General features: G+C 39.9%; 1 protein-coding gene across 1 annotated transcript; it reads left to right on the forward strand.

Moving 5' to 3' along the window:
- Nucleotides 1-282: 282 nt before the first annotated feature.
- Nucleotides 283-63,317, forward strand: LOC119902417 (vertebrate ancient opsin-like). The gene is made up of 4 exons (XM_038718580.1): nucleotides 283-855; nucleotides 9,572-9,900; nucleotides 49,638-49,871; nucleotides 61,334-63,317. Exons 1-4 carry the CDS (start codon nucleotides 498-500, stop codon nucleotides 61,616-61,618), a joined length of 1,206 nt encoding a protein of 401 aa, XP_038574508.1. The 5' UTR covers nucleotides 283-497; the 3' UTR covers nucleotides 61,619-63,317.
- The last annotated feature ends 55,908 nt before the right edge of the window (nucleotides 63,318-119,225 follow it).

Genomic DNA, 119,225 nt, shown 5'->3' on the forward strand with positions numbered 1-119,225 from the left:
TTTTTACCGGATTTCCATGCTGCTCTCTTCACCTCCGCCGTGCTCCGCCCCCCCCCCTGCGACGTCAGCTGCTGGAGAGCGGGCACCAGTGATTTAAATGCGGACAGTGAGGGGAAGGTGTCTGTATGAGGGACAGGAGCGTCTCTGGAAAGAGTGAGAGAGTGCATTACAGACTGCCACACGGTGGAGCAAAGCCTAACCAAACTTAAAAAAAAAAAAATCTGACACCCCCCCCCCCCACTCCCCCAGAACTGAGACACAAAGTTTAGACATCCCAACAAACAACTTTTTTACTATCCCACAGTTCTTTTTGGCTCTACTTTTTCCACTTGACATTTCTTTCTACAGCAACAAGTGTTTCTGGCTAAAAGCAACAACTCGTCTAGGCTATATGTTATTCCTCCAAACACACAAAAAAATAAATGCCAAAGACATATTAGCTGTCGTGCAGTGCACCGGGGCCGCCCAGTGTGCCACCGCCGTGACAACGGACTGCGATGATCGTGTCCAACGTGAGCTTGAGCGGCTGCGCAGGGGTCAACAGCGCTCTGTGTGCCGGAGCAGGGGAAGGCTCATACCGGACCACCCTCACACCGACAGGGAACCTGGTCGTAGCTGTGTGCCTGGGCTTCATCGGCTCTTTCGGACTTATAAACAACCTGCTGGTGCTCGTGCTCTTCTGCCGCTACCAGATGCTGCGGTCGCCCATCAACCTGCTCCTAATAAACATTTCCATCAGCGACCTGCTGGTGTGCGTACTGGGGACTCCGTTCAGCTTCGCGGCCAGCACGCAGGGAAGGTGGCTCATAGGAGAAGCAGGGTGCGTGTGGTACGGCTTTGCAAACTCTCTCTTTGGTGAGTAGAAATGCCGAATGCTCATATGTACGTTTTGTTTGTGTGTTTCTGTAACTACAGGTAGGCTATATTCTTATTTCAGATGTGGTTATGGGTGATAGTGCACCCTAGGCTTTGTGTGGATCCTTCCCACAGCACTGCGCGTGTTACAATAGATTATGCTAAGCTTAATTTCTGGGTTCGTAATTTAGGATTTTGAAACATTAGTAGAATATTTGACTCTTTCCTTGTAACGCCCAATGTTACGCGCACGGTGCGTCTTTGTAGCCGTCTGAAACTTTCAGAGAAAAGATGATCATTGCTTATGCGCCAAATTCGACAACATCAAACCTCTTGTTCGGTCAGCTGATTAGGTTTACATGCCTCCACATACATGAACAATGTATTTTCTTTCTGTCTTTCTGTTACTTCATTTTGGGTGTGAACCACCTTGCAGTCTGTCACTACAGAGAGTGGTGCAGATTGCCTTATCATCTGTCGTTGTTCGCAAAAACCAAACAAGATAATTCAGCACGTAGAGTAGCAAGTAGATCGATGTTGCGGACCATAGACTTATAGGGTGCAGGTCTATCATCAAGGTCTTTTATGATGTTTTGTCCAGCAGATGAGCGATAAAAACCAGTGACTCCTCCCGGTGCGGAGTTGGTCATTATCTTCGACTGTGGCTGCATGATAGACTGTGTTGAATCACTTCGAAAGCTGCACGTGCATGCATTTTCATGGCATGGAATCGCTGGGGGTATTTATGGAAGCATATTGTGTGCTTAGCGCTCCCTCACAGGCGATTAGTAATTTGTTCAAATGTCATTACGAACTCTGAAAACATGTCACACAGGACTGTCGGTCGCGATGTGGGTGCTGCACGGACTGTATATAAAACAATGTGCAGAATGCTATTAAATGGCCGCCAAATGCTTGGTACCCTATAGTTTAGTGGCTGTGCCTGAGGCAAGGGAAGCCTCATCGCTGTTCATTAAGCTGCCCTGTGCAGGTCTGGGGTGGGCTACGGGGACACGGTCTCAGTCTATGAACAGGCTATGGCAGATTCAGCATCACCAGCATTTGTTGCAGAATAAAATCACCCAGGGGGAATATGTAATGTGAAAGGGGACGCTGGGTCTATCATTGCTCAGGAGTGCTGATATCGATGCAAATGAGGCACAACTGAGAATAAGGCACTTACTCACTCACCTGGAATCAGTCCAGGCTGGGATGCTGAGCCAAAAAAAAAAGAAAAAAGCTAAGTGTTCTTTTTTGGATGGGCCAGGGGTGCTATGCAAAAGTTGCAATTAAGGAGTTTTGTATAAAACATAGAGGATAGAGTAATATCCATTTCCCCATAGCATTGCATCAATCAAAACTTCAAATGCATGTAATTTAAGTAATTTGTATGAAATTAGTTTGATGCTAAATTCAAAGGAAGACTCAATGAATGCTTTAAATATAAAAATGCTTTTCTATCATCAGGAGCCCTTGGCCTGTAGCCTGATTTAAAGTTCTTTAATGATCAGGCTTTCTTGCCATCAGTCCCAATAATTGCTTTAAAAGCTTTTCAAACCTGCCAAACAACCTTTGAAGATCAGGCAGCCTGAGATATTGGGTTTTGAAAACACTACTTTCTCGACTCTCAACTCATGGCTGTATATTTTACAAGTTATCTCTTGCTGTCTAATCAAAGTGTAAATTTCAAAGAACATTTGGCCTCTGATTTGAAACCAATACCTCTTAAAGTAATTGTTGCAGAACTTTGGGATTAAAAAACAGACAGGATGTAGAGGGATAAGTCATGTTAGTATAGTAAAATACACTCATTTTTTGTTTGCAGTCAGATACATTAAGCCCTCAGAGTTCTTCTTGTTCTGAACACCATGCTTGCACTAGCCCTCAATCTATATGCATCCTATCATATAAAATTCATTGCGTTCTACTTGTCAGACTATAAAAGATAACTGTCTCTCTTTTATTCATGTTTAAATAATTTAGCACGTTTTCATTATTTTTTCGCTTTTTTCCAGCAATACAGACCACATAAATAAACATAGCCACTAATGGCCAGATTCTTTTAAAAATTAATTTCTAATGTTCATTGGTCATTGGAATAAAAATATGTCACCTTTGTGAATGACTTTTCACAGCCCTCCACCCCCTTCACAACATTGACTGCACATGTCCCTAGTCAGCAGCCATAGCTTTTGTCTGATGAAGTTTGTATAAAGGGCTCATAAATCTTGCACAATTATTTCCCTCTTGCTCACTTGAGCGTGCAGAATCTCCTGATGTTTAAAACCATTCTAGCAGCTACTGGAAGCCACCCGCAATCTAACCAACACACAAGTCAAATGCCAGTTCTTCTGATACCTGTTGTAACTAAAGAGTTTAGGTATTTGTCCTTACCAAGAGTAGAATTATCACCTGTCCAACTGATGTGAAGTAACAGGGAAAAAGGTGAGGTAAAATAAAGCCTCTGAGACATCTCTTAGTGGTAGTTTTGCTTCTCTTTGTGATAGTTTCATGCCTCTTTGTGGTTGTTTAGCAGCTTTTGGCAGTAGTTTTTCATTTTCTTCAGGTCAGTTTAGTGTTTCTTTGTGCTAGTTTCGCTCTAAGTGGTCTTTTTGCATCACATTTTGCAGGTCAAGCCCAGGGTAACCACTTTCCCTTTGGGCCCTTGGGCCTGTTTCGGGTAGGTTAATTGAGTAATCCATACAGCAGAGGAAGGAACTAACGATTTACACACATTACACTCAGTGAGTCACATTCATGCAGCATGTGAGTCTAGCAGGCTTTTCCTTCCCTGTCTTTTGTCACCAGGCTGCCCTGTTGCTTACCCTGATCTACGGCTAAAATCTTCACACAACACGGCAGTTAACTTTACTATATTTAATTTCCTGTTGCTCTTTGATCTGTCAAAACCTTCAAATTGAAAACAGACTCCCAAGTGCTGCTTCAACTTCATCTGGGATAAGTTGGCAATTTCCAAAACACAATTACTTCATTTCACTCATATCATGGAGAATAAAGTGAGCCTCCAATGTTTCTCAGTATCTGGATGTACTCTGATTGTATCCACTGTCTTGCTAACCCTAGTGTTATGCCGAGATTAAGCACCATCTGAAGATGGGTAACACTGACATCCACAAGGAGCCAATTTATTATAATCTGTCTGACGGAATTTTGGCTTCTACAAGCTAAAACAGAGCAGGATGTGTGCGTGTGTCTGTGTGAGAGAGAGAGAGTAAGAGAGAGAGAGATGGCTCGCAGATATCATTAAAGCCTCCATTGGTTATGGTTGAGTGATTCCTCAATGGGCTCATAAAAACAGAGTGAAAGAAAGAGTGAAGGAGGGTCAGAGAAAGGAAAAGTGAAATTGATTGTTTAGATGATTAATGCTCGGTGCATCTTTGACAAAGTGACTGTGTCTGTCTTCACCAAATCTCTCAGAAGTTTTTCTGAATGATCGATGTTCCTTCAAATTAGAGGGCATCACTTTCAATGACAAAAGACATTGTTAGCTTGGTGTTAGGACATCAAATTCCTGCTCCCTCTTTACATTGATTTCAACTTTTTGCTCACCATCTCCTGCTTTTAGCCTATAACGTCTTAGATTTTTGAATGACTGGACAATTGAAGATCTACCGCTTTGACCTCATGCCAAGAGCACAAACTGAAGACAGTTTATAGAGACATGCGTGTGTGTACGTGAATACACACTTTCACCCTGTACTTTTCCCTTCGCCATCAGCCTCCTGGCACCAATCTAGCCGCTTCACCTCTTCTGCCCACCTCTTTGCATTTCCCTCTCTATTTTACTGAACTTTGATTGTCTTCCATTAAGCTGTGGAGGAACAGGAGAGGATCTTTTTTTCCCTGTCTTTCTTTGACACCAGGTCTGCGTGTTCCTGCATACTGTTGGCCGCCACCTCCTCCCTCAAGTGGACTCTGCACACAGTCACTGGATTAACCTTGTACTGCCGGGCCCACTCGGTGCATACTAAAGCCAGATTGTCCTCCTGCACACACACTCACACACATACCAGCACAGATGCTGGCACAGAAATGGATGAACATGTACAGAAAAGAGAAAATGCATATACATATGTGTCACACAGGCACAGGCAACACCTGACCTGAGTGCTGTAAATTTGCTGCGACGCTAAGAAGCCTCAGCAGAGAGACAAAAAAAGAACAATGGCACTGCACCATAAAGGTCAGAGCGAGTGTGCCAACTAATGAGCCTGTGTAATAAATAGTTAACAAAAGAATTGTATTGTGGGTGCCCAGATTGAGTTGGACTTTAGTGTGAATAATTATCTTTGTACACAGAGACTGACATCCTAAAGCGGGCATGATTAATATTAGCCAGACATCTGCAATCTGATGAAATATATATAATATTTTTTTTTTTAACTGTTAGTGGTGTCACTGTAGTTCTGTGAACCTGTGATGACTGAGGGAAAAGACACTGCGATGGGATTTATAGAGAAAACAAAACTTTATTCAATCCTGTGTTTTTCATTCAAACTGTCTTTTCCTGGATATATAGTATCAGACAAGTGATACCGAACCAGATGCTTTCTAGCAGACAAATATGACAAGAGCAGTGAGGGAGCATCACACAGACAGCAGAACGAAGATGCTCTTTTTGATTTCAGACATTATCAGATCACAAGATGTTTCATTTTGGAATATTAGATTCAGCTCCTGTCTTTGATCCTGCCAGGGGACTAAAAGAGGGGTGATGTTTGATTTCAGATGCTATGAAGTTACATCCAAAGTTGTCCAGGTGTCTTTCTCTATGACATCTTATTGCCTTGGATAAAGATTTTCTTGTCACTTATGTACTGTGCAACGAGAGAAAGAGGGTCAACGTGTGATGGGATCAGCTTTTCATGTTGTCACTTAGATAAGCAACATGATGACTGCCGGTATTATATTGTAATGCCTCTGTATGTGAGTCATGCAATATTGAGAAAGTGTAATTTGATTTGGTTCCTCGCTTGAAGGTGGTTAATAACCATCTGAGACATTTATACCAGACATTATCAGTTTGTCATCTAAAAGATGTGATATACCACATGTTCCCAACCTAGGTTTTGGGATGGAAAGCCTCACAGTAAATGTAAAGGGTACAAATCAGAAATCAAGTTCTTATTTTCTTAACATTCATTGCCTCTGATTATCCTATTTTATCTAACAGGAAGTCTTTATACAGTAGATATTATCTGACCCTTAGTAAGATGCAGTCCCGGTTGAGTCTCATGTTACCTCCCCACAAGTTCCACGCAGTGAGGTATATGGTTTTTAAATGTGGGACATAGGAGTACTGGCCTCAGATTGGTTTTTAGTATCAGCAGATGGTTAAGGTATGAGAATTGGTATCACATGAGAAAACATGGACTGGTATATCCATACAAACCATGGCGTCTTATCATAGGCAACCAGAGACAGTGTATCCAAAGTTTCATCCTTTTTCAACAAGTTCTCTAAGTCAAAGTACAATATGTCATTTATCATTGCTTTCCAAAACAACACGTATGTGCATTTTCTCATCTGACCGCCATATCATCAGAAACACATCCTTTTCAGTACCATAAAAAACATTACATATGACTATTACAAAAGGTATTGTGCCTAAACCGAACCTTTTGTCAGTTACTGTTTTCAAGCTCTACTTGGGGCCTCATTTATAAAACTGTGTGTAGGATTCATGCCAAAAGGCTGTGTATAGATTAAACAAAGAAAGCAGCGTATGTACAACAATATTGTGATTTATAACACAATGCACACGCACGTCCCACACCAATTTCCATTTATAAATCACAATCAACTCAAAAGTTGGCACATGTGAGCTTTTTGTCCCACCATTTTTACGTGCATAGTTGTCTATTAATAGTCAGTGAATGGCCCCTAATTTTATATTAATACATACTGACTGTATGAATGGCAAAGTCTGACAGAATAGCAACAAAAAATAAGTTTCACCCAGTGTGAGATTGAAGTTCTTGTTTGGGAAGTTGAAGCAGGAGATAAGATATTATTTAGTGGACAAAAGGCACAAAAACAGACCCCAAAGGAAAGGGGACGCCAGAGCTTGACTATGGTAAGCAACTTGCAGGAAAGACAATCCCTTCTGAGTAGTGACCGAGGTGCAAGGGGACAAGACACACTGGATGACCCAGGTAAGTAATTTGTATTCCCTCGTTTGAAAAGAGAGTAAACCAAATGCATTCAAGTTGTGTTTTAACATTTATTTACACAAACAAATGAGGCACTCTCTGTTTTTAGTCGCTGCGTGTTCCAGCGGGGTCGGTGGTGCTGTAGCTGAGCAGGAGCTGAATGCACCCAGCACCCGGTGTCTCCATTGCACCTCCTGCATCTCAACCCTCCAGCAGCCCTGTAGATGCTGTCCAACAAACGCAAAGAGATACCATCGACTCAATTAACCGAGGAGTTAAAAGAAATAAGACTTGTTTTATGTGATATAGCTGTACAGTGAAATATCTACTTAATAAATAGTGTTATTGTTTTCCATCCTTTTTGTTTTTACAAGCAACGCATCATATCCGCACGCTGCATAGCCTTTGGTTGAAATGTCTTATGATAAGACAACAACATGTGATAACAATAAATGAAACACTAGTAGTTGCTAGTCTGGGGCATTGAAAACAGCATTATTTGTCCTACTGTTCATAGCATGCAAGTACTAATTAGAGATCAAATTAAATATAAGATTGGGGGCAATTCAGCGAGAGATTGGCACATGCCAATGGGCACTCAATTTTTATGTGTGAACTCCCCAATGACGCATCATAGAGGCTCACCAACGCATGGCAGAGGCATTGCCGACGTCAGACATATGTCTAGCATGCTAAATACTTCAACTCTCTGTAGCACAGAAGACAATCCCTGCTGCCCGCATGTGCTAATCCATTCTTTCACCCATATTCTTTGTCTTTTCAATTTTCATTTTTTTCGACATGGGCAGCACGGTGGTCAGGTGGATAGCACTGTGGCCTCACAGCAAAAAGGTCATGGGTTCAAACCCCGGTTGCCCCAGTTTTTCTGTGTGGAGTTTGTATGTTCTCCCTGTGTCTGCATGGGTTCTTTCTGGGTGCTCAGGCTTCCTCCCACTGTCCAAAGACATAGGTTAGGCGGCCTAGGTTGACTTTTTATTTTTAATAAAATATAAAACAAACAACTTTCGTGTCGTTACCTGTCATTTCAAATGTCACTTCTCATGCAATTACAAGACAACAAGTTGTGAAGTCTGAACAGCACTATGATCTGTCAACGTTGAAAGTCGTGTTTGCTCTAGGCATTAGCTAAACTGTTGGCAAGTAGCTACTGTGGCTATTGAGTCCACACTTGGCTAATGAAGATTTTAGCCAATAAGATCTGCCAGTATACCTGTTTATTTGAAACTTAACAGTTCAGACAGAGAATAAAAGAGGAAAAATACAAGGTAAATCAGATAGCACTGCATTGAGGAGGTATTGTAAATCTGTTTGGGATTGGTTGCTACGAGTTGGTGAGCCCAGATCAAAGAGAAGCACAAGTGGGTTGTTGTAAAACTGTGTTGACTTTGTAATGTACTAATGGAGCTAATAAAAGCCCGGAGCTAAGCAGCCTGTCCGGGAAGAGCAACTTGAGTGCAATATCTGGTGGCAACAGACAAGCATAGCATGCTCTGCCAAAGAGATTCTGCAGGAAGGGTACACCAGGTATATGCAGTGTGGTCAACATATTTGCACAATGCAAGTGGACAAACACAAAACTGTCATCTTCACAGAGCTTAAATTTGTTTCCATCTTCTGGCTTAAAGTTTTTCTAACTTTTCTCCCCCCTGCTACCTTCCTGTCCTCACTTTTACATTTATTCATTCATCGTGCTGAGGAACTGCGGTGTCACCACCTTCTTAAAAGGAGCTTCCAGTTCAGGTCCGCTTCACTGCCATTGAAAATCAAAGCGGATGAAGGTTGGCCTCGTGGATCATAATGGCTTCAAAACTAATAGAAAACAGGATAAAAAAAGGCTGAGGGGTCAGTATGGACACTAAGCTCCAGCCTCCTGCTCCTCTGCTTCTGAAACACTGAGCATGAAAAACAGAGATATTGACATAGAGTGTGTTTGTGTGTTCACTGAACAGTCACAAAACGATAAGTAAGCTCCTCAAAATCTTATGTGTCGTGTGTCACTGCATTGCTTCTGTCAAGCAGAGACACTACAGGTATGGTCTCTGCTTGTTTATGATGTTACAGCAGTGTGTATCTTCTGCAGGGAGAGTGAACTGCGCTTGAAATTGTTTTATTATACTGTACATTTCACTCAATTGTTATTATTTTAAAATTCTTTGAAGCTGTAAACCATAAAGCTCATTTTTGCTGCACTTTTGATTTTAGAAAAAGCAGTGAGGCTTTAGATCACAGTGGCAGCGCATGCTTTCCTCACTACAGTAGATAAACATTTGGACAGGCAGTGCATTTTTGTCATGAAGTACAGTAGTAATGGGGTATAAAAAAGGAAAAACCCACCTGCACATGCCGTTCACAGTGTTATGTATGCTTGCATTGTATTTAACTCCTTCTGTTACCTGCAAATACAATATATTTCTACATGCATGCCTGAATTTACACTAATGGTTACCTATGTATACAATATATTTTTATATGTATGCCTGAATTTATACTAATGGTTACCTATGTATGTGTGTGCCCTGTAGGCATCGTGTCCCTGATCTCCCTGGCTGTCCTCTCCTATGAGCGTTACAGCACCATGATGACCCCCACTGAGGCAGACCCTTCCAACTACCATAAGATCTCAATGGGCATCGCCCTGTCCTGGGTCTACTCCCTTATCTGGACCCTGCCGCCACTCTTTGGCTGGAGCCGCTATGGCCCTGAGGGTCCCGGGACCACCTGCTCTGTCGACTGGACGGCCAAGACGACAAATAACATATCTTACATCATCTCCCTGTTTGTCTTCTGCCTCATCGTCCCGTTCCTGGTGATCGTGTTCTGCTATGGGAAGCTGCTGTGTGCCATCAGACAGGTGAGGCAATATGGGGATAGGGAAGGCATCCACTAAACCAGCAGAACGTGTACAAATGAGCAAAGTTGCACCTTCAACATTGGCTGCCACTGATAAATAAGGAGTTCAGATAACATAAGATAAACCTATACAATACAGTATAAATAGTTTCATTTTTTATACAGAGGACACCATCTTAAATGTCTCAATTTATTGAAGTTCAATTTTACAAACTAGTAGACTTTTATTGCAATCAATATCTTAATACTAACTGAATGAAATGACTACATGTATGTGAAAGATGTTGCTCGTACAGTTCCCCTCAGCTCCACATAGTGTTTTATCATCTTTCAGCGCATTGTTTTGGTATTTGCAGCCCACAGCTTTACTATTTTGGTTTACTGTTCTCATGAAGATCATTTCCAGCTGCGTTCCGGGAAAAAAGCTCTAAAAACCAACTTTATACAACCCCTCCAGCACAAAACAGCAGCCAGACAAAGTCTGTTTAGTGACTAGCCGTTGAATGTAGTGGCACATTTAGCAACTAAAGAAACAAATATTTTCCTTAGGAGTTGGAAGAGACTAAACCTAAGTTAAAAGGAGAGTGAATATTGGACTTAAACTGATCAGGTGGCCAGAGACACAATCCACATTGATCTGGGTCTGCTGGATATGTAAACAGTAAACTCTTTGCCAACAACTTTGCCATATCAACTTAAAAGGCTGTAATATGTTAGTGTGTTTACAGACAGTTTCTGCTGCCTCCCAAAACAGTAATAAAGTTTCCATGAGTTCCATTACCCAACACAGTTGTCTAATAACAGTGATGCTGTATTAAAACATAAAGTTCAGAGTGGCATAATTTCTTCCATGCCAGCTGATTCAGCAGGTGCAGAGAATGCAGCCCGGCACATCTCAACTTAAAAACAGAAGCGGCAACAATGGAATTGAAAATAAATTATTATAATATATTAAAGCGTCTGGATTCGACCGTAAATTAAATAACCAAAATAAAGAGCACTCAAAACTGCGATTCATGCAATCTATCATAAGAGACAGTGTTCCTGTCTTTATTAGGACATGTGTTTCAGATTGCCTCCTGAACAAGTGCTGGTGCAGTGCAGAATGTGTGTCCTCGGTTATGAAACATTTTTATTGAATTCAAGCAGATCTTACAAGAAAAATCAATTTCAAACTAAAAAAGCACGTAGTAACAGTTGTATGTCCAAGTCCAATGCAATAAAAACATATATAGGACATTGTGCAGCTAACATAGACGTATGCATCCTGATTACATCCTATCAGCATTTATACATCATGTAGTAAAATATTCTTGATTATTCAATTCCTCAGCTTTTCCTAAAAAAGATATCTGCTGTTGTATCACACTTGCAGACACACATCAACACTCTCTTTTGTTGTTGAGTAACTACATCTGTCCTCTACAATCCAATACTGCTTGGCCCCCTTTTTCATTCCGCCGATGTCCGGCACTTAAACCAACATTTTTTTTATTTACTACTTTTTATTATAAACTACTTTTCTCCTAAATTTGTGAACCAGTGAACCAAAACCTGCAGCTGCTTAACAAACACGTTTTGCAGCAGATTTTGGACTTTATTATGTGTGTCTTTTTATATGACCTTCCATTCATACATTCATACATTTAAAATTACCATCGCTGCTGTCACTGAACATTCATAAAATGTCTGCGTCTTTGCCAGAGGATCTGCATTTTGATGGGTCAAGCCACACGCTCCATTTGGTTTACACATTTATCTAAATCACTGTAAAAAACCCAAATGACTGAATTGATGTGTTAAATATACTGGTCTCAAATTCAAAAGGAGTTGTATGTATCAAGCATCTCAAAGTAGGAAATCAGCAACTGACACCCAAAGATTTTCAAGAGTGATGATTTTTTTCATTACGTACTAGCTAAGAGTAAAAGCTGCTTTCAACATTAGTAACTTAGGACAGAACTCCTATCTATGCTACTATTTAGGAAAGCTCCAGAGGTGTCCTAACCTATTAGGAGACCCCAGGAGGTGGCATTCAAGCAGAGACATGCATGCACAAGAGACATTCACTGATCACTATGAGTTTAATAAAATGGACAGATGGACCTTGTGTGGGATATAAATATAAACCAAGATCCTCCCAACCAGTGGCAGGGAAAATATAGCTTTGAAATTGTGATGATTTGAGTCTGTCACAACCAGCGGTTTCTGCAGTAATAAATCAAAATGGCGCTTGTACAGCTCCTCAGATAACACAATTTCCCACCACTCTGAGTCAAATTTGGAAAAACAAGCAGCATTCACGCAAATCGAGTTACAGTGGAAGAGAAGATAAATTCCATGTTTTTAATAGAGATGTGCTCATCATCGCGATGTGTTCAATACCAAACATGCTAGATGCAGCGCTAATATAGGCAGTGTAAAACAATTATCTGGAGTTAGAAATTTTATATACATTTACTGATAAGGCTATTTGCCACTGTTTATGTACGGCCTATTAGTGATAAATGTCAGTATAACATTTTAAAACCGGGTTACCAACCTGTAGTATTTGCCTATCCACATAAAGCCTAAAGACAAAAAGAGTTATATATTAAACAGTGGTAAATTTGTAAATGCAGAAAATGTCAGTAATAAAATAATGAAACAGTAACAATCACCCTCAAGTCTCACTTTGAGGTGGTGCTTTCAATTCTACAGTAAGTTCACTTTCACCCTGACTCCTGCAAATGATTCTGAGATGCATAATAAATACAGGCCCAGCTTATGTCAATCAGTATCCAGCAGTAGAGGTCTGCTGTGAGGTGGGGAGGACAGCTGTTCGTCGAGAACATCCCCGCCCGCCGGTGGCTGTGAACTGTGGCATGAAGTAACCAATGTTTGTTTTTTCACACAATGTTTCCACACTGACTGACTGAAAGAAAATGAGGGAAGACAGGCAGTGCCTTCTCTCGCTCCAGGAAAGCTGCACATACACACACACACACACACACACACACACAGTCGCACAGTTTGCAAAAACAGGTCCCAGAGCAATTTTTCCAGGGCTACAACTCACACAGACTCTGTGAGCTTCATGTCTTCTCAGGTAAACAATGACTTTTATGTGTGTGTGTGTGTGTGTGTGTGTGTGTTTGCATAAGCATGCTTGTGCTCAGCAGCCTTGTGTGCGCCATGACTCAACTGTGTGTAGAGATGAATAACAATCAATCTAATAACAACCACATGGTCCCTCTTTCTTTGACGAGGTCTCGTATAAGGTCTCTGCATCAGTTTGTTTCACTTTGGTCTTTTTCTTTAGTTCCTTTTCACACTTTATCTACTTGCTATCTTTCCATATCAGAACACACAGTTCTTTGTATGGATGAAGAGGGATGCAAGGGAAAGTAATGTTTAGCCCTATTTCTCTCTGTCTTTATCATCCTTTCCCTTACTCTCTTTCTCTTCCTTCCAAACTCTTTAATACATATACATGTATTATATGTCAAGTTCAGCATCATCTTCTGTCCCTTCTTTGTGCAGGACTACGTGTGCATTCTTTATCTTCTTTTTAATGGCTCGTCGTGCTGTTTAGGATTGTTCTTCTCCCAGTGATGATGCTATGCAATGTAAATGCTATAGTTCTCTTGTCAGGCAGTGTTAGGTAACACCAGCTGGAACAGATAAAAGCAGGTGAGCAACTTGTCCGCAAGAATCTAAAAGAGTTGAATTCCCCTATCAAATAACGTGACCATCATTGGAACAGTACACATGGGAAGCAGTGAATAAATTTTGGGTTTGGTCCAAGTTAGAGTTCACTCTGCTGCATCCACATCCCCAATAGGACCGACAATCTGAAGACACAAAGAGTGGGTGGATGTTTAGTAGGATGTGGCCATATGTGAAAATAAGCTCACTGTTAAACTAGGCATCACCCTCTCCATCAAATGCTTGCTGGTAGCTTTTAGCAAAAGAAATGGACAGATAGAAAAGAAGACAGGCAGGCAGACAGACATACGGGGAGAGCTCTTTCTGTGTCTGCTAGTGTTGTCTCTTTTTATTACTCCTTCACTGTGATTGGAAATTGAGGTCTTTATCAGTGCAAAGGACAGGAGCTGTGAGAGAGGAGAGTTTGTCCTTTTACGGGCACTTCAGTCACTGAAGATGTTAAAACAGGTGCACGCATTAGAGCTCTACTTTGGGTTATTGGTTTTGGCTTTGGCCTTATAGAAGCCAATGCCATTCTGCTAGTTTCCATCTCAGCAGTGGTGACAGGTGGTATTGACTCCTTGAGTAAAGTGTTTTCTTGCACAAGTGTATTTTTATTTAACGTTTATTTAACCAGGAGAGTCTCATTGAGATTAAGAACCTCTTTTGCAAGGGTGACCTGGCCAAGACAGGCAGCAGCATATATAAAAAAAAACCCACATAGATACAGACAGATAACAAGACTAGTAAACTAACATTTCATAAAATCATTTTGAGTAATTTTCACTCATCTACTGATCTAAGAACATTTACATATTAATATTAATAATTATATCTAGATGTTTCATTTTGGATTTAAAAGCATTTAGCTAGATTAATTCAATGAGTTTCAAGTCCTTTTGCAACGTATTTCATGCTGAGGGTGCAGAATACACAAATACCTTCTTTCCAGTCTCCGTACAGGTATTTGGCACAGAGAGCATAAATAAGTCCTGAGATTGCAAAGAGTGTCACCCGTTACTTTTCTGCTTGATAAGAACACATAGTTAGCTTGGCAGCAGACCAAGAATTGCCTCATATATGAAGGTGTACCAATGAGAGCCTATGGGTTGCCAGAGGAGGCCATCCTACATGAGAGTATAGCTCACAGTGGTGAGTCACAGCTTTGCTATTGGTAGTGAACCTCAAGGAAGCATGGTAAGCTGTGTCAATCATATGAAGATTCTGTGCAGAGGTATGCATATATAAAAGATCACCAGTTGTGGCCACAAGTTGCTTTTTTACATTAAAAGAAAAACACAACTTATTTTAAAAATAAAAACCTAATTTTAGTCTGAGCTTTTTCGCTAGGTACAGCACATGTTGCTTATGGACTCATCAATCAAAAGACCCAGGTATTTATAGGAGTTAACGACCTCTATTTCACTTCCCCCCAGAGTGACCACCAGAGGGATGTTTTGTGGCCTGTTTCTGGATTTGGTAAACAACATAAGTTTGGTCCTATCTGCATTTAGAACTTATTTCAGCTGCATAAGGGTATTTTGGACTTTGATAAATGCATTTTGCAAATATCCAGTGGCTTTTACAAGAGTTGACACACAGCAATATATAACAGTATCATCAGCATAAAAATACAAATTAGCATTTGACACATTTTGACCCATATTGTTTACATAAATAGTGAATAAAAGTGGACCTAATACAGAGCCCTGTGGTACACCCTTATTGATTGATACAGTATCATATCTTGTATACTGAGACCTATTGCTAAGGTAGTTTGAGAACCAAGTAGTGATGGTAAGTTCACAATCTTTCCCGAGTATACAACCAGACCAGCCATATAAAGGCTTATGTATATAATTACTATCATTATCTCTAAAGTGCTCATTCATACAGTAGCCTAACGTCCCTATCCATTAGTAAAATATTCATATCAGATTTGCAGTAAATATACTGAAGTAATAAGCTTGATACACTATATGAATAAACACACTCTTATTAGAATTCAACCAATTTAATAATAATCTGGATCAAGCCACCAAGTTCTTAAAGAACTCCAGCACAGAGAGAGGAACAGAGAAATAAACATATACACGCAGCAGTTTGGCAGTTCTGGACGCAGAATGTGCCACATCAGGTCAGGATTCTGCAGACAGAGAAACACACATGAGCACATCGCTCTCAAACACTGCAGGTTGTTCACCAGTCACGAGCTGTGAAACAACAGCACCGCTCTGTTAGTAAATAAAAAGTAAAAGTTACGTTGCGTTCTCTGGCGGACCTGGATCAGCTGTTAGCAGTTTACAGGGCTTACGCTAACGTTGCTACGTGGCTGTGTTTCAATGTTTTAATGACCGGGTCTGTTTGTTTTGGAGAGGAGACGACCTCGGAGGTAATTCGGCTCCAGGTAGAACCCAGTCAGGGCTCTGAAGTGGAGCGGACCCAGAACAACTCTCATCAGCTGTTAGCTGTAATGTTAAACACTAGCAGGACTAAAGTTACAGTGCGGCTGTGTTAAAACTATAACTTAGCACAACATCACTGCGCTGTAATAACGGTATGCTTTATAAAATGTCACATAATTAACAAAATAGCTATATAATATCAGTCCAGTGACTGTTACCTGACAGCTTACCTGCCTCTCATTCTCCGGCGCTGGCAGTCACTCAGCCTGCCGAATGAATGAAAGACTGAGGAGGACCCATGTGAGCGGTGAACGAGTCGTTCATTCCTGCTCCACAGTAGCTGTCACGTGACAAATGAACGACTCAAACAGACCCACAGTTGAGAGTCGTGAACTAATCAATTCTGTTTCCTGTGCTGACAGAGCCCATGCAGCTGACGTGTGACGAGTGAACGTAAGAGTCCAAGATCCTTCACGCATGCGTGAAAATGAACGAACCACTCACTGAGACAACCCGTTCCTCCCGAGTCATACACACGATTAGGCCTTATGAACGAAACGTTCTTTGAACGACACAAGACTAGAACCAAGTGACTGCTTTCTCTGAAAGTCCTGAGTTAATAAGTCTTAAGTTGCTTCCTGTTAAGTGCAACGAAAACGTCATTTACCACCTTCATTGCAGCTGTGATGGTACTATGTCTTTTTCTAAAGCCTGATTGATATGTAGATAAAACGGCTTTTGAGTATAAAAACTCCTTTAGTTGATCACTCACAAGAGCTTCAAGAATTTTAGCTAGCACTGATAAGTTAGATATTGGACAAAAATAGTACGAAATTAGAAGACTGTATATACTGGATTGTCAGTACAGGGATTCACAGACACAGAACAAGTAGAGTCAAATAGAGAACCTGAAGATATGAAATGATCATAAAAACTATTCAAGATCTCCATTTTGTCATGTTCAGCAACTGAATCTTTAATAGCAAAGGGAGGTACTACTTGCACGTTTTGCTTACAGAAAGGGATTTTATGGCTTTCCAAAATTTTTAGTGGTCATGGACAAGTAATATTCAGATTTGGCTGTCTTAATAAAAGAGGAGCATTTGTTTCTTAGCTGTACAAGCCAATCAGTTGTAGAACATGTTGTCCTCACTTTGGCCCAAGACAAGTTACTCTCTGGGGAATGCCCAATTACTCTATATATCCTGAATGGGGCATGTGTATTTATGATTTGTGTAAAACTCTCATTAAAGAATGTCTGAGCGGTCTCCACATCAGCTCTAATCTACTCCAATTAAAATAAAACAAAACAGTATAAAACCCCTATTCATTGAAGTGTTTAAGATTTCTCTAACAAATGACACATGGTTTTAATATAGGGACCTTAGTGTTCCTGATGGCAGCCACAACACAATGGTCACTTACATCATTGCAAAAATTTATGAGGAACATTAGTCAGAATCAAGTCAATTAAAGTAGACTTCTCCGGGCATTTAAGATTTGGACAAGTGGGTAAATTGATAAACTGTGTGATATTGACAGAATCACAAAATTTAAATCATCGGGTACTGGCTTAAGCCAGTCCCAGTTTAGGTTGCCAGTTATAATAATTCCACTACAATTTAGTCTGGATAAAAGTTTGCATCAGAGACTGAAACGCATGATTGGGGCAAATGGAGGTCTATAACACCCAACAATAGTTATACTGAGGCCCTTAACAATATCCACATTTACTGCCAGAAAAACACCTTTCTTTCTAATTTTCAGACAATACAATTTACATTTGTCCGCATCTGCTGATTTAACCCATATTCTAATCATATCCATTTTGGACATCAAGCTGCGGACATTGAGATGAACAATACTTAGACCAGACAAGGATTTACAATCAGATGGCATCTGAATACACTGCAGCTCATGGCCAGGATTAGGTTGCACGTTGCCTGATATAAGTAAAAGTAAAACAATCACCAATCTTCGTGTAGCAACATTACATGACGATTCCTTCAACAGTTCATACGTAAAGTCCGAATGAGATCTCTCATTGTATGTAAAATAATTATTAAATGCCAAGAGGCCTTGAAGACGGGGTAGGTCTCTGGGTGGCATCCATGCTACGTTCATGTCCTGATCCAGCCGTTTAGGTGTTTACACAGGTTGTACAACAGCCACAGAGCAAGTTCATCCATAAGCAAAGTTCAGCGGGCAATTAGAGTAAGTCCCACACAGACAACATGCAAAGTAAAGTCATGAGAAGCGCCATTGACTCAGTCCAGAGAATGCACATCTGTGTATGTGTGTGCACTGCAGGCCACAGGCAGTGGAGTGAAAAATGTAGAAAGACGCTGCGGTGGTGTGGTCCGATGGAAAGGCTGGGTAGGTACAGAGATGCAGGAGGTCTTTGAGACCCAGAACCCAGACAGTTGGAAAGATATGCTCAGAGGATCAGAGCAGTAATATCCCAGTTAGATAATCCTGGAAGGAGATATCCACATATGAATCATAAAAATCCCCTTTGCAATGCACTATATAGATGTTTTGCTTTACTTCAGTATAAATGCTTGGTTTAGCAGGGCAACAGCAGAATGTACGATTCTATTTTGTGTAATTTTTCACTTCAGTTGCTGGCAGTGTACCCAATCAGACACTAACAAAGTCACAAAACATGCCGTTATGTATATTGTGCTTGGTTGTTTCACTTGTATGCTACACTGATACAATGCTGGAATATAAATCTGGAAAACTTAATTATAAACAGTAATTATATAGGTGCTGGTCATATAATTAGAATATCATCAAAAAGTTGATTTATTTCAGTAATTCCATTCAAAAAGTGAAACTTGGATATTATATTCATTCATTACACACGGACTGATATATTTCAAATGTTTATTTCATTTAATTGCGATGATTAAAACTGACAACTAATGAAAATCTCAAATTCGGTATCTCCGAAAGAATATTACTTAAGACCAATACAAAAAAAGATTTTTAGAAATGTTGGCCAACTGAAAAGTATGAACATGAAAAGTATGAGCATGTACAGCACTCAATACTTAGTTGGGGCTCCTTTTGCCTGAATTACTGCAGCAATGCGGCGTGGCATGGAGTCAATCAGTCTGTGGCACTGCTCAGGTGTTATGAGAGCCCAGGTTGCTCTGATAGTGGCCTTCAGCTCTTCTGCATTGTTGGGTCTGGCGTATCGCATCTTCCTCTTCACAATACCCCATATATTTTCTATAGGGTTAAGGTCAGGCGAGTTTGCTGGCCAATTAAGAACAGGGATTCCATGGTCCTTAAACCAGGTACTGGTAGCTTTGGCACTGTGTGCAGGTGCCAAGTCCTGTTGTAAAATGAAATCTGCATCTCCATAAAGTTGGGCAGCAACAGGAAGCATGAAGTGCTCTAAAACTGCTGCTTTGACCTTGGACCTCAGAAAACACAGTGGACCAACACCAGCAGATGACATGGCACCCCAAACCATCACTGACTGTGGAAACTTTACACTGGACTTCAAGTAACGTGGATTCTGTGCCTCTCCTCTCTTCCTCCAGTCTCTGGGACCTTGATTTCCAAAGGAAATGCAAAATTTACTTTCATTAGAGAACATAACTTTTCACCACTCAGCAGCAGTCCAGTCCTTTTTGTCTTTAGCCCAGGCGAGATGCTTCTGACGCTGTGTCTTGTTCAAGAGTGGCTTGACACAAGGAATGCGACAGCTGAAACCCATGTCTTGCATACGTCTGTGCGTGGTGGTTCTTGAAGCACTGACTCCAGCTGTAGTCCACTCTTTGTGAATCTCCCCCACATTTTTGAATGGGTTTTGTTTCACAATCCTCTCCAGGGTGCGGTTATCCCTATTACTTCTACACTTTTTTCTACCACATCTTTTCCTTCCCTACGCCTCTCTATTAATGTGCTTGGACACAGAGGTCTGTGAACAGCCAGCCTCTTTAGCAATGACCTTTTGTGTCTTGCCCTCCTTGTGCAAGGTGTCAATGGTCGTCTTTAGGACAGCTGTCAAGTCAGCAGTCTTCCCCATGATTGTGTAGCCTACAGAACTAGACTGAGAGACCATTTAAAGGCCTTTGCAGGTGTTTTGAGTTAATTAGCTGATTAGAGTGTGGCACCAGGTGTCTTCAATATTCAACCTTTTCACAATATTCTAATTTTCTGAGATAATGATTTTGGGGTTTTCATTAGTTGTCAGTTATAATCATCAAAATTAAAAGGAATGAACACTTGAAATATATCAGTCTGAGTGGAATCAATGTATACATTATACAAGTTTCACTTTTTGAATGGAATTACTGAAATAAATCAACTTTTTGATGATATTCTAATTATATGACCAGCACCTGTAAATGTCTCTACCAAAGCTGCTGTGCTGCACAATTACATATAGACACATCTACTGTATATTACTCATTCCTCAAAGGCTTACTGATTGTTGTGCGAGTACATCTCTCCATCCGGATTGATCATCCCCGAGAGGTATAGGCACAACAACTGTGCATAGTAGGGTCCAGTGTTATTTTAGAGAGGCCTATTCAGGTGCAACATCACCATTTGCTTACAACTTGCACTTACCGCTGAACTGATATACTGTTATGTTTTTACACCACAAATGCAGAGCGCTGCTTCACCCCCACCTCTTTTGGGGTGTTTCAGCTTGGAGTCAGGCGCTTTGCTTGAGGGGTGATAACTCACCCCTGCCAAAAGGGGAGATGCTGTGTTCTTCCTTTTGGCACAAAATAATTAAGTGTCCACTGGTTGGTTCACTACACCTAACAGGCAAAGATGAAGCAAAAAACATCATGACACCAGGAAAACACAAGTAATTTTTGTTTGTTTTTTTACTACAAAGGCACATCATGAGCTGTGCACTTGCATGAAAACAAGACCATTTGTGTTAACCTTGACGAAAAAGAAAAAACATACAAGTTACTTATTATTACTAATTTCAATTTGGTTAATTACTAATTCATTCCTATGTTGTCAGAGGAAATCAGGCACAACTAAGTGGTTGAAATGATGACCCCTGGCTCTAATGATTCATGATTTAACCCAATCCAGTTATTAGATTTCCTGTCACTCTGTCAAGTTCAGTTCTCCTTGGCAATTACTGCTTCAACAGAGTGACATGGACACATCTGCTTGAAATAATTTGAATGAAAACAAAGACACAACATGCTTTTGGTTATATAACCAGCCGTCCCCTCCCTTGTCTTAACATCTTTACCCTTGGTCTGAATTCATTATGTGACTCATACAGTATGTCCCTGTGGATATCTAGTGATAGTCTCAAGTGCTACAATATTTCTCCATCATGCTGTAAGCTATGAGGCACAGAGGTAGAGATGGAGAGAGAGATAGGGATGAAGATATCAAAGAGGAAGTGAATAACCCAGAGAGATGAAAGGAAGAAAAGGAGGGGCAGAGTGACAGACTGGGGTCCTAATCTTGTGCTGGCCCACATCAGATGTAGCAACCTGGTCGCTGGTTATAAAATTATTCACAAAGTTATCCATTTGGTAACTTTGTGACCTGCTATCATATTACACAAAAACAGGTATGGAGTGCACCACAGGAGAATTTATATGCAAATGACTGTAGGTGGTGCAGTTTGGATTAAAAAATTACACTTGTGCCTCCACCTACTTTGCTGGCATGCACAAATGTGCTATAAAAAAAAGTCTCAATACCTATTTAAGTGTCTTTGTTGCTGCACTTATGTATAGACTTGCTTATAACAATACGTTCTCATGGACAAGTTGTTGTTGATGAAGCTGCGTCATTCACGCGCCTTCCTTTAATGCAACTGTAGGATTAAAATGTATATCCACGAGGGGGTATATAAAGGCCAACCATCCCTAGCCAACACCAGAATGTCTGCCTTGAGAGTCAAGGAGGTTACTGTTTAGAGCTGAAACAAACAGTCCATTAATTAATTAATCAGAATTAATTACAATTTTGTTAAACAATATATTGTCTGTGAAGGTCATCCTGGTCATAGTTATCCAAGTAAGGTTAAAACCAAGGGCAACTGGACTAGGTTGAAGATACTGTGTACGTCTTTGAGTATCTTCAATCTAGCCCAGTTGCCCTTGATTATTAACTTTCTTTGGGTAAACAATCAATTATTTCAGTAATTTTTCAAGCAAAAACGCCAAACTAACTCTGGTGCAGCTTTTCAAATATGAGGATGTGTTTTCCCTGTAAGGTTAATTTCTTTGGTTTCCAGACCATTGCTTGGACAAAACAAGATATCAGTCTCATCTTCAAATATCTTGAAACTGAAATGGGCATCTTTCACTATGTTTTGACCTTTCAGAGCCTAGCTATAACTAATGCAGTCTAATAGAGCAGTCCTGCAATACAGTAAATCCTACCTTCATGAAGGTTATAATGTTCAATTTTTGTGGAAGCTCTAGAGAGTTGTTGATTGTAACTGCTGACTAAACTGAGAGGTATTTCTAATATTTTGTCCTGCCCCAATGAGGGTAGAGAAAGATTAGAACCACTTCTCAGTATGACACAGGTACATTTATTGCAGGGCTGTTGTATTAGATTGCGTTAGTTTTAGCTAGGTGCACCTAATAAACTATTATAAGTCCAGGATAATACCAGCTCTTTGACTCCAGTCATGTGTCTGTGTTTGTTTCTTTGTTCACATTAGGACCCCTTATGTTCCCAGTGCAAAAACTAGGGTGACTAAAAACCCACAAACACACACACACAACCACGACAGAAAGAGAGGTAGAGAGAACGAGACACAGCTGTGAAAACACTTCTTGCAAACCTCGGAATGAAAACTGCCAGCACTTCTGCTTGGTGGGGAAGTGGTGAGATGTTGGAGGGCACGGCTGCTGTGTTGCATGTGTAAAACCCAAATTAGTTCTCCGTCAGACTGGCTGCAGGATGAAGCTCTTGTTCTTGTTCTCCTTGCATTGTACTACAAGTGCCTTGTCTTTGCTCATTGTCTTGCTGGGCCCTTGATGCATTACGTGTTTTTTCTCTCTGTATTCCCTTTGCCGTATGAAAGTGTGTGTGTTCTTTATTCTCACTCACATCTCCACACATTCACACTCTGATTGCCTCAGTCAGTGGCTTACTTTTCTGAATCACTGTGCATACACCCAGTACAATGGCTCATTTTATTTTCTGCAGTGACTGCGGCAGTTCCTGCTTTCTCTCTTGCTGTTTCATTCTTTTCTAAGTTCTCTTTCTCTTTCCCCCCCTCTTTCCGTGTGCCCTCTTGGCACATTCTTTCCCTTTCACTGTGCCATTACCATCCATCTTTTTCACCTTGCTTGTCTCAGTTCCCATTATCACTTCCATTCCAACTCCACCCCTCATCACCTCTCCTGAAAGCAACCTGAAATGCGCTGTTTTTGAATAACAATGAGCCAGATGTTGACACCTGATAGCAAGTAGTCACTCATGCATACAGAACAAGTAAAACAAAATGAGGTGGGAAGGCCTTTGTTTTGAATGATGTGCATATCCTCAAATGATCTGTTTGATCACGTGTTCCCACCCAATACAAACACTGAATAAGGTAACTTTAAAAGAAAAAAGTTCATCAGAGATAATTTTTCTACTACGCGTTGGAACAAAGAATAACAACCACAAGTAAGTGGTGGATTCTTCAGAGATTGTTTCTTTTTGCAATGAACCTGGTCATTCAAAACCACATACTGTATATACCAATGACTGTATATAAGATGGACAACATGACAGCTCCCCATAAGACAAAACATTTCAATCACCCCGTGGTAGCTGGCATTGCGGTATAGTTCGCAAACCCCACCCCCTCCATGTTAGTGGATGGGTCAAACTAAAAAATCTAAATGAACGTCAAATAATGGTTTCTGTCATTTTTGTTATTTGATGGGGTTTCACATCTCAACTGACAGCTGAGTCATGCTCATGATTGCTTGGGTGTATGGGCAGGACCTTGATACTGTGGCTTCAACCTCGATCACTTCTGCACAGATTCTGGCTCCAAATGACTTCAACAGAGTAAAGATGGCAGCACCCTTATCCAAGATATTTTGGCTTCATTTTTGTACAGTGGGAGGAGGTAGAGACACGTCACCCATCTTTATATATAGTTTATGGTGCATGCTAAATATATCAAATTTGCACTGAACTCACACTAGTCTTCACCATGCGTGTGTGCATTCTTGAAGCTAAAAATTGCACTTTTAAAATAACAACTAGAACATAGATACTAGATAAGATACAATTGAATACCTGAGGACAATATTATGTCTAATGTAATATTACTATTTAGCCCTAATTAGGGGAGCGGGTAGCATAACATATATGCAGATGTTGCGACTGGTAATAACTGCAGGTACAGAGCAGCACCTTTCAAGGACTTTGGGATCCCTGACATCTGCCAACCCTTTACAACCAATCTGTGGACAGGCAGCCTGCACTTACAACCAAGCTGTGAGACACCATTAACTAGACCCTGCTGATACATTAATAGATAACCTCCCTGAGGAACACTTCCTCCAAATGATGGTCAAAAGTGTAGCTGGCCTATAAAATCCATAAGGAAACCGGAGAGAAAGATTGATAATATGCTCAGTCCAGTTTTATACAGTGTGGTCATACTTTATGCAGCAGTAAAACCATGAGCCACTATGTGTTTGGCCACTCTGACATGGAAGGTAATATCTCTTGTTTACAGATGTATGTGCTGCACCAAGAAAAAAGGGCATGATGTTGACAACTGAGCTCAGAAAATATTCCAATATTGTTTTCTATCACAAGCTATATTAAATTCAAATGCATAAGACATATACTAGTTAATTCTGTAATTCTGTTCATTTCTGTAACGTACGTTTCTCTTGTATTACAACCGCAACAAAGTGAGCAACATGGTTTAATCCAAAACGTTGCATACAAATCTAATTGCTTTTTACACAGTTTCATTAAAGGAATTCATCAACATGCACAGAAAACTGTCCACAAAGTACATACCAGCATGTTTTTAAATGTAGTGGTTTGCTTGTATATCAAATAGAATCGCCATTAGGGCTTCATGATTAAAATAGAAAAGATTTATAAAATTTAAATTGCAATATTTTTCTTTACCATGATATATATTGCAATATGAAATAAAAAACAGGAATTTTCACCAGGTGACTTAAGTTGCTTTATTTGAAAAGAATTAAGCATTCTTTAATTATTGGGGTGATTTGGTAGGGGAAAATGCATAGAATAAAAATATATAAGCTGAAAAATGTATTCTTTCTTGTCCTTTAGTAAACATGCAGCTTTAATGTAGCCTATGTTGGTTGTTTGATAAACTGATCAAGATCAATACTGTGATTGGTGGTTCGCTGTGCGTACATGCAAAGCTTGCTCGTCACTCACTAGCAACAAACTGTTTGTATCCAAGAACCCTTAAATCAGAGTAAATTATGTTACATCAGACAGACTTCTCTTGTAGATTGGTGGAAAATGAAAACTTTGAGTTTTCCTTTTGTATGCAAGCAGCAAAAAAGTTGAGGTGTTTGAGTTAATTTAACTTGCTTGACATTGCATTGTTCTGCGATGTGACTATTGCGCAAGGGCACATTGCGATGGCGATGCTGAAACGATATATTATGCAGCCACTGACTAATGCTCAAGCTCTCATTCTTTTAAAATCTGGATGTTTCTGTTTACATTTATATTTCAAAGCTGAGATTCTCTCTAAATAAACCGTTTACGTTCTTCTACTGAATTCCATCTATGAAATGGGGTGTCTGTGTATAAGCAACACAGTAATTACACTTCATCTTTGCCCTGTATTTACGCAAATGAATACATAACAAAATGTGCTCTGGTAAATTACACTTTAAGCAAGTACTGCCTTTTTGGAGCATTCATTTAAAATCACAAATATACTACGAAGCTTCCCCTCCCTTTTCAAGCTGGCAGGAGGATGTATTATTAGTTTAATTCATAATTGAGATGTGCTCATTTGATGACAGCCCTAGAGTTTATTTTTTACTCCAGTTATTAAAACTGAGTATAAAAGATTTGAAAGAGCTAATGTTTTTAATTGCTGCCAGAATAATAACATATAGTATCTCACAAAAGTGAGTACAGCGCTCACAATTTTGTAAATATTTGATTATATCTTTTCATGTGACAACACTGAAGAAATGACACTTTACTACAACGTGAAGTAGTGAGTGTACAGCTTGTATAACAGTGTAAATTTGCTGGCCCCTCAAAATAACGCATCACACAGCCATTAATGTCTAAACAGTGAGTACACCCCTAAGTGAAAATGTCCAAATTGTAAGTGAAAGTGTCAATATTGTGTGTGGAGTCCTCTTCCACTCCTCCATGACGACATCACGGAGCTTTGACAGTTACTTTATTGATCCACAAATGTCTATATTATCTCAACTGAAACAAATGCTTTCCTGTGTGTATTATTGACCCAGTAACTCAAACCACATCTACTACATGGGCAAACATGATTAAATTATTTATCATTACTATGTTAATTATAGATATTTTAATCATAAGCCTCCGTTGGGAGACAGAGTTTTGATGCATGTCATCAAAATGCCATATACTATAAATGTGCAACTTGTAACTCCCCCTGCATTTGCTTCCAAAAAAAAAAAAAATGGGACGAAAAGATCTTAAAATATCAACCCCAGTTTTTAACTTATAGGCTTTCATGTTGGCATGTTGGCATCCCAAGAGGAAGTCAAAGCATCAAAGTCACTGAAAAACTGTAAACCACAGCACAGAAATACTCACTCTCTTGTTGTATGATGCAGAGTTAATTGCAGTGATTTTCTTTTCATACCAAAGTTAATGCAACATACTGTATGCAGTTACATCTCATTACCATGGCACTTTCAGCTTCATCAACAAGTGAAATGACAGGCTTAGACAGGTGAGTGTTAATCTACATAAAAACATTCCTGACTAAATTAACTTAAAATGTCAAAGATTGCCGAGATCTACTTATTATTTTCTTGACTTGATGAAGCTGTTTATTCTGCTTCCAAAAACATGTTCTATTCTCTGCTGCTCTCCTGCTATGTCCTCTCCTCCATCAGTTCTGTTCTTTATCAATATTCTTTTTCACCTTTAAAAGTGATTTGTAAAGATATCTCATTTGAAAAAAGAATAAATACAGAACAGGATTTATTATATTATTATTTTTATTTTTTTAACCTGTCCTGCCCAGCAGCCTGGTATAGAATATGATGAGCTGGATACCATATTGTGCCAGACAGATTTTACTATAACAAGAGAGTTTTAATATACACTATTATTTATTTAATTATGTAATGATTTGTCACCGGGCCGGACAGGGGGGCAGACATGGGGATGGGGGGCACAAACACAGCACAAACAGACAGCACAGAGAAAGGACAACACCTGTAAGAGAACGGGGATGGGGGGTGATGACAACAGGAAATAGCAGAGGGAAACACCAATTGCAGAAAGCAACCAAACCTGCAAGAGAATGGGGAGGGGGGCGCTGTGCAGGCCACCGTGCACCCGCCAATAAAAGTCTGCAGTTCTCCCAACCGCCGGAAAAGTGAAGGCCGCCACGCCAGCCAACATCTCCCATACCCAGCAAGCCCCCAGGCTGCCGTGCAACGCCAAAATCAACTAGCTCAGCTGCATGTCACCACCAACCCACCCACCCGTCAAGGGCTGAGCACACCAGGCACAAGCCCAGAACATCCCGACAACTAACTTTATACTTCAGTATCCAGAGGGGTCCAACAACTGGCCAACAGAGAAATGGGGGAGCAAGCCAACAAAGCAAACCAGGGAACTGGTCCCTCCAAGCCAACCAGGAAACGCCTCCCCCGGACAATGTACAAACTAAATGCCCAGCAGCCATCCAGAAACCCTGCACAGAAAAAAAACTACGCATCAAGATTTAGTGACAATCGCCCCACAATCCCATCGCAGCCCTCCGAACTGCAACCGGATCGACCCGCGCTGTGCCCAGAGACCACCACCCCCAGTAGCCAGAGCACCCCGAGACCCCCAAAGCGAAAAGGACCCCAGACCACATGTTCTGGGGAGAGCTACACCCCGTCCTGAGGGAGAACAGCAGAGAGTCATGCCAGGGAGCTCCCCGCCGCCAAGGAGCGATAATGCGGGAGAACCAGGGCCGACAGTCCCCCAGCCCAGCCGGACGCCACGTGACCCCGAGGCCGGTTCCGTCCCTGGACGGCGGCCCAGCGTTGATAGTAAGTTTACTAAGTAAGTTTATTTTTGTAAATTTGTTAATTGTATTTTAAACCTACCTCATGATTGTTTTGTATAAGTTGTGTATGTGTTTGTGATATTATGTATTTTATAGCCACTGTTACTGCAACACTACAACACAATTTCCCTGGAAATTGGAAGCAGATCAATGTCTGTACCATTTCTTTTTCGTAGTAATCTGCCTCTTGAGATCCTCCAGTTCCTCCTCATGGAGCTCTCCCTCCTCTCCCACTTCTGCTTCCTTTCCAGCAGTGTCAGATTGAGGCCCTCTGTGGCCTCAAGGAGGCATGACCTGTTCTCCTGCCACTCAATATGACGACTCTCCAACTGCTGCTCAACCTTCTTCAGAGCAGCCATGACCGTGTTTTTCATCTCGTCCTGGAGGCACGCTTTATCTTGCTGGAAGCGGAAGCGCTCAGTCTCCAGCAGACCCTCTGCTTTTTTCAGGGCAGATGCAATCTTGCTGGTCTCCACTCTGCATTCCTCCAGCTGAGTTCGGTGGGAAGCCTGGGATCTTTCCAAAGTCTTCTTAGCACCCTCCCTCTGTTTTCGAGGAGCTTCTATCATCTTGCTCAATTTCTGCTGCAGCTTCAAATATAAGGTCCTTGTCCAACAGTTCTGTGTGTGTGCAAGCCTCAGACTCTGCCGTCTCTTTATCAAAAAGCTGCACTCAGGCAATGAGTGGTCATCTCCCAGTTATTTTCAACCACTGCGCGCAACTGCCTTTCATCACAGTTCTAAACTGATTGCCCCCACTTCATTTTGAGGGGCCTCACTCTCTTCCTTCATCTCCTTCAGAGTGTCTTGTCCCTGAGCAAGACACTTAACCCCTAGTTGCTCCAGAGGTGACCAACCTCTGACATTAGCAATTGTAAGTCACTTAGGAATAAAGCTTCAGCTAAATGACTACTGATTATTATTATTATTATAATGATTGTTATTTTTAGCCTCATCCAGCCAGGCTTTCAGGCCACATATCTCTTTCTGCATTAGATCTTTCTCATGACTCTCTCTGCTTGTTGTCTTGTCTTTGTTGTTGGAGCTGATGAAGTAAATCAATCATCACAAGTGCCTCCTCTTGGATTTCCAATTCTACTCTCCCCTCAGATGTACTCTGGGTGAGCCTGGCCTCACTGTCCTTCAGCTCACATCTTGTTTGTGCTTATAGCGAAGTAATGTAAAAATGAAATGAGCCTTAAACCTTCCAGGAGTTGCAATCCATTTTGTTCAATTATGTTTTGTGCTGGACCTCAGTGTCTTGCCCATTTTGTCCAGACTGGACTTTTATTAGCAGCCTTATGGATACTAGTTTAATTACTTTTGAATACATGGATATAATTACAAATATAATGTTCATTAAACTGTTATTAATACTTAAATTATTGTTCAAAGGTATTTTTGAGGATGATCAGGGGAGGGTCTGCAAGAGATAGAGCAACAGAAAGTGCACAATAGAGGGTTATATTTTAAAAACAATATATATTATATGATATTATATTATATAATAATATATGATCAACTCTTACCATTCTCTAACTTATGCAAGTATACTAAAAAGTAGAAAATGTGTTTACAGACATTTTTTTTAAGTTCTGTCAACTTCTTGGTTTTTTACCGATTTTATTTTAACAAATTAAATCATGTTAACATTCAATAATTTATGTTTAGTAACCAACTACATGAACTACTTTTTGTTAGTATGACTAACAACCTGTAACACAGCAGAGTACATTGTAAACCAAATCAGAGGTGAACAACTTCTGACACATTAACCTTAAAGGCAGAATGAGTAGGATTTGTGGCTTTCGGTTTGTAAAGTCTAGAAAAAAACACACATTGTATGTACATATGTATATTGATTACTTAACAAAGAGTAAACTGACCATTTGACCAAATAATTCAAGTTTGAAGCTGGTGGTGCAACTTCAAGCCACACCTGCCCTCACTTATTTTGCTGCCTGCATTGACAGTGGTGTATGAAAGCACAATGCCTGACATATAATTTGTGTCCACTGGCAACATTCTGAGCCAATGGCTTTAAGATGTGGGTCATTGGCATTTGATGAAGAACACCATCAGTGTTGGCATCTTTGAATATTAACCCTGATGATGATATTTCCTAAGTTCACTACCACTGAGTCTTCACAAATTGTAGGATTGATATAAGAAGTTACTCTTTATCAGTATACTGCATTTGGAAAGACCTCGAAGATGGGACCTTGTCGACCCATTACAATGTATTCAGTCATGAAATGTGGACTCTGAAAGAGGCCCTGAATTGGGACACAGCTTAAGGCCATCTTATTATAGCTCTGGCCGGAAATGATGTGATGTGATCTGATTAAATCAAAACATAATATGTCATTTTTTTGTGCAGCTCCCAAGGCTCACCACACTATTGGTCTTTCTGAAAACACGTAGTCAACTTTTTGTCTTTTACAAGATGAAGCCTTAAGGAGATGTCTCCTTAAGGAGCTGTCATTGTTTGAACCTAAATGATACAGACACTGTGATGCAGAGCACTTTTAAAGATGACGACCAAAACTATTACTTGGCCAACTCAAGGAATTAATTCAGTATAGATAATTAAAAAAAACCTCAGGTGATGGTTGTCATCACAGCTGGCAAAAAATTAGCCAGCCTTAAGCCTTAATCTATCTTTTCTTTTATGTGCTTTTGTGAAAAAAAGGGACTGCTCTGTCTGTATGTTGGCCCTTGTTTCACTCTTTGCTCATATCCTGGGCTCCCCGCATGTCCTGACCCAGTAAGCCATGGCCTAATTGGAGTGTTTGATTGTTAGGCAGTCTCTTGTCTGGCAACGCCAGCCTCTGCAGCCATCTGTCTGTAGGATGTAGATGCGTGTCTTTGTTGGCTGAGACACATACACTGACACTGATTCATTCATTAAAGCAGCGTGAAACAGAAATGCATTCCTTGAACTTATAGCAGTCATTCTTCCCCATATCTTACAGGCCACAGGTTTATTGAGGATGGCCACCTGCTGTTAAGACAGTGTGTGCTCACTCCAGCTCCGCCCTGTCTGTGTACCTCCTAAGGATATAAATCTAACATACCTCTTGAGAATTCTGTATCAGAAATGGAGCAGCAGCCACAGATATATTACCGCTTTGATTGGGCGCTTCCTGACCTATTTTTACTTGTTCACTTGTTCCCTGGCCCTCCCTAACAAATGGTGTACACTTATGGAAATATTGACTTCTGCTGGAGATTCCTATTCCCAACTAATAATATATATTCTTGAAATCAAAAGATTTGTATTTGGAAGCTCTGTAATTATTTTGCTTTTATAGTTTTTTGCCTCCACACTGTCTATTTCTCTTAGATTCTCTCCCCTTTCTTCCAACTTGGTTCTGCAAGATATGGATCCTTGTGCTTCAGTGTAGCTGGTTACCACTAAAATTTGGATCCTTGAGCTTTAGTGTAGCTGGTTTGAATGTTGGGCAGGAGAAAAGGTCCCACATGTGTCTGAAGAGAAGCTCTATAAACTTGCTTAGCCTTTGGCCTCAGGGTGGAATTGTAGCACAGTGACTTCTGTTGGCTTCTCACAGTGTACTGTCTATTTAAAAAATAAATAAATAAAACTTTATGTCTTGTTGAAGGGACTAGAATGTTATTTGTAACCAGTCGGTTTATATTGTATATGTTGTGCAATCCCATGTACTGCAGTAAACACTGTTCAGGGGGACTCTATATTGTCCAATCAATCCAATGCAATTTTGTATTTTTTTTATAGTCCTGCATGGCCAGGCACTTGCCTACATTGAATATCTGTCCTGGTCCTTGATTCAGACTCAAAACTAAAGGAGACTGTGCCTTTAAAGTTGTCGATCCCTAACGTTGGAACGTGGACACTGTGGGCGCCTTTAAAAAGCAGCTCAAGGCCTGTTTGGGCAAGTTTTATTTATTATTTATTTGTATCTCTATATTGTGCCTCTATTGTATGTTCTTCTTATGTATTTAATTGTCACTTTGTGACATCTTATTTAGCAAGGTGCTATATAATACTTACTTACTGTTCTTCCTTTTACTGCATTTATATTTCCTTATGCAAAGGTGTGTGCAAAGTTCAGCTAGTTGTAGCTGGCAGTTAGGTTTTCTCAGAGATGGGGACTCGAGTTAGAGACTCGGACTCGAGTGCGACTTAAGTCGCACACACTGAACTTGAGACTCGTCCTCAAAAGACTTCAGACTCGACTCGGACTCGACATGCGGGACTCGTGAACAATGTTTATTTTTTAGGAAACTTCTGATGAGCGTGCTGTTATTCCCTCACTACGTTACCTATAACATGCCTACGTAACACGTAGCATCTGCTGCGCGCGGCCGCACATGAGAGAAGACAACAAACAGCGGCAGCTGTTGAGCCATTCATCATAAACTTTGGCTTTAAAACTTCATACAACAAGACCCAAACAAAGAAGTGCTGAACGCAAATAGGTTAGTAACCTGTGGTGAGTAAACATGTTTAGCTCAGCATTGGCCATCTAACGTTAGCTTGCTTCTTGCTTTAGCTATGACCTATGACCGGAGGTTTACTCCGACTGTTGTTCGTTATGAAAAGATGAATGAGTGTTGGTTTAACTTTCCAGTGTGTTGACTTACAATATTTAATAAACAGTCAATAATTGCATTGTACATTACATGGTTGTGCTCTGTAAATGAAAAGCAGGTTACAGTTACAGAATTCCTTATAGCTATGCAGTTTTATTAGCAACCTGGAAAGAACGCAGCAGGTGATACAACGTTCGTAATAACCACGAGAGACTTGAGACTTGACTTGGACTCTAGCTCAGAGACTTGAGACTTGACTTGGACTCTTGCTCAGAGATTTGAGACTTGACTTGGACTCTAGCTCAAAGACTTGTGAGCATCTCTGGGTTTTCTGATTTGTTGCAAAAATATCTGGGGCTGTATTCACAAAACAGCCTAAGGCTAAAAGTAACTACTAAAAAGTAATGGGCAAGTCACTTGTAAAAGTCCCTTTTCCACCACTGGTACCAGCTTGACTCGATTCGACTTGGTTATGGCCCTCCATCCTCCGTTTTCCATTGCAGATAGTACCCAGAAATAGTACCCCTCAATGTAGCTGGTCGTCATCCTCCGCGGTACTTGTGCCGCTCCTTAACTCCGAAAACATTTAAGCACATTTTCAATCCGCCATAAATTTTTCGTAAAACTGCCTATATTCGAAATCTACAGTTGATTTATTGCCTCAAAACTTCTCAGAAGTAGATTTAGTGATGAAATAACATACAAAAATTGTGAATAGCTACAATTCTCTCTGACCAATCAGTGGTCTGCAGTGTTGTCACATCTCAGCTCACTTGAAACCTCGAGTAATACGAAAAGTACCAGGTAGCAGTTACAGGTACAACTTTTCCCCAACGGAAAAACAAAAAAGGTGAGTAGAGTCAAGTCGAGTTGAGCTGGTACCATTCAGTGTAAAAGGGGCATAAGACTAGTTTTTGGTTCAAGAGGATTTCAGAAAGCATTTCAGTGGAAAAACAAGCTCCTAAGTGTGAAAGAAGTTAAATGATGTTCAGAGTCACTAAGATGTGCTTCATGTAGCTTCTCTCTTGTGTCAGCAATTTTGGAAAAATAGAAAAGATAACTCACTACTGTGTATGAATATTTTGTTTCATATTCACTGACTGGTTTGTTAATTCCTGAAATATAATGTTATTCATAACAGCGGGGTCAACCCTGCCTCCTCTCTTAGATTAGGAGTTCTCTCAGTTCAGTATGTAAAAGTTGCTCTCAGGAGCCTTATGAATATGCCTTAAGAGGAAACTCTTAGGAACGTTTAGCTCCATTTAGGGGGACTCCTAGTATAAGACATGATACTTTGTGAATTCGGCCCCTGATTTCCAATAACATCTTGTTTGCCTACCTAACAGCGGTCAATAAATAACTCAGCTTGATTGTCCACATTATTTTCGCTCTTCGCAGGTTGTGCCACATGATTGATGATAACCAAGTGGTCCAGGAGCAGGCACTGACATTATACAACAACACATAGGGTAACCTTTACAGCAAAGACGACATAAAACTATGATAGAGTATAGAGCTGTGTAATTATTTATTAAGCATACTATTTAATTTTCACTAGGGTGTTAAACCTTATATTTTTGTTATACAACTAGGACAGCTTTTCTTGACACATCACACTTTTTAACCATCAATATGACAGAATATTGCAATGCATTGCAGATGAAGAATCTTGCATATTTATTTCTTGCAACAAATATGAATATAACTAGCAGTGACTAGCAGAAATGGTTCTAAAGGAAAAGCTATTTGGGAAAGCTCTCAGAAAGGAACGAAGCCATAAGAGCCGGCTCTCTTCATAGAGCCATAATTCCCATCACTACGCACCAGTTTCATACCTGAATTATTTGGTAATGGTCAATTAGCAGTTTACTCTTTGTATTAAGAGTATCACTACCAACATTAAATATCTTTTGTAACTCTGGTAGGAGAATATGTAAATCTTTATATCTGTAATGTTGCATCTTGGCTAATTGCTTTTTCTTCCACTATATCAAATTAAATATTCATGTAGATAATTAATTTGCTGTTGGAATGTAATGTCCCCCTGATGTATTCAACTGGAGCCATACTGGGACAATCAATATTATTCATACTGAATGTGTTTAACCATTTGGAGGAGAACCCTCCTGGTAAGGTGTGTGTGTGCTGGTGTTTCAGGCAGTTCCAGGACACACTGAGCAATGATCTGTTAGCCCCCTACCGCTAACTGATGAAACATAGGAACATAAACTGTCTTATTCTTATCACTGTGTGTATGCGCTTGTATACACGTGGCCAAGCATGTGAGGGGGAGTAACATTTTACAGCATATGGTACATGAGAGTCTGTAAAGCTGATGATACACAGGGCAACTTTTTGAGCAATTAGCCGGTGGGGCTCCGAGTGTGTCCATGAAATGCATGATTTAAAAAATCTGTTTTTAAATGTGTGTATGAGTTCATATGTCTGTGCATGTGTTAGCTATGGAGTCTAATTCAGGACAAACTAATCAAATGAGCTGGAAAAAAACATTCACTCTTTCAACAATGCTTGTCCAACAGATAATATCCTTCAAGGGCTAAAATTAATTAATTGACGTGACAATTTCCCCATAGATTTCCACCTTATATTGAATTTAAATTCTGGTGGGGTCCTTCTATTTACCACAGCTAGAGGTTCATATTTTAGGATGAGATCTTTATGTCACTTGTGTTTGACAAAAGCAGGCGTGTGTAAGGGCTGCTATGAACTCATCTTTCACATCCGGCAGATGTGATTCATTTCTTTCCCTATTTGATGAACTCAATCAAGACTTCTGACCTTTGATGGGAATGTTCTTCCCCTCGCTCTCAGTCTCTGGTCCCTTTAGAGACAGGATCTCTAGATGTTACCAAAAGCAATCTATCTGTGAAAAAAGGCCCTTCAGGTCTCTCACTCTCAGCATCCCCACACACCTACACCCCCCCCCCCCGCACCAACCTTGCATTGACTGCACCTTTTTTCACCCCAGCAGCCCAACTGAGCTTCGCCCTCAGTTTGATTCCTGATTTTACTTGACTCTCCCTCATTCCCTAAAAGTTAACAATTGTGCTCCTTTTTTTGCGCCACCTTGCAGACACCTCTATGTGCCGCCAAGGGGGGAAAGGAAGGAACACAGGGGATATGGAACAGCAGGGAGGAGGAGGGGCACAGTGAGTGTTTGTGAAGCGACTCAGTGGAGCGTTGAGGATTCTTTCTGAGAGAGGTCCTTTGATGGGTGACAGGCAGGCATAGTGTTTGGCAGGCCACAGGGGGCTGTTGGTGTACAGGACTAATGCAGCGAACACAAATCCTGCGATCAATCATGTTTAGCAGCCAACGACTGCACTGGCAGAACATCCAGCCTGACTCGGGATCTGAAATGCTGAGGCAAAATAAGCTAGGCGAAAGTGCTGCGCCTGTCTTTTCCTCTTCTGGGTGGTGTGTGTTTGTGTACGTGTACTGTCTGACTATTTGTCTGCTTGCCTGTGTGTGTTTAAATGTAAAAATAATGTGTTTGAGTTGACTGCTTAAGTTTGTGTTTTCTTTTTGCTATCTATTTTCATATAAGGAAGTTATTCAGACTATATACACATCGATGTATACATCTGAATTTATACTTCAGTACAGCGTGTGTGTTTGTGTGTATGTGTGCAAGCCCCAAAGCCCTGTCAGCATAAGACTAGAGTTGTGCACAGCTGATTGGCTTGTGCCATTTCCCCCACTTTCTCACCCACTTCAAGTGAGTCATTTCAGAGGGGAGATGTCACTCATACAATCGCTGATGTGACTCTCAGCATTAGCTGAACGTCTTGTCTTGGTGACTGCACTTTTCCCCCCTCTGGCAGAGTGAGGGGAAGATGATGGAAGGGCAGAAAGCGCTATCAGATTGGTGAGGATGTAGCCTTCTGAGGCGTTCATGTTCTGATGACAGGATTCGACTTACCTTTGAAATTGTGATGCAGTTTCAGCTGTCAGAGCCCCCACCAACGGGAGAAAATCAATCAGAAGAATTTTTAAAACGAACATCAACAGGGGTTAACTTTTCAATGTGTGAATATTCAGCTATTATGACAACGCCTGAAACAAAAGGAGCCACTTTTATTAAATTTATAACTCCTGCACTGTAGGTCTTGCAAAGCCCTGGCTTTCACTCAGAAGCCAGAAGTTTTCAAAGCAGCACATGATATTCTTGTGTTTAATACATGTTTACACAAAGAAACTCTTAACTGTCAGTTATGAGGAATCACAGTTTTTATGAGGGAGAGTGTTCTCCTCATTAAATTAACTTTAAGAGCATTGTCCACAATGTTCATATATCTCCTGTTTTGTTCCTCTCCACATAACTTTAGTCACATTCAGCAGTCACAAGATAAGTTTTTGGCTATCGGCTCTTCAAAGTTCGGTGCAGCTGACTTACAGACTTGCTTGAAAATGGGAAAAGGGTTTCTGTAAATGATAGGAGATGTCAGAATTTACAGAAAAAGGCACACTCAGAAAATTGCTTCTAATCTTTCTTTCCTGGTTGAGGCAGTGTAGTGTTGCAAAACTGCTCACTCCCCCCCCAGGAGTTTCACGAGTGTTGACAGTGCATTCTCGCAAAACAAAATTCTCCTGCGGTGGTATATACTAATTGCTTCAGATGATTTAGCTTGGGGCTCCAGTTTTCCAGAAGAGTCTCTAAGGTTATGTGTGCTTAGAGAAGACAGTCAGAGAAGGTTATTTGTTTCAGCTTGCTTCAGCTGAGTGTACTTACATGACTGCCTTCTCTTTTGAGGTTATGCGTTGCATGTTGGTCTAACTGGCAAGGCAAACATGGCCGAACATTGGCTAAGCTGGGAGCTTGACCTGCTGATTACAGTGTAGGGAAAACTCCCACAACAACTGCCTAAGATGAGGATAGAAAGACAAAAGCAGGAGAGGGGGAACTTATCACATGCATTAAAACAGCAGGGTAGTTTCTCAGCTGAATTGCCATTGACAATTGGACTCAAATCAACAGAAACCAGTTATAAATCTACCTGCATACAGCTCTTCCCTATATGCCTCCAGCCCCCCACCCCGGGATTTTCACTCTCCCATCTCCCTGCTCTCAATTCTTTCTGCTGCACCAATTTGGCTCCTTCCTCCCCTGCTCTCTTACCTCTCAAACAACCTCTCTCCGCTATATCACACTCTCTCCACTCCCCCTCCTCCACTTTTCCTCTTGCTACTCTCACCCCTTGTCTGGCTCATACCGCCTGCTTTCTGTCGCATCGCCGCCGCCACCAATCTCACAGTCTAATAGCCAGTGTCTGGTGCTGCTGCGGGCAGGGAGGAAGGCAGGCAGCAGCTGGGGAAGGTGTGGGAAGTAGCGACTGCCTCCAGTTTCCCACAGCTGAACTGATTTTCAGCAGCCCCCCGCTCCATCCGTGTAATCCAGTTAGCTGCCGTGAAGACTCCAAATTAACTGATTATGTGGATTAATTAAGAACTTAGAGTGTGCTAATGTGGTTGTGTGTGTGTGTGTGGGTGAGTAGTTGGGGACATCTAGTGTGATAATAATGTAATTCTGGGTCACCAGCAGTCATTATTAACACATTTTTTTCTGTTATCTCTGTGTACTCGCTGACTATGAAGCTCTTTTGTGTGAATGTTCTCATTGTTCAGCTTCAATATGTTTTTAATGATACAATTATAGATATCAGTGAATGAACACAGCTACATTTGTGCCAGGCGTAATGCAGAAAGAAAAGACAGAGGTGGAAATTGCCATTAAATCTTTTGCTAAAGTGCAAGAGCGATAGAGAGAGAGAGGGGGAGACAGTAGGGACAGAAGAGACATGGAACCTCGAGACTTAAATAAATTAAACTCTGAGGATGAAACTGAAATAGTGGACAGCTGTTAACGAAACAGAAATATAAAGCGTATTGTCGGTGGAAACAAAGTTTATAGTGTAATGACTTTACAGATCTTGTTAGAGCAGTTTCTGGAATTGACAGTCAGAGTTGTGTGTTGATTTATTCTGCCTTGCCTGAGCACTCAACATGGCTGTCGTGTCTGTCTCCTCCATCCAACTGCAGACCAATTTGTGTGTTTGGAACATGCTGGAGGTGACTTATCCTCCACATTGGGGACCTCACACATGCCTGCTGGCCTGGTTTGAAATACAGATTTACACTCTGCCCTGATCCTCAAACCCCCCCGCAAAACACTCAACTTTAGCCAAGAAATTTGAAAAGATGCCCTCTCAAGATATCCATAGGTCCATCCAAAAAGTCATATCCCGGTACTGTTAGGCAGAATTCAAGTATAAAATATATATATCGGTATTTTCTGCTAAGCGGGGTGGGGAGTGGTTTTAGCAGGCATGCTTGTTTCTTATTTCACCGTTTTAATTATACTTCATTCCCCATCTTAAGTTTCACTTATTGAATTTGCCTCCAGTTCTCTTCACACTCACAGACCTAACGTACCTCTTCTGCAAACACATCAGCATTCCCCGCTTCTTTTGCTGTTTTTCCATTACCAATACGAGCTCAACTCCCCTCGACTCTACTCGACTCAGTTTGGCCGTCCTCCATTTTCCATTGCAGATAGTACCCCTCAATGTAGCTGGTCGTCATAGAGACGCCACACACAAACAGCTGTCTCCTGATTTGTTAAAACATTTAAAAATTACTCAGAATGTAAAGACACATAAGACAGAGGTGATATGAAAAAAGTACCTGATAGGAGGTACAAGTAGGCCTACAACTTTTACACAATGGAGTTACAGTTGCACCTAGCTAAGCGAGCTAGCCGTTAGCTCCGCCGTATCGTCACTTCCGGGCACTACCTGGTTTGCAAAAACTCGACATGGCTGCGCTCTATCGGCCAAACTCGAGGCTTCAAAACGGCAGTCCACAAACCAACGGGTGACGTCACGATGACTACGTCCATTTCTTATATACAGTCTATGGTTGCAACTCGTAACGTAATCACTGTGTTTCTCTGATAAATGCTACAATGTGTTGCCTAACCTGGGCCGCCCGCCGAAGTAAAGTGTATGTGTGGGAAACACTGAATGAACCGTGTTTTCCTTTTTACAAGCCCGGTCTTTAACAGTGTTGACCAGCACTGTGTCCCCTCCATCTTGTTGGAGACTTTGTGAGTAGACGGCTGCGTGCAGACGCACAGGGAGGGGCGGGGCTGCGCAGTGAGTGAGAGAGAGGAGCAAACACTGGCAGGACTTTACGAAACAATAATAATAACTCAACGTCAAAGTATATCGGTATAAACGGTATTGTCTAATTTCATATCTCTTTTGAAATTATATCGGTATACATCATACACCGATATATTGACCAGCCCTAGGTCAGTCGTGTTTGTAATACTTATAAGACGGAGGTGAGAAATTCCTTTGTGACTCAGATTTAAAGATTTAAATGATAACCTGTATTAAAAAACAAAAATATTCTATTAGCATAATGCAATTTATCTCAACATCCAGTTTTATAGACTGCAAACTATTTGACTGGAATAAAAAAATGTGTCTATTTAACTTAAGACAGCCGCTTGTAGCTCTATTCACCAATATTAAGCTGAAGAAACTATTTGATAAAAGTGATATAAAAAGCAGCTGATCCCACCATTGTGTCATAAGGCTGAGAGGACTACCACAGGAACACAAATGCATAGTGGGCCTGAAGTTCCACATTGCTTAGTACACCCAAGTCCGTAAGTTGAGTTCTTCATGCATGCCTAGAAATAAACTGTTGTTATTTTCCACACTGCTGCCTGCCTCCAAATAATTATCTGGTGCTCAAACCTGCAAAAATGTATTTTTGAACCATAAAAGGCAATCGTGAGAGAAATACAGATTCAGACGTTAATTTGCCATAACAGGACTTTGTGCCAAGACTTTTAAATCTAACTTAGCACTGAATTTTTATGTATTTTATTTAGAAGAAAATTTGCGCAATGTGTGTTTGCTGCTGGGCGGCACGGTGGTGTAGTAGTTAGCAGTTAGCACTGTCGCCTCACAGCAAGAAGGTGGCGGGTTCCAACCCCAGTTGCTCCGGCCTTTCTGTGTGGAGTTTGCATGTTCTCCCCGTGTCTGCTTTCTCTCCGGGTGCTCCGGCTTCCTCCCACTGTCCAAAGACATGCAGACTAGGTTAATTGGTGACCCTAAATTGTCCTTAGGTGTGAGCGTGAGTGGTTGTTTGTCTATATGTGGCCCGGTGATGGACTGGCGACATGTCCAGGGTGTACCCTGCCTTTTGCCCGATGTCAGCTTGGATTGGCTCCAGCCCCCCCGCGACCCTGTACGCAGGATAAGCAGTTGACGATGGATGGATGGATGGATGGTGTTTGCTGCTGAAATGTTGAAACATGTTGAAATACTCCTAAGTCAAAGCTGAAGTGGCAGTCTAAAATGGTACTTAAAATGGAAATGCTGAAGGAAGTAAAAGTTTCAGATTAAGTGTAGTGTTGCACGGAATTAACTATCCATTTAAATATAAGCCCTGAGTTAAGCACATGTTGAAGTGAAAGTGCGGAAAGGAGCTGTAGATTAGTTCAAGCAGTGAGGGGTTAAAGTGTCAGTCAAAGTGTAAATAATAAATAGAGCTGGAAGAGTCAGTTAAGATGAACGTCCTGAAAGAAATGAATGCTAGTTCAAATGTACAAAATAAACTGAAATAAGTAAAAAAGTGTGGACAGGTGAGGCTACAGCAGCCCTACCAGACTCTTTTGAGGACACAGACTTGCACATGATACGGTGAATGTCATAAGTGACATCATACATCAGCAAATGTGTTGATAATGTGATCTAAAAGACAATTACATCATCTGAGAGTGAGTTTGGTCTTTTAGGTAGAGGCAGGAGCTGGATTTATAATACGCGCTAGATTTATAACAAGACAAAACGAGAGCAAAAATAATAATTTTATCATGATTATCTTTTTTTCAAAATCGTTGAAAGCTAAAACGGTAGTTGTAATATAAAATAAGATTAATTGCACAGCCCTTAGTCTGCAGTGTCTACCGCCCTGTGACTCTTTCATTATCAACATCCCAGCCAGCCTGGACCCTAGTTTGCGGATCCACAGAGGATGCCATCTCTTGAAAAAAAACCACAACACCTACTTCAGAATGTTGTTTGTGGGTTTCAGCTCAGTATTCAACACAATCTCCCCCATGAAACTGATTGGCTGTTGGCACTCTGTGCTTGAGTACCACAACTGGATATTGGACTTCCTCACAAACAGACCCACACGGTTCTGATTGGCACTCACGCCTCCTCTTCTCTAGTGCTGTACATCAGCAAAACCAAGGAGCTGATTTTTGATTTTAGAATGAATACACACCCCTGTCAACATTGATTGGTCTGTTTTTTTGTTTTGTTTTTTGATTGGTCTATTTTTTTAAATTGCGCAGAGCCCAAAGGATAGTAAAAGACACAAACTTTTCACCATGCTGCCGTCTGGCAAGAGATACAGAAGTGTCCACTGTAGCAGCTTCTTCCCTCAGGCTGTGAGACACATTAATTCATCCACAGCACACCACCGTGTAAAATAGTTTATTTTTCATGACTTATTAATCAGCACTGACCTATAACTTGCACTTCACACACTGTGTTGACAAGTAAACTTTACCGTGTAACCTTGAAGTGTAAGCACTGAAAGCAGTTGAAGCTGAACTAATAAGATGTTCTAAGTACAATGGCGGAGACTGGTATAAAGTTTGAAAAAAGTTTCTAAGTGAAGAATTCTTAATAATCTTTGGCCAGCTTTAGAGGCAATATTTTCCAATAAAAATATCTTTCCTTGTGACCCAGCATGTCCTCGTGCCCAGTCCTTATAAACCACAATTTTATGGCCAGCTCTACAGGGCAGTAGAACAGTGGCAAACCATCTGAACTAAGACAACGTGTACCCTCATGCTAGTTTTCTGTCATTGATTTAGCTTGTCTGACAAATTAGAACCAATAAAAATGTTCACTTCAGTATTTCTCTTTGTCTTCCCCTCTGCTTGAACTTATGAAAGAAGAATACTTTTAAACTTAAGATAAATGTGTGCCATTCATTGACTGCTGAATGAAGCAAGAACTATGGTTTAAATTCTGGCTGCAAAGCCTTCAAAGCATTTAATTCCCCTTTCAACTTTTCCCAGTGTGTAATTCAATATATATAGACTACGGAATATGCCAAATATGGGTTGTGAACTATTCTCCTTGAAAACAAACAATACTAAAAATGGATAGGATGGATGTTTTCTGCCGCACTTCCCCCCCTACACTAGACATTTCCATCTCCACTGATGAGACTATTGCCTGAAGCCTGCAGGAGCACTGACTTGATTCTAGACAAGGAACTGTCATACAAAGCCCACAATGCAACCACAACACAAGTATGAGGATTTAGTCTCCCAAACAAATCCATCAAATCAGATCTTTCCTTGCCCAGGACTCTCTTCGGCTCTCAAACTTTAATCCCCACCACTGCAACACCAACTGAAGCCAGGCTCCTGAAATATTCTTTTAAACTGAAACTCATCCATGATTCTCCCCACTTCATGAATGTCCTTCCTACCTGCTGCATTCCCCTCCGTGAGACAACCTGGTCATCATTACTTTTCTGTCTGCCTCTCCAGCATGGAATAACCTGCCCATTTAGAAAGCAAAATAAATTCTTATTTTCTGAAATGTCTTCAAGAAGAACAGCATGTTCCTCACGGAGAGCTCATTTCATATATCTGTCCAGTGCTTAACTGTTAAAATGCTTGTGTAGGAAGAGATTTTATTGTGAGATCCTCTTCCGAAACATGAAGTATGAACATCTAAATGCCAGTGAAGTGTGACTGTCCCGTTTATCCGTCTCCCTCCCTTCACACGTCATTATTCATCGTCTTACATGTGACATGCTGTGATTGGAATAGATGGCTTTGCCTACTGACAGGAAGTTGCTACAGTAGATGTCAGTGTGACAGTACAAGACCAGAAAATGACTGTCTTCTTCCACAGCCTGGCTGACACATATTGAAAGCAGGTTCTTAATGTTAACTTCAGTGTCATCTGGAGATCAGCGTAGCAGAAAACAGACACACACTGTCATACACATCTTTCCTCTTCAGGAAAGACCACTCACAGCAAACAACAAGGGGTTAGTATGGTTTGTTGCCTTGATCTGATATTTGAGGAGATTTGTGTGCTTTTCAGTAGAAATGTATTTCCAATACATTCCACATTTCTTTACATTGCTGACAGCAGGTCAATTATAAAGTACAGCATGGTACTGTTTTCTTGACTGCCTGTGCTGCATAGTCTGTCAACATTCAGTCCATCTTGAAAGTTTCTTTCAGAAACATGTGTCTTTCATGTCTTTCAGTAACTTTTATATAATGTAGCCTGCATGGGCAAACCAGTTTCATAGGTGGTGTGTTTTCTCTAGAGATACACCAATTGCTTGGCTGGTGACTAGAATCAACTGGCCACACACACACACACACTAAAACATGTGGTCAGCATAGAAAGTCTTCACTGTAAGCCACGTTTCCCCACAAATAGACTAATATCCCCCAGGTTTATTAACAGCCGCCAACATATATTTGTCAGAGAAACATTATTACATTAGAAGATGCAGCATGGATATCTGATAAGCAAGAACCAGGTAAAGCAACAGTGAACACAGCTGTTGGTGCCTATGTCATTCATTATCAAGTTGGTCTCGATCGTTTTGGTTGGTTACGTCATTAGCAACAAGCCTCCTCCACACACGTCTCACTTGCTGCTGTGTTAAGGTGAAAAAATCCAAAATGCGAGTTGAAGAAATGCTGATGAATAAAATCACCGGCGCAGACACATACAGGGAGAGAGAGACAGGTGTAGGTGTGTGTGTCTGAAGGGAAAAGCAAGGTGAGCAGATTACAGCAGTTTGGGAGCAAACACTGAAATAAGGCGGAGAATTAAATAATGAAAATGGTGAGATAAGAAACAACCTACTAGAAATAGAGTAATGTATGCTTTTAAACATTTTCAAATAGAACATAAAAATATACCCTTTTTGCCCCCTTGACAGATACACTGTCACTCTGTGGGAAACACTGAGCCACATTATTCTGCAATTCATTTTCAGTTGGATTTTATCTGTTCAGTAGAGAGCACTTTGTGATTGAGTAAGATTGAGAGAAGGCCCTGTAACTTGGTGCAGTTTTGGAGAAGAAAAAAGTTATTCAAGTTATTTAATTAAGTTTTATTTAATAATGTTTTATTATGAAAATACAATTGAATGGAACCCAGGAAGAATAGCCAATACTTATGCTGGTGTTAATTAGGATCATAATAAATAAATAAATAAATAATATTCCATTCAACACAAACATTTTTGAAAAGTTTCAAAAATGTTTGTGTAAGTTGTCAAATGTAGTTCTTAGAAAGAAAGAAAATTGGAGGTCAGGTCAGACCTTTAAAGAAATTGGAATCGGCCAGGAAAATTGCAATCAATGCATCTCTTTTTTTTCTGATCATAAAGCTGCCCCAGAACACCCAGAATTATAATAGTAATAGACAAGCAAACTACAAAAATGGACAAACATAGTAGAAGCACACGCAGCCACCTTGAACTTTATTCTATTTCCAGGCTGTTCCTTTTAGTTTGTTTCAAAACTGATTTTAACATTGCAGCACACTGGCCAGATCTGTCTGAATAACTGACAGCCCGCCAGGAACTCGAAGAGACAATGCTCCTTCTGTCATCGCGGATGAAAATTAGCTATCGGACATTTAATTTAGTCAGTGAAGGCTGTGAAGATATTCTCTCTTGATAAAGATTTCCCCCGTCAAACAGTTCTTGACAAATTGTTTCCCGCCTCGTCTCTCCACACTCTGTGAACATTAGTGCCACATTGGACTACTGCCCACAATCTACAACTCTATTTCAAACTGTCATGACGCTGAGCTAAACAGAAAGGGGCTGCTGTTCTCAGTTCGCTGTCTGCTTATTACAACATCATGTTATCCATCATAAAAACAGGCCGTTATTTTGATGCTCATTACCAAGCTTGTAGTCTCCAACATTTTAACAAAAGGCTGCAGCAGATTTGTGCCGTCACATGGACGCAAAACATAAATATTAATTATAGGGCTTTGGGGGTTGCTGTTTAGCATATGAAACCATTTCTCTGTAAGGGCAGTCAATTACTAAGCTAGCTACTTTCACCAGCCACCCAGCCTTTGATTGCAATCATTCAGCACTCACTCTCCATTTCCTCAATTTGTCTGTGATCTCTGCCACTTCATTTCTTTAATCAGTGCCCAGATTGAAGCTATTAGCCACCTATTCTCAAAAGCTGACAAAGTAAGAAAGTCTACTGTGGGGGAAGTGGAACAGAGCCAAACTGAAAGCAAAAGTGAAACTTTCTGAGCTAAAATGGCGGGTGACCTTTTCATTTAAACAAGGATGAGTTCTAATAACTTTTGACAGAACATGAGAAGGCAGTAAAAAGGCAGAAAATGTGTGTATCCCCGGACAGCTTACCCAATGTGTCAGGAGAGCGACTGTAAATGCAGATGGCACTGAACTGTCACTCTGCTCTTGGCAGGATACCTTACAGTTTATGGCCATTTAAGCTATTGTTGGAATCTAAAGTTAGTTTTTGGTGTGTTTGAGTTTATACTGACCTCTTAAAACAAACCAAACAAAAATATAATTGTCTCCTCAGAGCTTATTTATCTGACTTTTTGGTTCTGTTTTTGTCCTGCCACTTTAAAGATTTGATGGCAAGGGCAGTCAAAACAAATTCAGTTTGTTCCAGTGGCTTCAGTGTGATGGACTCTCTGCTCTTTGCTGCGATTGAATTTTCACTAAACCCCTCCTCCAAACAGAGACTGTCCAATCATAGCTAAGCAGCCGTAACTAGGCACAATGGACCTATCAAGCCTCAGATTTTGGTTGCAGCGTGCTTGGGGCTAAGAGAGATTAAATAAAGAGTTTTTTTTCTTTCCAAAACCAAAAACCCAAGAGCAAAGGTCTAAGGAAAGAATTAAACAGCACATCACTAGCGTAGCTGGTCCTGAATGTTACCATTTCAAAATTTAGGCTAACATTAGCAACTCTGTCCTGCTCCTTATTGAAATTTGTAAGTTTGCACTCCAGCAGCCCAAGTCAAACTCACTACGCTAGATCACTTTTTTTTGGCCCGGTTACCTTTCTAGCATAACACAGCCATCAAGTGCCTGTTGTAGACCCCAGCTTGAAACGTTAAAAAGCCAGCCACAGAGAGCTTTTTCAACCATCTTATGGAGCTAATGTTAGCCTGCTACCACTGATAAAATCTACTACTGACATCTGTCATTTCAGCCAGCAAAATGTATGTATGCTGGCTAGATATGGGAAGCCTACTTTTGTCCATTTTTTTCTGAAATCAAGGACACATTGTCAAAAAAGAAAAAAAATACTAAGCTAGTAGCCCCTGGCAAATCATGACACATTTTGCCTGAAGGAAAGTAAACTGAGAGTAAACACTTCAGAGTTTTAATAAAATGATCTAAACATGTTTCGTATGAACACACACTAATTTCCCATTTGCAGAGTTGTATAAGCCACTTGGGGTAAATTAGCTGAATGTAAAGAGTCTGTCAATCACTGGCATGGCTTGATTAGTCTGCCACAATGGAAAAGCATTAATTTGCTCTGTGTCATATTGTGGCAGTAATGCAAACACTCTGCCTGTCTGGTGAAAGCTGAGTGTCATATTAATGTGTATATTCATGCAAATGTTGCAGTGTGAGTGACGGCACGGGAACTGAACAGTGCAGGAGATGAGCAACTAAATGTACTGTTTCATATTTAATAGACCCATACAGCATACGTAAACATCTACACAGCGTGCATGTAGCATGTGCTAAAATGAAAAGATCTATATGTAGAGTAGACTTACACAAATATGGAGATTTCAATAACAGGTTAGAAGAGAGTTAAAGTGAAGAATATTTTTCTCCATTAGCTGTCATGAGAGTGATGATGGCTGATCACTAAACTATTGGATTCATTTTGTTCTGTTGTCAAGTCATGTTGTTTTTGTGTTGCTGCTGCATTTACATGTATGTGTGCAATTACTGTATGTGCACACTGTATCGACTTTCTACAACCCCCCCCCCCCTCCCCCAAAAGAACCCCCAAAAACCTTTTCACAGCTTTTTGAAAGTGGTTCCCTCCCAGATACAGCAGGGAAAACAGATAATCCAGGCACAGAACAAGGCAAGCGGGGACACAAACGACAAACAATGAGGAAACAACAAGGACTAAACAAAACTGAGCAGGTTAAATACAGGGGCAAATGAGTGGGGAGGGAGTGAACAGGTGAAAGACATTAGGGGCTAATCAGACCAAACAGGAAGTAAAGCGACAAAACCTAAATGGGAACACAGAGGCAAAGAGTGATAAACAGTACACACACAGCAAATAGCAAAACAGGAGAAAACAGAAACCCAAAACCCAGATACTGTTGCTCATTGTTTCACAGGAAAAACTGGGTGCAAGTAAAACTGTGATAGATGTTTACAGCACAGTGTTTGGGTAGTAATTTTACCATTCCCATTTCTTTTCTCTTCCAAATAAGTTTGGCTTACCTGGTTTATAAACAGTATACGTGTCTGATTGCTTGTGTTTCTTGCCTTTTAGACATTTAGAAATTCATTTTAGAAAAGTAAATGCTGGCGTCTCTAATATAAAAGTGTGGTTGAAACTTATCCCCATCATTATCCTTGTCTTTTCCACGGTACGTTTTGCCAGTGTGGCTGGCAGTTATATCAGAAAGTGCTAAGGCCCACCACCGTCAGGCTGTGATCAGGGATAAATTAGCAATAGATCTGCGGTCGCCAGTCGTTGTGTGAACTACTCAACGATGCATTAAAACAGCTCCCTGACGCATCACTAACACATCGCCGACGTCTGTCAGATATCCAGCATGCCAAATATCTGGAAGAGTCGGCCGACTCGACATCCACATCTAGCCAATGAGAGAAGGCAGTTGGCAGAACAGGCAGCTACTTTTTCACTGCAAAACACTTTTTACTCACCTCCAGCTCTCTCTGTAGCTCAGACGATCCCTGCTACCTGTGTGTGCTAATCCATTCTTTCATCCATATTCATTGTCTTTATAGTTGCTATCTTTATAATAACACACAACAGCTGTTTCGTGTGTAGTGTTGCATCATTTCCTGTTTCACATTTCCTGTGTTTTCTTGACAAAACGTGGTTTGAAGACCACCCGTCAGGTGACACAGACGTTATCAGCTTGTGTAGTGTGTGACCACCGATCAGTCACGTAGCGGGAACGCCACAATGACTTTTTGAGTCTCGTCACAAGACGGCAAGTTGTGAAGTCTGAACAGTAGGGCAATAGTCTGCACAAGACCTTAGAGGTGCTGGTAGGCAGATTTCGTAACCTTTGGACAGAACCAAACTAGCTTTCCCCCCTTTCAGGTCTTCGTGCCAAGCTAAGCTAACCAGCTGCTTAATGTTTGTGTTTGAAGTCAAGATTCTCCGTAAATCCAATAATCAGTGATAACAAATCGTTCTCTGTCATTTTCTTCTGCTACTGCCTCCATCTCCGCACAGATTGGAGTCCTTCTGTAGATGTACATTTTCCTGCCTCATCTTCTGTCTGTTTCCTGCTTGCTCCGTCTCTAAGTACACCTTTTAATATCTTGCTCTACCCCGTAATTTGGATGCCTCATGGCTGCAAGTCAAAAACAAATGTCTGAACACACTGTGTCATCACAGGAGATTGTAAGCTCATGCAGGTCTTATTTGTCATCTTCTTATCTCCCTCTCTTTCCCTGGCTGTCTCCAGGTCAGCGGGATCAATGCATCGATGAGCAGGAAACGTGAGCAGCGCGTGTTATTCATGGTGGTGATTATGGTGGTCTGCTACCTATTGTGCTGGCTGCCATACGGCATCATGGCTTTGCTGGCCACCTTCGGTCCGCGTGGCCTGGTCACACCCGAGGCGAGCATCATCCCCTCACTCCTGGCCAAGACGAGCACAGTCATCAATCCAGTCATCTATGTCTTCATGAATAAACAGGTGAGAGTGGGAAGGCTGAGGTCAGTGCCTTTTATCTTTCACTGTCATGAAGCGGCAGGTGGAGGTCACCTCTCCAACTGAGGACCGTCATCTCGATTGTTTTCTCGGTGGTTTGATATATGGAAATGAGTCATAGTTTTATATTCCTATCAGATATTATGGTGCCTTCTCGACACTGAATAATCGAAATGATGTGCTTGTGTGCGCAGATGATGAATAACAAGGTGTTTTTTTGTATTTGAATTGGATCACAGGCCTATAATCAGATATCAACAATTCAGTAAGAAGAGAGGACTCACTGCCTGTGTCCTCCTCTACTCCATCTTTCCCAAGTTTGCATTTAAGTGTATCTCAGGCCATGTTGGACAAATCTAATATATTCTGTAATCGCCTATCCCATGCCTTTCATGTGATTCTAACCAATTCCTGGTACTTACTGACTGCTTGTCAAACCAGAAGGGGTGTTTGCAATGTCATGAAAGTACCTATCATCTGATCGTTGATAATTAAACTCGCAGTACGTCTTAATTAACCTTTGCCCCTGCCCACTTTAGACAATATGATGAGTCACTTTGGGAGGTATCTTTAATTGGGAGCTCCTATTTTGAGGACTCTTATGTTTACTTGCTATACCTCTTTGTTATATTTCAAGCTGGGGTAGGCAATGTTGGAGAACTAGCAAGAGACAGCTAGAAGTGTTGAGCAGGAAAAAATCACAAATGAAGTGTACTGTGCTTATTACAGTCCTCCGACAGCCACAGATAATGGATTTCTTTTCATTTTTGTGTGAGACCATTTCATTTATTGATTTCTGTCGGGATGTAAAGAGAATGTCAACAAATAATAACAAATATAACAAAATATAAATTGCCTACCACAGATTTAATTTTAAGTTTCCTGTGAGGCGGTAAATAAAAAGCTGACACAATGAGCCATCAAATCAAGCATTTAGAGTATTTGTTTATATCATTAAAAGAAAAGTTACACATTTTGGAAAATATGCTTATTCGCTTTGTGGCAGAGAAGATCAATACCACTTTCATATCTGTTAAACATTACAGCAAACAGCAATTTTATTTTGTACTGATAAAACACATGTGATATAATGTGTTAATTAATGAGCTTCAGGGATAGGAGTAAGAGGATTTTGTGACCTTCAAACAAAGCCTGGCAAACTGTTTCCCCTATTGTGCTAAAATAAGATAACCTGCTGCTGGCTTTTGCTGTATATTTAACCTAATCTAATTATCATCTAATCTAATTATCCACCAGAAAGCGAATAATTACATTTCCCAAAAAAGTAAAATCTCAAATGTGAAATAACCTTAACTGCTTCAACTTTGGCAAAATACGGTTCATTTCCCATTAATACGTTGATTAAGTAAATGTGTTTTCAGGGCCCTAAAATTTACACCTGAAAGTTCGATACAACAGTTGACGAAATCTGTCACAATTTTAAAGGAAAAGACAGAAACTTTCTGAGCCATCATCTACCAAACTAGACAAGCTCGTGCTTTTTTGTCTGGAGGGCCAGTGAGACAGGAGACAGGATGAAAGCCAAAAGGCAGTCAGGGTTGGGAAGTGAACTCACAACATCAGACATGTTTCTATGTCTCTAGTGGCCAACAAGTGGAGAACCACATCTGATTATAAACTAGCTGTACATACTAAATGATTAATTAAGGATTAGGGGACACAAAGCCTTTGTATCCAAATGACAGGAGACCTTAAAAGCAGTGTCACATTTATCATGCAACTGTCGCTTGTTTGTGTTGTTTAATTCAATCCACAGACCGATAGAAACAAACATGTTTTTGTTGACTCATTCAGCTGGACCTTTTTTATTTCGTCATTTTTGCCAAGTTGGAGCTTTAGAGTCCAGAACAATTCTTGAAATTGATCAAAGATTCTCTCTCCAGAAAATTAGATTAAGCTATTTCTAGCAAAGGTCTTTGGTGAATTTAAATCAAATTTAATGAGACACACCGCCTAACTAGTAGGACTACTAATGCAGTTTGGCCCCAAAAAGACATGCTTAAAGGGCAGGTATTGTTTAGGTAGGTAGGTACATTTATTGTCACAATATAACAGGCTATATAATGAAATTGAGCTTAGTCCCCTTTGTCTACCTTCTAATTGATACTTCCAGTTACTTTTAACTAGGCCCTATTCCCTGGTGTTTTCCATCCCAGTGATTGATTGCATTTAAATCACTTGCTTCACTGTAAACATTGCTTTTAACATAGGAGCTACAGTTCGCTGGCGGAGCAGCTACAACAGTTAAGTCCTAAAAGTGATTCAAGTGGTTATTTTAAAACCAGTTTGTTAATAACTTTAATTATCACACCATTCTAGCTTTAATTGCTCATTTCATACTTTGTTAACATTGTTTAGTGAAAGCTGGATTACCACCTAGGCAAAGTAGGTAACTGCCTCGGGGCCCTAGACCCTGAGATAAATCTGAGGGGACACCGGTAGATTAACAAAATAATTCTGTTACTGGAATCACTTTTGTTTTATTGTGAGATGATGGATACTGTTACCTCTTCAGGCCTTAAATCAAATCATTGAAATGGAAAAATCTATTGAGGGAAAAAAAATACTCATTATATACTTATTATTTCCATTTTTCCTGTGTATACATATTGTCTAGTCCTAAATGTGTCAAATGACCACAAACACACATAATCACTTATTATTAACTAATAGATCCACTATGCACAGAGGGTGGCGAGGAGGTCAATATGGCCAACACAGCAAATTTTTGCCCCCTGGTCCCAAGTTGGTTAATCCGGTCCTCTTGTTTACACATTGTCTCATTTACTTTGCCTGCTGCCTTTGTGTTTCATTCAGGTTTGTGTTGCTTTAGTGTTAAAGCAAGTTCACTACAGCAGTGATTTCTCCAATGACCTTCCAACCTCAGTGAGTATAGAGACGCCCTATGGTTTTCCGCCTGCCCGTGTTTATACAGCTACTTTTCCAGGTGCGTGATAACAGCAGCTGCAAAAATGTCCACAGATCCTACTTGTAATTCTCACAAGGAGTTGATACTAAAATGTTTCCCTGTCGACAGATTGTATTTAAACAACATCCTATATGACATGAATGCAGCATCAGCATACTTACAGTAAGCGGTTGACAGCACATGTCAGCTACCTTATGCTGCAACATACACAAGTTTTAAGCAATGGGTAATCATAAATTATATTTAATGTTCGACTGCTGGATATTGTCCTGGCTCTGGGCGCGTTTTGGAAAGCAGTGCAGAGCTCTGCAGTGAAGAAATGCATTGATATCCCTGCACAACATGGAAAAACCAAGAAAATAAGGGCCTGGTTGAAAATAACATCTTATTTGATTCAAGATGTCTAACATCCAACTTATTAAAGAGTACATAAGCTTATCACTGCATTCAGTCAGTTATTGTGTTGTGTGTCCTTAGTAAAGAAGACCAAAGGCCTATTGTATAATAATTAATAAAACAAATCCAAAGCAAAGGAAACTGTAGGTAAATTTTATCCTTTGTTGAAAGATGATACTGAACCCCTAATCGTTTAAGACATTCAGCGTCTATTTGATTTAGGATTTATATTTTGGATGTATAATGGTCTGGAACTTCACTCCACAGATTCTACTTTCTATTTTGTACTTATCAGGGTCCTCTCTCAAGGGAAACTCTTTGTACAAACAGAACATTTACACTTAAGATTTAAGATGTTTGGTTACTTTCTGAAACACAGTTCATCATGGCGAGAAAAAAAAGACAAGATAACAAAGATTGTCCTCCACTCCCACTGGGTCCGACTGATACAATTTTTCTTCATTGTAATCTTCTCATTCTGTTGTATAAAGTGAAGCACAAAATGCTGTGTAAGGTTTTAGAAAATAGTCCCTCTACACTCAGGGGTTTCTTGTACTCAACAGGAAATTATATATACAGTACTGTATATATTGGAGAGTAAATCTCATCCCAGTCTCCAAAAGCATTCAAGTTTAAACTTTCCTCACGGAGTGACTGTCAAGAGTTATTTTATTGTGAAGTTGGAAATCAATAAAGTTACTCCCTGTTCCAGATGTTGCTCTGTTATCTAGAGGTACGAGAGTCTCCATCGTCTGTTCCATCTGAAGCTCCCTTCTCAAGCTAACTGACCTTACAGGGACATGTTAGCCCACCATCATCTACCCCATGACAGCGTGAGAGAGAGAGAGAGAGAGCGGAAAGTGGGAGAGAGAGACACCACATGTCCTGTATGTCTTTTTCAGTCTTCAATTCCTCCCAGCCCGTTACTATGGAAACTGTGAGTTGAGGCGAGTTGAAGACTAAAAATGCTGTACAGATACAAGTAGCAGCTGGTGTGTGTTTGTCCCTTCAACGATTAGCGGTGCCTGAGCTGGATGTCACGGATGGCGCCTGAGCTGCAAGGACAATACACAGGAATTATGGGTAAGTTTACACTGAATCGTCCTTTTATCTGATATGAATACATGGTGATTTGTACTTTATGTGCACTGAGAGTAGATGAAAGCTTTACTGCTAAAAGGACATCAAACATTATTGATACCACATAAACTGTGAGTCCAAGTGCAACTTTTGATTTCTGCTACTGTACAGCTCGCTGCTTCTTAGTTCCACACACACACACACAGACACAGACACACACACACCTAAGGGTTAGTAAATAAACATGAATCTTGAAGTTAATGAAGCAAGGTCTGTCAGAGGCATCATTGCTGAGTTGTGAACGGCAGTAACAAACATTGTACATAGAGGGATAACACAAAACAATGTAAATGGAAGAGTACTTAAACGTTGTTTGACATTTTCTAGAGTTAGATGAGAAAAACTGGTACACCTCTTCATCTGTTATCTAGATATGAACCTCTAACGTCACATAATTAACATTAACAAAAGCTTAAGAGTAAAAAACGACAAACAGTAATTTTTACCTATTTTAAGACAACGCGAGCCGACTAGAAGGGCTCCAAGAGAATCTGTACACAAACTGCAGGTGTATCCCTCCATAATATTATTGCTTATTGTCAAGAGGACCAGTCTCATAAATAATATGAGAAACAAACTGACAGGGGGTATAAATTCATCATCTTTTCCGTTTTATTGCTGTGAACCGCTTCATCACGCCTCACAGTTTGACAGGCCCTGTGATTTTCTGATCTACTCCATCACTGGTTAAATGATTGGGTTGGTGAAAATCTACTTCTTATGTGCATTCATATTTATTTCTACATGCTCTCTTCATTCCACAATTTGTTACCTTGAACTTTGGGGCCCTTATTCGTGAGAGCCAAAGCAAAGCCGGGGTCATCCTCCAGCGGCCACCTGGTCAGTCTCCAGGTAGGGTTGGGTATTGATCCATAAAGACCACCAGAAGATCATTAGGAGGATGGTTGGATCATATCCCTTTTTCTTTTTAAAGTAAATTAGCAAAAAGCAATTTTACTGTTTTAATTTAAATTAATTGTGCTATTCAGGTACAGTTGGATACACTGTGCTACAGTTTTTAGCAGTACTGCTTATGAAAAAAATACTGCACAGACACATCAAAGCAGAGAAGGTTCTTTCTTTTTCTTGTGTCTAATGTTTCATGGAGTCATTAGCAGGTTTGCTGGAATGAAACAGAGAAAGATGGACACCAACTTGTATGTAGTTTACGGTTTGGAGTTAACTGAATAATTAACTTGGAGCTTAACCCAGCATCTTTGAGAAACACAGAGCTTCTCTGTGTTTGCCAGTCGCAGACAACAGAGGAACTAGTTTAGAGTGGTGGATTTGTGGCTACTGTTCCTGTTGTTAATTTTAGCATGTTATTTTATCCATACTTTAAAATCTTGTTAATTGATAAAGTCAGATCCATGGCATGCGCTCTACTTGGTAGTGAAGTGTATGAAGATGTTACTGTACAGATTACTGTTTGGACGGCCTCCAAATGAACTAGCCAGTAACACTGGGATGAGTGTGGTGATCCTGATGTGGGTGTGTTATAATTATTCTGCCTGCTTCATTCAGTACCTGTGACTAACAAATCTCTAAACTTTGAACAGAATGCACAGACTGACACTGTTACTATCGTATATTACTATACAGCTAATATATGAGAAAAATATCATAAACTAACTATTGTGAAGCTAGAAAAGAATACATTTGATAAATAAATACTAAGATACTGCCCCAAGGGAGACAGGGTAATACAAAACAGAGCAATGTAATTTAGTTTATAAACTAGTTTTCAGAACTCCAATCATTATTTGACCTAAATGGAAAATGGAAAACGTATTTGTGGCATGATTTTAGGAGCCTTTAGGCTGACTTCACTCACAGTTGTAATGCCTTATATTATCTTTATATGATCATCTTCTTAATTAGAAAATTTTATTTACCTATGGCATTACACATAATACTGTGTGTACACTATTGTCAGAGTTGTTACATTACTTTCATGAGTTAATGGACCCCAATTTAACCATCTGGCCATCTGGCTGAACTATAATTCTTTGGCTGTACTCTTCCAAAGAAGGTTAAAGTCAAGGGCAACTGGACTTGGTTGAAGATACTAGAAGACGTTTCGTCCCTCATCCAAAGTTCTTCTTCAGTCTTCTAGTATTTTCAACCAAGTCCGGTTGCCCTTGACTTTAACCTTCTTTGGATAACTATGACCTGGGTGACTGAGAACTTTTGGCTGTACAACTTTTTTTCATGTAGCATTTAAGTCAGCTCAACATCATGTGTTCAAACCTCTTAAATTATAAATCATTAAACCTGCCACTGCAGGTGGTAACTACATAGATATATTAATATTATTAAAATGTAATGGCTTTCATTTCAGCCTCCCAAGAGCTCTGTTGAATGCTCCCTCTAAAATTTCTGTTTTATTTCATGAGAAACAGAATAATGTTTCAAGCCCAAATTGTCTCTTCATCAGGTACCGAGGTAAATCAATGGCCTAGAGACAAAATCGTCTCTAAGCGCCGTGCTTTTTCTAATATAATTAAACCGACATTGCAAAGGGAGCGCTCAACAGTGCTGCGAGGCCTTGGCAGACAGAAATCACAGTTACAGGGTTTTTTTTAGACTAAACACCTGGAGAATTAAAGCTTACTAAGTTAACTACTGCAGCTTATATGTAGCTGACTATTGTATCTACATGTTAGCATGGTGCTGAAAAAGTTGTGCTAGGAAATAGTAACCATCAACATTGTGGAAACATTGTCAAGGAACAAACGTTGGTTTTTGTTTGGTTTGGGAGTTGCTTATTTAACGTTATCATAATCATCTCACACCTTAGGCCACTTTAAAGGGGAACCTGGATAGATTTGTTTGCTGAAGAGCGATGTTTGAGGCAGGGAACTTATCTGTTCGGAAGTAGTCAATGGCCCTCCCCATCACTGAAATGAGATGTTGTCGGGAATCTTAACTGTATGACTTGAAAGCTCCAGCCACTGATTACAGTGTGAGGAAATTATACACAAAATGTACACCCACTGCAGCACGTTACTGTATTGGGAATGTGCCAGGAAATCCTAAAGAGAAATCAGGTGATTGTCATTCTGTTTATATGTTCCTGTGTGACACTCATTACTTTTCTGGCTAGAGCGCTCAGATATTTTCATTTTTACATTATAGTTTGAGGTCCGTGGATGCTTCAAAACACTTGGGAGTTTATTGGATCAAATTAAATCATGCATTTGTCAAATTAAGTGTTGGGTTATATGCAGAAGCTAATGCTTCCTGCCATTGACTGAATACATTGAGATTCCTTGAACTGCTTTAGGTATAATTCGCTGAAGTGACTGACTGCCTGCAACTGAACTCAGACTGTGGAAGATTGTGCAAAGTTTTGGATATTAGTGCCACAAGAACTCAATTAAAAGTGTAAGGTGTATTATACCGCTCTGTTGTGTGGATGTATACATAATCACTGACTGAATATGATAAAACAATAAAATGGCCTAGCCCACGACTTTTATACAACAAACAAAACTCATGTCTCCTCTTGCAAAGCCAACGTGTGTCAACTACAAATAAAAGTCTCTTTGTGTACAGAAACAGAAAAATACTGGATCCGAGCAGACGTCCCATGCTTTAGAAATTAGATAAATGCCTTAGTCTCTGAGATGATGCCTGACATCTGACCCTCTTGTTTCCATCCTCTACCCGTAATGCATCAGCCCAGATCATAGAAAGCGTCACCCTAACCAGTTTGAGATGACCCTTCCTGAGCCATCTCCAAGCCTCTCTCTCCAAAATGATCTGTCAGACCATCTTGCTCTTCCCATCTCGCTGTCATGCTTTATCTATTTATCTGTCATTGCCTTCACCTCTCTCTTGACCTTAGCCTTGGTGCCTTGGAGTCTTAACTAACTTCATCCTGGACTAGATGTCTGCTGTCTCCATCTCCCTCTCTTCCATCTTTCTAACACTCTTCAGTGTGTTGTTTGGACAGCTGAGGTAAGCAAGGGGTGGGCATCAGTACCAGAGGGAGGTGATGATCGTCTCGTTTCTTCACATCTCCACGCTAGTCTTCACTCTTAGATGACCTATAGGTTATGGACAGACTGACAAAGGGGGCAAGTGTGTAGATACATTGTGAGGATATGTCCTGAGGCATCTCTCTCTCTCTCTCTCTTCTCTGCATGTGTTCGTACCCAGCAGGCATTTGACAGACAGCGATATGTAGGAGAAGTTCAAAGTCGAGTCAAAAAGTTTGCCATGTGGTAAAACAAATAATGTTTGAGAGATGTTTAAACTAAAGAACTTTTGTTTTTGTTAACAAACAAAACAATTAAAAGACCAAAACCAATAATGCGTTAGTCCATCTACCAATTCTTAATGGTTTCTCCAGACTGTCTATGGCCCTCAGTTCAAAATCCATGGTTTTTTACTGAAGATGTAACTCTGTAACTGAGTATATACTTTTTTTTAAGGCAAACTCATTTCCCAAACCGGTTGGGCACTGTAGTTTTTAGGAAACATTACTCAAACAAAAGTAAATTGAGTGTTTTGGTGGGACTATTTTCAGCTGCAAATTTAATGCACTAGTATTTACAGCAGTGCCTGTGCTCATTTTATTGAAGTAGCACATCACCCAGTACAGCAGTGTGGCTCATTTATGTTTTAACAGATTTTGGACAACAATGGAGCTCTATGGCACAGATGAATAAGATATAGCAGGCTTTGGTTACACAGCCAATACCTGTTAGTAGGATCAATACATTGTTGGTTTTGGTCTTTTCATGGGATTTGATGACAATAAAAATAGAAATAACTACCAGCCTTATATTGTTGCATTATGGACATTGTCCCAACCATAATTTAGGTACTGTTTTCCAGCACTGCCACAAGTCCACATTAACATCACATCTCTTCATTGTTACAACATTTCCTGGGCATCTTCATGTTACTCTTATTAATTATATTTTATTAAAGTGGTTTAAATTAATGTAACCATTTATTTTGCCTTTTTCTTTCTCTGAATGTCTATCACTACATATAATGTTATTCATAGTTGAAATGCTTCCAATGTGTGGATTTGACTTTTGTAGTTTCTCCACTCAAACCAGATGTTGCGAAAGAGTCACATTTTGCACTCATGAGAAAATGTAGTAGACTATAAGTATACATCAAACTCAAAAAGTATACTAAGTATACTACGTTTACTCAAGAGTGGAGAGAGTCCACATTAACAGGAGCTGAAGAAGAGGACTTGAAACTGGTCTAAATTGTGGTCCACTGCCTGCCTGTGTTCTGAATATGCCTTGTATGTGATTGGAAATGCCTAGAATGTAAAGTATAGCCAAATACCCTGAATGCATTGTTATGCTTTCAACCTGCTGCTGGGGTCCTCAATTATTCAGAATCCTTCTATCTGTCCATCAGCGGATGCCTAGACTTTGATATGGGCAACACAGGAGCTCTGTTATGTATAAGGTTTGGTGTAATTCAGGAGGATTTGCATGAAATCCCAATCCTGACACTTATAAATCTGTAACTTGGATTGAAAGATTTATCTATTCAGTATTTATTATACCTACTGACTATTTATTATACCTTGACAGATAGTGTATACATTTCAATGCCTTTCCTCTACCTTGGAGACGGCCTGTCCTTTCTTCCCACAAAGAAACGTTGGTGCTGGTTAGAATACAGTATTTGTGGATGTGTAGTCCTGTCACCTGTACATATTTTTTGCCGCTTCAAACAGTGGGGGGTTACCTCTTGTTGATCTCCAGTGCAGTTCTTAGCCCAAGTTGTCTCATCAGAAACTAAAGTGCAGTAACCAACTAGTGGCCCACATTGATTGGCTGGTGGGGCCCCTATTGTTTCCTTTTTCATTATTGCGGCCTCTTTGGTGTTATGGACAGAGTGAATGCATTTCCAAAGGGTTGTTAATTGTCTAGTTGCAGCTGCCTCATAGCAGTGTGAAGAACCATAGATACACTGATAGCAGCTGCCACCGCCACTTCCCGAGTAACCACTGGGAAGTTATTATGAAGAGAGAACATGAGAGCTCCCATTCCACTGGTCGAGGGTGCCTCACTTTTGATATACAGTCTGTCATTGTAAGGCTTTGCTGGGGTTCATCTATGTGGACAACAGAACAGGATTCATCCACCAGCAGTTTCTTGCAGATACAGTACAGGGAACCTGACAAATTGTGGACTCGCTTTATATAGACATAGCAAGCAAAGTAAAGATTGTCTAAAGCTATGAGACCTGTAAAGCAGGAGAGGCACCATGTCATGCAGTAGAGGTTGTATCATTGAAACAAAGACACCGTACACATAGACTAGATGTGAAAGTAAAGGTGAGTTTTGACAACAGTCAGTATACATTATACTGCAATATTCTTAGAAGCTCACAAAAGACTCCTTTGACACATGAATTACGAATATTATTAAGCTCAAAAAGGAAATCTTTGGTGGTTAGTTCACCCTCAACTTGCCACTCTTTGTAACCACACATTAGCACAATCACTTATCCAGTTGAAAATGCAGTAATGGTCCCCACTCATAATTGAGAATGTAATTAGTCGAATATTTAATCTACTAGTAAAAGCCGACAAATCCTTTGTGTCTTTTGGCATATTGACCCACATGAAAAAGCAGGCGGCACAATAACCCCAATGTACTGTGGGTACAGAGGAGGGCAGGGAGAGAGGAGAGGCGTCTGATCAGTCATAATTATTTGCAATTTGCCTAAAGGTTCACTAGAGAGAAAGAGAGACAGAGATCGGAAAATTATGAGGCAAATTGGTAGAAGCAGCAAATTAACGTTTGGGCAAAATCTGGTGTTATGGATTTGTATTCATTGAATTCAGACAAGGTCTTATCAACATATATATATATATATATATATATATACAGCAATACTCTTCTTGGCAGCTCTTGTCAAATTTTGCAGTACAGTACATTTCTGATCACGTATTTGTGTTATATGCTTGCCCCAGTTTTACAGATGTTTCCAAGCCCTGCTGTGTTGTGAGGCTCCTCGACGAGGCTCCAGTTTAAAGAGCTCCTCCAAGGTTGCCACCAAAGCCATGAGAGGTGTAGCAGTCACTGGTCCCCGTCATACCAATGATTTCCTATGTATGGTGGCCTCCCTGGGTCAACCGGCCGCCACCGTGCCCCAACTGGACCCCTCTTTTGAACCCTCCAATGATGTCACTAAACCCCCCTCTTCAGACTTCAACAAACCTGTTATAGTATCACTAGTGGCCCACTTTGATGGCTGATGATTGTCTACAACCATGAAAAGTCCCAAAGTCTCCAGCCAGGAAGTCATTAATAATGAGAGAGATGGAGTTTCTAAGGCTTGAAGAGCAGAAGCCTGGCGATCCAGGTGGATTTAAAGCCACTGTTGCATCGGCTAGTAGAGATGATGGACCAGTAACAAAGCAAAATCTTGAGACTGCCTCTGGACGGTACGAGCAGAAATCAGATGCAGTAAATCTGCAGAACAGAAGCTGGGAGTCTGTGTTTCTACGCAAGAAAAAGTATACATCTGTCTTGCTAGGAATGACCATTTGAAGGATGTTCTTTACACGATTTTAGAAGAAAGCACTGTCAGACTGTTTTGGTAACAGAATAGGAATTGTAAGCATTATTTATTTTGTGCAGTATCAAATTTTAGATATTCAGTCTCATAAAATCCCATATAAAGATAGATAGATAGATAGATAGCTTTATTGTCTGTCCCAAAAAAAAAGGTCTCCTTCGACAAGGCTCCTGTGTTCTGAGTGCAGGAAGAGGGATAAGATGTATTTTTTTTATTATTATTGGTTATTAAATGTGGTTCCAAAATGAGTTTGAAGAACACATGTTGTTTATTATCCCACGCATTTTAAAGTCTTTTTTAGAGTAGAAAAGATTGAAAATCCAAAAAAGACTGAGAATGTACTCGTAATGACTGTCTTTTTAGTTTTTATTCCCTGCCTGTAATTTTCATTTAATTTGTCACTTTGAAATGCTTAAGTGGTTTTCAGTTAGTGATTTGTTGGACATGTAGCATTGCTAGCATGCTAGCGACATTAAAGTTTTTGTAGGAATAGTGATTTAAGGTTATAGAGGAGCTGCATTTTGGAGTGTTACTGCATCGTTCCTTCAATAATGACTATGTGCAGCATAGTATGCAAATGAGGTTGGAAAAATACAGTGTCTGGGAATGCTGCATTGAAAATGTATGTAAACTTTTTCATGGTTTTTAGTAGACATTTATTTCCACATGTTCTTGTCAAATCAGCTGTGAAATCTGCTTTTTCAACTGTGCTTATGTATTCACAAAGGACTGAGGCCACAGGCCCTTTGTGAGTGACCTTTAAAATGATCAGCAGCTCAGTCCCTTGCTCATTGGCACACAGTCAGCAGTGCATGTTGACAGGCATTAGCCTCTACTCATAATTTTTACAACATTTAATCTATTTGCTTCCACTAAATTCAGTCTACTGTGTTTAACAGTCTTTGAATATCAGAGAAAACCCTAACAAGAAACATTAATCATTTTGCTGTGTTTCACAGAACACAACAAAGCACCTATTTTTTACTCGAGGCAACAAATAACTTTTCAGATGGAATAAATGTTATATTACTATGTATTGTTTGCCATGTGCTTGTCTGGATCTTGTTAAATTCTTTGATAGCTGACACTTTTCCTTCTTGTTATACAAAGATAAGTGTGGAGTTTCTGAAAGCAGTGCGTCAGTGCTGTGTTGTCAGTGAATGTCAAAGTAAGTGATGTGGTACTTTTCCCTACTACATAAAGATACAGTGTGTGAAAAAAAATTTTGTAATCCATTTTTAGCACACTAACTGTTTTCTATGTGCTGTCAAGATCTTGTATACATTAATGTACATAAATTGATACCAAAGCTGAAAAAAATGTAATGATTTTTGAGGGGTTCTGTTCAATAAAGGTTTTTTTCATTCTAAATCAAAGCATGGCGTTATCTTCTGATGAAGACTCTCAAAAAGAAAAGTGGGGTTGTCAAAATTAAGGAGGCTTAAAGTGGGATATGTAGTAATATTAAAGTAAAAAAGTGAATGGTATGCAAGATGTTACATACCAGCAAAGTCATATGTAACTGACCATTTGTCCATTTGCCCATTTGCCACGCTATGATAAATCACTGTTGGGGGAGTAGTTAAACGACCAATGTCAATGGGGCTGCAGTAAAAGCGATGCTTGCATAATCAAGGTTCTGGGGTTAGTGTCTCTTTTATTGTAGCCTTTCCTAAACCAAAAATACAAAAGGAAAAGTTGATGGATTGTGTGTTGTGTTTGTTAGCAAAGTCTTTATAAGTCCTGCCACTCTGCAGCCATCTTGTTAACACCTCCAGGGAGTTATTTCAGACTCACAAGATCAGGCCCCTAACTAAATGAATAGGGAGAGAGCCATAACTGCGGTTTCAGTGGTCACTGGGACATAAAAACTGCATTCATATAATCACCAGTGAAATCTGATAAAAAACGCTTAAAATTTTTTTATGACTTGCCCAACAATAAGTTTAAAAAACTTTTTTTCCCTGACAGGTTATACTTCTACTATGCATGTGCAAGTTTCACAACACCAACTTCATTTATAGCTCTGTCCAGATGGCTGGTGACATGACGCCATGACCTCATCCCACTAGAGTGCTTGAACAAATGCTATGCTAACTGACTTTATGTTTACAGTCAACATTATACTATATAAGTTTATAGAATGCACCACAGTATTTTCTAATACTGCATATCAAATCTGGCGCCGTTGCATTCCTAATAAAGTTACTGTCTATAATGTAATAAACATTGATTTTTTTCAATACATTTAATTGAATTAAAATAAATTACATTTCAGGCTACGTCGAACCTGGTCACAAGATTTTCTTTAAAGCTGGAACTTAAGCTAGTTTGATATTCACACACAGAATCAATGCAAGAGTCCTTTGACTACCAAAATGCCAAGATTGTGTCTGATTGTGTCAATTGTGATTGTGACACAATTGTGTCAGTTGTGCAAAGTCAAGAAGACTTGGCTTTATCTTCAATCTCTAGCCTTAAATCATTTAACCGTGGTCATAAATACACACAGTTCGTGTTTTTAACCACTGAGTAATTCCTCTGGGACACCTGAAGATTAATCTAAAGGGAAAGTATTTGTTATTGAATAATGTATGATAGACATCTCAAAATGAATCGAAGTGTACTAGAATCAATGGAAATAGTGATTTGTTGGAATATATAATTATTTTATTGTCATTAGATGGTCCACTCTGTCCATTTACTGTCAAACAGTTATGACATGAAGTTGATCTTGGCAGTGGAGTTTTGGCAGTCAGTTGTGGACATTGACGTTCGGATGTGGGCTAACTTCAGATAAATCAGTATCATTGTTTTTAACAGCTGATGAATGCCAATTAAAAAAGAAATGGCGAAATGGAAGACGTATCCTTCAATCATGAGTGTTGCCATTGCATAGTTTGTCCCCAGAGGACACTCTGCAACTCCCCCTGTTGGCAACACGTGTTTGGAACACCACAAATCCACCACAAAACACAGCTGACATAACCAGCTAAACTTTTATTCAAAGTACTATTTAAAACAATAAAAAAGTGTAATTTTTAAACTGCATTATGTCATGTCATCTTGATGAGGTCTCATAACTACACATAAGAAATGTTATATCTGAAAATTAATGTTATATCTGAAAATTAGATTTTAAAATACTCCTAAATTAAAATCTCTATCGGTATTTAAAATCCCATATTGGTATGGTTGTGCTCTGTTAAAAACCAACCAAGAATTCAGATTTAGAACTGCACAAACTAACCCATAATCCTATACACTGGAGACTGAACTTAATAGTGGGACTTCAGGTTGAACAAATCTGTTCTCAGCACTGATTTTAAAACTCTTTCAGGCTCCGGTGCGCCTTCAGGGATGATCTGCTAATTGTTTTTTGGTAATGCTTGGTCCTTGGTTTCCACTGTTTACTATAAAGCCCCTGGTGAGTGTAGATAAGAAAAAGGCACAAATAATCAACATGGATGTGAGACGATGATGGACACCACAAACCAGAGGCCTCGGGTGTAATGTCTGATTAATCCACTAAAAAGTCAGAAGACTGGACTGAAGCTGGGATAGGTAGTATCTAAGTGACCTTTTGTTACAAACCCTTTCAGCTTTTGTCAATAATAAGAGCCAGTCAGTTGTCTTGATGAACAGTTGCTCACTATGGACCTGTGTCAAAATTTATTTCCCTCTCTCTCACTTTGAACACCTCTCTCTGTCTTTCTCTGACTTCCTGGTCGTGGATAATGTCAAGGTATTCTTTATTCAGTGAGTGAAAACGGATGGAATGGGATGAAAAGTGAACTCTGGCCAAACAGAATATTTATTCCCTTTTGTAATGTAGAAACTAAGCTGATATGCTTTCGCTGACTGCATATACTTCTTTTTTTGCATAAAATCAGTTTCTGTTGAGTCCCCATCTAAAAAGGCACTTCAGAAACTCGTTAGACCTCTCAACATCCATTAATATGCCTTTGAACAATTCATTGTCTTTTGATTCAAACACGTCACAACAAAAACAGGTTAATGCTACATTTCCCTGTGTACACCGTGCCAGTAGCAGTACTGGCAGGGAGCACACAGGAAATAGCTTTTATTCTGTTAACTTTCTCATTTCAACACATGGAGTCTGACTGTATTACCAACATCACTACCTCCCGATTAGGAACATCTAGACCATGTTGATAGTGACTCTTGTCCTCTGAATATGTGGTGACATTTGCTTGTTGTGCAGTAGCCTAATGTTTTGCTGAAAATAAAGCAATGCTTGACTTTGCTTGATCTGGGCTGCAACTAACAATTGTCTTTATTAACAATTAGTCTGGCAATTATTTTCTATTTTCTATTCAAGTCACTTCTTTTTCCCAGCTAACAATTCAAACCTAAAGATATCCAGTTTAAAATTATGTAAAACAGAAAAGGCAACTTTCAGATTTGAGAAACTTGAATCTGTGAATGTTTGGATTTTGTGCTTGAAATAAAATGATAGATTTTGAACTGCTGCAGAGGAAATAAAGACTGTTAACAGTATGAACACCACACAAAGCCTACTATCCTTCATCAGCAGAGCAGTCAGGACTGCTAGTTACCAGCTACATACTTTAGTACTCTCTCATGTAGTGTGGAGACATTTCTGGCAAGATGTTACCAGCTATGAGCTGGGCTAAATTAGTCTAAGAAACCAGTGCACTCCTAACTACTTTTTGGGGAAAGAAATCAGGAATAGCTAACACAGTTAAAGCTGGCATATCACAAGTCTATGTGATATGCTTGTATTGGGAAAAACCACTATTCACAGTCATTTGAGTGGGAAGCACTCTCACTCTCTCTCTCTGTCTCTCTCTCTCTCTCTGTGTTTGGGGAGTGGGGGGTGGATGGATCTTCAAAGAAGGGTTGAATATTTCCCAGCTACTATCGAAAAGTATTTTTGCTTGAAGTGCCCATCCCTATCCAGAAAGAGTCCTCTTTCACAGCTGCAATTTAGTGTTACTACAAGATCAATTTCACAGAATTCACAGTTAACTACTACTGAATCAACAAAAAGACTTTTTAGCCGCTGTGGATCCCCACAAGTGTTTGCAGGACCTCTAATTTTTGGGTTACAACTACAACATTAATATTTTATCAGACAGTGGAACTTGGTGCTGTGGAAGCCAGGGATAGGCAGTGCATGTTTAACCTGGCAGATGATGGGCAACTGTATCGACTGATTTACAGAGATGAAGAACAATGCAGCCACAATTTGTAAACAGTGACATGGCTATGCAAAATATCCAAAAGAATGGACAACTGGTAAAACAGTTTTCACGTTCTTCATGCTGTTATGCACCAGAGAAGACATATACTGTGAGAAGACATATACTGTGAGAAGACTCAACATCAGACACTTAATGATGGACTTCACAATGCAATTAAAGTAACAGACAAGCCCATTTAACTGCTGTTGGCCCACCACCTACATTATCTTTTTATTGACTTTGTTAACCAGCATAAACTGCATATCACATGATGGTTGATAACATAATGCCATTTACCACATTTTTGTCAAATAATCATCTCATCAGAAACGTGTATGTTTGACATGCATACTGTTGACAGTACAAGATAATATGTGCCAATGCTCCTGTTCTATTCTTTCCTCAAACCAACCTTTAAATGTTGTTGTGTGTTCACACCTTTAAACAGATGACCTACTGCCCATCAAGGGAAAGATGATGGAAAAAGCCACATGAAGGACCGCTTGGCAACGCACCCATGTTAACATTTCTCTTACCATCATAGTGATTCTGTTGCTGTTATGCCCATATGCATCAAACAATTGGGCAACGTTTAACTAAGTGATGTACAAGCAGTGAATTACTAAAGAAGCTGTTTCTCTGATACTAATAGTCATGGTTCCTGCAGCACAGGTGGTAGAATGTTGGTTTTTGATTCCTGACAAACCAGCCAGACTAAAGCAATTGTAATATCTGGCAGGCTTCCCAGTGATGAGTGGGGCCAGCCAGCATTTTGATGATAAAACACATAGTAAATGAGTGCTGGCAGCCCAGGGGATTCCACAGTCAATTGATTAATAATGTCCACTGCCCCCTGACTGCCAAACAAAACATTTCTCAATAACATTCCAAGAACATTAGTAGATTCAACTTTCCATTTTGCCAAAAGATGATTATGATAATATCATCCTTTTCCAAACTGGATGGCGCTCATTATTAAGGAATCATGAATGTCTTTTGTAATCGTATAAATGATTATCCACCATTATATATTTTATTCAAAACCAGGGATTTTACAAATAACAAACTTGACAGGAGAATGTGCAGCCCTTTATGGTAACTCTGACCCATGTGTATGCACATAAACTGAAGAAACGATGGCAGAAGGATGAAATGGATGCTATTGTGTAAAATAAAGTACATGAGTCCATCTGCAAAAACCGCTTTGAGTATTATTCTCTGAAGTGCGCAATAATAAAAACATGATTTAAGTTTCTTTTTAATGAGGTCTTATAGAACAACCCAACAGCAGTTTGACTGATACTGTCTGAAGTGCGCACAAACAGTACACACAATAGTTTACATATTGAGTGGCTACTGCCTTCGACTTGGTTATGCTATGGAGTATATCGTCCTTGGGATACCATCTTTGTATTCTCAAGGCATGCTGCTTTAGGACACAGGACAGGTCGAGTGTTCAACAAGCAAAACTGAGTGAGATTGAAAGGTGAAAAAGCTGTATTTCAAAAATAATCACCTCACACCCCCTATATTCCAAAGTTCCTCTCCAGTTAAGTGCCGCTCCAAACATCCCCAGGTCTTTCATTAATTTTGTCACTAGCCCTTAGCCAGTTCTATTAAAGTCTGCTGATCTTTTTCTTGTGGTCCCCGACTTCTCTGCCCTCCAGATGAAAGGTTTTAATTGTTAATGCTTGTTCTATTAGTGACAGGGTTTTGGTGAACTGATTTTTAATGATTCCCTGCAGTCATTCTATCCAGCACCTCATCTTTCATTTACCTATGACTAATTTTCATGTGAAATTTATTTCTACTGTCTGTTCCGCTTACTGTTACTCTTCATCACTGATACTGATGCAGATATACTAGAGCAACCTTTAAAAAACTACATGTAGAAATCCAGTGACACTACATGAATCATATAGTGGATGATACATTTACAGTGATGCCCCAACGAAACAAATGTCTTTCATATTGTTGGTGTTTTTGTTGGCCTATTATTTTAAATTAAAAACACTAAGAAGAAATGGTCTAAAACACCAACACATTCTGATATGACATTCAGTTTAAAAAGATAATAGATGCAATATGTTATGTTCTGCTGGTCCCTGAATGCTTCACTCTTACTCTGTGACACTTTTTTGACCTGGCATTGTCAAGGTTAATTACTGTATCTAACTTAGAAACTCCGGTGACAGTTTGGTCCAAATGAGATTCATTAATACAATAAAATATTAACTGAGTGGGAATTTCTCTGCCAAGGTGGCCCACAACTGCAGCCCACCTTGCAAATGGCTGGCATCCTGGCTGGAGTGTGCATTGAAAAATAAAATGTAAAGCTCTGAGGTTGTCACCAATAGGAATGAGCATCCCACAGATGATCTATCTATGTTATTAATGTTTAAAACCTTATTATGCTATCCACACTAGCAGATCTGGTTCCTCTATCTTTTAAAGTGCACTTATGATAATGCCAAAGTCTGTTGCTACACCATTTATCTTTCAGACCTTTTCCACCACTTCTCTCACAATGTATCTCTTATGTCTTTTCATAGCCTGTGGGTGTACCCTCTGCCAGTTTTGGTTACTACTATAATTGATTGGGGCCTATTCCTTCTCTAAAGATGCCTTTTCAAACTGTCACATGAACTTTCCCTTGTTGCCAAAAGCTTTATTCAGAGACCATTAAACCTTTTTTTGTGCCTTTCTGTGGTGTGTCAAGGCACCTGTCTGGCGGCCATGAGCAACCATCATCTTTTTGCATTTGAAGAATTCTGTTTGCCAGAACAACAGATGTTTTTATGAACAGAGACACCAATGTTATGAGACAAAATTACAAATAAAAGCATAACATCCGTGACATGCCATCGATGTGCTATTTTCCCATATGAAATTCAAGAGCGTACACAGTGCACTCTGTATACACTCTTCTCCCCACAGAAAAAAATGAACTGAAGGGTGAAATACAAACTGTCTGCTCAACAGGAGCAAGTGGGCACTCAACTGACAAAAAGCTGCATTCCCAACATTAGATATTAAGCCTCTCATCCCTTAATGGATATCCTTTGGTATAAAGAACTACAAAAAAGTACGTAGTTAGTTGGTCACAATATTTACTGCAATATCAGATGACTTTTCTCTGAATGTGCAAAATCACATTTCAATGGTTAAGCTTGTTTAAAGTTATTATTCATAGGGTTTTAATGAAATCAAATGCAATAGCCATTTAATATATCTTACCTTGTACTGTTCATTGTTAGTGGCAGAGTATGCCATTTGGGGTTCAAGCTGCACTATTATGCACAAGGGATTCATAGGAAATGATGCAAGCTTGCAGGCCAGCATTACTACTTCTCACTGATCTCACTGATATTAACTTCACTGTTCAGTTCTCTTTGAACCATATCAGAAGTGCATTAAGTTACTGCTAATGCTAACTAAACACTGTGTAGTTCCGTGGCTAGTTCACATTAAAAGCACTCCACTGGCAAAATACGGGGTCAAAAAAAGCAATATATTTGTCACTGTAAGGCACTAACAGTGATTGCTGTCATCAACTCAACTGCAATATTGAGGATTATAATTAATTGTTGATCTGTCCAGAGTCCAATGTAAACAAATGCATAAGATGGCAGTTGTGTTAAATATAATGTAAAGGAAACTAGAAAACTCTCTTTTGTCCCTATGCTTTATCCTCACTTGTCATTATTGTAGTTTCTGCTTTGATCAGAAACATTTACTATAGAGTCCATTCTCTAACTTTTAGCCCACATCTGTCATTAGAGTGCCACTGTGTGCTATAGTTAGTTTGACAAGCTTGTGGCACACTTAAACCCAATCATAAGGCTTTAATTGGAGCCATGGAATTCAGCAGGGAGGCCAAGTGGACAGTATCAGGTCATCAGTCCTGTGAAGCCAAGAAGGACCGTCTGCAAATAGATCCCACACTGAGGTCTCTGCTCTGACGGAAGGCTCTTTGAATCACATAGACTTTCATATCTTCTGTGTTAATCACTGTATTTATAGCAACAACAGCAAAACAAATTCCCTCTATCAACAATATAGACAGTTTCAATCAATTCAAAGAATAAACGCTACCACAAAAATTCACATTAACATTATATTCAAATTGACGTCTTCTCCATTTCTGCTGTTTTCAACAACACAATCTATTTGTTTAACACAAAAAGGTATGGCCTTTGAAGACAGAGGAAATGTTAGGAATAACATCCATTTAAAATATAAAATGAAAAACAAGTGAGTCCGCTTCCTTTGTGTGCGTGTCACAGTGATTTATGTTGAAGTTGGTCTGTCTCTGTAATCATCCACAAGCACGGGCCAAGCTTAGTTATAGAATTTAATTACTCAGACAGCGGCTGATAGGTGTTAACTGAGGGAAAGTGACACAACTGAAGTCTATTACGCCTGGCCAAGGTAATTGTCCCATCTGTTATTACAGAAGTCCAAGAGTATATCCAAGACATAGGAGGGAAATTAAACTCCAGTTAAAATTAAGGGAAATATGGCTCATACTGATACTGACCAATAGATGGCAAACAGTTGAGCAAGTGGATTGATCTGAATGTATGGAGTAGCCTAAATGGGGACGTCTACCATATTCCAGATATTCGCATAATGAGTTATACTTCTCTGTAACAGGATTAGACAAAGGAGTAAAAATTTATCACCCCCTAAGAAAAACGTGGTAGCACTTAATAATAACTACACACTATAAACCATTAGTTAAGCATTAGTAAATAAGGAATTCATAATTTATAAAGCATTGTTCATACTTTAATACACATTAGTAAGTCATTCATAAACAGTTATAAATGTTTTATTCTTTATTATCTACACACTATGAAGCAGTTGTTAAGTATTAGTACATTTTTAATTCATCATTTATAAACCATTGTTCTTACGTTAATACACATTAGTAAGTCATTTATAAACATAATTATGCATGTTGTATTCTTTATTAATAAGCTCATCTATAATGTGCTTAATAATTGTATTTTCTTACTTTATACATGATCGGTTCACTATTTATATAATGAAGTATTATTTTAATGAAAAAACATTTATATATGAGTTGTTAATGGTTCATAAGATCATTTGGAAAGTTTAAAAAAAATTAAGACATAGGTTAACTGCCTGTTTTTTGATACTTTCCCGAGAAAGAATATAAACAATCTCAGCATAACACGTAAATCTACCAGTGGCAAAGCCCAAAGGATGCTACTGAGACTACCTGAAAGATGCCCCAGCTAACATTACTGGGTAAAAGCCTCAGCGTTACAGGCGTGGTACCGTTTCTCTAAGACAGATCATCTATCGCTACCAGCTCATCAATGATTTGCTTAATGACTGTATTTCATAAAAAGTGTTATTCCAATGAAAAACCATATATGCGCCTATGGTTCATACGATCATATAGAACATTTAAGGAAATTATTTTCCCTCTAAAGTAACAACGTCAGCACCTGGCGGCCATCTTGTCACAGGCAGCTCACTCACTCGTAACATTGTGTTAATGGTGCATGTACTTTTTAAATAACCATAACTTTCTCAATTTTCTACCGATTTTCAAATGGTTTGGTTTGTTATAAATGTCAGAGATGTAGTTATGACACTGCACACTTATGAATAATTAGAACTTTCATATGAAAATAACATTGAACAGAACAGATAGGTGCAATGAATATACACATGCACAAGGTATTTATGTTAAATCAAAATATAGACTACTAAAACTCAGTGTACAGAATGGCAACATGAGATATATATATATATATATATATATATATATATATATATATATATATATATATTTTAGGGCTGTCAAACAATTAATCACATCCAAAATAAAAGTTTGTTTACATAATATGTGTGTGTACAGTGTATAATTATTTTTAATATATAAATACACACACATGCATGTGCATTTAAGAAATATTTGCATGTACTGTATATACTGTATATAGACTTAAGCTGATGTAACACAGAGCAACTTTTAGAGCAATCGTGAAGGGCAACGTTGCCATCAATGGTAATGAGTAAAGATTACTACAGTAATTCCCTTCCCCCACCACTCCGCACCGCTGCTATACGTTCAAAATATAGTGTGTGCATTTATATATACACAATATACGCACATATATAATGTAAACACAAACTTTTTTTTGGATGCGATTAATCGTTTGATAGCCCTAATTAATATATATATATACATGCACCATTAACACAATGTTACGAGTGAGTGAGCTGCCTGTGACAAGATGGCCGGCAGGTGCTGACGTTGACCTCCATTGGCCATTAGCCTTTATTATGGATATCTATGGCCGAGACGTCCAAAAACGACACACACACACACACACACACACACACACACACACACACTGTTATAATATGAATATTACTATTATAATAAATTATTTGAATTACATGTTTATTTTAACTTCTTCAGGGTTTCTATGAAGATTCTCAGTCATCCAGGTCATAGTTATCCAACGAAGGTTAAAATCAAGGGCAACTGGACTTGGTTGAAGATACTGGAAGACGTTTCGTCCCTCATCCAAAAGGACTTTTCTGACAGTTCTGTGCCTACTTCAGAGATTGCTGTTCCCACCTATTTTTGCATACCATCAAATGCCTGACCTCTTTAGAAAGGTGAGACCCTCTTAGGAAACAATCAGAATAATTGTGTGAAGTACTGGCACAGAGTTATAGAGGCTAGAATATTGTTTTTTCTTTCTGCCGGATAACAAGCATCTCTGAACTGACCACATTTCAGCCCTCTAGGTCACTTGATTTGACTTTAGAAACAAAAGTGAGCCCTAGCAACAGGTCTTGTGAAGCCGTGTGCAAAGGCAGATCAATATAGAATGAAATATGAGTACTTTAGACCATTATTTACCGATGTATGTTCATGCGTTTTGTAAAATGCCCTATGGAAACTCCCCATAGGACTTTTGGTTACCCAAAATGCATACTGATAAAAAAAAGGCTTACTGTGTGGCAACCTCTTGGTGTAGAAGCATAATCCTGGTCTCAAATGAAAGGTAACACTCTGAAGTTTCATGTAGACTATTTGGATTGTATGTCAGGGGTTCTGATATAGAATGACTACACAAAATATGGAATAATTACACAAAAGTCTCTATTTTTAAACTATTATAAAAGTGACATTTATTTGCAATAAAAAAATAGGTACAAGATTCCCCTTTACAAATATACATTAATGTTGCATGTTGAAATCCCCACCCTGTAGCGAGAACTACACTACTGTGGAGGTATATACATGGAAGACAGTTTGGTTGGAAGAAACCAGACCGTTTGTAAAACGTCAAGATTTCAACGAGATAAGAGCATTTGTGTTCGTGCTGATCACTCACCTGTCACGATCCTGTCCTGAGTGCTGTGTTTTAGTGTTTTGATTCTGAGGGTTTGGTTTTGTATCTGCATGTTAGTCCTGTCATCTGTTCCGTTTAGTTCTGAGTTTATTCATTTATCAGTTAGGTATCCATTATATAGTATATGGTCTTGTATCCAGTCGTTGTGGTCTGTGTTCTGTTATCTTGTCTCCCTTAGCCACCCTGTCTTATTAGTTTAAATCCCTTTTGCTGTGCTGTTAGTTAGACTTAGTTTTTGTTTGCTTGCTACCTTTAGTGTGCGTCCTCTACCTGATGTTATTGTTTGTCTGGTTATTATCTGTCAGCTGGTGTTTAGTGGTGTTTTGGTATTTTCCTGACCGTGTTGTTCCTGCCCTCCTCGTTAGCCAGTGCTTAAGTGTTTGTTGCTTCTTTTTAGCTGTTGCTGGTTTGTTGTATGTATTTTTGCTCGCCGTGTGTCTGCCTGTTTCCTGTCTGTTCCTGATCCCTGTTGTTTGTTGGAGTATTACCTTCTGGATGGTTTGGACTTTGCTTTCTGTTCCATGGACTTAGTATTTCTGTTGCCCGTTTGGATTACCTGTGTTTGTGGACTACCTTTGTTGAATTCTGGACTCTGCCATAAGTTTTGTTGGCTGGAATAAATCCTCAGAAACTGTACCTGTTCTGCCTCTGTGTGGTGCGTTTGGGTCCTAAAACCTGTTCCTGCCTGAAAACACGGCCAAGTGGCTTCCACCACTGGGAAACTGCTTATCCTGCTGACGTATTGCGGTAAGCGTGTCGATCTCATTTCCGTTTCCGGTGCTTGTGTGTTGGTACCGTATTGCGCTGCTCTCGCTAAATAACAGTTACATTTGTTTGATTACAGTGGCCAACTGTTCGCTAAACACTTATTCTTTACAGTAATTTTGCCTAAGCACTCACAGTTCTTTCCATCTTTTAGTGACTGCTGTTCTATCTCATAGTTGTTCTAAAGTTTTGGCAGCTGACGCTACAGTACTTTAGCTTAGCCGTTAGCGACTTTAGCTTAGCAGCTAGCGATGGCTTCTCCTTCTCCCTCTCTCTCTCCTGTGTCTCCTTCTCCCTCTCTCTCTCCTGTGTAAGTGTAGTTTATTTATAGACATGGAGGCGAGGCTCAGTGATTTAGAAGTCCGGCTCCTTGGTAGATCAGTCTTTAGCTACTGTAGCTAGCCAGTCCCCGTAGTCGTAACGCCTGAGTTAGCCTCTGGTAGCCGTCCAACGGCATCTCCTGAGCAGCCAGGAAAGGGGGGGGGCTGGGTGACTGTCCGAAGGAGGAATAGTCGTAAGCATTCAAAGTCCACGGGGCACCATCAACCTGTTCACGTTTCTAACAGATTTTCCCCACTCAGCGACACACCCGCTGAGAAACCAACTCTGATCATTGGCAGCTCCATTTTGAGAAACGTGAATTTAGCGAAGCAAGCGGCCATAGTTAAGTGCATCCCTGGGGCCAGAGCGGGCGACATTGAGTCTTATTTGAAACTGCTGGCTAAGGATAAACGTAAATACAGTAAGATTGTTATTCACGTTGGCGGTAATGACTCCCGGTTACGCCAATCGGAGGTCACTAAGATTAATGTTGAGTCGGTGTGTACATATGCAAAAACAATGTCGGACACCGTAGTTTTCTCTGGACCCCTGCCAAATCTGACCAGTGATGACATGTATAGCCGCATGTCGTCATTCCGCCGCTGGTTGTCGAGGTGGTGTCCAGCAAACGATGTGGGCTTTGTTGATCATTGGCAGACTTTCTGGGGAAGACCTGGTCTGATCCGGAGAGACGGCATCCATCCCACTTGGGAAGGAGCAGCTCTCATTTCTAGAAATCTGGCCAAGTTTATTAGTGGACCAAATCCATGACAACCCAGAGTTGAGACCAGGAGGCAGAGTCGCAGTTTAACACACTTCTCTGCCCTTCTTTTTCAGCAGTTACCCACCCAAAACCCTACGCAGAGTCGCAGTCTAACACACTTCTCTGCTCCTCCATTTCAGGAGTTACTTAGTGAAAATCCTATAGTGACGGTGTCTGTCCCCCGACCATCGAAATTATTTAAAAAGGTAAACAGAAGAGGAGCTGTGCATAAAAACCTCATAAAAATTAAAACCACAAGAGCAGTAGTGCAAACGAATAGGAGAGTTAAATGTGGACTCTTAAACATCAGATCTCTCTCTTCTAAAGGTGTACTAGTAAATGAATTAATATCAGATTATGATATTGATTTATTTTGTCTTACTGAAACCTGGCTGGGTGATGGAGAATATGTTAGCCTAAATGAATCCACCCCTCCCAGTCATATTAATACTCACATTCCTCGAGGCACAGGCCGAGGAGGTGGAGTTGCAGCATCTTCGACTCTAGCCTACTAATCAGCTCTAAACCTAAACCGGACTGTGGCTCATTTGAAAGTCTTGTTCTTAGTCTTTCGCACCCAAGTTGGAAATCACTGCAACCAATTCTCTTCGTTATAGTGTACCGAGCACCTGGCCCGTATTCTGAATTCTTATCTGAATTTGCAGAGTTTTTGTCAACTTTAGTCCTTAAAACGGACAAAGTTATTATTGTAGGGGATTTTAATATTCATGTGGATGTTGAGAATGACAGCTTTAGTACTGCGTTTATCTCTCTGTTAGATTCCATTGGCTTCTCTCAGAGTGTTCATGAACCGACTCACTGTTTTAACCACACCCTCGACCTTGTTTTGGTGTATGGTATTGAAATTGAACATTTAGTGGTGTTCCCACAGAATCCCTCTTTGTCCGACCACTGTTTGATAACTTTTGAGTTTGTATTGCTGAACTACTCGCCATTGGGCAAAAATTTCTATACAAGATGTCTGTCTGATAGTGCTATAGCTAAATTTAAGGATGCGATTCCATCAGCTCTAAATACATTATCTAGTCACAAAGTAACGGAGGACTCCTATGCTAGTTTCAGTCCCTCCCAAATCGATCATCTTGTTGATAGTGCTGCAGGCTCGCTGCGAATGACACTCGACTCTGTAGCCCCTCTAAAAAAGAAAATACTAAAACAAAGACGGTTAGCTCCATGGTATAATACTGAAACTCGCAAATTAAAGCAAATATCGCGGAAACTTGAGAGGAATTGGCGTTCCACCAAAGTGGAAAATTCTCGTTTAATTTGGCAAGATAGTCTTAAAACTTATAGGAAGGCCCTCCGTAATGCTAGAGCAGCGTACTACTCGTCATTAATAGAGGAAAATAGGAATAACCCCAGGTTTCTTTTCAGCACTGTATCCAGGCTGACAGAGAGTCACAGCTCTATTGAGCCAAGTATTCCCATAGCTCTCAGTAGTTACAACTTCATGAGCTTCTTTAATGATAAAATTCTAGCTATTAGAGACAAAATTCACCAAGACCTGCCCTCAACTGGCACCGACTTATCTCTTAACTCAGGAACCTTAGAAACAGCTGTAGAACCAGATACATGTTTAGACTGTTTTGCTTCCCTCAATCTTTACCAACTAACTTCAATAATTTCTTCATCTAAACCATCAACCTGCCTCTTAGACCCCATCCCGACTAGGCTGCTTAAAGATGTTTTACCCTTAGTCAGCACCTCTATAGTAGATATGATCAATCTATCTTTATCAACAGGCTATGTACCACAGTACTTTAAAGTAGCTGTAATTAAACCTCTTCTGAAAAAGCCCAAACTTGATCCGGATGTTTTAGCCAACTATAGACCTATATCTAACCTTCCATTTCTCTCTAAGGTTCTGGAGAAAGTAGTTGCTAAACAGCTGTGTGACTTTCTACAGAGCAATAGTTTATTTGAGGATTTTCAGTCAGGATTTAGAGCTCATCATAGCACAGAGACAGCACTGGTGAAAATTACTAACGACCTCCTTATTGCATCAGACAAAGGACTTGTCTCTGTACTGGTTTTATTAGATCTTAGTGCTGCATTTGATACCATTGACCATCAGATCCTATTGCAGAGACTGGAATATTTCATTGGCATTAAAGGAACCGCTCTAAGCTGGTTTAAGTCCTATTTATCAGATCGATTTCAGTTTGTACATGTTAACGATGAGTCCTCCATGCATGCCAAAGTTAGTCATGGAGTTCCTCAAGGATCTGTCCTCGGACCAATCCTCTTCACTTTATATATGCTTCCTTTAGGCAATATTATCAGGAAACATTCCATAAGCTTTCATTGTTATGCAGATGATACTCAGTTATATCTATCGATCAAACCAGATGAAACTCATCAGTTAGCTAAACTTCAAATGTGCCTTCAGGATGTTAAAACCTGGATGACCTGTAATTTTCTCATGTTAAACTCAGATAAAACTGAAGTTATTGCTCTGGGGCCTAAGCACCTCCGTGACGCATTATCTAAAGATATAGTTTCCCTGATGGCATCTCCCTGGCCTCCAGCACCACTGTGAGGAATCTTGGAGTTATCTTTGATCAGGACATGTCGTTTAAGTCTCACATTAAGCAAATTTCAAGGACCGCCTTTTTTCACCTACGTAATATTGCGAAAATCAGGAACATCCTGTCTAAAAATGATGCAGAAAAACTAGTCCATGCATTTGTACTTCTAGGCTGGATTACTGCAATTCCTTATTATCAGGCTGCTCGAAAAAGTCCATTAAGACTCTTTAGCTGATCCAGAATGCTGCAGCACGTGTTCTGACAGGAACCAGGAAAAGAGATCACATTTCTCCTGTTTTAGCTTCTTTGCATTGGCTTCCAGTAAAATCCAGAATAGAATTTAAAATCATTCTTCTTACCTACAAAGCTCTTAATGGTCAGGCACCATATTATCTTAAAGAGCTCATAGTACCTTACTACCCCACCAGAGCACTGCGCTCCCAGAATGCAGGGTTACTTGTGGTTCCTAGAGTCTCCAAAAGTAGACTTGGAGCCAGAGCGTACAGCTATCAAGCTCCTCTCCTGTGGAACCAGGTTCCAGTTTGGGTTCAGGAGGCAGACACCATCTCCACATTTAAGAGTAGGCTTAAGACTTTCCTCTTTGATAAAGCTTATAGTTAGGGCTGGCTCAGGTGAGTCCTGAACCATCCTTTAGTTATGCTGCTATAGGCCTAGACTGCCGGGGGATTTCCCATGATGCACTGAGCTCCTCTCTCCTCTACTTTCTCTCCCTCTGTATGCAACCTCATCCCATTATTGCATGTTACTAACACAACTTCTCCCCTTTCTGGTAGTCTTGTGCTTTCTCGTCTCTCTCCTCTCTCCTATCACTTCCTGCAGGTTTTCTGGCTCTGGAGCTGTGGAGTCTGGATCTGTGGTTGCGGGTCACCTGCTGCCCCCGTGTTCCTGCTCGACACCCTCTGCTGCAACGACTATTGTTGCTAGTCTTATTGTTGTTATTATTGTTATTATAATCATTAACATTACGATTGTTACCATTAACACTATTATAAATATCTGTACCATTTTTCATTTAGTCTATAGCAACATCACCTTCACTGTCTGTACCTCTGTGTGTATATTGTGTAGGCTGCCTCCCTCCCCTCTCTCTCTTACATCCCTCTCTTTTTCTCTCTCTCTCTCTCTCTCTCTCTCTCTCTCTCTCTCTCTCTCTCTCTCTCTCTCCTTCACCCCAACCGGTCGAGGCAGATGGCCGCCCACCCTGAGCCATGGTTCTGCTCGAGGTTTCTGCCTCTTAAAAGGAAGTTTTTCCTTGCCTCTGTCGCCTAGTGCTTGCTCTTGGTGGGAACTGTTGGGCTTCTGTAAATATCATCACAGAGTACGGTCTAGACCTGCTCTTTTATGAAAAACGCTGTGAGATAACTGTTGTTGTGATTTGGCGCTATATAAATAAAATTGAATTGAATTGAATTGAAGTGTGACATTACCTTACATTAGGTACCACAGAGCCCGCCAGAAAGCTTGCCTGTGACAAGATGGCCGCCGGTGATGACGATAGAGACTCCGCCGTAAGACCTCTAGCCTTTATTATGGATATCTATGGTCTCGTCGGTCAAGTTAGCAACAATAAACATGTAACGTCCGGTTACGCTTTCAAAATAAAGCTAGTGACTAACGTTTTGAAACAGAACGTTACTTGTCCAACAGGTTAAAATCAAGGGCAACTGGACATGGTTGAAGATACTGGAAGACGTTTCGTCCCTCATCCAAAGGACTTCTTCAGTTCTGACTGACTGGCAGGGAAACTCAGCTATTTAACCTCAGTGGGGTTGTTGGCCCGGGTCATCGATACCGCTGGTTTGTTAGTATTCCTGGTTGCTGTGACGACAGTCGTTACAGTCGTTAAGACTACCTGTGGCCAAGACTGAACGACCATCGTTGGTATCTTCACCTGAGGCCAATAGGTTACGTTTGTCGAGTTTCCTGGGAAGTGATGAAAGGACAGCATTGTAAGTGTCATGAGAACACTACACCACAGAGCGGAAAACATACCAACAAGCGCCCAAGCCAGTATGTTTTCCGCTCTGTAGTTTTTGGTTGTAATGTTAAGAAATGGAGAAATTTAATTAATTCATAGTAGTGACGTCTTGCTTAAATGCTACCTGGTAAAGTTATAAATCTTTGGTTACGTTATAACAATGTAAAACTTAAGAGTCCCTAGACAACAGGGTGATATTGAGTTTTGGCAAATGGAATGAGATCTTATTTGAAGAACATTGACTGTGATGATTTATCAGAATTTTTTAGTTTTTTTCCCTGCACTATATGTGCAGACTGGTTTTTGAGACCCCGGATTGTAGCTTAGAGGTCAACTCTTCGCTGGATGCAGATGGCAGCGAGTCCCAGAGAAGATGCACCCAGCTGCTTCAGATCCCATTCAACAGGACTGACACATCAGATTACAGGACACAGGCAGATAAGAAAGATCCACCACACGTTCATTACCCTGCCCAGGTAGAGGTACAAATAACTGAAAGACACTGGACACTTTTTAAAATTGTGTTGTTTTTTTTTATGAAAGTGTTCTTCTTATTCTGGGGATTGTTTCAAACATGGTTGAACTATGAGTGTTAAAGGCTGGTGTTAAACCTGTGCACTGTTCTTTAATCACACACAGTTTATTTCTTACCCCAACTCTACTCCTCTGAACCTAGGTTGGTAAGTTAGCTAAAGTTCTACACTAGTGTTAAATATTCTAGACTCTGTCTTTAGCATTCAAAAACTATGCCACAGGGCTTTCCCCAGTACGTTGAACTATGATGCTAAGGGGCTCCCAAGTGTGTTAGCGTGACAACAAGGGGTCTTGACCATTTGTCCATACGTGACGACTTGGGAGTGAGAACGGGTTGGGTTGTAGATGGTTCATTTTATATCAACAGTTGTACAGTTTATGCAGCAATAGTCTCTCGTGTTGTGTGTTTTTATTTAATTTTTTTGTGAATGAATGGGTGAAAGGCATAATGTAATATGGTCTGGATCCCTTTGTGTTGTGTCCGTTTCCTTTTTCTGTTCAGAAGAAAAGTGATTCTTGAGTGTTACAATATCATTTGTAAATGCTTTGTAAGGCATAAATAGTCCTCACATTAGATGAGCTCACACAAAGTACTAGTAAATGCTTTGTAACTACCTGAATTAATCATGAAATACTTTATTAACAAATGTTTAGAGAATTATTTATTGCCTTTAAATTTCATTTGTAAATTGTTAATGAGACATGGATAGTCCTCAGTTTAGATGAGCTCACGCAAAATACTTTACTAACCATTAGTAACTACCAGAATTAATCATGAATTGCAGTATTAAGTGTCATAAAACATCTATGAACATGCACTATTAGACCATTTCTAAATAACTACATGTCATGTCAAGTTAGCAGTTGATCAAGGCACTGGGGGGGCTGGGGAGTATCAAAAAACAGGCAGTTATGTAATAATTTTCTTAAACTTTCCAAATGATCTTATGAACCATTAACAACTCATATATAAATAGTTTGTCATTAAAATAATACTTCATTTATAAATAGTGAACCGATCATGTATAAAGTAAGATATATGAGCTTAAAGAATACAACATGTATAACTGTTTATAAATGACTTACTAATGTGTATTAATGTAAGAACAATGGTTTATGAATTCCTTATTTACTAATGCTTCATAGTGTGTAGATAACAAAGAATAAAAAATTTATAACTGTTTATGAATGACTTACTAATGTGTATTAATGTATGAACAATGCTTTATAAATGATGAATTCCTTATTTACTAATGCTTAACTAATGCTTTATAGTGTGTAGTTATTATAAAGTGCTGCCAAGGTTTTTCACCCTATCGACACAAGTTCCCTGGGCTGAAAGTGAAACTTCATCACAGCATTTAAAGCAGTTCTGAATTTGTGCTCATGCTCATACACACATTTGTAGTACTCTCGTATAATATCAAATTGCATTATACAAAATGTCTTGCTAAAGAGAGTGTTCAAAAGGTTTCGGCTCCAGTCAGTGCCCTTTCACCATTTTATTGGAATTTGTAATAATGCACACACACGTGCACATGGACAAACTTCAACAATCATAACCCAAACAATTTCAGGGCTCATGAAATTCAATTTCAAACTTAGCTGTTTTGCTATTTGACAACACATAGACTTTGATATTTAATATTTCTGTACCACACCACTAAAGATTATTCATGGGAATTATTTAGAAATGTAATTGTTAAAGTATTAAGGTTTGCTACCAGTACTAAGAGTGAAAGGTAAAGGTCCATGCTGCTGTTTACAAAATCAGTCATTTCAGCTTTATTTCAAATTCAGCCTTTTGCATGTAAACAACAAAAGGTCAGATTCAAGTCTTATATCACATTACTCTAAGTGCACCAGATAAGCTAAGTTGAATAATATGGGCTACAAAGATAGAAAAGATTCCAGAAAAGGTACAAGTAGGGGAACAATCAGAAATTGATTAATTAATTCAATGAGTAGTTCTTTAATATCACAGCGTCGTGGACTGCATAGATGACAAAGGAGGGAGAACAGACTGAGAGATACTATATTAATGAATCATTACATAATGATTGTTCAGGAATATCTGAGAATCAATATACTGACCACTTTCTCCATGAGTAATTCCTGATTCACTCTGAATCAATAACGACTCTTTTTTATTTTTTTTATTATTACTTTATTTTAAGCTTTTCTCATTACAATAACACAGTAAGTACAAAAAACAAACAGAAAACAGCCCTCAACCAAGGAGCAGAATTAAAACTGACAAAAAGGAAAACTAAACTAAACAAAACAAAAAATAAACAAAACAGAGGGAGGACCACCAGAGTATCGGAGTGCAAGGTCAAAGTTTGCTAGAGGCATAGCATAGCAGCAAACACACAAAGCAGACAATCAAGTCTCATCAAGCAACATTCAAGAAGTACTTTTGTGAGTTTCCCTCGTGAAAACGAATCTGTTCCATCTTTGCCATCGAAAGCATTTCATTAAGCCACTTCCTGAAACATGGGGACAGTGGAGACTTCCAGTCCAGTAATATAAATTTTTTTGCTGAAACCATACCTGCTCTAATAATCTGCTTTTGATGGGAAGGAAGGGCCCTTGTATTGTCAGAGCAACCAAAAATAGCCTATTTACAATCTGGCCGAATATTCACTCCACATAGTTTGGAGAGACAGTCAAAACTGTCTCTCCAGAAGTCACTTAATACTGGACAGTACCAGAATAAATGTGATAGAGACCCTTCTGCTATACCACACCTATCACACAGGGAGGAAACGGATTTAAATATTTTGTGAAGTTTGGTTTTGTAGTAGTGCAGTAAGACTTTAAATTGAATTAGTCTGTATCTAGAACTGATCGAGCAGCTCTGTATACCGGACAAACATTCCTCCCACAGTTCATCTGTCAACAGAACGACCAGTTCAGCGGCCCAGGCCTCCCGGAGACGGTCGGTTCCTGCTGGTATTGTAAAAGCAGTGACAAAGCGGGAGATCAAATGCTTAGAGTCAGGCTGTGAGAGAAGTAATTCATAAAAGACGTGATTCTTTGGTTTGATTTTGAATTCTGGGATATGTTTCCGTACAAAATACCTGACTTGAAGGTAACGATAAAAAGGATGTTGAGGGAGGCGGTACTTAGTTTGGAGCTGAAGAAATGAAGCAAATTTATCGTCTATGTAAAGATCACCAATACAGCACAGTGCCCTCTCCCTGCAGTCCAGAAACACTCCGTCCATCAGTGCCGGCTTGAACAAATGATTGTATGTTATAGGGGTGTATACTGAAGCCTTCACTAGTCCAAGGGATTTTTTTATTTGATACAAGATCCACAAGGAATTCCTAAGAACAAAGTTATAACCAACTAAACTGTAGGAAAGATGTGCCCCTGAAAGGAGCAACACTGGGAGGGAGCTTTCCGAGACCAACAGGGATTCAATTTCTAACCAGAGTGGGGGGGGGGGGGGGGGGGGGAGACGGGTCATCTCCTGGAGAACCCCACCGCGTTAATAATAATAATAATAATAGCGTTAATACAGCCAGTCATTGAAAGGGGAAGCAGTTTCCAGTACCTGATGTTAACTTTTAATTTGTCTAACATGTCTAAGAAATTTAGTTTGGGATTTCTAGGAATCTTCAGTCCCAGATTAGTGAAATAGGTGGGGACCATTTTGAATGGCAAAGATTTCAAAAAAGCTGGGTTAAAATTATTTGTCAGGGGCATGAACTCACTTTTATCCCAGTTTATGGTGTATCCTGACAATTTACTAAATGACTTAACATAGTTCAGGAGGTTAGGTACTGATACTAACGGGTCAGATAAACAAAGCAATAAATCATCAGCATACAAATTTACAAGGCTCTCAACCTTACCGAACTTTATGCCATGAATATTTCAGTGACCCCTGATTCCTATTGCAAGTGGCTCTAAAGCAATGTCAAACAGCAAGGGAGAAAGTGGGTCGCCTTGTCTCACTCTGCGCTCCAGTTCAAAAGGTTGGGATCTGTCTGTGTTAGTCAGAATAGAAGATACTGGATTTAAATAGATTATTTTGACCCACTCAATAAAATTCATTCCAAACCCAAATTGTTTTAATGTCTCTAGCATATAAGGCCATTCAATCTGATTGAATTCTTTCTGGGCGTCAAGAGATAAGATGGCAGCTTGCATGTCCTTATCATGGGCCGAATATAATGTATTCAAAAGCAGACGAACATTGCTAAATGAGAATCTACCCGGTACAAATCCACTTTGGTCAGGATGTATAATTGTTGAGATGTTTACCCAATTTCATGGCCAGAACTTTAGTTATCACCTTCTGATCACAATTCAGAAGGGCAATCGGTCTGTAATTTGCAGGGTCGTTCTCTAATTTTCCTTATTTTTGGAGTAGACTAATATTAGCTTCATAGAGTGAGTTGGGAAGCCTCTTATTTTTCACTGAATCATTCACCATCCTTAACATGAGAGGGACTATTTGTTTATGAAACGCCTTATAAAATTCGCAGACAAAGCCATCAGGGCCAAAAGGTCACACTTAGAGATTGGGGTATCAATGTCATCTTTAGACATGCTGTCTAGTTGTGGAATATTTAGGTTACCAAAAAAACTGCCTAAATCTATTTTGGTGGGCTTTACTTTGCTGGAATATAGATCCTTATAAAAGTCTCTGAAGCAAGCATTTATCTGCTTCGGGTCAGAAATTAATGCGCCTGATGTAGATTTAATCTTATGGATGGCTCTACTAGCTTGCTCTCCCCTAAGTTGACTGGCCAATAACTTTTCTGGTTAATCACCGAGTTCAAAATGTTTCTGTTTGAGCTTTAGTAATTGGATGCTAACCCGCTTATTAAGGATTGTATTATATTCATATATTTGTTGTAAGATCTTATTATAGTCAGACAGTAAGAGGGAGGACCTATACGTTTCCTCAAGTGCTGGAAGCGTCTTATCAATTTCCCTAAGGCGAGAGTTAAGTTCCCTCTTTTTAGATTATTCAAATTAAATAATGTGGCCTCTCATCACAACCTTAAAAGTTTCCCACAGAGTAGAGTCAGAGACTTCCACATTATCGTTGATTGTAAGAAACTCATCTATACAAGCAGTCATATGCTTAGTAAAAGAATGATCATCAAGAAGAATCGGATTAAATCGCCAATTGTATCTCTGTATGGGCAGAATAACTCTTAAGCTGAAGGGACACCGGACCATGGTCAGAAATCAAGATGTTATGATAAGTACAATTTGTAAAGTTGGGCAGCAATTCAGAAGAAATCAAGAAATAGTCAATCCTAGTATACGATTTGTGGACTTGAGAGTAGAAAGAAAAATCCCTGTCAGTAGGGTGCCGTAGTCGCCGAATGTCAACCATGTTCCGAGCCTTGAGTAAATCATTTAAGGTTTGCACTGAAGCTATAGAAAGGGCGGGTTTTGTTGAAAGTCTGTCTAGAGTTGAGTCTAAATGATAATTAAAATCACCTCCAATAATGACATTGGGGCTGGAGGCTGGTATCATGTCAAAAACTTTACGAAAGAAACCAGGGTTTTCCATATTGGGGGCGTAAATATTAAGCATTGTCACTGGAAGTACCTGCCATAAGGATCTGCTGCGATAGAGTCAAGGCGAAATGTAACGTTCTGTAACGATATCAATGATTTGAGATGTGAGAAGACGCGACCCCTTTTAATAACATGAGGCCCTTAACATTCCAGGAGACTAATGTTAAGTTGTTAATGATGCTGTTATGTGCAATACTGTCAGGCGCTGACAATATTCCTAAAATAAAAACAAAAACGGTCTGGCGCGCCTCCAAAAAAATACAAAAGAATAGAAAAAAAATAATAAAAAAATAAAAAACACCTAAATACAAGACATTACAGAGTGAAACAACACACTCGAACGTGTTCCCTACCCACTCAGAGTACTTCCTCAAACGAAGCACAGATATCCCTCTAAGCTCAGGACCACTAATCGCACGTGAGGTAATGCCCCCTAAACGATAGTAGCTAGCTGAATAAAGCTACAAAGAGCTAGCCCCAACCACGTTGCCAATCCTGGCTGAGAATAAAAAAGAAGTCACCACCTTATTGCCTTTATATTCCATCTCTCGCGTCCTCCGGAGTCGCAGTATGAGCTCCTTCTCCCGATAAAAATGGACCCGTGCGACAATGGCGCGGGGCTTGGATCCCTCCAGAGGCGGAGGTCGCAGGGTCCGGTGTGCCCGATCGACAATCACCGCAGACTGGAAGTTGTCCTCCCCAAGAAGTTTCGGTATCAGAGCCTCAACGAATTCCGTTGGTTTACCTCCTTCTTCCAGCTCAGGTATGCCGATGATTTTGATGTTATTACGACGTGACCGGCCCGCGAGGTCGTCCACCTTAAGTTTGAGTGCGCTGTTTTCGTTCTTCAGAGAATGATTTTTCCAAGTTGCTAATGCAGCCTGGGTTAGCCGGAGGCATTCAGTGTCCTTAGACTTCTTAGTATTAGGCATATCGTCACAAAAAGTCAACTACTTGGACTACAATGTCGGAAATGTTTCCGAGGCAGAAGAAATGAGACAAGAGACTATAAAAATATAGATTGGCATGGAGGAGCCTCTGGAAGCATGTCTACTCCATGTCTAGCGCCCCCGAATAACGACTCATTAATTACTCTTTACTTAAACATTAGTTATTCTTTTTGTGCACCCTAAAGTGATACATTATACTGAGTAGTTGCTTACCTCATGATTAAATATGTTAAATTATGGTCATCAAAACGGTTACTTGCTGTTACCATAGTTACCAATGAATTTGTCAAATCAACCAGGACTGAAATCTTGAGGATTGTAAAATATGCAAATATCAGAATCAGAAGGAGCTTTATTGACAAGTAGTGTTTTACACATACGAGGAATTTGCTTTGGTGATAAGGTGGTACACGTGGACAAACATACAGTTGACATAAATAAATGTAGAAATATATAAATAATGAAAAGAAAAGAGAAAAATAATACAACTATTTGCAGAGAAAGAACGATGTGCATTATTCCGGGTTTGTGTTGTGCAGACGTATTGCAAAACAAGAGAGTATTGTGTACATAATGTATAAATTGACAGTATAAAAATATACAACAACAAAGATTGACAATTAACAACAAATATGTTCAATGTGCCAGGTTTGTGCATGATATGAAATGAAATACTATTTACATGTGCAGAGACATTTGTATTATTTGCAAGGGGGGAGTGTCAGTGAGGTACCCGGGGCTTGTTGATGAGGCTAGCTGCAGACAGGAAGAAGCTGTTTTTGTGGCGAGAGGTTTTGGTTCTGATTGACCGCAGCCTCTTCCCAGAGGGGATAGTCTGAAATAGTTTGTGTCTAGGGTGGGAGGGGTCAATTTTTCCTGCTCCAGTCCTGGAGGCGTACAGGTCCTGAAGTGATGGAAGATTGCATCCAATCACCTTCTCTGCAGAGCGAATGATGTGCTGCAGCCTGCCCTTGTCCCTGGCAGTGGCAGCAGCGAACCAGATGGTGATGAAGGAGGTGAGGATGGACTCAATGATGGCGGTTTAGAAGTGCGTCATCATTGACAGACAGTGCCGGGATGATGGTATTGAAAGCAGAGCAGAAATCCACAAACAGGATCCTGGTGTAGGTTCCTGGGGAGTCCAGGTGCTGGCGGATGTAGTGAAGGGCCATGTTTACTATATCATCTACCAACCTGTTGGCTCTGTAGGCAAACATAATATAAGCAGTGAAACACGATCATCTTTTTATCTTTAAAAGAATAAGGGGTTTCATATGAAAACCTTTGGAGACTAAATGTACAAGACAAAGTTGATCAGAAAAGCCAGACCAAAAGTCTTGCACTAAACAATGTGCCGGGGCTTTATCTGCTGATTGCGGCAGTTTACTGCCATCAAACTAGAGGCACCTGAGTTTCACTTGTACATGAAATGAGCTATATAAATAACAGGTTGCCCTGTCTTTTCTTAATTGCATGGCATTGTCTGTTGTTCTGCAACACCTACAGAGGAATGAGCCTGCACAGCAGATGGTTGTCCCTGCCCTCAATGCCATAGGCCATCCAATGCTCCTACAAGCAAGTGACAAAGATGCTGTTTAAACCAATTGCTGGGTTTGTAAAGTGCACAAACAGCAGATCAATTTGACAGTGGGGTTTCTGTCTTTTCTCTCCTTAAAAATGGGGAATGTTTTAAGCCTTTACTGCTCTGCAGAAATGAAGGAAGTGGTATAAAAGGCAGACAACTGGAAGGCCAAACAGCTAGCATCTCGGGAAACCGCAGGATGCCATAAAACAACAGCACAGGCTTTTAGAAAGTATATACAGGAAGGATGAACAGATGAACATCAGTGCATTCCACATGCTCATCCAATATGAGAGCAAGCAGAAGAGTAGTAATTGAATCTCTATTGCCTGCAGTGATTCTAACAGGGAATCAGAGTGCCAAACTTAATAGAATAGTCCAGCAGAGGTATGCCATATTCTTAGCCCAAACTGTGATGTCATGATAGCCTATGAGGTTGAATGAAGCTATAAACTCCTGAAGGAATGTAACAATATCTGAATGTTGGCAGTGCAATGCACTTAACTAAAATGAGGTATTTCACTGAAAAAAATAAATATAACTCTTTGGACTTATTAAAGGAACTAGTTTATATACATGTTATGAACCTGTGTTCCATTTATAGGAGATAGAAAAGTCTTACTCAGATTGACTTGATTTTAAGTTCACAATGCTCCACAACAGAGAAACAGGAGTAGTGCATGCTCCCTTACCTGACACATTGTGCAAATCAATACACAGTTGCTCTGCATGAAGTGAAAGAAGTGTCGAGGTTGGAAACACTGTACACAGTTCCAAATAATTTATGTGGGACTGGCTCTGCATGGCTGCCCACATATTGTTCACTCTGCTGGAGCTGCGATGGAACAACCAACAGGATAGTAAAGGCCTGGGAGGAAGGGTGAACACCACCAAATAAATAGGCTACTGCAGGTAGGTCATTTTCCTATTAGCCTATGTTAATACAGTATGCAAGTACTCTACACAAGCAATTGTCACCTAATACCACTGCAGCACTAGATGGACGTATTTTACTTGATCAGGCCATACTGTGCTTTAATTAAATTATCCAGGTGATAGCAAGGCACAGTGGTAAGGATTGTTTATAATAACTACACACTATAAAGCATTAGTGAAGCATTAATACTTTTAATATTTATAATTTATATTTAATATATATAATAATTTATAAATAGTGAACCGATCATGTATAAAGTATGAAAATACAATTATTAAGCACAATATAGATGAGCTAATTAATAAAGAATACAACATGTATAACTATGTTTATAAATGACTTACTAATATGTATTAACGTAAGAACAATGGTTTATAAATGATGAATTCCATATTTACTAATACTTAACTAATGCTTTATAGTGTGTAGTTATTATAAATTGCTACCACCCATTATTTTCCCACCAACCCCACTGCCATTTTGCTTTTTCCCCCTAATAAAAATAAAACCCATATAGTTCATTTTCATTTCATTATCGGCGCCACTGTTCATCAAATAACAAACTCTAATTTGTCTAAGTTGTTATCAATTCTACAGTAGCAGTAGTTTAGCTTATGTGATGCAAGAGAGCCCCAAAACTTTGAAAGGTCAAAGTTGTCATGTTGACATTTATGTTGTGCTTACTGATTTGTTACATCCTCTCATGCACTGAGTGACATGCAAGAAAACATTCCACCTTAAAAGTTGTCGGTAGCTGCTGGTAGCCTTTGAGCAGTCACCTATAGCTAGCTAATGTTAAAGAGGTGGTTTTCTGCTCATTTTCAGGTTCAACCATAAACCATAACAGGTTTACATGGTTTAATTTCTTTTCCATACTTCACATTGCTGTAGCTCCTCTTTTCACCCTGTGTTGAAGGCTTCATTTTAGCTATGGAGTGATACATCTTGTCTCTAAAGGATCTTTGTTGGGAGTTGCACATGCACAGTTCCTAGTTAAGGACTACTAGCCAATCAGAAGCAGAGAAGGGTGGGTCAGCAAGAAGCCCATAAACAGCTTCGATTCAGCTGTAGGCTACATGTTGCCAACCAGCTTGACAACATGGACTGGAGCAAGAGTTTCAGAGTGGTGAGTTATTAATCAAACAAAACTATTTTTCATCCATAAAGTTTCAACTAAACTCGGTCTCTACCTCACAGTAACAACTTTATGTCCATTGACTGCCTGGAGGGTAGCTAGAGTTTGGAAGGGAGAAGAGAGGTGTGTGCTGCAGCTCAGTGTTTTTCCACCGGTGTTTTTGAGGGTGTGTCGGAGTAGCCGCTTGGCGAGTGTTACATGAGGCGCATTTAACTTTCAAAGCGGCTGGACTACAAACGAGCTGTTTTCAAGCAGTTCAGAGCAGAGTTTTCTGTTGGAGATGGGAACTCCCTTTGGGGTGGGCTTTTTCACTTTGCATTACATGCATAAAAAAGGTATATAACTCACTAAAGGAAAGGGAAAAAGCGTAATACCAACTCTTAAACTTGTGAAGATGAAAAGGCAGCAAAACATCCATTCATTCATCGTTTACTCCTCTGACCATTTCTTTATGTGGGATGCATTTGCAAGAAACATTAAAAAGCCAACCTGTTAAACTTACCTGCAGTAAATAAAGGTTTGCTTAGCTACATTTTCATAGCTTGGCCTATTATACACTGAACAAAATTATAAACGGAAAACTTTTGTTTTTGTCCCCATTCATCATGAGCTGAACTCTTATCGATCTAAGACTTTCTCTATGTACACAAAAGACCTATTTCTCTCAAATATTGTTCACAAATCTGTCAAAATCTGTTTGTGATCACTTCTCCTTTGCTGAGATAATCCATCTACCATGTGTACTGCACAGGTGTGCCTAAGGCTGGCCACAATAAAAGGCCACTCGAAAATGTGCAGTTCCATCACACAGCACAATGCTACAGATGTCGTAAGTTTTGAAGGAGCGTGCAATTGGCATGCTGACTGCAGATCTTTGAGTTAAGCTCATGATGAATGGGGGCAAAAAAAGTCCTGCGTTTATAATTTTGTTCAGTGTAGTTGACACTTAAAGCTGACAAATGTATGTAAAGGGTCCTTTTTTGGATTGGGTCCACCGTGAAGACCTCTAGTGCTAACGCAGTAAATAGACATGTAATTTCTTACAGTAAAACAAGGTTTGGATGTTCAGGAGGTGGATAAAGTGTTGTGTCCATAATAAAATTTATTATTTAACCTTGAGTCTAATCGCTGAAATGGTAAAATGGCTCGATGGTGCCAAAAATACTGGACTATTTTCATATTGTTCATCATAGTTCACCCCTCCAGTGATCCCTCTGGACACCGATTGCAGAAATGTTTACAACAAACGGCAATCTCCGCAGCTTCTCCCTCACGCCCTGTGGTCCTCAGCCTTGTATAACACTTCATCAGCTGTTCCTCTTTACCTCAATACCTTCTCCACTCCTGTCATCCTAGCCTCCAGATTTTCCTGTCTTCCTGCCAACTGCCTCCAATTTCTCATAACCACCACAATGGTACTCTAGTATCAGCAGTAAATTGGTCTGTCCCAAATTACTGGGAAGGTAGAGTGAAGTGGGAGAAACAGATTCAGTGGGAGTATCAGGAATGGCAATCTCTGAGCCTGGGGAGGAGAAATTCCCAGGGATAGCTTTCCATACTTCATTAATCACCAGCCAGGATGACAGGGACCCTGATTTTGTCTACATCAACCTCCCTCCTCCTTTTTATGCTTTTTTTCTTTTATACACCTTCTTCTGTCTTCATCAGTTGTACCTTTCCCCGCCTCAGCCCCACTTCTCTCCATTTTCTTTGTCCCCTCCCACACCCACTTTGTTATTGCTTGTCTTTACTCTACCTTAAACCATAACACCTCTTTCCCTCCTGAACCTTTTTCCGCCAAATAGCACAGGTTTTCTTCAGGAATATGTAGCCATTTGTGCACTGCACTTTCCAGGAATCATATGATAAACATTTGCAGGTATAACATGGTTTGTATTGAGTTATATTCAAACCATGTACAGTTATGCTTTTTTTCTTAGAGCAACTGTATGCTATAGAATCCTTTTCATCGAAAAAAATCTAAATGCTGAAATGTAATTATATTTATAGTTATGAACAGTTTGCTGCTTTTCCTGCAATGTTTAAAATTTGCACTTGGAAAACAGTGGTTTTCTGCAAAACTGCTTTTCATTCTAATCTGATTCTAACGTTAACATGAGCAGCATGCTTCCTCTTCCTCCCTGTTTTATCTCCCCTTTTGACCCACGCCGGTAACATAGATGCACAGATCTTCAGAATACACAGGTGCTGGCTGTTTGATGGATTAAGACAGGGCTTTTGGGAGACCCTTGAAACAGAGCTCCTTCATCACCCTGAGATCATTATTCTTGAAGAGGCCCAGGAAACTACATCACCCAAGCATAGTTAGCGGTGGCCATGGTGGCGTTGATGTTGACAGTTTATGGGGAGGAAAATATATCCTGACTGATACATTGCTGGGACAGTTATTGTTAGCCTGAAAAATCTTGCAATAGTCTGTCTCAAATGCAAAAACACATTGCTGAACAGACACTAATGGAAGAAAACCTTGGTGTGAAGTAGGGTGGGACTACAGCTCTCTGCAGCCAATCACAGCAACAGTATAATGAGCACAAGGTCACCAGGTGCAGGTGGAGGAACACCTCCTTATGAAATGGAAGTTATGCATGGTTTTTTAAGTAATGCCGTGGTCAAACAGACAACATTGCTGCATAAAAAAATGCAGCCTCCCCATTCATTTCAATGAGGCCACTATTGGTACAGAAAACAAAAACAAAAATGCAGTGCAGTGTTTTGGCATCTGATAATTCTTCAAACTCAGGCAGCTAATTCTCAAATCAGCCTTCCTTAATTGAATTTTCTTGTCTTTGGTCGGAAGCAACACTCCCCACCAAAGCTGCCCTTGCATATTTAACATAGTGCTGGTTTTGGAATAAATTAATGCAGGATAGTGCATCGATTTGGTAAAGACTCATTAGTTTGGATTAGTGTAATTTTATTGTCATTATAGAAGAGATGATTTTGGATAATTTGATTTTTATTATTCAATGCTTGTATATAAATTCATGTTGTTGCTATCCATTATAGTATAGGGAATGTCCAATTTGTGATGGTGAGATGTGCCTTCTAATTGCCTAAATGCATATAGACTGTGGGACTGATTGGCCTCACCTGAGGAGGTGTTGGTTATATCTGTCTGAAATGCAGGAATGCAAACTGGTCAGTGGTAAAAACGGTGAGATGGATACACAAGCAGAGAAACACAGAGACAGTGTAAGCGAGGTCTGTTTGTATATTTATTTTTTGCCTGAACCAGAGTCTCAAGGGCCCACTTTCTCTGTTCAGCAAAATGTTTCAGCATCAGTGAAAACACTCTTGCTGACACTTTTTTCTGACCAAAACTATGTTATTAAATTATAATCTGTATTTTTCTGGCCATGATCGTTTAAACACATAAAGTGCTTTATTCATTTATAAGCGTTGTATTCAACATGTAAAATGGAGGTCTGGGTAATTTCTGTAAAAGCTAGCAGATAGGTAGATATAGGTAGGTAAATGCTGTCTTGGCCACGATCGACTTTGACTTGGAATGGAAACACAATGAGCTAGTGATTATATTGACATCTCTCCTCGTGTCACTTTCCATGTTGCACCGAGAAGGTTTCCGTCAAGCTCTAAATGCCTCAGCAGAAGAAGAGGTAGGCTAGTGTGGAGCTCAGAACATGGCGTGAGAGATTAGTTAATGATCCCATTATGTATCAATTACCCACTGACATGTTCTCTCCCTCCTGACAATGGATGATGGGAGTATGCAATGTGGCATTATTCCAAGGTCTTCTTGGGGTTGCTGTGAGTTAATTAAGAAAACAAATGGTTAATTATATGGTCTGTTTACCCCCGAAATGGGCTTGTGCTGATGAAGGGCTTCAGCAAACTGTTTAAAATATTTATGATGAATGTGGCATTTTGAATGTGCCTGCATAATTACATTTGTGTACAGTTTCATGTGGGGCTGTAACTAGCTAAAATGATTGTATATTAAGTATGTTTATGTGTCATTTGCACAGCCCTATTTTAATATAGCCTTTATCGCTTTTCCTGACTCGTCCTCTGTTCTTTGTTCATGTTTGAATTTTGTTTCAGTGGAAATGTTATGTTATGAATTTACACCATCTCTTCTAAATTCCCCCAGAGATACCCTTCTTTATCACTCAATTTTAGTAAAAGTAGTAGGAGTGAATTACATGTTATATAGAAACAGCTAAGTAATCCATAAAAGAGTGATTCTTTTTTATTGGTACATACAGTAAATATCCCTGAAACCTGCAATCACTACTTGTGTGCTTCAGCCTTTCTACTGGTCATTTCAGTGTTGACGCTGCCAAAGAGGATGGCTCCCTAGGGACTTGTCAACGATGATGATGGCTATGTGAACCCAAACAGCAAATTGAAAACAACTGAATGGAAAGCCTCATCTGTGTTTATCTGCACAAGTACATCAATCCTGGGGAAGAAATCACATAACTATGGAGATTCTGATTGGCCATGGAGATCCAATGTATTTACAAAAGAAGCAACAATGCTTTGTTAATCTACTATAATTTAATACTATTTTCAAAGCAAAATCAAGCTGCACTATGTAGTCTAAGGCTACGTTCAGACTGCAGGCCAAAGTGACCCAAACCCCATATGTGATGCAGATCTGATCTTTTTATAACAGTGTGAACAGGCAAAGTCACATGGAATCTGATCTTTTCCAGTCCGGATTTGGGCCACATTCATATGTGGTCTTTTTAAATTTGACCTGAGTCTGGACACTATGAAAATAACAGAAAGTTGTGAACACGGGAGAAATGTGACCCCTGAGAGGACAATGATACACAAGAGTGAAAATTGGGAGGGTTAGCAAGTATGAGCTAACCAGAGCTAACCTCTGTGGCTCTGTTTACTTCTGTACCACAGCATGCTGTGTGTGACGTTGTGTTATTCTTCTGTGCATGCATGTCACTTTCTGGTGACAGTACACACTGAAGTCTGATATGGGCCACATTTAAGCAATAATGTGAACTGTCAAACAAAAAAATCGGATCTGGAAAAAGAAACGGGATTCATCAGGCCTGCAGTCTGAATGTAGCCTAAAGGTCCAATATAGTCAAGCTCTTTAAATCATGGAAACGTCACAGTACCAGTACTATTTACTAGCTTCTTTCATGCTAAGTGACTGGTCTATGTAGTTAAAATGATGACCTGTAAACGAAGTATGAAGTGAATATTGCACTTCAAAAATTTTCTTTGTTCTCAAGTGAAACCACGATGTACCATTTGAATGTTTGCCAATGCTTTATTTTGATTCCTGAAGTGCAGCCAAGAGAAGATTCTGAAGATCGCTGATGTAATCTGTACTCTGCACATGCGTTGGCGTCTGTAGCTACTTGTCGGAAGCTCCGTCTTAAACCGGACCCTTATCCAGTTTTAATTCACACTTTTAAGTTACATTTTTTACATCCTTTTTATTTAACTTAAGTTTTTAACTTAATTTTAACGTGGGTTAAGGATTTTAGTCATCTGACATGGATTTTAAGCTAGATGAGCGTAAAAACGCTATCAACGCTACTGATCACAACAAAGCTCCGGCGACTAACGTTATGCTAGCCGAGATAACTCTGCCCCATGAGGACAGCATACTCCTTAAGAAAGCGAACAAAAAGATTGCTGACCTGATGGAAGACATCCAACGACTTTCAGAGGAACTCAAAGACAAAGATTCCCTGCTGACTGGCTTTATGGATGCACCTGTGGCTTCGAGTCTCCCTGATACGGATCCCTTTCGGCGGACAGTGCCGGCCGACACTGTTGCATCTCCTGCACTGGCGGCAAACGGTGATCGGCTGGGCAGCCGGTCTGCCGCTGGGCTTGATCAGCGGCCGTCATCCCGGTCAAAAACCTCTGCTTCCCGACGTAGGATCCTGAAGGAGGCTGTGCTCAGACGCGCCGGAGGCCGTCTCTACCCTGCGCTGTCGGGTAGCCCTTCTCTCAGGTCTGTTACTTCTACTCCAACACAACACTCGGCAGCTCACACACTCCATCCTCAGTCCGCACGCAGTGTTGAAGCAGATTCTGCTCAGTCCTGCTCTGGAACCCCACAACCGGCATCTCCTCGTCCCATTTTCTCCCCAACCACACTAATAATTGGTGACTCCATAAACAGAAACATCCTTTTCTTTAACGCTACCACTCACTGCTTCCCCGGTGCCACCACGACTGACATTTTAAAAAAGACTCCAGGACCTAATGCCATCGCACCCGTCCTCCATCACAAGAGTGATAGTCCATGTGGGAACAAATGACACAGCTCTTCAGCAGTCTGAGCTGACAAAATCAGATTTTAACCGTCTTTTTAACTTTTTAAAGCAGTGTGGAAAGTCCATTTTTATCTCTGGTCCCATTCCCACAGTTGGTCGCGGTGCTGGCTGCTTCAGTAGACTCCTTGGCCTCCACGACTGGCTCCAGTCCGCCTGCAGGGCTCACGCTGTGTGTTATGTCGATAACTTTAATATTTTCTGGCAAAGAATGTCTCTTTTTAAGACAGACGGACTTCACCCAAACAAACAGGGCTCAGAAATATTAGCTGCTCACATACAGCATGTGGTGCGGTCCACACATGATTTACGTGAATGACTAATCATTCATGCAGCACACCTGGACACACCACCGGTCACTGAACAGATCTCTGCCTCACTGCCACTAACTGTCTCCACCTGCTGGCATGTAAAGCCTTCTGCTCCCAGCGCTGTTCCAAAGACTTCTATTGAAATGTCTAAATGTGCACATCTCACATAGAAATAATAGTAATCTTATAAAGATTAGGACAACTGCACCAACTCCAGCACCTAGAACAAACTCATTTGAAATTTCTCTCTTCAATGTGAGATCACTGTCAAGTAAGACTTTTATCTTAAATGATTTTATCTTGTCTGCAAACCTAGATTTTATGTTTTTAACTGAATCCTGGTTGCAAATGAATGACTATAGCCAGCTAGCTGAACTGTGTCCGCCTCAATATGATTGTTTTAGTCAACCGAGGGTCAGTAGTCGTGGTGGTGGGCTAGTGAGCGTGTATAGGAAAAATTGTCATCAAGTACGCTGTGATGAATTTAACTCCTTTGAAGTTCTCACTCTTAAAGTTGGAGGGCTGCAACCTATCATTTGTTATAATTTATCGCCCCCCAAAACCGCCTGGAGGATTTTTATCAGAACTTCCTGAATTTTTATCTACTCTGGTTTTAAATTATGACAGAATTGTTCTTTGTGGCGATTTTAATATTCATGTTGATGACCCCACTAATGTTAATGCAACTGACTTTTTAAATATGGCCACTTCTTTTAACTTCAAACAACATGTCCAAGGGCAAACACATAACTGTGGTCATACACTGGACTTGGTTTTTACCCTGGGTGTCAGCATTTCCTCTGTGGAATTGGTGGACATGACCATATCTGACCACAGATGTATTGTTTTTAGCTGCGATTCGCCTGTTACTCATGCCGCCTCACCAAGCTCCGTGTGTTCTCGCATCTTTAATGAACAAAGTGTTTCAAAGTTTTGCGCATTCTTTCAGAGCCAAAGCCAACACCTGTCTGATTCCAACACCAACAATCTGGTCAATCACTTCAATCATATCTGCTTGTCATCACTAAATATTACTGCTCCTCTAAAGGTTAGGCCTACGTCTAAAGCTAGTAAGCAACCCTGGATAAATGACAGCATTCGCAGCCTAAAAAGGGAATGCAGGAAAGCAGAGTGCAGATGGAAAAAATCCAGTCCATTACCTCAGTCTGAAGGATTTATTAATTAACTACAATAACATGGTTAAGGATGTGAGAACACACTATTTTTCTGAACTCATTACTACACAAACACAATCCCAGGTTTCTGTTTAAGACTGTGGATCAGCTGGTAAACCCAACCACTCCTTGTGCCTCAGCTGGAAGTAATGATGACTGTGAATTGTTTTTATCTTATTTTACCAATAAGGTGGTGTCAATCAGAGCCTCTATTACCCCTGTGGCCTCTTACTCAGAGGTCCCTCACCAGTAACAAGAGAGTTTTAACCAGTTTTATCCCATCGACTTGTCTGAGCTTTAAAAAAAAATATCACAAATGAGAGTGTCCTCCAGCCCACTTGATGTAATACCTTTTACTGAAAGTAATGGATTCTGTTGGGCCCCATTTGATCTCTGTTTTTAATAGCTGCCTATCTACTGGTTTTCTCCCTGATTATTTTAAAACGGCTTGCGTGAACCCACTTTTAAAGAAACCTGGTTTAGATCCCTCCCTCCCACAAAATTTTAGACTCTGCAGCTCTCTGGGCTCCACGCCGGACATAGCTGTCACCAATGATCCACACCGTGTCTGTGGAAGGAAAAGAAATAAGTTTTGTTAATGCTGCAGGTTAAGGGGAAAATATAAAGTTAACTATAAAACATGGCTCAATTATTTATGTTGACAATACTATTAAGTCACATATGTTGGAGAAAATGGAACAAGGGGGCAACACCTCAAAATATAGTGAATATTATTTTTGTTCTGTGAAGATAATGTATTATCAGCTGTGAAATGTCAAGTAGCCAAGACTAGTACTTACAGTTAACGTTAGAGCTGTGTGTAGCAGATGTGGTGTCATTGCAACCAAAACAAAAGGTGCCTATCTCAACAGTCAAGACAATAATCTAAAATCAAAACAAAGGTGTGGGGAGTTACAATCTTTAACGTAAGTAAGTTAATATGCTAACGTTTTGTAAGCTAAATAACTGTTACCTAACTTACCATTATGTAATTAATATAATCTACACTAGCTTATTAACGTTAAGTATAGATAAACAAATAAACAACTTGTAACTACAGTTATGTTAAAAGGTTCATTAATTTGCTTCAAATTATTCGTGAGATGTAACGTTAATAATGTTAATTGCTGATTTGTGGTAACGTTAACCTTAACTGTTAACTTTAAATCACAAATTTCTGCAAGTCTCGACAAAATCTAGTGTTGCAAATTACCACATTTATACATTTAAAAATCCCCGCGACCCTGTACGCAGGGTAAGCGGTTGACGATGGATGGATATATTTAAAAATGTTTAAGCATTTTTAACTGTCTGTAGCATAATCTCAATAACAGAAATAGTTATTTCCAACCAGCTCCAACCGCCAACTACACAAACCCGGCGGGATTAGCCGGTTAGCAAGCTAGCTAGCAACCAGTAGCATATAGCATTATCTCCTTAAAATGAGCTAACTTGGTCAGTTCGCGCTTGATGGCCGTGATTTCAGCAACATGTCACCTCAGCTCCACCCACGAATCGCCTCTTTGTCCATTTTTGGTTATCCGGGAGTGACGCGCTGCCAAGATGGCAACGGCCGGCTCCGCCCAATTTGGGCTTCAAAACTGCTCTTCAGAAACCAATGGATGACGTCACAGACGCTACGTCCATTTTTATATACAGTCTATGATTTTCTACCAATGGTTCTGTTCTACATATTACCGAGCCAGACGGAGCCGGTGTTCCATATATGGTCATGCGCTCCCACATTAACGGTATGGCAATGCTCAGAGGCTGAAATGAAGGCCTACATGAAGTACATTAAATTAAAAAAAATGTAACTTTGAATCATGCAAAGCTACTATACAGGTGTCACAGAACTACAATATAGGACTGAAAAAGCAGTATAATAGGTCTCCTTTAAACATTTCTTTATGGTGAGAACAAACACTTGATGCCAAACAGCAGCTTGGTATCAAACAGTGGATCACTTCACAAATCTGAGGTAGAACATTCAAAACAACATACATGCATGAGTAAAATGAAGTACAATCTTTTCAGTCCCTTTTCCTCAACAAAATAAATATCTTGATAGAAAAGAAAGTGCACATTTGTTTGTGATCCAAATGAATGAAATAAAATATTTGTTGAATATTTGTTATTGAGGAAAATTATATCACGATAATTATCATTATTGTTTTATTGCCCAGCCCTAGCATGAGTTTACCCAAAACATGAGCATGATCAATGATTGGCACTGTTTGAGCACACTGTATGGACACACTGTCTAGGCGCCTGTCTGCGCTGTCAGACGTTAGGATTTTATTTGCAGAAGACCGCGACTGGTACATATTTTTGTATCCAAATACAAGTACTTGCATACTGCAAAATATGGCATTGCCTCATTCATTAAAAGAGATATAACGTGCGTCTCTTTTATATAACTATAACACATTGTTTGAAAATGTTGGGGTCTTGGGCACAGGCACCTTTTTCAAGGAAAAACACCTAAAATAACATACCCAAAATGAATCAGGAATAACTCCTCAACCATTTGGCCTAGATGCATAATTCTGGTCTCCTTTGAAAGGTCAGAAGCTAAGGAATATAAATCCATTGTATATTAATATATTTATTTTACCATTACAGACTACATGGAGATGCAATAAAGAAAAAATATGATATTTTGCCTTGACTGGAAAAGAAAGCTATATTTTAATGCAATAAACCATCAAAACCATCTTAAGGAAGCTTATAATGCAACTGAATATCTTCTAATACACCTAGAATGCAATTATAACTTTAAATCTGATGAAAATAAACTAAAATAACAGTTATCATACAATATTTTCAAAATATACCAGGCGAATGTCCATATTTTGGTAATATTTATAACACTTTTCTGTCCATACAACCAAGTTCTGTTTGATAAAAACAGTGATTCATTCAATCGATCGATCCGGCTTGAGCAGACCTTTCATTTGGTACCATGCATGTCTATGTATCTCCAACGGGTTGGCTGCAAAATGGCAAAAAACACCGTGTGTTCCAAAGCGGCACGTTTCCACTCTGCAGAAAAGACGAGAGCAGGCAGGCAGCTCGCAGGTATTGCGCAAATAATCAAGATGGCACACACTGAGACTCTTAATAACAAAATAGGCGGATTATGGACTTAAAACAGGGGGTTAGGGATTTCATTCAGCCATTTCGCCCACAGTCCGGCTGCCCCCGGTACTGGGGGCTTCTGTTTTCAACAGGTTGTATTTGTTGAGGTCTTAAAAACCATTGAAAATGGTTCAAGAACCCTGTACATCCAACACGATAATGCACCATGTCACAAAGCGTAAATCATCTCAAACTAGTTTCTTGAACATGACAATAAAAATATACTGATTTACTCAATTTTTGTTTATTTTGTTTGTTTGCTTAGTTAATTAAATTTTTTTTAGGTACAAGATTAAACTTCATTGTCTCTGAAGGGAAATTTGGCTTGGGCACAGCGCATTGTTGCTTCATAAAAAACATCACAAATCACAAAACATATCACATTACATCAACAAGAACCTGAGAAGACATTGACATGGTGTAGTCCTTCACAAAACATAAAAACAAATGAAAAAGGACGTTGACAACGGTGCCATGGATTAAAGTGCAAGTCCTGAAGTGCTAGTGTGGTTATTGCACATTGCTCTACTGAACTGAGGTTTGTGTAAAGTGCATGTGCTAAGGTGCTAATATATGTATTGCCCTACTGCACCAAGATTACAGGTAAAATGCTAAAGTGTTTCATATACTCATACGTGAACCATGTATCCATCAGACAAACTTTCCCATCTATTCACTGTATTGGACGCTCCTGATTTAAGTACAAGAACATAAAAATCTAATTACAGTGACCTATCCTTTCACATCCCATTGTGTTTCACATAATGACATGGTTGCACCTCCTGTCCACTAATTCTTTTTGATTAGACATTGAAAGCAAGTGTGAAAATGTAGCTGTCTGAAGGAAGCACCTAAAATATAGCCACACTGTGTGGACATGGATCAATAAGCCATCTACATAAAGGTATAAGGCAAGGTATAACAATAAACACAGCCATATTTTTCATTCCACATCCTTGTAAATCAATTCCCCCTCACAGAGGCCCTTTGGCGTGGTATTCCAATGCATTTTGTTGCATCTCGCGTGTCATTTCATGCAGTTTAGACTACATTGACTTCAATTGTGCAGAAACGCATGCCATTTTATGCCTACTGTCATAGGTAAAATCAGTGTGTGTGGGATATAAATAGCCATGAAAGTCCGACAGTAGGTTAGTGGTGGTATGGTTGGGTGGATACTACGTTGGTCCCAGACCCAGGAAAACGGCGTTCGGTTCCCTGGTGAAACAAGAATTACACAACATTAGTCTTAGGTTTTTATTTAACTCTACATTGTTGTTAACTTTAGCTACATAGCGTTAGCTACGTTAAAGTTTGAGCACCTAGCTAGCTAGCTAACGATGCTAGCATTGAGATTGCCCCCCCCCCCCCATTTCGGCATTGACACGGCACGCCGAAATGCCCTTAAATGTGGCGTGCTATTTATCCGCCATTCCATGACATTGTGTTGTATTTAAAGGGTTCTTCACACATACCTTAAATAAGTGTTTTCAAATGTTGTTTATTATAATGAATCATTTACATGCATGTTTAGGGACATGATTAAGTCATTCATGTTGAGATTTTGTTTTACTGATGCTAACCTGGGTTGCAGGATGTACAGCAGGTTGTTGTCCAGCTATCTAATCCAGCTTTATGGAGTAGTCCCTTTTTCTCCTCTGGGAGGCTGAATGACTGGCACTGTGAGTGTTATGAATGGACTGAGAAATTGGAAGTAAATAAAAGCTGTGTGCATGCCATATGTCTGTTCTGTAACCCTGCAGTGGAGGGTGGATGCCCGTGGAGCTGAAATATGGAGCTGTCAGGGAGAGGCGGAGAGAGGACACTGTGACCCAGCCAGGGAGTGTGGTGGAGATGTGGCTGAATTGCTTTAGACTGCCTCATGCCTAATATGTCTGTTCTTCTGTTTTAGTCTGAATTAAACAGTACCTTGATCACTTGGACTAAACAGCCACCATAGCTGAACAAACAAAGATAGGCCTGCCACTACAGAAACTCCATCAACAGGAGACCCGAGAAAAGATGTTTCAGTACCCAAACTTTTTAATTGAGCAGTGAACTCTGGGAAGCGAAGTGCCAAACCACTAACTGCACCCCTGAATCCTACCACTACAAGTGGTGACTTCTTCAAAGTTAATATAATAAGCTGCACTCCTATAGCAAATACACCTTAATTTGAACCTGTCAATTATGCACTGTGACTAAATGTCCTTACATTCAACTTTCTCCTGTTCCCAAACTTTGCTGTGTGCTGGCACTCAGATATAAGGTGGCAAATACCTAAAAATATCTGGGTAGAGGTAATTGGATTTGCCTTTTTTACTGTTGAGCTGCCCTTAAAATAATTCTGAAGAGTGAAGCAGTAGTATTGCATGGTGGTCCCAAACAACAAACAAAATATATACTAAAAGGTAAGAGCAAAAATATTTTATTGTTGTTTGTATGGTAATTTTTTCATGTCCTCCTTAAATGAATGGTTCGACATTTTTGGAAATATGCATTTTCACTTTTTTGCCAAGAACTAGATGAGGCAATCAATAAAAAGTACAGTATACTATAAATTAAGCTATTGTCACCACCTTCTTAGCTTAGAATAGCAACTAGAAACGGGGAAACAGGTAACTTGGTTCTGTTAAAAGGTAACAAAATTATCCAGCTGAGGTGATCAGATGTCCTGAAAAATTACGAGCAGTTGTCCAGACTCCTGTTTGTCCTGAAAATTAGACTAATAATATAATAGCATAAAACATTATATAACTCTACTAATCGTTGTGAAACATTCTTTTGGTTTTGCGCACATATCACCACTGATCCGGCTCTCCATTGGCTACAGGAGGTATCGTGGACACTACAGCGTTGTTATAGCCACAAACAGCGTGCATGCTCTTTCCTCCTTTCTGTTTTGTTGATGAAGATAGTAAAAGTATGACTGGCCTATTTAAAAAAAGCGTACATAAAACATTTACACCCTAATACAAAAATAAGATAGATTTCAAAAGTATTATTTGTGTCCTTATGTATGTTTGTGTGTACACAGCCTTGATGTAAAATAAGTGAATTAATTTTTTATGTTCTCTTTCTCAACTACAAAGACAAATCATTTGTGTTGGGCCACACTTATCAAAATACATGGCTTGCTTTGACATTACAAATGGCAAGAACCAAAAAAATAGTCTTAGTCTTATCTCGACTACAGTAAATATACTAGATGGGTATAGAAGAACACAAACCTTTACTGAGCTGGCTGATTACACACCAGAGAAATTATGTTTTGTACAGGTTCTGCTTGTGTATAGGCATTTTGCAGCAACAACCTGAAGAAACAGCTCCAGTGGTCATTACAACAATTAACTTAAAAAAAAAAAAAAATACAACTGCTATGTTAACTTTAATGAGTGTCGGGACAGACTTCACACACATAATGAAGCTCTTTTTCAAAGTTAGCATGCTCTGAGTTGATGGGTTATAACACAAGGCAGTGCAGATTTAAAATGGATGCTGAGAGAAGCACCGTAAGAGCATTTAATTCATCCCCTAATCAGAGTAATGGCTTAATCGATGTGTTGAACCACTGAAGTCAGGTAATGAAACAGTCCTCTCCAGTGCAACCAGCACAGGAATTAATCAACATTGAAGTCCAATGAGTCATTGATAGCACTAGTGTGTGTGTCCAAGTATATTTGCAAGTTGAATAATTACTGTAGTGAAGAATTGCAGGGGATGTTGAAATTCAGAAATCTGAACTACAGAAAGCAATACTTATGGTGCAGGTAAAGTTATTCGCAGTGCCGTATGGCCAGTAGTCAAATCGGGTGTTTGTGTGTCTGTGCATACATCAAGGTGTACAGTACATGACTGTGTCAGCTATGTGAATGTCTAATAATGCATGTGTGTATGAATGTACGTGTGAGGAGTAGGTGGTAGAGGGGTATGCTGTGGCCAGGCGATAACAGCGATGAATGGCCCCGCCAAATATCTAATGAAGCATTAGTGACAGACTGAGGGAGGACACTCTTCACCTCCTCGCAGCCAGTGCACTCGTTGCCATTTTTCATCCAGCGTGCGGAGGGACTGGACTGAAGATAAAAGGGATAAATAGAGGTGTCGAGCGGCACGGAGGAAGCGATTTTACGAGCACTCACCTTAAGGCAGTGGAATGTCAGCTCAGCGAAAGCATGAAAAGGCGGCAAAAATGTGGCATCTCATTTATTAAGTTCGTTAGCAAGGAGCATTTGCTGAATATGCAAAATCCAGGGTGTCTCTATCAGGAGTGACATTATTGGGTGTCGCCTGCATGTAAGAATGGAGGTTGTCACCAGCTGGTAGAGCAGTAATGAAATACTGGAGTTGGGTCCAGACAGATGTACAGTATGAGGGGGGAGGTGGAAAGGGAGCGCACCATTGAATCCATTCTCCTCCTCCTCCTCCTCCTCCATCCGATCAAACAATGGTAGGATTAATTGAAAAGAGGAGCTGTCCCGGTGATCTACATACTGAAGTACACGAGAACTATAGAAAGTTCAGCAAAGATTTTTCTTTGTGAGACAGATATACTGGTTTTGTCCCAGAGTTGGGACAGCAAACTAACTGTTGTAACCTAATACTATATCACAAATGACATGTTAGCAAAAAATGTATGTGCAATATGCGATTTTGCACCATTAATCAAACGTTTCTATGTGTAGGACGTCAACAACTCGACAGAATTTTCTCAGACTTTCCAAGTTGTTGTTCTGACTTCAGGTAGTGTTTACTTGAATTCTCCCAGTTGAGAAATAATTTTTCCGTTTATTCCGACACCACATGAATGCACAGTTACTTCCTCCCACCGGGGATGCAAGGAGAGACTATGCGAGGAGAAAAGAAACAAGGAAATATGTTTTTAGAGAAACGAGACGTCCTTTTCTCTGAACTGTCACGTGAAACGGCGTCCATTTATGATTTTGGCTCTAACAGCTGTAGAGACTTCTGATAGAGTTTTTATCGCACACTGTGCTGATACTAATAAAGGCAAACAGTTATCACCACCACAGCAAAATGTTTTCTCTCTGTAGCTGTTACCTGTTGAAAAAACACCTACACATGAAGAACAACCTGCATTCTGTATTTATCCTGTGTACTGCCCGGAGGCACAGGATCATTTCTACTGGCATGTAATGTGTTTATATTATTTATTATCTGTATCTGTATTTATTGACATTCTTATTGTGAATTAATTACTAAATAAACCAGAATATGAATATGGTGTCTTTTGAACACAAATGATTTATCAGGCTAAATGTTTAAGGGGAAATTAAAATGATGTAACTCATATCAAAGCCGATGCTCAGAAATGACCAGCCTCATATGTGACCCAATGGAAATTATGTTAAACTACTGCATGTAAAACATGTATTCTTGCTGACAGATAGGCTCCCTCTGAATTTAATTGTATCCATAATAAAAGTTAATGTGGGAAATAACAGATCATAAGAAGAAAAATCTTTCTAATAAATGAAGAAAAATGTTTGTGGTCCTTTTGTTGTTCAGACCTACAATGAACAGAGATTTTTAACTAGATGGTGAATAATATCATAGACAAGGGAGTGAAACACTTAAGTTTGATCTGTTATCTGGCATCACTCCGGTTTGAAACTCCAGCCGTGTTGTGATGGATCAGTTCAGTCTGATCAGCTGCAGCATCAAATCAACAACTGATGTCCAATAAGGGGGCGTGTCAGCCCGTAAAAGTTGCCCTCATGAATCCTTACTCACGGCTCCGCAGAGATCCCTCCTCGATCCTTGATACTCAGAGCACAAATAAGAGCTTTGGGATGGCTTGCAAGATGGTGGGCCAGACTAAACTACTTACGGTTCAAGCGAGGAGTGAGAAAATGTCAAAAAAAGAGAATTGAGATGCATCTTCTGTAATATATGGAGTCTGGTGACCCCATGTAGATAGCTCCTCAAAGCTCCACCCACTTTCAACCTGAGCAGAGCTCTAATCAGCCATAAGAACGAAAAACACCTGTGTGGATGTGCAAGGCCTTTAGGATATAGAGTGAAACTTTCATTATTGTCATATTTCATATAAAATATTTCAGGATCCATTCTGCAGCATGAAGTAGACACTAGTTTGTTAATTGGAGGATCATTTCACCTGGCTTCCCTTCCACAGACTTGTCACAATATCCTGTTTTCAACCACCCAGGTTGTCTTAATAGTGGATTTAAAGTACACACGTGCTATCTTGAGTGCCAATTAGTGTTGCATCTGTGAAAAACATAGTTGGCAGTATAAATGTTCTCTCGAGGTGAACAGTTAAGTTTGGGCATCACTTCACTAAAGCATCTTCTTTACTTACAGCACTTGCTCTGATTTGCAGCCAAACGGGAGAGAAAATAAATCAGATTTTTGACCAAAAATAGTGCCAGAATGTCCCTTCTTTAAAGGCTCAGTTGAATGTTTTTTCTATGTGACTAATTGGGACAAAAAAATTGAAATTGGTCTAGTATTGAGTGAATGTGCTGCAGTTGGCAGAATTGAGACAGGGTCTGACAACACTGTGGAAAGGATCTCTACAGATTACAAGATTCTTTTATATTTAAACAGAAACAGCCACTTATCAAAGCCAGACCAGAGAGGTAAAAAAAGAATTGTCAAGGGAGTGTGGTGTCTTTGACAAGTGCGATAAAGTGACTGTTTCTGGTAAAACAAAAAGGATCCTACTCTTTTAAAAAAGGTCTACTGTGTAGGGATCCTTTCCATAATGTTGTCACTTAGAATAACAATCTGAGCATGTCGGTGGCAAAAACAAGCACTTTAGTGGATTGAAAATAGGGTCCATGTTGCAAAAATAATAAAAAATACCTTACCCTTTAAAGTGGTCATATTATGCTTCATTCATAAATGTATTTAGAAGTTGTACCAAAATGGGTTTACATGGTTTAATTATCAAAAAACACCATATTTTTGTCATACTGTACATTGCTGCACCAACTCTTTTCACGCTGTCTGTTGAACGCTCTGTTTTAGCTACAGAGTGAAGCATCTAGCCACACCATGACTACTAGCAAATCAGAAGCAGAGTACGGCGGGTGCTTACAAGCCGGTAATCACGGCTTCAGTTAGGCTGTTCTAGCTTCGCAACCTAGACTGGAGCAAGAGTTTCAGAGTAGTAAGTGGAAGTGGCAGTGTTTTCTATGGGAAATGGTAATTCCCTTTGATGTGGACTTTGGGCTTTTTCACTTTGCAAACCTATTACATTAAAAAAAAAAGATATATAACTCAATAAAGGAGAGGGGAAAAGCCAAAAAGCATAATATGACCTCTTTAAGTGCAGTACTGTTTAGTCATGATGCACATGGCATTGATACTTACATGTAGCAGTTTGAGAGAAAAGGCAAAAAGACGGATAGATGAGAAAAGGTCACTGCATATAATAGGTGAAAAGAGATGTATGTATAACTGACAGAAAGTCAGAGTGAAATGACTGCCACTTTTGAAAATGTCACCTGTCAAGAGCTCAGGGTGTCTGTTGTGCTTTGGAAACACTCCTCCCCTCACAATTCAGAATTATTCTCAAAGATGTGCTCCTCAGCACAAATGACCTTTGGAATCCTCAAAGAAGTCACAGAAACTGCAGGCTTTGATGGTGCACATGGAGCTTTTTGCTAAGGGAAGGAAGTTTGAAGGAAAAACAGATTTGAGGGATTTTATCAGTTCTTTAATAAAAAGTTTTTGCTGACATAATCGTCTGCATTTATATGTAATTAATGATACATGGCTAATTGTGTCCAGTGTTAACCCCTGACCTCATATGATCAACTGGACACCAGATCTGGAGTTCCCAGAAGTGAGCATTTCACTACTGTTTTCAGCCAAATCTCCATCCTGTTGACTTTTTCCCAGCATGTATCTGGATGTTCAATAACTTCCTATTTTTCTACCTGCTCCTCCTTAGCTTATCCTCCTTAGCTTCTCCTCCAGAATGCAGACCAGACAGTTGAAATGAGTAACGGCTGGCCGTTTTTGCTAGATCGACATATGTTACCAAACCATCCATCAAGGTGCTGACAGCTCTGCGATGCTTTCTCCAGAGGAAGAGCCCATACCCGTATGCACCACACACACACACACACACACACACTCTCTCTCTTTCAACCACAAAACCTCTTAAAATCTCCCATCAGCCATTTTAAGTTCCCTTACCCAGCATTAAGGTGGCAGGGTTGGGACCGAGGGAGGGAGAGAGCTGGATGGAAAGCTGTTAGGCAAACTGTAAATGCACAGAGATAGCTAAACCTGAAGTTGTAGAGTATTCTCTGTTGATGCTGTTTTGCCAAGGAATCAAATGGGAGCTATATTGTGCCCTGCATCTGTGATGAAAAGAAAATCACAATGGTGCGGGATACTTGGTTGGCTCAGAAGGTTCAGCTAAGATAATTGCAGAATTGCCAGGCGTCAGCACACTGTGGCCCTCAGTACCACTGTGGCTGCAGAGAAGTTATACTATTTTCTACCTCACATCCTTGCCAACTTTGCAATGTTAAGCAAGAGAGACATTCTCCCTTCTGACGCTGATTTCTCAAGCTCTCTCTTTCACTAATATCCAGAGCTCCTTAAAGCATAATACATATTCCACCGCCTACGGGCCCAAAGCAAATGGATCTGTTGGATCACGCTGGTAACACTTTTGTGCTTCTGTAATACTCGAATCAATAATCCCGTATGGTGAGTTTCATGTATAGGAATATATTACAGGTTCCTCCGAGACACTTGAAGTATGTTAAAGTGGTCATTGAGCATTAATCAGCTGAATTAATCATAGCAGAGTGGAAAAATAAAGAGGAAAAACAGAATTTAAACACTTCTTGCATATAGTTGCATATAGACAATAAATACGAGAATTTAGAAATGATCTCACTCAAAGTCCACTTACTAGCTTTTTATGGATGATGTTTGGTCAGTTTTCATGGACTCTGTCTGCTAGAAATTACTTTTACAGTACAAATTTTCTTTCAAAAATAAAATTTGAGGAAAGGTAATTGCTGCCTGAATTATGTTCTGTGGCAGAATTGTTTCCAAAGCAGAAAGTGCGATGTGGGCACACAAAGTGCAGGACTTTGACTGGGGTCTGCATCCTGAGTCCCACATACGGTTACATTCAGTTTAGGGAAAGATTGGTGGTTTCAGTTGATTCAAGTAATCACGTCCCTAATGGTTAGTCTGTTAACTAAACCACTATCAACCTTAGGTTTTTTACTAAATGTATTTGCTGTTACAGATTAGTTGGATATAATGGCATTTCTATACAGGGTTGGATATGCCACAAAATACAGCAAATCTAAGAATTTAGGCAATCACAATAGATTTGACGAGGCAATCCCAACTAAAGGTTCACTAACTAGCTTAAGCAGATGGCATGTGTTCAGTTGTCATGGAGTTAAGAAGTCCAAAAAGTCCCATGGTGGTGAAATCCTAGAGGTTGCTGTCAACAGATGCATCTGCCTGAAAACTGAGCAAACTGTATCTCTTGACGAAGACAATGCGATATGGATGAAAATCCCTGAAAAAGCTAGCAATAATTACTGTTATTTTTGTCAGACGGAACGGAAAAAAAAAAATTCGTCAACAACCTTTTTTCCGTGACTAAAACGATATGATGATGAGACGGCGACAATGTACTTCAACACTGACTATGACTTTCTTAATATGCAATATTGACGAAAAATGACGAGACTACAATGTAATTCATAAAATCAAAACGCTAATAAAATCTCTCTCTCTCTTTGTCAGTATAATGAGGAGACAATATATTACAGGCCATATTTTCTCCCACTAAATTTTCACTTGAACAGTGTGTTCATTAAGCTGTATTTTTTTTCTTCCTGTGCTTTGAATGCTGGCCGACCCGGCGACTACTGGTGTGCGAGGAAAACGTTACTGTGGAGGATGCGAACTCTGGTGATGAACACAACATGCTAAAAAGAGGTGCTAAGATATTTGGTCCCATTTCAAATACACTGAGGCAGACAAAAAAACAGAGTGCCTAATTACGGACAGCAAGCAATGTGGTTGTAAGATTTTTGGAAAAAACACTACGAACTTGAAGCGGCATATCAAAACCGGGAATTGAGGTAAGTTAATGTCTCCTTTGCAATAAAAATGAGAACAAAGCTAACTGAGATTTTACTAAACAATTTATCTCTTTGTGAGATGAGTGAAATAAAGACTAAAATGATAAATCTATTTTGATTAGAGCAGATTGACAAAAATGCTAATCAAAATTATACTAATGAGTTAGAAAAGACTAAAATGATGGTTAATAACTAAAAGTAGACTAAAATACCCAGACTTTTAGTCAACTAAAACTTGATTAAAAAATAGTATACAGCGGACTAAATATGACACAGGACTAAGACTAAGACTAAATTTTAAAATGGCTGACAAAATGAATACTAGTAATAATAATAGCCTTGAGTAAAGATTGTTTTGTCAAACTATTATTTCAAAGGTCAAGAAAGAATAATAAAGGATTTCATACTCAGTTAAGGACTTGTGAGAAAAAAATTTTAGGTTGCAGATTCTTAGGACTCATTATATTTAACTCTGGGAAATAAGTCTTGGTCACAGTGATTGTGGGTAAACAGTGATTACTAATCAAAGGGTCCTGGTCTACAGTAAATGTCTGCAAGCATATGGGTGAGATGTTAACAGACACACAGAGAATGGCTGATCCTATGGGAGCAGTGAGAAACATCCTGAGTTATATACATATATTTGCATTTCTTTTGCCAGCTCAGGAAGAGCCATTGAGTGTATGCTAATACTCGACCTGTTTTTCAGTTACTATTGTCTGTTGTTTTTGTACTTGTTTGTATTTGAGAAGGGAAAATGCACAGGTCCAGAGAGAACCGTGATCTTTCTCTCCGCGGCCACGTATAAAGAATCGATTCATTACATCTTTGACTCCGTACTTCTTTGGGAAGAAATTTTCTTTGACAGACTCCTTTTGGTTATTTTCTACATAATCCTTCAATATGGGTGTCTAAACAGGAAAAAGTCTTGGTTGATACTGTAATTATAATACAGTATATGGTATATATTGAACACAGCGCTCATGAAAAAACAAAGCCCTGCTGGTTAAAACCCAAAGCAAGCAGTAGGGAAGTAGTGTCTCATCCAATTCAACAACCAAAGAAATAAAAGTAAACATTCTTCACTGTTAGAAAAACATTAAAATTAGCGCCAGTGCTGTTTCCGCATGATAATCACTCTTTTTATGAAACACTCAACTCTGGCACAAATAATTAACAATAAAACAGAGGGGAGTGAAATATTTAGATTGATCATGCCGTTGTAAAACCTGCATCACTTTGACAAAACCTAATTAAGGATTCATGTTGAGATGAATTATGTAGCTCCAGCAATTTTCAGATCTGTGTGGAAATTGCTTTCCATTGCCGTAAAATAAGAATAAAAGAGTGGTGGAAAACACTTCCCCCTTCCAGGCATGTTCCCCTCAGTCCCTTAAAGATGTTTAAAGACACCTCTCTTTGTCCTGCATTGTCCTGTGGCCTTTCCTGTGAGATCCTAGAAGTAGACTTAGTATATCATCAGTTGTGTGTGTTTTAATAATCATTCCTATCCCAAAGCAGACATTTGCCGGTCAGAGAGCTCGGCGACCGTCAGGCTGTGATCAGGGGTAAATCAGTGAGCGATCGGTGGCCACCAGCCGTTATGTATGAACTACTCATGGACCCGTCAAAACCTGACACATTTCTGACACATCGCCGACGCCAGCCAGATATCTAGCAAGCCAAATATCTGGAAGAGTTGGCCGACACGACATCCACATTCAGCCAATGAGAGCAGGCAGCTGGTGGAGCAGGCAGCTACATTTCACTGCAAAACACTTTTGACTCACCTCCAGCTCTCTCTGTAGCTCAGACAATCCCTGCAACCTGTGTGTGCTAATCTATTCTTTCCCCCATATTTTTTGTCTTTGTAATTGCTATCTTTATAAAAACAACAGCTGTTTCATGTGTAGTGTCGCGTCATTTCCCGTTTCACACTTCCTGTGTGTTTTCTTGACAAAACGTGGTTTGGAGACCAGCGTCGGGTGACACAGCCGCGGTCAGCTCGTTTAGTGTAGTGTGTGTGACCCCCTGTCACCGATCAGTCACGTAGTGTGAACACCACAACGACTTCAAGACTCCCTTCACAATAGGGCAAGTTGTGTAGTGTGAACGGCACGGTCATCGGCTGACACTAAAAGTCTTGTAATGTGCACAAGCTTTTAGGTTTGGCTCTTTTACTGTAGCCCTTTGTTATGCAAGAAGTATTTTTTTCTTCTTCTAGTTTGTCTGTTCAGATTAGATGGATTTCATTGTATTCATATTCTGCATTGCTTTTGTCATTGTTTTCTTTTGAGTTATATGTGTGGTTTGTCTCTTTGTCCTCATTTGTGTACATAAGCAATTTGCTTGGGGATGCTACTCACCCTCGAGGTACTCTCACTATGTGCTGTTGTTAAAGACAAATGGAAACGGTTGGCTGCTGGGTTGAGCTCTTGTGTATAGCTGTACACTAAAGTCTACCTCTCACAAACAACCTTGGAAAAAGACTTTACTTGTAAACACTTTAAACTGTAAAACTTCCTGACTTGAGTCAGCATTTGTTTGTTTTGTCACCCATTATGTAACAGAGAACAGCTTTTTCTCTTCCTAGGGCGCCCCCATGGCCTGGGGGTTCGGCTGGAGACCTTTAATGCATCTCTCTGCCTCATTGTCCTCTTTCTACTGTCTGTAATAAAGACATAAAAATGCCCAAAAGGTACTTTAAGAATTGTCTTCCTCAGGGGCTGTACTTTGCAAGTTCTACTTGTACTTACATTAAGTGAAGTCTACAAGCCACTTCAGACGGATAGTCATTTTAGACTGTCACACGCACATATCATGTTTTACTAGTGGTGGAACGGAAGTAAGTAGTCTATTGTACTTTATGTTCAAGTCCAGTGTCTAGTACTCTTTAGTACACTATGGTTATTCTCACAATACATGCCAGTTTTACTCCCTAATAAATAATACATCCATTGTGTGTGAGTTGCATGAATACAAGAATTGCACAGTATACATAGCTGCTCAACATAATCTTGAAATATCAGTAAATAGACCTATTTTTTTAAATTGTCCAGTTTGTGCAAAAAAAAGATAAATACAATGAAAAGGAGTGTAACAGAAGTAGTAAGTGGTAAAGCAATGAAGCAATCAAATTATTATACTCCTGTCAGATTATTAATATTATTATATTATAGCTCTTTTAATCCAGAATACAAAATTTCATGATTGAAAAGTCTGAAAAAAACTGAAATGTTGAGTAGATTGATGGCTCTCAGTTAAAAGCTTGCTCGCTCTAGTCCCATGTCTCCTAAAGAGAAATGTTTTTAAAAGGCGGTTAGCAGGATGTGCAGGTTCAACAGCAATCCTTCCTTGCCACAAGTTCATGCCTGGTGACAGCCTGCTCTTTCACTCTCCTGCAGAAACAGGCAATTCACGTGAGCATAAGCCGTGTCATTTCAATGAGAAATCCGTCACTAGAGCACATTATCGATTTGACTTAAGGCCTAAAGAGACGTGTGCTATGATAACCTCAAGGATTCCTATGTGCTGTTTTGAAAATCAGAATATTGGCAGTGCATGACTTAGCTTGGGGAAAACACGGTTATTGCAGTTGTGCAGGGAGATCATTATTTGGTAAGCCCGTTCAATTATGTGCAGGATGTCTTTAAACGCCTGTAATCTATATTTATTTTTTATTTTGAGACGCACAACTCTGTTCATGACTGGTGCCTTACACTGGTACTGTGAACACAGAGTGGGAAGAAAGGGAAGAGTGGATGTGTGTGTTTTTCTTATGGATTACCTGCTGGGTGCCCTGTGGCAAAAATTAGTTGTGGGCCTCTGTTGACCCCCATGTTCATTCATTGCCTATGTACCCTGTTAAGCTCAAGTACACATCAAAAATAGTTCACACAGGGAATTACACACAGCAACTTAATTTTATTTTGCCGTAAGGCTGACGAACAGAACAGTACCCCTGTGCTGGAATACTAGCTACCAGGTTTCTTATGTCATTTAGTTTGTGCTAATTTGATTAAACACATTTCTATTGGAATATGGACCATGTACACAAAATGTCAACTTAAATATCCATCCATTCTATCCATTCTTTTGTCCATCTGCCGCTTATTCAGGTCTAGGTCGTGGTGGCAGCAGACTAAACAAGGTAGTCCAGATGTCCTTCTCCTGAGCCACATCCTCCAGCGCTTACTAGGGGATCTCAAGGCGCTCCTAGCCCAGCTGTGATATGTAATCCCTCTGAACAACCCCAGCTGACTCTTTTCACTGCAAAGGAGCAGTAATTCTACTCCAAGTTCCTTCTGGGTGTTGCTCCTCCCCCTGTCTCTAAACCCAGCAACCCTTCAAAGAAAACTCATTTTATCTGTTTGTATCCACCATCTCTTTCTTGCAGTGATTACCGAAGCCTTTTGACCGCAGGAGAGGTTTGAAACGTAGGTCGACCGGTAAATCGAAAGCTTCACTTTGACCTCTGGCCAAGAATTCATATATCAAGATATTCAAATTAGATTTTGGTATTATATTTCACTAGATTCAGCCTCGAAATTATGGAAGAAATGCAGGATTCACCACAATTGATGCTTTTGCCATAGTAATGCATATTTCAAAACAACTTTGCAATGAATCACACTACCAAGCCAACCTGGGGTGCCCTCAGACTCCCCTGGGGATCTGGGGCAAGGGCATCTGCTCACTTTGTCCACTTGATATTCCAGTCTCGGTTCTGTGACATTCAAAGAGTTCACTTTAAGGATACCAAAAAATATTAAGTTTTCAGTCCACGTTCCTGGTAAAGCTTCAGGCTGGGGGGGCCTGCATTAAGGTTGCCAACTTCTTAAAATAAAAATATGGAACGCTGGCAGGGTAGAGGGATGGGATGGGACGGTTCTGTATTTTACTGGATAGTGACAGACGACAGCACCATCATCAGCCAAATTTAAACACAAATCAGGAGGGAATCAAAAATCCTGATTTTTGAGTGGTGCACAGCGAATAACCTACTGCTCAACGTCAGTAAAACCAAATTTTAGGAAAAAGGAGATAAAGAAACACACTCCTGTCTACATCAGTGGAGCAGGTAAACAGTTTCAGGTTCCTGGGAATCAGCATCACAGAGAACCTGACATGGTCATCTCACATCTCCACGCTGGTGAAGAAAGCTCAAAAATGTATTTCTTAAGAAAGCTTAAGAAGGCCAAATTCCCCAGCCAAGTTCTTGTCATCTTTTAGTGCCTACGCAGAGCCCAAAGGCTATTAAAGGACAGTACCCACCCAGCCACAGCCTGTTCACCCTGCTGCCTTCTGGGAATAGATATAGAAGTTTCAGCTGCTGCACCACCAGACTGCAGAGCAGCTTTTCTCCCGAAGCTATCAGACTTTTAAGCTCAAATTCATCCTAAGCACTGCTCCACTGAATATAGTTTGTTTCTGTTTACCATTTTTATAATTGCTTTTACTGTTAATTACTGTATATTGTCTGCTACGTAGTAGAAGGAAGTTACAAACTCATCTTCACTTTACAACCTGTTGTAATGTGACATATAAATCTACCTCGTATCTTGTAATAAGAAAGAAACTCTTGGCATTAACCGGGAACTAACTGGACCCCGGTGACCCCAACCCCCAATAATACTGCTCTTAAAACCTTATATTAGTTCTAAAATGTGTCTTTGTTCAGTGTAGGTTTTTTGGAAGATTTAGTAAAACCAACAGAGAGGTATCTGTTTGACACACCCTAAATGAACCTAAGAGAACAGCGTGAGTGTGTTGAAGAACTACTGCGCAGTAATATGAGAGCTTGTGCATTGTAGGGTGAAATGTCAAAGCTGCAACAGTAACAATATGCATCCTTGGAGACTGGGAGAGTGTTGGTCAAATAGCCTGCATCACAAACACCCCCCTGTGTCTGACAGGTGAGACACAAGATTAATGGTGTCTTTTTATGCTCAAAGAAAGTCGCTGAAGGCCAGGATGATTGGCAGAGAGATTCAAGGTCAGAGTTCTTCTACATGTCAAAGGTGACATGAGGCTTGGAATGTAAAGTGAAAATAAATTGTAAATCAATTTTGAACTGTGTACTCTGAAAAACTGTAAGTCACCCTAGATGTGCATTACAGCATATTTTTACTGCAACAACACAACAAACTTATCTTCAGCAGTGATAAAAGTGCACATGAGTGATTATCTCTCACCTAAGAGCTCACAGTACGAGGGTCTATTATCAGCTCCTGCCATGTTGTATGGAGTTTGCATGTTCTCCTCCTGTTCAGAACTCCTCTGTATGCTTCTCTTCACTTTCCTCCCAAGATAAAAAGACAGCCTTGAAATTGCCTATTGGTATAAATGTGATTGTAAGTGATAGTATGTCTACCTGTATTAGTGCTGTGATGGATGCTGTCCAGAGAGTAAAATCTTCATCATGCCCATTGTGTGCTTAGGCTACGCCTTGTTCCTGAAGAGAAGTAAGCAGGTAAAGAAAATGAATATTTTCTCAAGCGTTTCCTGTGGTTTAGATT

The sequence above is a fragment of the Micropterus salmoides genome, unplaced genomic scaffold (assembly GCF_014851395.1).
Source record: "Micropterus salmoides isolate LMB-PRFRI ecotype aquatic unplaced genomic scaffold, ASM1485139v1 Ms_hic_scaffold_14, whole genome shotgun sequence".
Classification (NCBI taxonomy): domain Eukaryota; kingdom Metazoa; phylum Chordata; class Actinopteri; order Centrarchiformes; family Centrarchidae; genus Micropterus; species Micropterus salmoides.

Excerpts from the sequence above, each read along its gene's own strand:
- LOC119902417 (XM_038718580.1), top strand. The coding sequence starts at position 498 with ATGATCGTGTCCAACGTGAGCTTGAGCGGCTGCGCAGGGGTCAACAGC. Across the intron at positions 856-9,571 it reads CTTTGCAAACTCTCTCTTTG|GCATCGTGTCCCTGATCTCC; the intron begins GTGAGTAGAAAT and ends TGTGCCCTGTAG. Across the intron at positions 9,901-49,637 it reads TGCTGTGTGCCATCAGACAG|GTCAGCGGGATCAATGCATC; the intron begins GTGAGGCAATAT and ends GGCTGTCTCCAG.